The 138704-nt window shown below is 51.7% G+C and overlaps 5 protein-coding genes and 1 pseudogene across 9 annotated transcripts; all 6 read left to right on the forward strand.

Annotated features, from left to right (window-relative positions):
- The first annotated feature begins 635 nt into the window (after positions 1-635).
- Positions 636-35273, forward strand: LOC101525533 (protein DDI1 homolog 2). 2 transcript variants are annotated; one of them, XM_058675582.1, is made up of 9 exons: positions 636-991; positions 12481-12610; positions 14867-15103; positions 15848-15974; positions 18390-18517; positions 21972-22100; positions 25656-25759; positions 26892-27069; positions 32929-35273. In XM_058675582.1, the coding sequence occupies exons 1-9, from the start codon at positions 854-856 to the stop codon at positions 34734-34736; spliced, it is 2979 nt and encodes a 992-aa protein (XP_058531565.1). In that variant the 5' UTR covers positions 636-853; the 3' UTR covers positions 34737-35273. The 2 variants fall into 2 exon arrangements, with proteins under 2 accessions (XP_058531565.1, XP_004592399.1); XM_004592342.2 differs by lacking the exon at positions 32929-35273 and adding an exon at positions 29765-29842 and having other exon boundaries at positions 640-991.
- On the forward strand, positions 21049-21170 carry LOC131479703 (U4 spliceosomal RNA; annotated as a pseudogene).
- Positions 35274-53128: 17855 nt separating the features above from the next.
- On the forward strand, positions 53129-95102 carry PLEKHM2 (pleckstrin homology and RUN domain containing M2). 4 transcript variants are annotated; one of them, XM_058675595.1, is made up of 20 exons: positions 53131-53413; positions 79476-79582; positions 79944-80053; positions 80455-80554; positions 81098-81185; positions 83029-83215; positions 84617-84676; positions 87177-87405; positions 89360-90187; positions 90362-90431; positions 90537-90627; positions 90807-90871; positions 91122-91210; positions 91719-91851; positions 92101-92291; positions 92587-92652; positions 93110-93269; positions 93463-93642; positions 93716-93832; positions 94221-95102. In XM_058675595.1, the coding sequence occupies exons 1-20, from the start codon at positions 53354-53356 to the stop codon at positions 94356-94358; spliced, it is 3069 nt and encodes a 1022-aa protein (XP_058531578.1). In that variant the 5' UTR covers positions 53131-53353; the 3' UTR covers positions 94359-95102. The 4 variants fall into 4 exon arrangements, 3 of the variants coding, with proteins under 3 accessions (XP_058531578.1, XP_058531582.1, XP_058531587.1); XM_058675599.1 differs by lacking the exon at positions 84617-84676; XR_009246905.1 differs by lacking the exons at positions 93716-93832; positions 94221-95102 and having other exon boundaries at positions 53129-53413; positions 93171-93269; positions 93463-93601.
- Positions 95103-98521: 3419 nt separating this feature from the next.
- SLC25A34 (solute carrier family 25 member 34) lies at positions 98522-100937 on the forward strand. The gene is made up of 5 exons (XM_004592439.3): positions 98522-99119; positions 99591-99656; positions 99755-99907; positions 100123-100257; positions 100577-100937. Exons 1-5 carry the CDS (start codon positions 98742-98744, stop codon positions 100757-100759), a joined length of 915 nt encoding a protein of 304 aa, XP_004592496.3. The 5' UTR covers positions 98522-98741; the 3' UTR covers positions 100760-100937.
- Positions 100938-102575: 1638 nt separating this feature from the next.
- TMEM82 (transmembrane protein 82) lies at positions 102576-105740 on the forward strand. Its single transcript, XM_004592438.2, has 6 exons — positions 102576-102731; positions 102859-102931; positions 103028-103202; positions 103738-104158; positions 104913-105100; positions 105394-105740. The coding sequence occupies exons 1-6, from the start codon at positions 102644-102646 to the stop codon at positions 105481-105483; spliced, it is 1035 nt and encodes a 344-aa protein (XP_004592495.2). The 5' UTR covers positions 102576-102643; the 3' UTR covers positions 105484-105740.
- A 12125-nt stretch (positions 105741-117865) lies between these two features.
- On the forward strand, positions 117866-136003 carry FBLIM1 (filamin binding LIM protein 1). The gene is made up of 7 exons (XM_058675615.1): positions 117866-118085; positions 124901-125085; positions 125515-125632; positions 126933-127102; positions 131114-131292; positions 131989-132106; positions 135869-136003. The coding sequence occupies exons 1-7, from the start codon at positions 117878-117880 to the stop codon at positions 135980-135982; spliced, it is 1092 nt and encodes a 363-aa protein (XP_058531598.1). The 5' UTR covers positions 117866-117877; the 3' UTR covers positions 135983-136003.
- The last annotated feature ends 2701 nt before the right edge of the window (positions 136004-138704 follow it).

Below are 138704 nucleotides of genomic sequence, written 5' to 3' on the forward strand. Positions count from 1 at the left end.
CAGCATTGGCCGTTGTGGTCACTTAGGGAGTGATTCATCGGACATTGTTATATCTATTGTCCCATCTAAGCAGTACACAGGGACCATGTTCAGGGGATTACCTGTATCGGGATTACCTGTATCGGGGGGCGGCCAACAGCTATGGTTGGACTCTGCACATGGGGTGGGCTAACAGTTTGGATTTTAACCCTAAATTACCAAAAATAAATTTATCTCTCTGAACTTTCATTTCTACCTTGAACAATACGCTTGAAAGTATCTGCTTAAGTTATCAGCGTCCTGCAGTGCGTTGAAGGGCTAAGGGCAAGTACCTTCCCTGCGCATAGTGCAAGGCAGGTGCTTCATGAATGCTTAATCAATACATGCCAGGAACCCTCGATCCTTCCCACCCTGATCAGCTATGTAAACGTTATCCAAAAGAGAAATAATCCTTAAAAATACATATATAAATGCCGGGTGAGTCCTTGAGAGCGTGGAGGCCTCCGCAGACAGAACCCATCGCGTCAAGCAGTGACTAGAACCTTCTCCCGGGCCCACCGCGTCGCGAAGGCCGTGCGAGCGATCGAGGCGGGCTTTACGGCAGCGCGTTACGGCGGGGCGGGGCTCCGGGCGGCCGGCGCGCTTGGCGGCAGCCGTGGGAGGCAGGCCGGCAGGCAGACGGACTCGCAGGCGGGTGGTGGCGGCCGTGCTTGCTAGTGAGGGCGGGGAGCGAGTGAGTCAGTGAGCGTGTGTGAGGGAGAGGAGCCGCGAGCGAGCGGGCGAGCAGCCCCGCGCCGTCCTCCCGCAGCGCCCGCCAGGCCCCGCCGCCGCCGCGCCCAGGCCGGGCCGAGCCGAGCTGGGTCGGGCCCGGGCCATGCTGCTCACCGTGTACTGTGTGCGGAGGGACCTCTCCGAGGTGACCTTTTCCCTCCAGGTCGACGCCGACTTTGAGCTGCACAACTTCCGCGCGCTGTGCGAGCTCGAGTCCGGCATCCCCGCCGCCGAGAGCCAGGTAACGCCTTTGGGGGGTGCCGCACGCCTCCCTGTTGGCTGCTGGTGGGAGGAGGCGGTGAGGGCAGCCGGGCTGGCAGCGTCCATCTCGCCCCCGCCATCCGGGAAGGAGCGTCCCTCGGCTTCCCACCTCCCATCCCCCCGCTAGCCCGGGCTTGCTTCTTGGGGTGGGCACCCGGGGATGGAGCGGGGAGCCCGGCTGCAGACGCGCCCCCCCCCCTCCACTGCAGCGTGAGGGGCGCGTGGACTGCTGGACAGCCCTCCCCACCTTCTGGTTCTTTTTATCTCTGGCCGATCCCGAGTTTGAGGGTTGTGGGGAGTGGGGGAGGCTGGGGGAGGGTGTCATGGACCTGAGAAGCCGCCCTGGGTTTGCAAGGCTTGGTACATCCTGCTTCCCCAACCAGAAATACCAGTTTGGGTCCCTGCGGTATCGAGAGCTTTTGGGGTGAGGGTTCCTGCTCAGAGAGACGCAGTTTATTTGTAAACGTACACGTTTGAATGCTCAGGAAAGGGGGAAGTTTGAGACTTAGCACCGCCTCGTTTTGAGGGTCGTTCGCAGTTCCCTGTTTTCCTACACCCTGCGTTTCTGGTCCAGTTTGCCTTTTTTTTCCTAAAATGAGGGAGTTGGTGCAACTCGTGTTGTTGGTTGTTCTAACCTGGTAGGAAAACCTCAAACCCCTTCTTGGGGGTCGCAGTGGGGAACCTGGGTCAGGTTAAAGCTGAGCGCTGTATAAGGATGCCTGCCTGAAAATGGTCCCTTGTTGTGGGTGGGTGGTTTCATTTTCAACCTGGCTGGGAAGTTCAGCCCCGCTGGCGTTTTAAGTAAGCAAAAACAGTTTGACTGTCAAAAGGCTTCGGAATTGCTACCATCTAATCTTTTATTAAACACAGAACTGCTGCTGATAACTTTGTAGCTTTACCTGGAAACACTTTGCTCCTCACTTGGTCAAGTGGACTCGGAGGACACAAACTAACCCTTTTAAGACAAAATAATACAAGGTTTCCAGCGCTCCAGAATGCAAACCCTGATTTGTTATTGCAGTTATGAAATAGTTCCAAAGGCGATTGCCCAACTGCAGCTTTTTCTGCCCTGCCTTATGGCAAACAAATGTGTTAATATTTTGTTAGGAAGAAGGACTCCTTTACACAGTCTGAACTTTAGAACCTTGGCATAAAGCTGTCCAGAAAGAATTGATTTGAAGGCACAAAATGCCATGCAAATGCATGCTTTGGCAAAAGCTGCAAAGAAATTAGGAAAAGGTTTTGTTTTTTTGGTTTCCTTTTTTTTTCTTTCTCTCAGCTTCCAGGAAAAGCTAAGCCACCATACCTTGAGAAGCAGTTCCCATCAGTAAATCCCTCATGTGGAGGAGGAGAGAAGGAGAGTTGAAAAGGGAAGGCTTCTTGAATGTGGTGGTGTTGGTAGTTCTTTCGTTCTGCTACATTACCCTGGTTCTAATCACTAGCTGACCAGAGAAATTAAAAAAAAAGAAAAATGAAAAATGTGAAGTGATGCCGTTAGAAAAGACAGCTAAGACTCTTTTTTTCATTTCTGCACATTTTGAGATGGCTGTAACAAAAAAATTAAGTCAGTAGAATGTCAGGTCCAGAGACACAATGCCAGTTCAGAAATTAAGATCTTCTAATTGAGCACTGTTAGGTTAACTCCAAATTCATTCTTGTTCCTTACGTCAGCATTTTGGCATTTGCTTCCTTCCCGAGCGGCATTAGCATATAGAAGCTTGGGTTCTAAGCTCTGCCCGGGGTAGACGGTTGTAAACAGCTCCTACTGTGCCAGTTTGTTTTCTGGGCTCCTTTGTAACCTGAGGATCCTGGGTCTATTTTGAGAGGTCTGGTGGTCGGTTGCCTTTCACTTGCCTGACCATCACACAGGAACTGGATCCACCCTAGACATTTGAGTCATTTCCTTTCATCACATCAGGAAAGTAAACATTGCTACAGTTGTACCCACAAATAGGTCATCTTCACCTGTTTGTGTGCCTCCCATTTGCTTTCCAGAGTTCTCCCATGTTACCCATTTTCCCTTCCTCTCGAAGTTCTCCCAATCTATATCTTCAAATGTCCTTATCCATTCTTGTTCACCTTCCATTCCATAGGTTTGTGTGTGTGTGTGTGCGTGTGTGTGTATTCTGTTTCTGGCTATGCCTTGCCACTGTATGTCTACATCATCTGTCTCTAAACTTCCCATCATGTATCCGATCAGGAAAATGTTTTAGAACATGCTGCAATGCCTATCCCACGTTGTATTTAGGACCGAAGTTTCACATGCGTGTGTATGTGCGCTGTATATGTATAACATGCATTATGTATGTGCATAGTAGATCGTATATATGGGTTTATCTGCTTTGTAAACAAAGTATAAGGAGGGATGAACTAAAATGGGAATGAAGATGGCATTTTCTGTGCTCTTCCTGCGTTCTTAGCAGCTTTGCTTACGTCGCCAGTTGAGAATTCAGCCTTTGACACCAGCATCAGTCTGGAAAAGGTGTTAATTTTTAACAGCTCTCGTCTCCTTCAACTTAGAACGCAGTGATGACAAGTATAGAATAAAGCCCATCTCAGCTTGCCTGTGTGACTGAAGCTGGGCATGCTTCATCACGGTGCAAGTGTGGGCTTGGGAGCCAGTCCTGGGCGCTGTTGGACGCCTTGATGCAGACTTGCCTGCTGGACTTCAAACAATGAGCAGAACTTAACTGCACCGTAAATTAATGTCTTGGCATTTCTGCAACATCATTATAATTTGCCTCTGTAGGTGGCATGTGCTAAAAACCTGTGCAGACTGTGGAGGGCCCCAACATGAAAGGCACATTTAAATGCTAAATAATAGCGGTTCTGGAAATGCAGTTCTGTCCACAGCAAGATATGTAAAGCATGATTCTAAACCAGTAGAAATTGAAGTTTTGTATTGTAACTAGTTTTAGCATGTTTATTTTTGTAGCTAATTTTTTGTTTCTAAAAAATACTATGTATGAGTCATTACAGAACCCTGTAACGCATAAAACAGAATAAAGAATTCAGTCACTTATTACCTCATAACCCATAAATGCAGTTTACTTTTTAATGTACTTTGAGCCTTTCTCTCTTATGTAGTCGGTGTACCTTTTAAGTGTGATGGAGCCTGAACTATAATTATATAAACAATCTCATGTTTTTCTTCAGTCAAGATTTCTTTTTTTTTTTTAAAGATTTATTTATTTCATTACAAAGTCAGTTATATAGAGAGGACAGACAGAGAGGAAGATCTTCCGTCCGATGATTCACTCCCCAAGTGAGCCGCAACGGCCGGTGCGTGCTGATCCGAAGCCGGGAACCAGGAACCTCCTCCGAGTCTCCATCTGTGTGTCCATCGTAGATTTTCCCAAGTCCATCATGCTTCCACTGGAGTATCTCCCAGCCGTGTAGGAGAATAACTTTCCCTTGTAGGTTAATTCTTGTATCCTGGGGCCCTAATGTAGGTACAGTGAGGAATAGGCCTTCATAATTGTCACATAGAAGTATGCACCATTAGATAGGTGTGTTATAGTTTAGTTATTGGTTTCCCAATTGCTGGGCGTTTGAATTCAGGAAAATTGTGAACAGGGTAACGTTGCCATGGACTTAGCATGTTTTTAAGGCTCTGTTCCCCATTTCTGATTATTTTCACAGAATAGATACAGAATGACTAGGTCAGATGCATAAGACTCTGAAAGACTTTTTATTGGCTGTTGGCTAATTGCCTTGTGGTGGGGTTGTGAATGTCAGGCTGGCTATTAGCATGTGACCATAGCATGTGGCCATATATCCTGGGCTTTCCAATTAATGGGAGGACTTGCAGGTGTAATTCCAAGGGCTTGGTGGGCAGTTTCTTAGTAGTCCTTAATGCTAGAAATGGATCATTAAGATTTCTGTTCATTACAGAGTCACTCAGAGATCAGAACACATTTGACTTCATGCTTGAAGGTGTAGGAGTTTTTAGTAGTTACTCTCTTAATACGTGTTTCAGTGTGGTTTCAGTGCAAACTATTGTGCCAGTTTTGTAGATCCACTTGTTTGTTCTCCTAAATGCAAAAAAAAAAAATGAGTTTTGATCATTGTAGCTTTTGTTAACTTTTTTGATGGCTTTTGAAAGATGTTTTAACGAGCAGAAGAGAGGTTCACTCCAAGTGTCTGCAGCAACTGGGTTGAACCAAGCCAAGAGGGAGCCCGGAAGTCTGTCCACTTTTCCCTTGTGGATGGCAGATAGGAACCTAGAACTGGGACCGTCACTGCTGCCCCTCCGGGGCATGAGCAGGAAGCTGGGTGAGAAGCAGAGGAGCCATGGTGCAGCTGGCACTGCAGTAGGGAACACGAGCATCCCAAGCCTCAGTGGAACCTGAGGTGTCTGCCCCACATTGTGGCTGTGGCGCTGGGTGATGTGCCTGGTGGGAAACACCACCAGTGCAGGCACTGGGCCTCTTCTGTTTTTTTTTAAAGATTTATTCATTTTATTACAGTCAGATATACACAGAAGAGGAGAGACAGAGAGGAAGATCTTCCGTCCAATGATTCACTCCCCAAGTGAGCCGCAACGGGCCGGTGCGTGCTGATCCGATGCCGGGAACCTGGAACCTCTTCCGGGTCTCCCACGCGGGTGCAGTGTCCCAATGCATTGGGCCGTCCTCGACTGCTTTCCCAGGCCACAAGCAGGGAGCTGGATGGCAAGTGGAGCTGCCGGGATTAGAACCAGTGACCATATGGGATCCCGGGGCTTTCAAGGTGAGGACTTTAGCTGCTAGGCCACGCCGCCGGACCCGCCTCTTCTATTTTGACTTGTAGATTTTGAAACCGTCGGCCTAATTAATGATCATGTCAGATTATAAGACAACACATTTTTATTTGTGGACTTAAGCTGTAAAAAGTTATCTTATTCGTAAACCTGTCTTGGAAGATTATTTTTACTTATTTTAGAGACGGAGCTCCCATCTGATGGTTTAACCCCCAAATGCACAGGCCAATCCAGGAACTCATTCCCAGTCTCCCATTAAGTAGCAGGGATCTAGCTGCTTAACACCATCTCTGGTGCTGCCCCACATCTGTATTAGCAGGAGCCTGAGCCAGTTATCGAACCCAGGTACTCTGATCAACTAGCAGCTTAACCACTGAGGCCTGTTTGTTTTTTTTCCCCCCAGTTTTATTTTTATTTTTTTCACTTGAAAGAGTTAGAGAAGGAAAGACATATCTTCCATCTGCTGGTTCACTCCCCACATGGCCACTGCAGCCAGTGCTGGACTGGTAGGAGCTTCTCGCATGGTTGCAGGGGTCCGAAGCCTTGGGCCATCTTCTGGGTGGGAAGTGGAACAGCTGAGAATAGACTGATGTTCACATAGGTTGCCAGTGCTACAGTTGGTGAATCAGTGCTGTGCCACCATGCTGGCCCCACTAAGGCCTATTTTAACAAAAAGAGGGTTGGGTACTTGGCACAGTGGGTTAAGATGTCTGCATTCTGTATCAGAGCACCTAATTTGGGTCATGGATCCTCTGCTTTCAATCCAACTTCCTGCTAATGTGGAAGACCCAGATTGAATTGTGGCTGTTACCCATCCAAAGCTAGGAGCCAGGAGCTTCTTCTGGGTCTCCCATGTACATGCAGAGGCCCAAGGCTTTTGGCCATCCTCCACTGCTTTCCTAGGCCATAAGCAGGGCACTGGAAGGGAAGTAGAGCAGCTGGGACTTCAGCCGACACCTGTATCACGTGCTGGCATGACAAGTGAAAATTAGCATGATAAACTATAGCTCAAACACCATAAAAAGGTTAAAGAAAAGACCAGCATTCTGATGCAGTGGGTTAAGTTGCCACTGGCACTGCTGGCATCCTGTATGAGCACTGGTTTGCGTCTTAGGTGCCCTACTTCTGTTCCAGCTCCCTGTGGATGTGCCTGAGAAAGCAGTGGGAGATAGCACATGTACTCGAGCCCCTGGCACCCATTTGTGAGACCCCGTTGGAGTTTCTGGCTGCTGTTGTGGTCTTTTGGGAAGTGAACCAGTGGTGGAAGTTCTCCCCCTCCCCTTCTCTTTGTAACTCTTCCTTTCAAATAAAATACATCTTAAAAAAAAAATTAAAGTCCATTCTTTTTGGCAATTATAATTGGAAATAAGCTTTAGTTTATCTTGTTTGTGTCCTTAGACTAAAATGGAGTATACTTGGTACTTTGTCTGTTTGAATAACACTTGTTGCTCACCCAGGTTCTCTAGTGTTTTTTTTTTTTTTTTTAAGATTTATTATTATTGGAAAGCCAGATATACAGAGAGGAGGAGAGACAGAGAGGAAGATCTTCCATCCAATGATTCACTCCCCAAGTGAGCTGCAACGGCCAGTGCTGTGCCGATCTGAAGCCGGGAACCAGGAACCTCTTCCAGGTCTCCCACATGTTGCAGGATCCCAAAGCTTTCGGCCGTCCTCGACTGCTTTCCCAGGCCACAAGCAGGGAGCTGGATGGGAAGTGGAGCTGCCGGAATTAGAACCGGCGCCCATATGAGATCCCGGGGCGTTCAAGCGAGGACTTTAGCTGCTAGGCCATGCCGCCTGGCCCCTCTAGTGTTTTTTATATGTATGCTTAATGTTACTAGTTATTTGAATCTTAGGTTATGCTTTTAAAATGTCATTTAAAATGAAACTGCCTTTTAAAGCAGTGCTATGGCAGCATTCTCAGTGATGTGGGTGTTTGTAAACGGTAGGATTTATCATCGAGTTCAGGGCAAGGGAGTGCATGGATCCATAGATAGGATTTGGGTCCCCTGGTATGTGTAGGCCTTGGTGGTGATGGTGGCTGTGTGCTTCCAGTCATCTTCCAGCTCTCAGCAGGCTATTTAGGGGTTATGATATGCTTTAAGTTCAGACAGATGTGATTGCAATTGAACCGTCTTATTGCCATGTAGTTTCAGGCTGTTTATTCCTTCATTTGACGTTAATAACGGGATCAATAAGGTTGAGCCCCTGCCTGCAATGCTGGCATCCTGTTTGAGTGTCCATTGTCTGGGCTGCTCCACCTCTGACCCAGCTGCTTGCTAATGCACCTGGGAAAGCAAAGGCAGTTGGTGTAGGTGCTTGGGTCTTTGGGCCAGCATGGGAGAGCCAGAAGAAGCTCCTAGCTTTGGCCTGACCCAACCCCAGCTGTTACAGCCTTTTGAGGAGTGCAGCAAAAGATGGAAGACATAACTCTTAACTTTGAAGTAATGGAATGAAGATTATAGAAAAAGAAGGAAAGACAGGTATTCTGTCTGGTGGCTCACACCTGAAATGGCCACAACAGCCAGAGCTGTACTGGTGTGAAGTTGGGAGACAGGAGCTTCGTGTGGGTGTCCCACATGGGTGCAGGGACCCAAGCACTTGGGCCATCCTCTGCTGCTTTTCCAGCCACCAACAGGCAGCTGGATTGAAAGTGGGCCAGTCGAGCAAGCACGTGAACCAGCACCCATGTAACATGCTGGTACAGCAGGCAAGGCTTAGCCTGCTAATGCCCTTCAATAAATTATGCCTGCTCCCATTCAATAAGTCTTTTTTTTTTTAAGCTTTATTTATTTATTTTTTATTGGAAAGGCAGATATACAGAGAAGAGAGACAGAGAGGAAGATCTTCTGTGTGAGATTCACTCCCCAAGCGGCCACAACGGCTGGAGCTGAGCCAATCTGAGGCCAGGAGCTTCCTCCAGGTCTCCCACATGGGTGCAGGGTCTCAAAGCTTTGGGCCGTCCTCAACTGCATTCCCAGGCCACAAGCAGGGAGCTGGAAGGGAAGCGGAGCCACTGGGATTAGAACCGGCGCCCATATGGGATCCCGGTGTGTTCAAGGTGAGGACCTTAACTGCTACACTATCGTGCTGGGCCCTCATTCAATACATCCTAGGGGGGAAATGGCACCAGTAATGCCTACATTGTACAATGATTTTGAGACTTCAATGAGAGGATGTGAGGGGTATATGGAAGACTGGTAACCTGATACGATGCTGGCATAGCAGAAACTTCCTCTGTGGTGGGGCTGGCTAGTATTGCATTTTGGTTTTCTGTGTAGTATTTGCAATTGCAGTAGGATTTACAAATCTTATGCATAGGATCCTTCTGATACTCCTGGGTTTGATTCCTGCATGTAATAATTCCTTATTCCTCTTGTGAGTCCAAGGAACAATTCTGTCCTGGAGATAGATCATGTCTCTAAATGTACCAGCAGTTGAGTTTCTGAACTAGAAAGATGAGAAGCACTTACCTGGCCGAAGAGATAGCATGATCCCGAAATACAGGGAGTAGAGCATAGATTGGCGGTGAACACTTATACTGGGGCGAGCCTGCCTACGTGGCATTCCTCCTGGCATGCCTGTATTTATTTATTATTTTATTTTTACTTGTTTTTGTGGCATGCCTTCTATTTCTTGCACGTCTCAGCTTGTTACTTCTGATTTATGGAAGTTTTCCAAGCAGTCTCAGGGTGAGTCACAGTATGGCTGTCAGACACCAAAAGTGTTGATTCTGATGAACTTTACCATGAGAAATGGGTTTTAAGAAAGGTGTGTGAATGGGCTGATGGAGTGATCACTGCAGCTTCTTGAACTGTGTTTCAAAATATACAGGTTGAGAGTGAGGACTGAATTTTTCTAGTCGTGTGTAAAACTTGTGAGCTAAAATTAGACCTTTAAGTCCTGCAAGCCCTTTTTCTTTTTGTTCTCCAAAAGGATTCTATTGTGGAGAGTACTAAATTGAGTTTCCTCTTCTGTTGTTCCTGTCAGCACACATTTTGGGAGTAGTTATGACAGACTTTTTTCCCTCCGTTTAAAGGCTGAATCTTGAGTTTCTCTGCCAAGTAGCTTTGAAGACCTTGAGGGTGGTACTGTAGCAGAAAGAAGTCCAAGGGCCCGCTGTAAGGATTTGTCCCAGTTGCTCGCTTGACAAACGGACCAACTATGTGGCGGAGAGGAGCCTGGGTTCTTGGTTGTGCCCAGGACTGGTTAAAAGCACACGTGCTACTTGACTGGATGTTTCTCTGGAATGTACAGTAATACAGAGCAGCTTTATGCTCTCTTCTGATAAAATTATACTACAGGGCCTGTCGTGGTGGCCTAGCGGATAAAGTCCTCACTTTGAACGCCCCGGGATCTCATAGGCTCCGGTTCTAATCCCGCCAGCCCCGCTTCCCATCCAGTTCCCTGCTTGTGGCCTGGGAAAGCAGTCGAGGACGGCCCAAAGCCTTGGGACTCTGCACCCTCATGGGAGACCCGGAAGAGGTTCCTGGTTCCCGGCTTCGGATTGGTGGAGCACCGGCCATTGTGGTCACTTGGGGAGTGAATCATCAGATGGAAGATCTTCCTCTCTGTCTCTCCTTCTCTCTGTATATCAGCCTTTCCAATAAAAATAAGTAAATGTTTTTAAAAATTATACTACACCTCTATGTGTTGCTGTCTTTTCTTTCTACAGTGTATGATTTCCTTGATTTTTATGTTTAGATTTTCTTCAGTGTTTAATTATACATCATAAAAACATTTTTGTTAGTAGTCTATCCCTGAGCCATTTTGTTTCATCAGTCTTTTCTGAATTCCTTTCATTTTTATTTTCCAGTCATGAACACAGGATTGATAGAACTGTAAAGGTGGCACCAGAGAAGGAGGCAGGCAGAAGGCGCTGGGGAGTTGGCGCCTTGGGCGTGGGCTGGGGTGTCCCTGTCACTTGGAGCACTAGTGAGTGCAGCTGGAGCAGGGCATCGCCGCTTCTCTCCCTACGCAATAGGGAATCTAAAATTATATTTACTGTTTCTTCTTCTGGTGTTTTGTTTGTTTGTTTTTAAAGATCTAGTTATTTTTGTTGGAAAGCCAGATTTACCGAGAAAAGGAGAGACAGAAAGGTCTTCCATCGGCTGGTTCACTCCCCAAATAGCCGCAGCATTTCTCACATGGGTGCAGGGTCTCAGCTTTTGAGCCATCCTCAGTTGCTTCCTCAGCCAGGCCACAAGCAGGGAGATGATTGGGAATTTGAGCAGCTGAGACACCAACCAGCACTCCGGTGGGATCCATCCTGGAGCTTGCAGAGGGAATATTGACCAACTGAGCTGTTGCACCAGGCCCTGTTGTTGTTTTAAGATTTTTTTTTTCTTTGTTTGAAAGGCAGATTTTATTTATAGAGTGAGAAGGAAAGATGAAGTCTTCCTATCCGCTGTCCACTCCTCAAATGGCCACAGTGGCCAGAGCTGAGCTGATCCAAAGCCAGGAGCCAGGAGCTTCTACATAATCGCCCACATGGGTGCAGGGTCTCAAGGACTTGGGCCATCCTCTGTTGCTTTCCCAGGCCATAAACAAAGAGCTGGATTAGTGTTGGAGAAGCCCAGGCAGGAACCAGTGTCCATAGGGATGTCAGTACCCCAGGGAGGAGGATTAGGCCACTGTGTTATCACAGAACCCCTCATTGTTTTTAGTGTTTGTATTTACTTCTTTGGACGGCAATGCTGGTTGACTCTCCCCATATGCTCTTAACAGCTGCAGCTGAGCCAGGCTAAAGCCAGGAACTTGGAGCTCTATCTGCTTCTCCCACATGTGTGTCAGGCACTCAAATGTTTGAGCCATCTGCTGCCTCCCAGTGTGTGCTCCGCCAGGGGCCAGATCTGATCGTCCATCTGTAGGTTCACTCCTCAAGAGTCTGCAGCGGCAGAGTGGGCCAGGCTGAAGCCAAGAGCAGGAACTCCATTCGGGTCTCACATGCGTGGTGGGGACTTAAGTGTTTGAATTCCAAGTATTTGTAATAGAGTAACATAAACTCCTCAGATAAGTCTCGTGAGACAGTGGGGGGGGAAGACAGACAGTAAATAAACCAGTCATGTGAGATGGGGGGCATGTTAAGTAGGTTAGTGGAGAAAGGCCCTGGATAGGCAATGTTTCAATGGAGAACTAATTAAAACCTGGCTGGGAAAGGACACTCCTCAGGTAAAGAGAAAAACAAGTGAAACTGGCCCAGGAGGAAGTTGGTCCCTATTACTTGAGCAACACAGTTGATCCTGTGAAGTGAGTCAGAATGGGAACCCAGCACTGACTTGTCTGCTCTAGGTTTACAGTGGAGGGTTTTAAACATGGAATGACATCTAATTCGGAGGAAAACTGTGGACTTGTTAAGATTTTTTTTAAATTTTTCATTCTTTAATTGGAAAAGCAGATATACAGAGACAAGGAGATACAGAAAGATCTTCCATCTGTTGGTTCTCATGCACATGGCCACAATGGTCGGAGCTGAGCTGATCTAAAGCCAGGAGTTGGAAACCTCCTCTGGGTCTCCCACACGGATGCTGGGGCCGTCCTTGACTGCTTTCCCAGGCCACAAGCAGGGAGTTGGAAGCAGCTGGAACATAATCCAGCACTCATGGGATCCCAGCAGATGCAAGGCAGGATTTGGCAATATGGCACCAGACCCAAAAACTATAATCTTCCAGTTTGACTCCTTGTTAACTTCTCAGTGCTTCTCATTGTTCGATCTTTTCTTGTTCTAGATTGTCTATGCTGAAAGGCCTCTTACAGACAACCACAGATCACTGGCTTCTTATGGCTTGAAGGATGGGGACGTTGTGATTTTACGACAGAAGGAAAACACAGACCCTCGACCTCCGGTGCAGTTCCCAAGTAAGCATTGCCCACTGGTTTGGCAGCCCCGGCACAGGCATCAGGAACCAGCAGAGTGGAGTGGGACAAGGTTTCTGTTAGCTCTGAATTCAGAGTACAAGAATGAAAATCCCAGCCATGCCTCTTGCATGCTCTGTGACCCTGGACAAGTTATTCAACTTCTCTGAATCAGTGTCCTCTTCTTTAAGAAGTGACAGTTATCCCAACCCGTAGAGTTGGGCTGAGAATCATGCATATAGAGTCTTCAGCACATAGCAGGCTTTCAATAAATGTAAGCTGATGTTATCTGTGATAATTTCCCTTTTCTGTTTATCCTTGAGAGGAATTTGAGAGATGACATGAGCCTGTAATTCCTAACTTTTGTTGCTTTGTATCTGGCCTTTAGTAGCTTTTGTGAAGCAGCCAGGACACAAACCAGTGCCCACATGGGATCTTGGCGCATTAGCCACTAGGCTGTCGCGTTGGGCCCCTCACAGATAGAAGTTTAACTAGCTATGCAAAAATGCTGCCTTGCTCCAATCTTCCTCCCTTTTTAAAGATTTATTTATTTTTATTAGAAAGTCAGATTTACAGAGAGAAAGAGAGATAGAAAGATCTTCCATCCACTGATTCATTTGCCAACTAGCTGCCACAGCCACAACTTGGCCTATCCAAAGCCGGGAGCCTGGAACTTATTCCGGTTCTTCCATGTGAGTACAGGGTCCCAAGCCTTTGGGCCATCCTCAACTGCTTTCCCAGGCCACAAGCAGAAAGCTGGGTGGGAAGCAGAGCAGCCAGGACTCGAGCCGGTACCCATATGGGATCCCAGTGCTTCCAAGGTGAGGACTTTAGCCACTAGGCTACCTTCCAGGCCCAGTCCCTTCCTTTTTAAGTAACATCTTTATTGATATATAATCCTTGTCATACAACTCAACTATTTAAAGGGTACAGTGCAGTGTTGTCTAGTATGTTTCCAGAGTTGTGTAACCATAACCACAATTGATTGTAGCACATTGTCTTCCCCTTGCAGTGAAACACTGTACCTGTTAGCAATCATCGTCCATCTCTCCCACTGATCTACTTCGTATATTGATTTGTTTCTGGGTGTTTCAAATAAGCTGACTCATATGGGGGTCCTCATATTAGGATTGTATCTCCCCTTCGTTTTGGTATAGTCGATCTAGACCAGAGTATGGAAGCTGGATAGATACCTTGTATTTTAATTTAGACATTTATTTATTTGAAAGGCAGAGTTACAGAGATAGAGAGAACAAGAGCTAAAGATCTTCTATCTTCGGGTTCACTCCTCAAATGGCCACAATGGCCAGGACTGGGCCAGACCCAAGCCAGGAGATGAGAGATTCATCCGTTTCTCCCATGTGGCCTTAGGGGCTCAGGTGCTTGAGCCATCTTCTGCTGCTTTCTCAGGTGCATCAGAAGGGAGCTGGATCCAAAGTAGAACAGCCAGGAGTCCAGCCAGCTCTTGTTGGAACTTCTCAGCATGTGGCAACCTCAGCAGCCTCAGCCATAAGAGCCTATGCAAATGTCTCCTGGTCTTCTGTCCTGTAAAATGGGCATGCCTGCCATCTGCCCAGTGGGGGGATTTGGAGTGAGTGGTGCTAGGCAGACGGATGCGCACATTGCAAGAGACTTGTGAGCCATTGTGCTGAAATTGGAGACTGTAACGTACTGTTTGCTTGGTGAGGATGAGCCTTTTCCCCCACCGAGGATCTTGGCAGCCTGTGGCAGCCCAGACTAGGATGTGGCTCCTAAGAGCAGATTCAGCAATCGCCTGGGACACCATCATCCCACGTGAGCACTGGTTCCAGTCCAGAGCTGCTGATGCACCTGGGCAAGGTGATCCAGGTGCTTGGACCCCTGGATCTCATGTGGGAGATGCCTGTGGGTTTCAGGCTTCTGGCTTTGACCTGACCCAGTTCTGGCCATTGTAAGTGTACCAGCAAATGAAGGATCTCTACCTGTCTCTTTCTGATTCTGCCTTTCAAATAAATAAAATAGATATTTTGAATTAAGTTTAATATAAGGAGAAATTTTGGAGTTTCTACCATTGCCTGCCCTTTCTTCCTGTTTATTGATTCGCTGTCAGACTGCCATCTTCATGTTCGAAGTCTCTGAAAGAGGAAGGGTAAAGCATTTTCCATGGTCACCACTTGCTGCTGTTACACACTATGGATGAGCAAATGTTTTTTTGCTGTTTCCTTCAAGCACTTGTTCTTTTGTGGAGTTGAGTGAACTTTGAGTTGATTCTCCCAACAGACTTGCCCCGGATCGACTTCAGTAGCATAGCTGTGCCTGGCACATCGAGCTCCAGGCAGCGCCAGCCAGCTGCAGTGAAGCCGTCCCACCCGTCTCCAGGAGAAACGTCCTCATCGCCTCAGGGCCTGGACAACCCAGCCTTGCTCCGGGACATGTTGCTGGCCAACCCGCATGAGCTGTCCTTGCTGAAGGAGCGCAATCCACCGCTGGCGGAAGCTCTGCTCAGTGGAGATCTCGGTAGGACTGTCCAGCTGACCCGGCTGAAGTGGTTGTGAAGAGATCCAGCTTGCTGGTGGATACCACCAACTTCCTGGGGTGCGGGTCTCCCATGCGGGTGCAGGGTCCCAAGGCTTTGTGCCATCCTCGCCTGCTTTCCCAGGCCATAAGCAGGGAGCCGGATGGAAAGTGGAGCTGTTGGGACAAACCGGTGCCCATATGGGATCCCGGAGTGTGCAAAGCACACTGTGTCGGGCCCTGGTATTTTTTCTACACTGGATTTACATGACTAAATAGTGTTTGTTTATTTGGAAATGCAGATATGCAGAAGAAGGAGATAACAGAAAGATCTTTCGTCCACTGGTTCCCTCCCCAAGTGGTCACTACGGCTGCAGCTAAGCTAATTTGAAGACAGGAACTAGGAACTTCTTTCAGGTCTCCATGCAAGTGCAGGATCCCGAGGCTAAGTGCCTTTGACTGCTTTCCCAGGCCGCAAGCAGGGAGCTGGATGGGAAGTGGTGTAGCCGAGATACGAACTTGCACCCATATGGGATCCTGGTGGATGCAAGGAGAACATTTAGTCATTAGGCTATTGTGCCGGGCCTGACTTACTGCCTTCAAGAATTCGAAGTAAATATAATTTCTTGTTTCAGTAATTTTTAGTTATCTTCTCTACGTGTTTTGCAGTTGTTTTTTGCGAAATTGCTTGGTGTGGAAAGTGTTGATGATGAATCAAAAGGTAAGTTTGCTTCCTTATCGTTACAGAGAGATTTTCCAGAGTCCTGGTGGAGCAGCAGCAGGACCGAGCTCGGAGAGAGCAGGAAAGGATTCGTCTGTTTTCTGCTGACCCTTTTGATCTTGAGGCTCAGGCCAAGATAGAAGAAGATATAAGGTAACCTTGGTCTGTTCCTCACAATTTGGTTCAACACTAGTGAAGTGCAGATGCCCAACTTGGACTGTCTCTTCTGAACCAGCAGATATAGTCATCACTGAAGCCGCGGCAGCACAGCGAGCCCAGGACGGAGCGTGAGCCCTGGTGGGCACCACACAGCTCAGATAGATTAACTGCAATCTGTTTTCTTAGACATACTGTGTATGGTGACCAAATGCAGGGATTGGACCTGGCTGGATGAGAGAGGCATGTCTCTGCTGGTGGGGCCTGCTTCTGCAGTTCCTGTATTTCCTCACTGAATACGCTGACTAGTCACATTTCAGCTCCCGTTTCTATAATGCAGTGGCTCTCACCTGAGGCTGCGTGAAAATCCCATGAGAAGCTTTAAATCTGCAGTTGCTTGGGCTCTTTTCCCAGATCAGACTCATCAAAACCTCCAGGCACAGAGCCCAAGCAAGTACCATGATGCCTTGCCGCATCACTGTTCACAAGCAAGACATTGCTCTTTCAGTCCTAACAGCAGGATCATGCCACCCCCACCATCCCCACTTCTGTTACAAAGCTTGAAGTTTCTGGTGTAACTAAGAGCAGCATTACTATGATGATTCTGCTGAACAGCCTAGTAGCCAGTTAGGTGCTCTACCACCATTCTGGTTACCTAAATGAAACCTAACCTGATTGAAATATCCATTGTCGGGCGGGAAGTCAGATAATGCTTTTTATCTGAAATTAGACTGGATTTTTTTTTTTTGCATATATGATTGCCCCAAGTCATTAATTCATGTTGTATCAGATATTGGTAAATATCACTCAAAGACCACTCACTCATTTAATCTCTAAGGAGAAGTGAGAAGATACTTGTTCTGAACTAGGTTGCAAGTCATCTGTTAGACAGAACTGGCACCAGTTAAGTTTGTAGAGTAGCTTTATTCAACCTGGGAAACGGGGGTAGAAAGACAGCTGAGGCAAACCTGGAAGAGTAGAAGGAAAATGGAGCGGGTCATGAGGCTTCTGTTTCCTTCCAGGGGCGGGGTAAATGAAGCAAGGTAACAGATCCATTCTTAAGCAGAAAACCTTGTGCCTCCGACAGGTATCTATACAGAACCCAGAAGAGCCAGAAGATCTAGTGTTTTCTCTGGATTTTTGCTGAAAGTTGTGCTTGGGTGGGAGTCAATGCAAGATGAGGGGTGCAGGGTCACTTTTAGGGTATTTCGAAGTTAAGCAATGTGCAAGCTATTCAGTTATATCCAATGTCTATAAAGTTGTATTTGCTCTGTTCTACCAGTGATCACATGATTATTTGGACCCTGAGGTGTTAGCATATTTGCCTAAGTAAATTAAACAGGGGTGCCTTTGGTTTCCTAAAAAGTCATTTTTTTCTTTTTCTCTTTTTTTGCCAAGTGGCAGATAAAGCTATAGTCTTAGTTGAGCCTAGAGTCCTGTTACAGAAAGCATGGGCACTGTGGCTAGGGGTGAGGGCCAGCACTCTCTGAGGGGTCAGGTCATGAATATCTTAGACCTTACATGCTGTATGGTTCTTGCCTCACTCACGGCTCTACTGCTGCTGCGTGCAAACAGCTGCAGGTGGTAGAACATGTGTGCGCTTGATGTCATGTGGAAGCGTGTTTACTCAGACAGATGGTGGGCTGATTTACACTGGGTCTTACCCGGGACCTTGACTGTCTCAGTCTTCACCCAGACACTGACCTGGTTTCCATTAATTTGGTAATGCTTGGTGATTTTTTTTTTCCTTTTTTTTTTTTTTTCTGAAAAAGATTGGGAAGATGGTAGGGTAAACCAGAACTCAAATCTGTGTGTTTGTCTCCTGTATACGTTAGATACGTTAGATTGAGACATGATTTGATGAGCCAAGTGAACTATTATACATCTGTGTTTAGTTTCACTGGTACATGTTTTATGCATCTGCTCTTGTATCAGTGCTGTTTATATCTTACATGGTGAGAAGTTTCATTTTAACAAATTGGAAAACCCAGTCCCAGAGCCGAAGCATCAGGTACAGCAGAAGCCACTGAAAGACTTGACTCTTCTGCCAAATTGGGCATCAGAAATGTCCCCTGGCACTCAATAAATCCTCAGTTAAACTTGGAGCATTCAAGAAATCCTAACATTGTACATGGTAATAAAGCATGGTGCCACGTTATGTTCCTGATGTTTGTTCTTTCTGCACTTGTAAAGGGACCATCCATGTTATTGTATGAGAGATGCTGTGTCAGCTCTGCCTCACTGCCTCCTGTGGAATCACTCATTGCAACATACAGCACCAGTTTCAGTTCCCATTTTTGGCTGCTCTATTTGGGCACAAGATATTCAAATCTGTTTTTAATATTGTGACTTTGAAACAGGTTTCTGTTCATGGAAATAATGTTAGTGTACCTGGTTTTGGGTTTGTTTCAGGCAACAGAACATTGAGGAAAACATGACGATAGCTATGGAAGAGGCTCCGGAAAGTTTTGGCCAAGTAGTTATGCTTTACATTAACTGCAAAGTGAACGGACATCCTGTGAAGGCCTTTGTTGACTCAGGTGATGTCTGTCTATTGTGCCTTGGGCCCCACCTTCAACACTTGGTGTGACGTGGAGAGGGAGGCGCTGGAGTGCCCTCCGAGTGCCCACTGACCAATGGTGTACACTTGCTCCTCTTTTTATTGGAGATAGGTTTATTCTTGTAGTCTTTTTTTTTTTTTCTTTTTTTGGACAATCTTTACATAGTTAATTAGGGTAAAAAGGTTCAAGGGCTGCAGGAAAGTGGGTGAGACTATTATTTCCATATTATTTCTTTCATGTATCTAGGTAAAGGGGATATTAAGGGAGAAACCCCACCCAGTCTCCCACCCACCCCAGGACCCAGATGTGGGGCATGCTCCGAGGGTCTTGCTCAAGTGTTTTTGATAGTTCAACAGTTATGAATTGTTGCCAATCTCGCCACTCTAAGCACGATGAGATCACTGAAGAATCCACTGTAGAATCAAAATTTTAAAACTGGAAAATCCAGCCCTTTCATTATGCTAAGGTTCAAGGAGGGTGACTTACTCAAAGTTGCAAGATAAGCTCATACTATATACCTCTGGTCCTCTTATCTTCAGACAGTATGCCAGGATAACTAGCAATACTTGGTCCAAGGCAGTGGGATTGGGACAGTTATGAATTGCTGCCAGTCTCGCCACTCCAAGCACGATAAGCTCGTTGAGGAATCCACTGATTGACATAGTCCATGTTAGAGTCTCTGTTCCCCCAGTTTTTTTTTTTTTTTTTTAAAGATTTATTTTATTTTTATTACAAAGTCAGATATACTGAGAGGAGGAGAGACAGAGAGAAAGTGGAGCTGCTGGGATTAGAACCAGTGGCCATATGGGATCAAGGCGAGGACCTTAGCCACCAGACCACGCTGCCAAGCCCTGTTCCCCCAGTTTTTCACTGCCAACATATGGCTGAGGTGGCTGATTGACTTGTTCTGTCTTCTGTCTTTTCATGGTTAGGGTTCTGAGTCCGGCAGTTCGACTGGGGAGATCCCCAAAGAAACTTTGCCTGAGGTGTTCCCAGACCAGATTCTTGTGTGTACTTGCCAGTACAGGGCCCAGCACAGTCCATTGCCCTAATCAGCTGGTGGTTGCAATTGCTGGGTTGGTTCTGTTTCCAGCCCTGACTTCCATTGGAACCAATGGGTGTTGCAGTTCAGCCTGGTTCTGCCCAACACACACTCGGCCCTCACATAAACCAGTGGGAGCTGCAGCCTAGCTGGGGCCCCCTCCAGGCCCGCCTCCAACCACCTCCAGGCCCACCCCCTACCCTGGTTTGCCAGTATGTGCAGCAGACTAGTTCAGTCTGTCCCACATCCTATTCGGCTGTCATACATGTCAATGAGTATTAAAGCCTAGTTCTATCTAACCAACTATTTTGAAAGATTTATTTGTTTTTATTGGAAAGTCAGATCTACAGAGAGAAGGAGAGACAGAGGATCTTCCATCTGCTGGTTCACTCCCCAAGTGGTCACAGCGGCCAGCTGAGCCGATGGGAAGCCAGGAGCTGGAACTCCTTGAGGAGTGGACCTGGAGAAGGAAGGACACTTCTCTCTCCCTCCTTTCCCTTTCTTTTCTTTGTCTCTCAGATAACAGAAAACCTTTTATTTTTAAGAGTGAAAGTCTGTAAGATCTTTTGAATACATGAAGAAATGATTTATTTGAAGAAGGTGATGTAAGGAAGAGGGGAGATCAGAAAAGCTTTGTATAATCAAAAATTAACACAGTTTCCCTGATTGAAATGAAGTGGTTTGGAAGGGAACAGGGTTTGGACTAGGCTGATAGCAAAGGTTACAAGAGGGAAGATCAGAGATAGCAGAATTGCATAGAAGTTATTTACAAATTTGGGACTGAGTTAGCAGAAAGAAGGTTAAAAGAAGCAAAGTTAAAGGTAAACTATACTGGGGCTCAGGGCAGTGGTTCAGTAGCTAAATCCTTACCTCTCAAGCCCTGGGATCACATATGGTGCCAGTTTGTGAACCCACAGCTCCACTTCCCATCCAGCTTCCTGCTTGTGGCCTGGGAGAGCGGTAGAAGATGCCACAAGACCTTGGGACCCTGTACCCATGTGGGAGGAGCAGAAGCAGCTCCTGGATTCAGGCAGATGGAAGATCTGTCTGTCTCTCCTTCTATCCATAAATCTGCCTTTCTAATAATAATGATAATAAAAACAAGATTTTAAAAAACTGGGCTTTGGGGCCTGGCGGCGTGGCCTAGTGGATAAAGTCCTCGCCTTGAACACACCCTGGGATCCCATATGGGCACTGGTTCTAATCCCGGCAGCTCCACTTCCCATCCAGCTCCCTGCTTGTGGCCTGGGAAAGCAGTCAAGGACGGCCCAATGCATTGGGACCCTGCACCCGCGTGGGAGACCTGGAAGAGGTTCCTGGTTCCCAGCATGGGATCGATGCGCACCAGCCCGTTGCGGCTCACTTGGGGAGTGAATCAGCGGATGGAAGATCTTCCTCTCTGTCTCTCCTCCTCTCTGTATATCTGGCTTTCCAATAATAATAAATCTTTAAAAAAAGAAAGACTGGGCTTTTTACGGTACAGTATTGTGGCCGATGAGATTTATCTGAGGCACGATTATTGCTAATTGAAAATTTTTCTACACGAAATAGTGAACTCATACCCAGATTTTTTGAAGAATGTTATAAAATATTAGCAGAGCTAGAGAAATTCTAAATGAGAGTTTTACACTTGTTGGGTTTAAGACAGAAAGCGCAGCACACAGCAGTGTGGGACCAGAGTTGGAACTGTTAGATGACAATTAGAGGCAGGTCGGTCGGCTGCATGAACTGACGGCAGCTGTGTTCTTGTGATGGCGAGAATACTGTAAATGCCCTCATGTTTGAAAGGAAGAGAGTCTAATTGGGGAAGAGTTTGGACATTTGATTGTTTGGGAAACAATGAGATATATTTTTAAATGATAAGTCATAATATCCCAAAGTTTAAAATAAAAATAACAAAAAGTACTCAATGGGCCCAGTGAAAACTGCATTGATTATGAAGTATTGCCATACTTCATGTTGCCATGGGTAGACATAACAGTCATCATTTTAACTTTCTAGAGGCCGTTTTCAGATTTTCTTTCTTTTGATAAAATTGTTTAAATACCATTTAATTATTACATTATTATCTCTCCCTCATTGTCTAGCTTCCACACTGTGTTTTAGATGCTATTTTATGGAAGTTCAGTTAAAGGCAACAAGGACACCTGTTAGGTAGTAATGGATCTGGACCAGGCCAAAACTGGGAGCCTGGAATTTCATCCTAGACTGACATGCGGGTGTGATAGGGACCCAATTACTATAGCCATCAGCTGCGGCCTCCAGAGGATGTGCTTAAGCAGGAAGCTAGATCAGTGATAGAGTCCAGATGCCTGTCTAGTTGATGCTGTGTTTTGTCTTGCCACAGATTGGGTTTTTTTTTAATGGTCTGATGTTTCTGTCACTCTGCAGGTGCCCAGATGACTATTATGAGCCAAGCTTGTGCAGAAAGATGTAATATCATGAGATTGGTGGACCGTCGATGGGCAGGGATTGCCAAAGGAGTGGGCACTCAGAAGATTATTGGAAGGGTGCATCTAGGTGAGTAGGGCAGTAGATTTTTTAGTCCTTTGTTTTTTTCAGTCTTGATTCATCTAATCCAAGAGATTCTGACTCCTTGAAGCTTTAAAATCTCTGTTCCTTTATCATAGAATTTACAAGTTTCTGTTGCTTACAAAATAACCAGACTGGGACCCACACCATGACTCCTATCACCCACCTTGCAAAGCATGCATCCCATATGGGCACTGGTTCGTGTCCCAACTATTCTACTTCCAATCCCGTTCCCTGCTCTTCCCTGGGAATGCATTAATAATGGATGGCCCAAGTCCTCAGATCAGCTCAGCTGCAGCCGTTGTGGCCATTTAGGGACTGAATGCAATATCCTCTCTGTCTATCCTCTGTAAGTCTGCTTTCAAATAATTTTTTTTTTATTTAATCTTTAGGGGAAAAAAAAACAAAATAATTAGATTTGTTATGCTCTTCTCATTCCTTCTCCTCAGACATACCCATTTTAGTTACTTTAGCTGATTTATTTTGGCACTTGTCTCTATTCACAATAAAAATATTTGGCAACTGTTTACTGGTGGAACTAAGCAAATGCCTTTCAGTGCTGAGCCATCCACTTGGACACAATTGCTTTTCTGTCTAGTATTCTTCTCTCTTGGAATTAATAATTCTCCCTCTCTGTTTTGATGTATCACTTGGTCTGCTGTGTACTGTTCTTAACACGTATTTCATGCTACAGACATTTCCTTTTCCTAGGTTCAGACACATTTGATATCATGTACAAACCATACATCTTCCAAAGCTGAACTGGTAGTGGTTCCAGCCTGGTTCCTAGCTATTGTATGTGTATGAGTTTCTACCTTCCCTTACTCCTATCCTTTTATTCCCGCCCCCCTTCTTTCTTTTTCTTTTTTCTAAATTAAAATTATTTGGAAGGCGGAGTAAGAGTCAATTTTCTTTTATTTATTTATTTTTATTTTTTTTAATATTTATTTATTTTTATTGGAAGTCAGATATACAGAGAGGAGGAGAGACAAAGAGGAAGATCTCTGTCCATCCACTGATACACTCCCTAAGCAGCCACAATGGCCAGAGCTGAGCTGATCCGAAGCCAGGAGCCCAGATCTTCTTCCAAGTCTCCCATGCAGGTGCAGGGTCCCAAAGCTGTGGACAGTCCTTGACTGCTTTCCCAGGCCACAAGCTGTGCTTCAGCTCAGGTGCAGATAGAAGGAGATTTCCTTGCGTGTTCCTGGATGGGAAGCAAGGCCACCGGGATTAGAACCAGTGCCCATATGGGATCCTGGTGTGTTCAAGGCAAGGACTTTAGCCACTAGGCTGGGCTCATCACAGGTTATCTTAACTGGAAGTAGTTGTTAATAATACACCTATTTCCAACTTCTTGAGCTATCACCCACTGGCTGATAGATACTGCCTGCCCCAGTGTCCATTTGCAATTCGCTGGAATTAGGAGAAGAGCTAGACCTGAGCCCAGGCCATCCACTAAGGGATGTGTTCTGAGAACCTCTTAATCTTTTTGAACGTTTGTGATTGAGATACCATCCACTGGTTTATTCCCTGTGTGTTTGCAGTCACCTGAAATGGGGCCAAGATCAGGAGTTCCAAGAGTTGGGAACTCAATACAGTTCTGTGTAAGTGGCAACACAGCCACTTTAGCTGTCAGCACTGCCTCCCAGTGTATGAATTAGTGAGGTGCTGGAGTCAAGAGTTAGATACAGGGGTAGACTTGATGGTCCCGAATCTAGACTGGGAGTGGGCCACCACTTGCAGTACTGATAACCCAAGTCGGAGTACTGGTTCAGACCCCACTGCTCTGCTTCTGATCCAGCTCCCTTTCAGTGTGGCTGGGAAAGCAGCAGAAGATGGCCAAAGTACTGGAGTTCCTGGCACCCATGTGGGAGACCCAGATGGAGTTCCAGACTCCAAGTTTCAGTTGAAACCATCCCCAGGCATTTGGGGAGTGAGGCAGTAGACAGAAGATCTCTGTCTCTCAGTCTTGGTCTCTCTGCCTTTCAAATAAGCAAATCTTTCTTAAACTGGATACACAAAAATGAGACAGTGCTATATGAGTCATGAGCATCTTTACTGCTAGGCTAAATGCCTGACACCTGAACTTGTTAGTTTTAATATGTTTGCCCCACCAACTGGGCTTGAGTCTTTTTTTTTTTTTTTTCTTTTTTTTCTTTTATTGTATTGTTGTTGACAATCTTTACATAGTTAATTACAGTTAAAGGAAAAAGAAAAAAAAGAAAAAAAAAAGAAAAAAGGAAAAAAAAGGTTCAGAGGGATAGGAAAGTGGGCAATGCCATTATGTCCATATTGTTTCCATCCTGCATCTGAGGTAAAGGGGGACATTGAGGGAGAAGCCCCACCCGGTTTCCCGCCCACCCCAAGTCCCGGATGTGGGGCATGCTCCGAGATATGTGCCCAAGTGGTGTTAATAGTTCTCTAGTTATGAATTGCTGCGCGTTTCGCTCGATGAGGTCGTCCACTGATTGATATGGTCCATCATAAAGTCTCCGTTTGCCCCATAATTTGCTGCCAACATATAGCTGAGATGAATGACTGTCCCGTTCTGTCTTCTGTCTTTTCTTGGTTAGAGTTCTGAGTCCAGCAGTTCGATTGGGGAGATCTCCAAAGATACTTTGAGGTATTCCCAGATTAGTTTTTTGTATGTTCTAGCAAGCACAGGGCCCGGCACAGTCCATCACCCCGATCAGCTGGTGGTTGCAACTGCTGGGTTGGTTCTGTTTTCAGTCCCGAGTTGCACTGGAACCAATGGGTGTTGCAGTCCAGTCTGGTTCGGCCCTTACATCAACCAGTGGGAGCTGCAGCCTAGTCGGGGCGACTCACATTAACCCCCACCAAGCCCGCCCCCCACCCTGGTTTGCCAGTATGTGTAGCAGAAGACCCGTCTGTCCCCTATCCCATTTGGCTCTGGTACCCGTCAATGGGTATTAAAGCTTAGTTCTATCTAATCAACTCAACCATCCAGCCCTCACAGATATTGAGTGCCTCTCTATCTAGCCATCCCAGCCCCCATCCTAGTTTTCATGCCCTCCTACGGGAATAGTGATTCAGGAAGGGGGAACCCACTTTTCCCTCCCAGGTCTCTCTGTCCCGGTTTATGCACTCTTTAGGTGGTCCTGTGATTTGACTCGACAGAATTAGTCCCCAGTGCCAGCTTCTGCCAGCTGATGCTGCGGCCCTGATCTAGTCCACATGCAGCGCACAGGTGTTATAGCCTTGCTTAGTCGGGTCTGTCTCTATCTCAGCCAACACTCTCCAGTGGGAGTAGCTGACCGGCGAGGGGACCATGGGCTTGAGTCTTAACGGCATGACCTGTGAAGTCAGGAGTTCTCACCGGATCCACTGTAGGTGTTAACAGCTTCGTTAGCTCTCACCCTGGTCATTCATTTTACCAGATTTTCATGCTTGACTCACCTATTTGCCTGCCTTGCCTTGGCTCCAGCAGACTGCAGGAAGCCAAGGTGTGGGGTGGTGGATGCCAGGCTTGCCTGGGGCTTTGAAGCCAGCATCGGAGTAACCTCTTCCCTGTCTGTGCTTCAGCTCAGGTGCAGATAGAAGGAGATTTCCTTGCGTGTTCCTTCTCCATCCTTGAGGAGCAGCCCATGGACATGCTGCTGGGACTGGACATGCTTAAGCGGCATCAGGTAAGTAGCAGCTGCATTTCAGTTTTGCATCTGCTTTTTGTGTGTCATGTGGTTATTTTCAGATATCTGTTGGTTTCATATACAGGAAAACAAAGAATCTTGAGTTACCAAAATTGAAAATATCTTTATTTTTATACAAAGGTTGACATGATATACCATAAAAATAAAAGGTATTGTACGATTTCCATGAATCTGTTAAAATTCTGTTTTAACCTTGTAATGGACAACTGACTTCCTTGTGTAAATTTAAATATTCCTGTTAGAACTCATGCAGTGCTTTAATCATTTATTGCAAGTGTAAATTGTTTAAATCCTCAGATTTTTTTAAAGATTTAATTATTTGTTCTTAAAGATTTATTTATTATTTTTATTGGAAAGGCAGATATACAGAGAGGAGGAGAGTTTTTGGTCTGTTTGTTTTAAAGGCACGGTTATAGAGATCTGTCTGTTGCTTCGCTTCCCTGAGGGTCAAATTTACCAGGGGTAGGCCTGACCGATGCCGGGAATCAGGAGGTCCTTCCAGGTCTCCCACATGGGTGCAGGGACCGAGCCCTCTTCCCCTGCTTTTGTAGACACATGAAAGAGACCCAGATAGGAAGTGAACAGCAAGGACTTGAACCAACATACATGTGGGACACTGGAGTTGGCTTTAGGCTGGCCCTGCAAGCTAAAATTATTTTCCCAAACATTGTTTGCCTGTGTCAGTGTTGTTCTTTGTAAGTAGAGTGTTCAGTTGAGACCATGGTCTTTCCCGCAGAGATGGGCTTGGTGCACAGATAAGCAAAAAGCTGAAGTTTATTAGTTTATTAGTGGCATCAGACTTTATTCACTGAGGGTCATATGGGATAAGGGAGGAAGTATTGAGCTTATCAGCAAAACCCATCAACAGTTTCTATGCGTTTGTTTGGTACTGCTTTTGTATATTCCACCCAGTGTTTTCATATACATGCTGTCCACTCAACTGTTCTGATACAAGTGATATCCAATCAGGTATACAAAAGGTAGCCATTCAGATGTTCTCATGCAAATATTATCCAATCAACTGTAATCCTGTGCTCACTGACCTTCTGGGGTCACAGTGTCCTCCTACAACTTTTTATGTACTGTTGTCCTTTTGTTTCTTCTTTCTCAGTGTTCCATCGATCTCAAGAAAAATGTCCTGGTGATTGGCACCACTGGCTCACAAACCACCTTCCTTCCAGAAGGGGAGCTACCAGAGTGTGCTCGGTTGGCATATGGGGCTGTACGGCCAGAGGAGATTGCAGACCAAGAATTAGCAGAAGCCATTCGAAAATCAGCAGAGGATGCAGGTAATAGGAGTGACTGGAGCCTGATTATTGCTCAGGAACCAAGGAAGCACTTCTGAGGGTCTCCCCGTCCAGGCGTAGACTGTTAACACTTGTCTTACTGCTTCCTCCCATTTCTTCATTCAGCGAGCAGGCGCAGTGTTTCTGCGGATCGGGAGCTGTTTTGCTGTGTGCAGCAGCACTGCAGTTACTTGGTTGGACTGTTTGGTCGGCTTCCTTTTTTTCCCTAAAGGGAGTTGTAATACTGAACCCACACTTTTATGTTAAGCAATGTTCCCCTAAAAATATTTTCCTTTCTGTATACCCACTTATTTTGGAGAACAGCATTGTCCCTGTGATGATGACACAGCCCTGATTTTTCAAATATTTTCGGAAAATGCTGCCACTGAAGGACAGAGCACACCAAAAGTGCACAGCGTGACTGGCCATCGGTCAGAGTGCAGGGTTTCGTGTCTTTCTTGGTCACAATGTGTCCTTGAGTCCTACTGAAGCTAGGTATCAGCTATTAAAGTAAAGCTACCTTATCTTTTTTTCCTGTGGATAAAACGTTCTTGGTTATATCCTGTTCAAAGATGGAGCCAAGTTTTCTGGGTGATGTAAGGCAATGCAGTCTGTGTTTAACAGTCCCCATCTGTTACGCAACAGTGACTCTAGGATGTGTTAGCTCTTTTGTGGTTTTTCTTTTTTTTTTTTAAATTTCATAATTAATTGGAAGTATAAAAAGTTTGATTTATCTTTATTTTTTTTAAGATTTATTTACTTTTATTGGAAAGCCAGATATACAGAGAGGAGGAGAGACAGAGAGGAAGATCCGTCTGATGGTTCATTCCCCAAGCGGCCGCAACAGCTGGAGCTGAGCTAATCCGAAGTCAGGAGCCTCCTCCGGGTCTCCCATGAGGGTGCAGGGTCCCAAAGCTCTGGGCCGTCCTCGGCTACTTTCCCAGGCCACAGGCAGGGAGCTGGAAGGGAAGCAGGGCCGCTGGGATTAGAACTGGCGACCATATGGGATCCTGGCGCATTCAAGGCAAGGACTTTAGCCGCTGTGCCATCGTGCTGGGCCCAGTTTGAGTTATCTTTGAAGTTTTGGGCTGGAATTATTCATTAGTGTGATAAATACCACACATTGCTTTTCCATTGCAGTGGAGTTTGTTAGAGTTAACAATTTGAATCCTAGACAAAAGGGTAACAACGTTAGCAGCAGCACCAGATGAGCAGCCTTGAGCCTGGTTCGAATGGGTGTGGGAAGCAGATGGAGCTTTCCAGGCTGACCCTGTTCACGACCTACTCCCATCAGCTTTTGCCTCCGTTTTACATATGAAATATGGTTTTGGGTTGCAAGGGCAGGAAGAGGCTAACAGTAGTTTTAATCTTTGCAGCAAGTCATGCCTGAGTGAGTTTGACTTATATACTCATCATGTTTTATGTTTTCAGGATAATTTGTGATGTAACATGTATGCTGTGTGTTAATATTGCCATTTTGTGAAATGTTTCCCCCCTTATTTTTCATTTTAAATTTCTTCTCCACAGTCAGTAACAGTGGTGCTAGCAAGGTGGTCTGGCCTTCTCTCCACAGGTGCGCTGCTTGGGTGATTGCCTTTTTTTTTTTTTTTTTTATTTATTTATATTGGAGAGGCAGATGTACAGAGAGGAGGAGAGACAGAGAGAAAGATCTCCCATCCGATGATTGACTCCCCAAGTGACCGCAACAGCCAGTGCTATGCTGATCCGAAGGCAGAATCCAGGAACTTCTTCCAGGTCTCCCACACCGGGTGCAGAGTCCCAAGGCTTTGGCACATCCTTGACTGCTTTCCCAGGCCACAAGCAGGGAGCTGGATGGGAAGCAGGGCCATCATGATTAGAACCGGCACCCATATGGGATCCCGGCACGTTCAAGGCAAGGACCCTAGCCGCTAGACCACGCCACTGGGCCCCCAAATTGCCTTATTTTGATAGACAGACTGGGAAGCACTAGTAGGTACCAGGTATTTTCAAACTCAGTGATGAAGATATGTCAATAACAGATTAAAAGGCATGGCTTTTCCCCATGTGAAAATCCAGTGCTAACATAGATGGCCTGTGCTGAGTTTTGTAAAGTAACTCTACAATGAAGTAACTAACTGTGACATCATATCCTGTTTCTGGTTCCAGTATCATTAAAATCACCATTTCTTTGGTTACTTTACATCAGAATATCTCATCTTTTCTTCAATTGAGAGATTAGCCATTACGTCTGATCCACTTTTTGAAATCTGGTTATTGTAAGACAGATAAGGCAGGAAAGAATTCAGGCAGATTTGGTTTGTCTCATTCTCAAAATGAATCTCAACTGAGAAATAAATTTGAGAAGTGTTCCGTGTGTTTGCTCTCTTTTATTCCTGAAGGTTTCACCTCTAATTCCATTTGATGGGTCTGCTTTTTTCACCTGGCCCATGTTTGTTCATGAATTCTGTGTATTGAATGTGAAATTGTTTGTTTTTCAAGTTCTGTTAAAAGTTTGCTAAGCGTGACATAGTCATATGTATTGTGAGAATTGAAGCTATTAGCAAATCTTTCAGATGTCCGGTCTACAGGAGCATTCCCCAGCTGACTACCAGTTCGTGATTTTAAAATTGGCAAAGGAATGGAAACTATAACCCTGCATGCTGTGTGGTTTGCGTTGTTAACCCGAGTTTGCTTGTCTGTTTCCTAATTCACACAGAGCGTCAGAAGCCGTGATGCATGTAGTGTGTGTGTGCTGCAGCTGGAGGGGCCCGACCAGGTATTTATAGCCGCCGTGGTAAGCCTTCCGTCAGTGTCTTCGGCAACCTCTGTATTGCCAGTCTTGGAACATGCTTCCGTCATGCATCTCACCTCATGCAGTCTGATTACAGCCAGCCTGTGTGTACGTTTGTTTGTTGACAAATGTGTGAGAACAGGTTTCTGGGTTAAAATCCTGTGAGTTTTTAGAGTAGTCAAGGAGGCAGGGGATTTCAGTAAAAATCATTTCTGTTATCCTTGTCACATCGATTTGAGATAGCAAATCAAAAATATTGGTATCACATTCCTTTGTTGTTGGAAGTAACTTTTTAAAAATGGATTTTATGAATCTCTTTCTTGAGAAAAGGAAAGCTCTTTATTGGATTGTTGTGTGTGACCACCTTGAATTCTAGGGATGGGGCATTTTCTTTGTGTTGAGGAAGCAATGGCTCTGAGACCATTGTCATAGAGCTGTAACATGCAAGCCTTACATTCTGTTCTGGCATCAGCGCCTGAGTCTTTGGCTTGCCCTGTTTTCCTGGAGTAAGGCATTCTCCACAGAAGGCACCTGTGCTCCATTTCCCTGTGGTGTCCGTGTGACAGCCTGGCCATGTTGGCTGAGAGATCAGTAGGGAGAGTTATCTGTTACACTGGCCACCTGAAATTTTCTAGGTGCCTGCAGGCTGGTTGTAATAAGATGCATAGCACTTGATTTCTTCTGTCTCTTTGTCCAGGTAAGGATGGGTTGAAGCAGATCAAGTTTCATTTTTCTTGATACCCATTGTTCTCATACTCTTCTGTTGCCATGTAGTTATGACCCAGTCCTCCCCTACATTTAGAACTTGGGCCAGTGAAACTGACCATCTCTGCCTCAGGAGGACTGTAGGCTGTTTTCCTAGTGAGTATAAAATCCATTGAGGCCTCGTGCACCTGGACCTCACCTGGTTGGCATAGCAGTGCCACACAGACTTTATCATCCTTTTCAGGTGTCCAATATGAACATTGCACCACAATGCTTTTTTTTTTCAACCTCTTCTAGTCAGTCTTAGAGACTAATAATATTCAATGGATATATCTTTAACTAAAACAAATACTGTTTTCCTGCTTATATGGCTGAACTATAGGGTTAGTGGCACAGTGCCTTATCAGCTCATACAGTTAACCAGGGTTTGATCAGAATGATTTAAAGCTATTTGAATTACAGACCGGATTGCTTTGTGACTTAATCAAGGTTAAGCTCTCACATTGGATGCTAAGATTTGACCCAAAACCGTTGAGTTGCCCCATCCAACAATTATGTTGTAAGGCCATTTTTTGCTCCCAGCCTTTTGACTTTTTAAAAATTTTTATTTTCATTTTATTCAAAATGTATACATAGATAGTTTTGCCTTCTTCTGGGAGCAGAATCCCTGAAACAACCAAGCTTGGATGAGGTCAAGGGTCCAGAACTCCAGGTGGGTCTCCCCGCCTGGTTGACAGGCGTGAACATGAGCATCAAGCTGGATTAGCAGCAGAGGAGCTGGAACTTGAACCTGACATTCTGTGTCAAAACTCACCACTGCCTTGTAGTTTGATCTGCCTTTTACTTAGAGGTGATTTTTAACTGGGTTAATGGAAAAAAGAAATTGGAATTGATGTTTTAAGTGATTGCTAGCTGTTCATACTGAGCTGATTTTTCGACCTGCCACCTTATTTGAGTGGCCATTAATTTATAATGAACTTATTCATTGCCTTTGAAAAACTCACTCCACTACCCCACCAAGTTTCCTGAAAGTATGTAACTTATTCTTAATGTAGTGCTATTGCTGTGGTGATGAATAACCCTTTATCTATCTGGAGACAGAGTCCTGTAATTCACTGCTTCACTGGTTTAGGCCAGACAAAAGCCAGGAGCCTGAAACTCAATCTAGATATCTGTTGTGTGACAGCGACCTAACAACCATGTGAGCCTCCCAGGGTACACATGAACAGGAAGTGGAGTAGCTGGGGTTTGAAACCTATGGACACCCCTTGTGGCATTCTAACTGCTAGAACAAATGCCTGCCTCCTGGGTATCTTTTTCAAGTTTCATTATTTGGTGGAATAATGTTTCAGACTTAATGTTACATCTTCTTTTATCCTTTGATGAATCTGATGGTCCCAGTTTTTGCCTGATCTGGAGGATCCTTGCCTTGAAATAAAGAAGTTAGAATCATGTTATTTCTTTGTCTTCTGTAGGTCCCCGAGCTTTTACATAATTTTTTTAAATATTTATTTATTTTTATTGGAAAGTCAGATATACAGAGAGGAGGAGAGACAGGAAGATCCTCCATCTGTTGATTTACTCCTGAGGTGGCCACAATGGCGAACTGAGCTGATCCAAAGACAGGAACCTGGAAACTCTTCTGGTTCTCCCACATGGGTCTAGGGTCCCAATGCTTTGGGCCATCCTCGACTGCTTTCCCAGGCCACAGGCAGGGAGCTGGATGGAAAAAGGGGCTGCCAGCATACAAACTGGCAACCATATTGGGATCCCGGTGTGTGCAAGGTGAGGACTTCAGCCTGTGCCAGGCCCTACGTAATTCTCAAATTCTAGTTATAAATGTCTCATTCAAAATTCCAATGTTAACTTTAAAAATATAAAAAATATATTGATGCTTTAATCTACTACAAAGATTTTCAAGACTCTGTGCTTACAAGTTTCCCAAGGAACTTACTGAAAATGGCATGTCTCAGATTTACTCCCAAGGGTAGTTTTCAGAGTCTGCATACTTACCATCCTGCAAGTGGTGGAGAAAGCTCTACTGGCGGAGCGTTGTCCTATAGTTCTAGACTCAGAGGTCGGAAGTCCCCAAAATGTTTTGTAGTTCTGAGTGCTAACCCAGCCATGTGAATATGTGTTAATGTACTTGGTCATACTGAATTACACCATGCATGTTTTACTCAGAACATGTCTGCCTCTGTAATATTAAAGCATCTGTCAAGAGTGAAACAGAATTCTTCTGTATGTTTAGTAGTCTCTGTGCGAAGCCTGGGATTTGAGGACCTGACTTTATTTTGGCCTGTTTAGAGTTGTCTCCGCTGATAATTTAGTGACCTTTTTAATGTGCTGATTAATCTTCTCCCTTTCCCTTTTGTTCCATATAGAGAAAAATGGTAAAGAATCTACCTCAATGGGAATGTCATCCTTACCAACTTTAGATGGATTTAATCGCCCAGCCCGTTCTGCAGGCCAGAGTCCTGAGATTGGTCAGTCCATGAGTCTTGCTCCCTCTGTATCTGCTCCAGACTGCCCTCTGGAACCAGGGGGCCCAGATAGCATTGAACCTAAAGCTGTGCCGCCTTGGGAAGCTTCAGCTGAGTTTCAGATAAACTCTAAGAATAAAGACCATTTTCCTGTCCAGGATCATTCTGGGCATGCTTCTTCAGCAGACCAGAGTTCAGTCATGCCTTCTCAGAATTCATCCGAAGCAGCAGCTGTTGGGAGAAGTCTGGAGGTACCTGCTGATACCCAGGGCCTCAGAAGTCATGTCCACACACGACAGGAAGCTCATTTGTCCCTCACAACTATCCAGACGTTTTTAGGTTCTAAGGGTTGGCATGTAGAGAATCAGAAGCTGAGTCCAGTGAACAACCTCCAGCCCCACCAGGAACCGGAGAATCAACAGCGTCAGGTCGCACATCGGAATGCTGTGTGTGACAGGGGGAGCCTTGAGCTTCCTGGGGAAAGGCAGCAGAAGCAAGAAGCTGCCAGTGTGGAAACCACGATGAAAGGAGATGAGCTGCAGCAGGTGGATCTTCCAGATACAGGGGAGAGTTTTCTACTTTCAGAATGCTTTGGCCACTCAAATTCAGAAACAATTATGGAAATAGATATAGTTGAACAGTCCCCAGTTACTGTACTTAATTCCACACACAGTCAGAATGCCGATGTCCGAAATGTTAGTGCATCTGATCTTGCTTTAGATAACCCCTTGATGGAAGTAGAGTTATCAAAATGTAACCCTTCATCTGAAATGCTGAACAATTCCTTTTCCAGTCAGGGTCCAGAGCCCCCAGAAGGTAATGTTGAAATGTCTGGAACACATAAAGAATGTGGGAGGTGTGCCCCCTCCTGCAGTGTCTGTGACAACAGTCGACCCCCTTTGGAGTCCACAGAAGAACCTTGTTCGTCTGAAACGACAGCCTTGAAAGAACTTCATGAGCTTTTGGTCATTAGTAGTAAACCAGCTTCAGAAACTATATTTGAAGAGGTTATATGTCAATCAGAGAGAACAGCGGAAGGGCAAACGGGTATTGACAGCCTTTCTGAAAGATGGACACAAAACGAGCATCTTAGATGCCAGGATGAAGAGAGTTCACAAGTCTTGCATGAGACCATATCTGTGTCAGGGAAGACAGAAAAATTAACAGGCACTTCACCTGGTGCTGGAATAGAAGATAGAGAAAATACGAACTTCCAGGGTCTAGGTGGTGGCCTGTCAGCTGATGAAGGTGACCCCAAATCTAGGAAGTCAGTAGGTGAGAACGGCTCTGTTAGTTTATCCTCAGCTGAAACATCTACTCAGTTAGACTGCACCTCGGGTATAGAAATCACAGGTGAGGAGGATACACGCGGTCAGACTTGTGAGCAAGCCAAGGCTTTGCCATCCAGTTTCGTGTTGGTTAAAGACTTGTGTCAGGGCATACAGAATCCAATAACAAACAGGCCTGAAACCAGAGAAAATGTGTGTCCTGAAGCTGCAAGACCAGTTTTTGATTTTGACTCACCTACCAGCCATTCATCAGGTCCCTCTGTTCTTCCTCCATTTGTTTTTCCTGCTGCGGATATTGACCGCATTCTCCGTGCTGGCTTTACTTTGCAGGAAGCCCTTGGGGCTTTGCATCGAGTGGGTGGAAATGCTGACCTTGCACTTCTTGTGTTGCTAGCAAAGAACATTGTAGTCCCCACCTAACTGAAAAGTGGGCTAAACCATGCTCCATTCCCTGGAAAAATGCTCTTTCTATACACACATGCACTCACACACACATACTCTGTCTCCCCCACTTTCGCACTCACCACATACATAATATATGTAGAAATCTGCAAACAGATTGTTGAGCCAGATTTTTTTTTTAAGACTTTTTTTTTGGCCAAAGTAATTTATGATCTCTTGTCTGATGAATTTGTCTCTTCTACTTGTTAAAATTTGAATCTTTTTAAATGTATTGGCAGTATGTGCATACAGAAGCTTTTTATTCTCATTAAGATGATGTGTTCTGGAATAAATTGGATGGTTTTGTGTATAGCACACCATTTTAGAATGAGTGAATGCTTTGAAAGGCAGAAGCCATAAGAAATCTCACCATGCATGCAGCTGAAAACACCGCTTGTGTTTCTATGCTGTAGGCAAGGTATGACTTTGACTCAATCACCTAGTTTGGTGTTTGGAATTATATCCAGTGTTCTATGTATTATGATTCATCAATTATTGCAAGAAGTTGAACAATAATTGAATAATATCTCCTAGCGTGATTTTTTAACTTGCTGCTTAGAATTTTAACAGGGTGAGGGGGGGCTTCAATTTCAGGTACTTTGTGCATCATAGGCTGCCGCATGGACTGATTGCCAAATACCTTTTTTTTTTTAAATCTTGAGTGGGATATCGTGGGGGGATTAATTTTAGAGTGAAACATGGTGCTACCCTGATTCAACAGGGGAAGAGGGGGAAGACCTGTCATTCCATTCCCAAACTTCAAGAACTGTGAGTGAAAGACAGTGGCTGAGACACCGAAATTCATTGGAGACTGAGTTTGCTAACATCTCACTGAGGACACCTCAAACCTTAATGATTAATAGTGAACTGAAGCTAATTGCCAGCAGCTTATTTGCTTTCCGAACTCCTCTAGGAAGTTCTTCAAGAGCTCCCTGTGAGCTGTCATTGGAAGTGAGGTACTGAAGCATGATAGGCATGTCACTGATTCATCTTTGTTTTTGGAATGGCCAATCTATTTGGTGCGTGACCTTCATGGCAGTGGAACTAGTTTTGGACTCAAGTGGCCTTGGTAGAGTTTTCTCATCCCTTTTTTTCCTCAGGAGTTTCTTTTTAAGCAAGATTCATCATATTTGTGTTTACCATGTCAAGTTAGAGTGGGGCATAATACATAGTATTTATTGTGGCCTTTTTTTATACAAGGACTAGCCCTTGGAAATCCTTGTCCTGGGGGCCCCACTGTGCAATAACCCTACTGGATAGATTTTAGGTGATTCTTTCCTGAAAAATAAACCCTGCTAGATAGCTAGTGAAAATCAGAAACCTGCGTTTTGAGAATGGGAATTCCTGATCCCAGGTTATAGTTTGCAGCATGTTTGGAACAGACTTTGGAAGAATGATTTCTGAATTTAAGTGAATTTGTCTAATTCAAGTCATTGAGCACAGTTCCAACGGAGGCTCGTATCTCAGGAGTTTGTGAAACTTTTACTTTAGGAGCTTATAGAAGCTTTTCTCTGTCACCCGTTCCAGTTTGTTTCTTTTTGTGTGAATGTTGGCACGTGTGCTGTGAGACTTCAGTGTGTGACATGAAGGCCCGTTATTGTCACACGAAGTTAGGAACAGGTTGAGGGAAGGAGCTGCTGTTTTCTGCTTCCTAGAACACGTTCAACAGCTCTGCTAGGTTGTCTTCAAATGTTCTGTTAGACAATCACCCATTGTAGTCTCTTTTGCCTGTCCTACACCAAAGATAGAAGATGCGCTAGGAAACTACTTATAGGATTTCTGTCAACCGATTCTTAGAACTGTGATTGTAATTAAGTAGTTGGTGCTATGAAGCAAAGTCTAGTAGCAGTGCAGTGAGGCCCTGTGTTGGCTTCTTGGGTGGTGGTTTGGGTGTTTTAACCTTTTATTTAAAAACATATATTTGAAGCCTTGGAGAGAGGTGGGGTGGGCAGCTAGAGAAAGTTACCCGGGAGAGTGAGTGCTCCCTAGGGACCACCTGTGTGTAAAGGGGCCTCACTGTGTGAGCAGAACAAACTTTGGCATTCTATTCATCAGCATGATCAGAGTGTTCACAAAGTGGAGAATTGGGAAGCAGTCCCAATATCAATCTGGAGAAGGTTTCATTACAATAGCTTTTCATGTATGTATCTGTGTTTTTTTAGGAGAAAGTTGAATAGGCCTTTAGTACACGTATTCTTGATAGGGATACTATGTGCTTAACCCATTTGCCATATTTTCATCTTTATTTTTTAAACTGTGTAATTGCTTTTAGTTTTTAAAATTTAAACTTTGTCAAATTTTGTAGAAAATAAAGTTGACATTGTTAGGATTCTTAATGACTGAAACTTAGCAGTTCTAGAACACAAAATATTAAGGAACATTATACTAGTCACTGGTCAGCTTTTATTCAGCGTTTAGCACTTTAAGATCTCCAGAAATGCAGAAATTACCTTCTAAAAATGAGCTTCTAAGACAAGATCAAATCGTTTTGTGAATTCCTGTTTGTCAAGAGACGTGGTAAGAGCCAGTCGTCACCAATGCTGGACAACTCTGTCGCCATAACCAGAAGTGGCAGTTCTGTGGTCAGCATGCCCCACCAAGAAGGGCCTCTGTCATCACCGAGGAGGGGAAGACTGGCCTGCAGTGGGTTCCGTGAGCAGGGCTGCATTAGATCACAGCTATACCTGGGCCGTTTGTGCTTACCAGGGACACCTCTCAGTCCTGTGGCCAGCCAGTAACCCTCAGCCCCTCTATGGGCATTAACCCTTAATGTGAAGAAGAGCTGCTGACAGGAAAGCTGGGTAGGTGTTAAGTATGCATATTCCAACTCGTACTTCACCACCTGTGGCTCTTTCTAGAGCCCTGAAGGGAGACACAGCCCACAGGTGTTCTCCCCAGAAAAGGGTGCATGGAACAGGAGACTTGGTGTCACTGATTCTACCACGAGTGAATGTGCAACCCTCCTGTCCTTCCCTGGCAAGTTTCCCATCTAATGAAAGCCATACAAATGTAGTCGGTTTAACTTGTTAGATCAAATCTATATAAACTCATGTCTGCATAAATACACGTGTAAGCTCATACCTGTGATTGATGAGTCCTTTACAGCTAATTTTTCATAGATGAAAAGGTGAGAAATTTTTATGCCTGCAGACATTAACATGGTGACGCTTATCCCACTGTGTCTGTAACGGAGTACCTTGCAGGTAACTGGCTGGAGAGTGGTTAACCATGTGTTCTGCTGGCTTCCTACCTGGTGAGGGCCTGTTGGGTAACCATACCTCAGTGCATCATAAGGGGAAGCTAACCAAACTGCAAGTACCTGCCAAAAAGCCAAATTCCTCCACAGAAATTACTGGCTTTGTATAGATTATGACGAAATCAAAAGTTTCTCTTCTTAGAAGGTGAATGTTACCTTTCATTTTCTATTTAAAAAAAAAATAGCAATGTCAGTTCCTTGTAACAATAAAGCTAACTGCAAGACTGTCCTTGAGAACTGGAAATGGGAAATTGTAGCTCAGGTTGTAGGCATTGGTCGTTGCTCTGTAGTTGTGCATAGGAATCCATTGAATAAGCTGAGGAACACGGGTGAACCTTTGAGGGACCTGCTTTTCTTTTGTGCCTTATTTTCTCTGGGTAGCAGAGGTATCAGATTGTCAGGAGAAATGGAAGTGGTGCTGTGTGTCAGAAGATAGCCCTCTTGACAGAGGGCATTCAGAGTGGCCCTACAGAAGGTTCACCCGGAATCGATTGAGGATGACCCTATATCAAGTCATTAGATTTTTTTTTCAGGTATGATTTCAATAGGGGTGTTTGCATCACAAATGCCAAAAATGGTTTTTAGGTGTTCTATTATGTTTTTTGTTGTGCTGTCAAGTGGTTTGATGACTAAAGGAGAGAAAGAAAAACAGGAAGTTGGGCTATGCAGTGTGAGTTTGAACAAAGGCTCGCTGCTGCTACTTTAATTAGATCATCAGACACTGAGAGCCTGTGCCAGGCACCATAAACTCGAGTGGCACCAGCTTGGAATCCTGTCCCCACGAAGCTTTCAGTCTAGTAGGGAAACATGAAATGCATTTGAGCTTCAGGAACCTTTTAGTTTGCTCTTAATTTAAAAAGTTGCTTGGCTCCCATTCAGAGCAGGCTTACAGTGGAATCAAATGCTGCAAGTCTAAGCTGAGGAAACCTAATGGTAGGAAAACCCAGAGACATTAGATACTGGGGAGTTCGTTTGTGATGCCAGGGGTGGTTTTGGGGGGAATGGAGGAGGGAAAATGGCTCTATGGCTCTGCACTGTGACAGCCCATGTCTCCATCAGTAGCCCTTCAGGCAGAGTAGAGGTTTGGGATGTGCTGCCACAACTTCCCCACACCTTGCTGTGAGCACAGTGTCTCTGGAGCACCAGCCATTTGTAGGAGCAGGACTTGGGAGATTCTGCAGGATATGCTATTTGTTAATAGTGTGTCAGCAGCTATAGTAGCAAAGCGGTGGTTGTGGGACTGAATGGTGGGCTGCATCCTTTAACCCATGGTACTCTTGAAACCCTGAAGCATACAGGTAGCATTTCCAGATGCCAATAGTGTGCAAAGTTTACAGTTTGGAAGGAAACATTTCACTAATGAGTTGATGGTTGTTCTGGGCTGTGGGGCTTGTGTAGTGAGAGGGTACAGTTTCAGGTACCATACTATGGAATAAAACCACCAAATGGTTGAGGCATAAAAATTAGTTTCTTTTGCCTGAAGAAGGTGCAGCAATCTAGAAGACCAAAACGGCTAAGGGCGTGGAATACAAAATCAGTTTTACAGAACTGTAAGTGTATGCCATTAGAAGTTTGCATTAGTGCATCTCAGGAGAATGGTATGCTAGGCTGTTTCTTTTTCCCATGGGAAAATGTGCATGTACTTGGAGATACTTGTGCCCCCGGGAGCTGGTTGTGCTCTGTTGAGTGAGTGCATCTGTGGCCTAGAAAGGGGACTCTGCTCCTGCTCAGGTGCCCTGATGCTGCCTGCACTGCTGGTTTCTTCCCTGGATGCCCCAGAGCTCTGAGTTTGTCCCACCCATCTGAAACCTTTGCATTTGATTGGTTAGATTTCCACCCTTCACACCCCCGAACATCCTTTTGAAGTTGTTCAATCTATTGATAAAATCCCCGGAGCAGTTCAACCTATTGATTAATTTCCTTCCCTCCCACCCCCAACTGTGCACTTACAATTAAATGCATTTGTTCATTTTTAATTCCAAATTGCATTTTCATGGCATTTTGGGTTAATGATTTTGCACTCAAGAAAGGTTTGTTTACCAGTTTTGTAGCCATATCTGGCAAATCTAAACAAATAGAAGCTCATCGTTTCCTTACTTGTTCTTGCAGTGGCTCGTGTATTGCAAGATTGTCCTGGCTTTTGTTTAAGCTTTGATACTACTGCAGCTTATGTAAAGAACAAAGCTGATAGGCACAGTAGGCTTGCCAGTGGTGCGATCTCTACCATTTGCTTTGGTTTTAAGAGTTGGAGAAACTGAAACCGTAAGGGAACCGAGCTCAGGAATCCCACAGTTGGTTGCATTGTACCATTGGTGTAGAGGCTGACCTGTCTGCAGCTGAGTGGACTAGATGTATCTGGATTTGAGTTTTTGTCACATACTGAAATGTAAGTCGGCCTAAATAATCAAAAGACTTTATTTTCTTTTTCTTTTTTTAATAGGAACTTTCTGAAGAAAAAGTGGTGTGTAAAATATTTGATATTTAAGACAATAAAGTTTTTATCAAGACTTCTGTTTCACCAATGTCTTTTAAACTGAGATTATTACTTGACCCTGGGCCGTGTGGTGCCTGAACCCCAGAACACACAGACATCAGAGCCATTAAATTTTCAGATAACCATGGCCAGAGGACAGCTATCCACTGACACAGCGGGTATGGGTTTGTAATTCTCCTGTAGTTGGGGTGCAGTAATGGAAATGACACTGACCATAAAGTATTGTGCCAAAGATCAGCTCTGGGGCCAAGCCACATGGTTTCCAGTGCTTCACTTAGACTAGCTTGTGTGATAGGATATATTAGATGACCTTCCTGTGCCCATTTGCTCATTGGTGAAATGGGGCTCAGGGTGGTTGAGAGATTGAACAAGTTAATACATGTGAGAATTTAGCAGTTCAGTGTGAGGCAAGGCCTCTGCTCCATTGCAGGGACAGGCTGTTAGGATTCCAAGGCTGCCTTAAATATTAGTATCCTGTTGAAAAAGTTGTTGGGGGCACGTGGTTGTGTGTCCAGGTTGGAAGTGTGAACATTTTTCCATCAACACTTTAAAAGACACTACAGCCATAACCCTTTCCCCAAAATGAGATGGTCCGGTATCCTGTCCTTTGGCCTGCAAGTCCAGAGACCTCTGCAATGCCCCTGTCCTTCAGTGGCTCCTTACAGAACAGCAAGTACTGCTCCCCTATAAGCCAAGGAGCAAGGACAGAAAAACTGCACTCAACCAGTCACATTTGGGAATGGGAAGATTGGAGGATGCAGCCATTACTGGCCCCAACAGTGAGAAAATCCTGTTTGGCAGGCATCATGGAGAAGTTTGCATGAGTTTCAAATTATAGCCTATTTGGAAGGAAGACCCCTATCCTTGGTCCCTGGGTTCCCTTAAATCTGTCCCTGGGGCTCGCCCAGTTTTGGTGGTAGAAGGCTTGGGAAAGAATGAGTGGGTTTGTTTTTTTTTATTATTTTATTTTGATTAAGATAGTTGATTAGGGCACAAAGGGTCAGGAGCTACAGGAAAGTGGGTAGGACTATTGTTTCCACATTAATATTTTTCTTTTCTGTATCCGGGGCAAGGGAAAAGATAAAGGGAGAAGCCCCACCCAGCCTCCCACCCCTCCCAGGTCCCCAGTGTGAGGCATGCTCCGAGGGTCCTGCTCAAGCAGTTTTGATAGTTCAGCAGTTCTGAATTCCTGCCAATCTCACCGTTCCAAGCACGATGAAATCTCTTCTGAATCCACTGGCTGACAGTCTTCATGGCTGGGGTTGTGAGTTCAGCAGTTCAAATAGAGGGATCCCCAAAGAAACTTCATCTGGATTAATCCTCAGACCTGATTCTTGTGTGTGCTTGCCAGTACAAGGTCCAGCACAGTCTGTCACCCCATTTAGCTTATGCATATGCTGGTGGTTGCAAATGCTGGGTCAGTTCTGTTTCCAGTCCTGTCTTCCACACGAACCAATGGCTGTTTCAATCCAGCCTGATTCTGTCCAATTCAAACTCAGCCTTCATGGAAACTGCAGCCTAGTCAGGGTTATCGTCATGACTCCCAATAACCCCCAGCAGGCCTGCCCCCTACTCTGGTGCCCATGCTTGCCAGTATGTACCACGGACTTGTCTAGTCTGTCCCACATCCCATTTAGCTCTTACACATATCACTGGGAATTGCGTGTTTCAACCTAACCAGCCCTACTATCCAGTCCACACACATGCTGGCGAGTGCCATTCTGTCTAGCTGCCCCTGCCCCAATCCTGGTCCTCATGCTCTCCAGTGGGAGTGACAACCCCAGAGGGGGGGTGCCCACTATTTCCCCACTGGGCCATTTCCACTCCCACTCCCAGATTATACACTCTCCAGATAGTTCTGCGGTTTAAATTGACAGAATTAGCTTCCAGTGCCAGCCCCTGCCAGCAGATGCTGCAGCTAAGCCCAAGCAACCCTCACCCACTCTAATTTTTGCTTGTACCAGTCAAAACAGCCCAACCTGGCCCTTCCCTGATCTAGTTCACATGAGGCCCACAGGTGTTGTAGCCCTGCCTGTTCTGGTCTGCCCCCATCCCAACCCACACTCTCCAGTGGGAGTGGCTGTCCAGCAGGAGAGCCCTCCGCATTCCCCCTGCCAGCTTTGCCCCCTCCCTCTCTGGTTCTCATGTGTGCTGTTGGGCACTGTGGTCACATCTGGTACGGATCACGTCACCTTGACATTTCGTAATGTGCACTGGTTTTTGTCACGACTGAATCTGGCTCGACCCACACTCTGTTCTGGTGCTCGGATTTGCCAGTGGATGAGATGAACTGATTCAGCCTGGTCTGCCCCCGACCTGTGCGAAATGTATGCCAGTGGGTAACTTTCCATGGCCTGTTCTGGGCTGTTTCCTATTATGCTTCTTGCGCTTACCTGCAGGGACTGTGTCCTGCCAGAGGAGCTGCCCAGGCTCTTCCATCAGAACCTCTCCCAGTGTCAGATTTCAAGCATACCAGGGGGTCCATGAGCCAGCCCTACTCAGTTCACCTCCTGTCCTAGTAGGAACAGTGGCTTTTCCTGACTGGCCTTCAACCCGATCTGGTTCTTAGGGTTGGATGTTTCAGCCCAGCAACGGCTCTTCCATACCCACACACAGCTCACACAGGGCTCGGTAGGAGCTGAGACCTAGCCTAGTCCGTCCCACATCTACCCTAATCCTCCAGGACACCAAATGGTGTTGGAGTCTAGCCCGGTTTGGTGCGTCCAGTCCCAACCAACACTTGTGCCAAGGGAGATTACAGCCACATCCAGATCAGAATGCAGTCCCCATTCAAACCCCATCTCAGTATTCATTTTTTAAGATTTATTTTTAGGGCCCGGCGGCGTGGCCTAGCGGCTAAGGTCCTCGCCTTGAAAGCCCCGGGATCCCATATGGGTGCCGGTTCTAATCCTGGCAGCTCCACTTCCCATCCAGCTCCCTGCTTGTGGCCTGGGAAAGCAGTTGAGGACGGCCGAAAGCTTTGGGATCCTGCAACATGTGTGGGAGACCCGGAAGAGGTTCCTGGTTCCTGGCTTCGGATCGGCGTGCACCGGCCGTTGCAGCTCACTTGGGGATTGAATCATCGGACGGAAGATCTTCCTCTCTGTCTCTCCTCCTCTGTGTATATCTGACTGTAATAAAAATGAATAAATCTTTAAAAAAAAAGATTTATTTTTATTGGACAGTCATATACAGAGAGGAGGAGAGACAGATGAAAGGAAGATCCTCCATCCACTGGTTCACTCCCCAAATGTCCGCAACAGCCAGAGCTGAGCCCATGAAAAGCACGGAGCCAAGATCTTCCTCCAGGTCTCCCATGTGGGTGCAGGGTTCCAAGGCTTTGGGCCATCCTCCGCTGCTTCCCCAGGTCGCAAGCAGGAAGCTGAATGGGAAGTGGGGTCGCTGGGACACAAACCTGTGCCCATATGGGATCCTGGCGTATGCAAGGCAAGAACTCTAGCCACTAGGCTACCATACTGGGTCCTCGGTTTTAGGTTTTTTGTTTAGGTTGTTTGTTTTTTTTTTATCAATTCTTAATGATTGACTACACATCTAATAAAATATTTATTATTTTTTTAAAACACCTTTATTTGCTTTAAAAACATAATATTTCTTGCACAATAAAGCATAAGCATGTTTCATCTACAAAGTCAGAATATCTTCCTCATGGAACACGCAGGAAGAAAGGAAAACACACACACATGGCAAAGTAGTCACAGATTACCTCTAAAATAATTAAGACTTTCGGCCAGAAAAATTAATCTTTTGAAAACAAAAGTATAACAATAACAAAAAGCCATATTTCATACCTGGTACTAACAGTAAACATTCATAGTACAAAATTATCTGTTAAAATCAAATTCCTATATAATGAAAGTATTAATATCATCAAACTACCCATCGTACTTAAAGCAATTTACAAGCTTATTGCAATCTCAAAATACCAAAGACATTTTTTTTCTCATATCTAGAACATTTTTTTAACTATTTTTCGGATTGACATCATTTCATAACAGCCACATCAATCACAGCATGAATAACAACAGCAACAATGTCAACAACAAATTGTAGCACCTTGATTAAGTAATGTGCCACTGAGTAGGCAGCACATGCTTAACTAAAAGGAAACACAGAAGTCTCTTAGTAACTATGTTGCCTTTGCATACTCCATGGGCACTTGATGAACTCCACTAGAGAAAAGAAATTATTTGGAAGCAAATAAACCGACATAAAAACATCATAACATCTGAGACACAGCCAAAACAGCCAACAGACGCTCAATGGACTATTGGAGTTACCCTTTCCATGTTGGCGTCCTTATATGAGAGAGAATATATGGTATTTATTCTTTTGTGATTGACTCCCTGCTTATGGCTTGGGAAAGCAGTGGAGGATGGCTGACATTCTTGGGGCCTTGCACCTGGAGGAGGTTCCTAGCTTTGCGTTGATTTGCTCAGCTCTGGATTTTGTGGCCATTTGGGGAGTGAATCAGCGGCAGATGAAAGATCTGTCTCTCCTCTCCGTAAATCTTGCCTTTCAAATAAAAAATAAACAAAAGGGCCTTGTGGCTTGGGAAACTAGTTGAGGTTGGCCCAAAGCCTTGGACCCCTGCACCTGCGTGGGAGACCCGGAAGAAGCTCCTGGCTCCTCACCTTGGATTGGCTCAGCTCTTGCTGTTGTGGCTAGTGGAGAGCGAATCAGCAGAAGGAAGATCTTCCTCACTGTCTCTCCTCCTCTCTATATATCTGACTTGCCAATAAAAAAAAACTAATAAATAAATAAGAAAATAAACTAAAAACAGCCTTAAAATTTACTTATTTGGAAGGCAGAATTAGGAGACGGGTATTTTCTTTTTTGTTGTTGTTGAGACAGGTATTTTCTACATGCTGATTCACTCCTCAAATGACCATAACAGCCAGAGTTGGTCCAGGCTGAAATCAGGAGCCCAGTGTTCCGTCTGGATCTCCTACATGAGTAGCAGAGGTCCAAATATCTGTGCCATCATCGGTTTTCTGAGTTGCTTTCCCAGGGAGCTAGATCAGAATTAAAGCTGCTTAGACTTGAACCGGACACATATGGGATGCTGGCATTACAGGTTACAGATAACCAGTTATGACACAAAGATGGACATTCTTTTAAAGTAAGCTAACTGCCATATCAATTCCAAATGTCACTTGTTTGACATAATAAAACCTTGATTGCAACCAAATCTGTAGGTTCAGATCAGTGGGGTAAGATGAGCTAGAAGAGCTCTGTGCAGCCATTCAAGAACCAGGCTTCCAGCAGCTTCACCATTTCCATCCCACTGCTCAGGTTGCCTGGCTTGTTGAATAAAAAATTAGGGAAGAGGCAAATCAAGCTTGGGGAGGATGTGGGGGGTTATGTACCAGACCTGTACATGTATAATCACTCCTGACAAAATGGTCACCTGACCAAACCTCTGCTAAAGAAGTAGAGAAATGTAGACTAGCTAGTATCTCATCACAAGATACTCACTAATTCAATTTTATCCTGGAAGGAGTCAACTTTGGGGTCAGTGCAGTGGCTCAACTGCTATTCCTCCATCTTCAAGCACCAACATTGGGATTCCATATGGATGCCAGTTTGTGTCCCGGCAGCTCCACTTCCCTGCTTGTGGTCTGGGAAAGCAGTTGAGTGGTCCAAAGCCTTGGAAACCTGTACTCACCATGTAGGGGACCTGGAGGCTCCAGGCTCCTGGCTTCGGATCGGCTCAGCTCTGGCTGTTGCAGCCATTTGAGGAGTAAACCAGTAGATGGAAGAACTCTGTCTCCTCTCTGTAACTCTGCCTTTCAAACAAAAATTAAAAAAAAAAATTAAAGATTTATTTACTTTTATTGCAAAGTCAGATATACAGAGAGGTCTAGAGACAGAGGAAGATCTTTCGTCCAATGATTCATCCCCAAGTGACCACAACGGGCCGGTCTGTGCTGATCCGAAGCCAGGAGCCAGAAACTTCCTCCAGGTCTCCCACATGGGTGCAGGGTCCCAAGGTTTTGGGCTGTCCTCAACTGCTTTCCCAGGTCACAAGCTGGGAGCTGGATGGGAAGTGGAGCTGCCAGGATTAGAACAGGCACCCGTATGGAATCCCGGCACATTCAAGGCAAGGACTTTAGCGGCTAGGCCACGCCACACCAGGCCCAAAAATAAAATTTTTAAAGTTCATTGAAAAAAAAAAGCTTTATCAGAAAGCATTCACTCAGTGAACATTCCGTGACCTGCCAGTCACCAAACTGAGGCTTCGATTACAGCATTGAGCTAAGCCAGAGTGCGTGTTCCCACAGAGGCGACGATGGAGCAGTCACCATGCTGGGAGGTGGAATGATTTTCAATCACTAAGGAATGCTTTAAAAGAAATCGTGTTGGTTAAGGCTGCGTGGCTGCGGTCTGCCCAGTCTTGGTCTTGTAGATTGTCTGCATGCATTTGCAGGTGCTAGAGGTAGGCTGTGGGAACCCGGGCTGCTGCCATGACCACCCCAGCTCTAGGAACTCCAACAGCTAAGGAGACACCTCTCCCTCAGGAGATGCGAGTCTGTCTGCCTTGGAGGAAAGGGAGAAAATCAAATCACACACACACACACACACACACACACATACACTTAGCAGCCTACATTGTGGTGCAGCACCTGAAGCCACCTGCATCACCAGTAATCCATATTAGCATTGGTTTGAATCCCAGATGCTGCACTTAATAATCCAGCTTCTTACTAAAGTGCCTAGGCGATTAGAGGACGGCTCAAATGATGTCAAATCTGTCCAATGGGCCTGGCACAATAGCCTAATGACTAAATTATCTCCTTACATCTGCCAGGACCCCATATGGGCACTGGTTCAAGTCCCAGCTACTTCACTTTTCATCCAGCTCCCTGCTTGTGGCCTGGGAAAGCAGCCGAGGACAGCCCAAAACAGGGACCCAACACCCGGTGGGAGACCTGGAAGAAGCTCCTGGCTTCTGGCTTTGGATCAGCGCAGCTCCAGTCGTTACGACCACTTGGGGAGTGAACCAGCGAATGGAGGATCTTTCTGTGTCTCCTTCTCTCTGTAAATCTGACTTTCCAGTAAGAATAACTAAATATGTGAAAAAAAAACTGTGCAGTGATTTTTAAAAAGCATTTATATAGAAACTAATTTAGAACAAATTTAATTAGAACATTGTATTTGAAAGGCAGAAAGATGCAGACTTCCTTCAATGGGGGTTCATGCTCCAATTGCCCGAATCAGCCGAGGCCCGGCCACGCTGAAACCTGGAACCTGGAACTCCTATCCAAGCTCCCATGTCGGTGGGAGGGACCTGAGAATTGGAGCTACCACCTACTGCCTCCTATGGTACACGTCAGCCTGAAGCTGAATCCAAAGTCAAGATTAGGCGAGTTGAAGCAGGTACTCTAATACAGGATGGGGGCCTCCCAACTGACAACTTAACTTCTTAACTTCTTTGCCAAACACCTGTTCTGTGACTCTTTAGGGGTGTGGCTGGATAAAGCTACTAGGATGTCTCTCTCTGAAACAGTTTACAAAGCACTTGGAAAGAAGAGCAAAGGAGATCTGGGCACCTGTGAGGTCTTCCTTATTTTTTTAAATTATTCTTTATTTTTAAAGATTCATTCATTTGGGCCCTGCAGCGTGGCCTAGTGGCTAAAGTCCTCGCCTTGAATGCCCCGGGATCCCATATGGGAGCCGGTTCTAATCCCGGCATCTCCACTTCCCATCCAGCTCCCTGCTTGTGGCCTGGGAAAGCAGTTGAGGACAGCCCAATGCTTTGGGTCCCTGCACCCACGTGGGAGACCCAGAGGAGGTTCCTGGTTCCCGGCATCGGATCGACACAGCACCGGCCGTTGCAGCTCACTTGGGGAGTGAATCATCGGATGGAGGATCTTGCTTTCTGTCTCTCCTCCTCTCTGTATATCTGACTTTGTAATAAAAATAAATCAATCTTTAAAAAAAAAAAAAAAAAAAAAAAAAAAAAAAAAAGGGAGGGGCTCGGCAGCTTGGCCTAGTGGCTAAGGTCCTCGCCTTGATCCCATATGGCCGCTGGTTCTAATCCCAGCGGCTCCACTTCCTCTCTGTCTCTCCTCCTCTCAGTATATCTGACTTTGTAATAAAAATAAAATAAATCTTTAAAAAAAAAAAAAAAAAAAAAAAAGATTCATTCATTTTTAATTTTTTAAACTTTTTTTTTTAAAGATTCATTTATTTTTACTGGAAAGGCAGATACACAGAGAGGAGGAGAGACAGAGAGGAAGATCCTCTGTCTGATGGTTCGCTCTCCAAGCAGCTGCAACGACTGGAGCTGAGCCAATCCAAAGCCAGGAGCCAGGAGTTCTTCCGGGTCTCCTACATGGGTTCAGGGTCCCAAGGCTTTGAGCCATCCTTGACTGCTTTCCCAGGTCACAAGCAGGGAGCTGGATGGGAAGTGGGGTTGCTGAGATTAGAACTGGCACCCATATGGGATCCCGGCATGTGCAAGGCGAGGACTTTAGCCACTAGGCTATTGTGCTAGGTCTGTGGTCTTCCTTTTGCATTAGTCTTTTGCTGTTTTACTTTAACAAGGCTGGGTTAACTTTATAAAGAAAAAAGGTTGGGCCCGGTGGCGTGGCCTAGCGGCTAAAGTCCTCACCTTGAACGCCCCGGGATCCCATATGGGCGCCGGTTCTAATCCTGGCAGCTCCACTTCCCATCCAGCTCCCTGCTTGTGGCCTGGGAAAGCAGTGGAGGACAGCCCAAATCTTGGGACCCTGCACCCATGTGGGAGACCTGGAGGAAGTTTCTGGTTCCTGGCTTCGGATCTGCTCAGCACCAGCCCTTATGGTCACTTGGGGAGTGAATCATCGGATGGAAGATCTTCCTCTCTGTCTCTCCTCCTCTCTATATATTTGACTTTGTAATAAAAAAAATAAATAAGCCTTAAAAGAAGAGAAAAAAGGCTTATTGATAGTTGATATTTCTGGGGTTTCATGTTAATTGGCACCGCATATACCTCCCCACCACTTGAACACATCCACCCACTACATTAGGTTTGAGGAACACAAGAGGTCTTTGAATTTTGGAAATTAGCTTCTTTAGGAAGACCAACTAAGTGTTAAGAACAAACAGAAGAAATCACTACATACTATTAAAGAAAGAAAAATCAACATCATCACAATGCTAGTAGATCCACAGAAAAATTCTGGACTATGAGACATCCGAAGTGTGTTACTTCTGCGGACTCAGAGGGTTGGAGGCAGGTTGGATTTCCAATGCACAAGCATTTTTGCAGGGATAATTAACATTAAGGTTAAAAGAAAGTCAGTCCAGGCCCGGTGCAGTAGCCTAGTGAGTAAAGCCTTGCTTTGCATCTGCCAGAATCCCTTATGGACGATGCTGGTTTATATTCCAGCTTCACTTCCCTTACAGCTCCCTGCTTGTGGCCTGGGAAAGCAGTAGAGGATGGCCCAAAGCCTTGGGACCCTGTACCCATGTGGGAGACCTACAAGAGGCTTGATGTTTCAGATTGGTTCAGCACCGGCTGTTGCAGTCACTTGGGGAGTAAACAAACATCTTTTTCTGTCTCTCCTCCTCTCTGTGTATCTGACTTTTTTTAAAAATTTTTATTACAAAGTCAGATACACAGAGAGGAGAGACAGAGAGGAGATCTTCTGTCTGATGATTCACTCCCCAAGAGAGCACAACGGGCCGGTGCTGCGTCGATCCGAAGCCGGGAACCAGGAATCTCTTCCGGGTCTCCCACACGGGTGCAGGGTCCCAAAGCTTTGGGTCGTCCTCAACTGCTTTCCCAGGCCACAAGCAGGGAGCTGGATAGGAAGTGGAGCTGCCAGGATTAGAACCGGTGCCCATATGGGATCCCGGGGCGTTCAAGGCGAGGACTTTAGCTGCTACTGGGCCCTATCTAACTTTTCAATTAAAAAAAAACCTCATGCTTTCAGAGGGGCATACCCCAAGTCAAACTTTCCCAACCTGTGTCCTTACGCCAGTAAAAACAAAATCACACATACATACACACAAATGCAGTCAAGTTTAAAAAAAATTCCTTTGCCTTGCCTGTAGCCTAGTGGCTAAAGTCCTTGCCTTGCATGTACCAGGATCCCATATGGATGCTGGTTCATATCCCAGCTGCTCTACTTCCCTTCCAGTTCCCAGCCTGTGGCCTGAGAAAACAGTCGAGGACAACCCAAAGCTTTGGGACCCTGCACCCAGGCAGGGTGGGAGAAGCCTCTGGCTCCTGGCTTGGGATGGGCTCAGCTCTGGCTGTTTTGCCTGCTTGGGGAGTGAATCATCGGACAGAAGGTCTTTCTCTCTGTATCTCTGCCTTTAAAAATAAATAAATTAAAGATAAATTAAAAGTAAACAAATACATTGAAAATAAAAATAAATAAATCTTAAAAAAAAATTTGCAGGACTAGACAGGGAGCCAGAGAGATTCAGGGCCTAGTCTCAAGCTTGTTTAACAGATGACTCAGTGACGGCTAACTTTGGGTCCCAGAAGGACTGTGGGGGGCGGGGTGGGGTGGTAGAGACCCTAAGAACCACCTCCTGGGCCCCACCTCAGACCATCAGGTCGAGCTACCACACACTGGGCCCCACCTCTTAAAGGTGCCACCACCTTCCCTGTGGCCACACTGGAAAACAAGCCTCTAGCGCTTGAACCTTTGAGGAGGAAAGCCACAGTGAAACCAGAGAACCTTTCTTCACAAGTTCTTCCCTCATCTGTTGGTGATTAGCCATGTGAGTCTTAAGTGGAGGACAGTCCTTTTTTTTTTTTTAAACAAACACAAAATAAAATCATTTTTCCTGAGTCATTGATTTGGAAACTTGGGCAAAGCGAATTGCCCAAGGGCCTGGCATGATGCAGTGGAGGCTTTTGATTGTGGTGCCTTTTGACTCAGAGTCCCGTGCGTCTGCCATGTGACCGACAGACGCTTGTGCAACAATGAATGGACTTCCATTTTGAGTGTAACTGATTTTCAGCAACAAGATTGGCATGCAGCTCACGTTTCTCAGTCACACCACTTTGGGCACAAATGTGTGAGACCACCAGCTCCTTTGAGTGCCGTAAAAAGTTGGGACCATCCTTTGGAGTATGTAAATAAGAATGTCACTGCAGGGATGCCACTTCCTTTTCTATGTCACAGGTAAACCCCAGGTATACAGCCAAGGACTAAAAGTATCCACTGACTCTGTCTTGTGTCATGTGCCCAAGCCACAAATAGTCATTTGTAGGAAGTTCATGTCCAGGCAGGCTTGCTATTCTATAGCAGGGACAAAAAAATCACAAAGTATGGTGGTATTTCAGCTTTGAACTGCTCGGATTCCTCACAGGCCCCTGGGGCATCGACTCACCTGGCAGCTTGGGGCCTGTAGGGACCCTAACCAGGATGGAGTAGGGAAGGCAAGATCACCCAGTTATCCCTCCTACTTGCGACAAACACCTGTGGATGCCTGACCAGGTCTTTCCTCCCTCCAAGTGATGTTCCCCATGTTGTCCACCTGCCTGCAGCCTTGGGCCCGTCCTGTTGTCCACTGCTCGCTCTGCTCAGCTCCACAGAGGCTGTCAGCTCTTCTTGTCCCGACCTCAGTACAAATAAGAAGATGCCCTGGGTTTAGTGGCTATAGGAACTTTACTTGTTTCCATAAAGGATTAAACTGAGTCTCTATGGGGTTGCAGTCTAGAACAGTCTACAAAAACGTAAAGTGGCATTTGGCCCTAAAAAGGTTATGTGTCATTGTTAATGTAGTCAGACTTCCTGCTTCATTCCCTGGGCTCCCACCTCAGGCTGGACGATTTTAGACAAACTGAAGTTCCTGAAGTTCTTCACGTCTATGAAAATCCTAAGGCTACCTGAGTCTGAAGTGCTAAAGCATGGCACCCAGCTGGTACCACTGTAATCATGGCCCTTCACACCTCTGGCCCTTGGTCCCCAGGCATTTATCAAACACAGCAATCCCAGCTTCTCATGTTAATCTCTTTTCTTGTCCTGAGTTTATTTGCCTCCATATCCAGCCAAATAAAACCATGCCGACTGTACCACTTCGAGGGGTAGGGTAGGGTATCCCTTGGGCTACTGTAGAATCGGTGATCCAGATGTAGACCACCCGGGACTGGGAAGCCGGTGTTGAGAACTGAGGTGCCTGAAACTAAAACAAGGAACTTTGGATATTGTTAGGATACATGTTAGAGGTCCAGATGGGGGAGTTGTGGGACTGGGTTTCAGGGTAATAGGGTGGGAAGCGCCCTAACTCTGAACGGGGAGGGGAAGGAGGCCTCAAGTTCAGGGTTGGGGGTTCAGGAACGTGGGGAGGCCTGGCAGAGTCTCCAGGGTGCCCACAGCCATGGGATCGGAGGGGAGGGGTCCTCAGGATCTGTGGGCTGAGGCGTCCCAGGATCTCTGAGGAGAGCAGGTCGGGTCTGTGAGAGTCTCAGGGTTCGGGGGGCCCGGGAGGAGAGCAGGGCCGAGTGTATGCTCTTCGGAGGGCCCCGAGGACCACGCCCGGTCAGCGAGGGTCTCGAGGCCGCCGGGCTCCTGGTTCGGCGCGGAGCTGCGTCCCACCCGGTCCGCCGGCCCTGGCGCCGCCCCGCCTGACATCAGTTCCTGCCGCCGCCGCCGCCGCGGCGCAGAGCCCGCGGCCTCCTTCCCCGCCGGCCGCGCTCGGAGCCGCCGGGCCGCGGCAGAGCGAGGGCCCGGGCGGGGTGAGGCGAGGGCCGGGCGGCGGGCGCCGGGCCCCGCGGCCGGCACGACGGAGCCCCCGCACGGCCGGCGGCAGCGGTTGGCAGCGGCCCCCGGCCCCCGGCGCGGCAAGCGGCGGCGGGGCGGCGGCGGCGGCGGCGGCGCCATGGAGCCCCGAGAGGTGAAGGACCGCATCCTGGAGAACATTTCGTTGTCGGTGAAGAAGGTGAGCGCCGCCGACCTTCCCGATGCCGGGCCCCTTCTTCATCTCCTGTCGCTTCGTTCGTCGGCTCGCTCGGGGGCCGTTGCCCTTCTGTCACCGGGACTCGGGGGGCCACCGCCCTGCCCCTTGGTGACCCGGGCCCGGCCGGTGGAGCCGCGGGAGCCTCGGGCCCCCGGAGGGAAAGCGGGGTCCCTCACGTGAGAGCCGCCGCAACCTCGAGCTCTTGTTAGAGAACAAAGTTGAGGTCAGCATCCTCAGAGCTTCCCCTTGTGGCGTTCGAGGCCCGGTCTTCCCCCAGAGTGAAGGAGGGGACCCGTGGTACCCCAGTCGCCGCGGGGAAGGCCTCTGGGGGGACCCCGGCTGCTGCGCGGCTGCGGAACCTCCTTCCCCGCCGCCAGGATGAAAGCCGAGCGAGCCGCTCGCAGCTTCCCCAGCTCCCAGTGCTCCAGCGACCTTGCCCTTGGCCCTGGGGCAGCTGTTGCCAGTAGAAGGGCCCGGGCACCGTGCCGTGGGGGCGGGGTCCTTGTCCCCGATCCTGGTAGAAATGAGGGGCCCCCTGCCAGAAGGCAGAGAATTCATACTCTGAAAGCCTAGACGGCCAGCCCAGAAAGGATATGCTTTTGAATTTCTGGCACAACTGATGAGGTGTCAGAAACTGGGGGGTAGGGATGGGGTGGAGGGTATATAATTTGAGCCGGGGGCAGGGGGAAGCTTTACTCCCTCATCAAACCAAAACAAAGAGAATTAAATCACTCTTGGTGTGAAGATAGTTCAAGAAGTTCTGGAAATGTGGAATGAAGAGATGTTTATTTTGGTGTAAAAACTTTTGACATCCAAACGTAGTTGTTCACGCTGGACATTTCCTTGAAGACTTATTGTGTGCGTGGATTTAGAAGACTTATTGTGTGCGTGGATTTCAAACATTTTTGCATCAAAATAAAATTTAGTCTGTGTGCTGCCCAAAATACATTCATCTTTTAATTTCATTTTTCATGAACTTTTTGAAGTGCCAAGATATAAGTAACTGATTTTTTTTTCCCACCTAAATCCCTCAGAAGTAACACCAGCAAGCAATTTTACCTTTTAAAAGGGTAATTGTAGGGCCCGGCGGCGTGGTCTAGCGGCTAAAGTCCTCGCCTTGAAAGCCCCGGGATCCCATATGGGCGCCGGTTCTAATCCTGGCAGCTCCACTTCCCATCCAGCTCCCTGCTTGTGGCCTGGGAAAGCAGTCGAGGACGGCCCAAAGCTTTGGGACACTGCACCCGCGTGGGAGACCCGGAAGAGGTTCCAGGTTCCCGGCATCGGATCGGCGCACATCGGCCCGTTGCGGCTCACTTGGGGAGTGAATCATCGGATGGAAGATCTTCCTCTCTGTCTCTCCTCCTCTGTGTATATCTGGCTGTAATAAAATGAATAAATCTTTAAAAAAAAAAAAAAAGGGTAATTGTACCTTAAAAAGAAAAGTAAACTCCCAATTTTTAAAAAGATTTATTTACTTGGAAGGCAGGGTTACAGAGCGAGAGATTTTCTGTCTGCTGGTTCACGCCCCAAATGGTCATGAAGGCTAAGGCTGGGCCAAAGGGAAGCCAGGAGCTTCTTCTGGATCTCCCGTGTGGGTGCAGGGACCCAAGCACCTGGCTCATTCTCTGCCACTTTCCCAGGCGCCTTAGCAGGGAACTGGATTAAGTGGAGCAGCTGGTACCGGAACTGCTGCCCAAATGGGATATTGGTCTCGAAGGTATCCTTGATACCACAACACTAGCTCTGACCCAAAATGTTTTTACTAAAAAGTTTCCCTAAAAGCACACGAAAAACATGGCATTACAGAGCTCTGATAGGAATTGTGGTGTTCCAGCTTTCCTGAGCTCCACCGTGCCGTGGGGTGTTGTTCCTGCTTATTCACGCAGTGTGGCGTGAGCAGGTAGTGTGTCTTTTCGTAATGGAAGTCGAGGGGAGATTGCTGACCTTTCTAATCTGATTTGGGCTGATGGTGACTTTAGATAGGCTGAGTGTTTGGTCTTTGAATCTCCAACACATCAGTGGAGAGTCCCCAGAGGAGACTGTCTCCTTTAGAGACGTGGGCACTCTGTCACGGATGTGAGCAGGGATGGTTAAAGACAGCTTCACTGGGCTTCAGGCTGTCATCCGTGAAAGAGGTGGCTGTGGTTTTTAGGATGCTTATAAACGTATGTGTTGGGACAGGCACATTTTATTGACACACCAAAAACTGGAACGCCAACCCCGTGTGCGTTACAACCAAAGGCATAACCAAGATCATGCTTCAAACCAGCTGCTTGTGACGCGCCTAGCCTGGCAATGAAGGGCCTGTGACCTTGGGCAAGTTGGTTAATGTCACTGTACCGCCACTTCCTCATCCTAATGCAGGGATAAAGCTAGTTCCACTCTCTGTTGCTTTCCGAAATATATTAGCAGGCTGCTGGATTGCAAGTGGAGCAGCCAGGACATAAACTGACACCCATATGAGAACCACATTGCAGGTGGTGGCTTAACGTGCTGTACCACAACGCCTGCCCCTCAAGTGGCATGTTAATGCTGCATCACACTCCTGCTCCACTCGGGAAGTTTGGATACATAGTGCTTAGTGTAGTGCCCAACCCTGTCTTAATAAATGGTGGCTTTGTTGCTGTTGGTTGGTGGCAGGAGTAATTGTTCACTTCTTCATCCTCACCTGATGACTGGTCAGGTGCCTCCCTGCCTGAATGTTGTTATACAACACTTTTCTGCTTGTTTGCCACTTTCCTGGCGTGCAGGCATGCAGTATGACTGTTGCATCCTGAAGTGGCTTTGGTTTTCTGAATAAATATCTGCTTCTAATAGGCGGCAGTTGATGCTGACGGTCTGTAGTCTTAAGATTACCTCTATCCTGCAACATTGATCACACCCAAATTTGTTATCCAGCGCCTTGAGGGGTGTGTGGTCTTTTTTTTTTTTTTTTTTTTTATCCATCCTACTTCAATAATAGGATCTTACTGTTCCTTTTCTAAGAATGTCACATAGAGCCTGGTTTGATGGCTCAATGGCTAAATCCTCATTTTCAAGTGCCGGGATTCCCTGTGGTTGCCAGTTCATATCCTGACTGCTCCTCTTTCCATCCAGCTCTCTATTTATGGCCTGGGAAAGCAGGAGAAGATGACCCAAAGCCTTGGGACCCTGCACCTGCGTGAGAGGCCTAAAAGAAGTTCCTGGCTCCTGGCTTCAGATTGGCTCAGCTCAGGCTATTGTAGCCATCTTGGGAGTGAACTATCCGCAGTGGATGGAAGATCTTTTCTTTTCTTTTCTTTTCTTTTCTTTTCTTTTCTTTTCTTTTCTTTTCTTTTCTTTATAAATTTGCCTTTCCAATAAAGTAAATCTTTTTTTAAAAATATTTATTTATTTTTATTGGGAAGTCAGATATACAGAGAGGAGGAGAAACAGAGAGGAAGATCTTCCGTCCTATGGTTCACTCCCCAAGTGGCCACAATGACTGGAGCTTAGCCGATCTGAAGCCAGGGGCCTCTTCCGGGTTGCCATGCCGGTGCAGGGTCTCAAGGCTTTGGGCCACTCTCAACTGCTTTCCCAGGTCACAGGCAGGGAGCTGGATGGGAAGTGGGTCTGCCAGGATTAGAACCAGCACCCATATGGGATTCTGGCATGTGCAAGGTGAGAATTTTAGCCGCTAGGCTACCACGCCGGTCCCCTAATGAGCATCTTACACTACACTGCTTGGGTTCTTAACACTCAGGGCATAGCCAACTTTCTCAAAAAGTCAGGTGGTAAGTATTTTCAGGTACTGTGATCTTTGTTAAAAGTACTCAGTTCTGTTCTTGTGGCTCAAAAGCAGCCACAGGTTTGTGGGTGTGGCTGTGTTCCAGGAATGCTTCCTTTACTTACAGAAGTAGGCAGCAGGCTGAATTGAGTTCATATATGGACTCACATGTGCACATAGAACGTCTTCAGCAAGCTAGGCTAGTGGGCGTCAGTTGCAGACATGTTGGTTCTGCAGGGCCCACAGTAACCCAGTCTCTGTCGGAGCTATGGTTGGACAGTGTCTGTCAGGTTCATGAGGTGAGTGTGGATGCTTGACAGCCCATCACGTGTCCACATATGCAGTTGCTAGCTGAGCACCTGCCTGCACTGTGTCCTCACAGCTCTTGACCCTGAGCGGGTGGCAGTGACCAAGACAAAAAGGGTCTCTACCCTCATAAAACTGACCGTCTAGTAGAAGAGGTTCCAGGGTGCCTTAGGGTTCAGGGCATCCGAGTGATGGGGTGGAGAGTGGTCAGGGCTGTGCGCTTTGGAGGAGGTGGCTGGGAAGGTCTCCCTAAGGCCGGGGCATTGTATGCAGCAAGGAACGTAGTAAGTCACCTTCCTGTCCTCCCTCCCTTTAGACAAGTTGAATAAATTCCAGTAAAGTAAATGATGCCCGAGAATAAGCGATGAGTGGTGACCTTCTCTGGCCTGGCTCTCCCATGACCTCTGTCCGTCAGTGTAGCCCCTGCTTGAGCTTCTGTTTCTGGTCAGCACTCCTGCCTCCAGCAAGAGACTCCCAGTCAGGGCATGGGTGGGGTTGCTGGTGAATGAGCTACAGCTGTTCTCAACCTAGCCAGTCAGCGCAGCAGGGAGGGTGGCCCTGGGGAGTGGACTTTCTCGCAGCTTCCCAGTCCTTCTGATGGCTAGAGCTGCCTGTCCATAGAAAGCTCACTCCTGGAGACAGACTGGTGGCTAGATGTATGTGAGAACTGTATGACCTGTTGGGTTTAGATCAATACTTTTGTTCTCTCTGGTTTCATGGGAAAACTCTTTTAAACAGTTTTTAATGCTTTGAAAATTCCTAAAGATCTGATACCAGGACAAAGATCTAAATAAAATAATATCTACACATGCATTTTATAAGTCTATGTACCTGTGTCCTGACCAGGACCGTGGTGGTTTGTTTGTTCTTTTCTTTGTAGAATAGAGGCTGGGAGGGACCTAGACACACTCACCTGGAGCCACAGAGTGTGCACAGTGGGCCCTGACCCCAAGAGTAGTGCCCCCCAGGCCCAGGAGAAGTGATGGAGAAGTGACGACTGCCCTTTCTTTCTTTCGGTTTATTTATTTATTTGTTTGTTTGTTTTTTAAAGATTTATTTATTTTTATTGGAAAGGCAGATATACACAGAGGAGAGACAGAGAGGAAGATTTTCCATCTGATGATTCACTCCCCAAGTGACTGCAATGGCTGGAACTGAGCCAATCTGAAGCCAGGAGCCAGGAGCTCTACCAGGTCTCCCAAGGCTTTGGGCCATTCTCAACTGCTTTCCCAGGCCACAAGCAAGGAGCTGGATGGGAAGCGGGGCCGCTGGGATTAGAACCGGTGACCATATGGGATCCCGGTGTGTGCAAGGCAAGGACTTTAACCACTGTGCTATTGTACCAGGCCCTAAAGACTTATTTTCTATTACAAAGTCAGATATACAGAGAGGAGGAGAGATAGAGAGGAAGATCTTCCATCCAATGATTCACTCCTCAAGTGACCGCAACCGCCGGTGCTGTGCCAGTTTGAAGCCAGGAACTTCCTCCAGGTCTCCCACGCGGGTGCAGGGTCCCAAGGCTTTGGGCAGTCTTCGACTGCTTTCCCAGGCCACAAGCAGGGAGCTGGATGGGAAGTGGAGCTGCCGGTATTAGAACCGGTGCCCATATGAGATCCCGGGGCATTCAAGGCGAGGACTTTAACCTCTAGGCCACGCCGCTGGGCCCAGATTTATTTATTTTTATTGCAAAGTCAGATATACAAGAGAAAGCCGGGAGGTAGGGTGGCTCTTGAAGGGAGAGAGGGAGAGACACCCTATGATATCTCTCTTAAGGTGACAACATTTGACGCATCCCATGGGTCAGAATTATGGGCCAGTCCTCCTTAACACCACTGTTCATTTAGCAGCCTTTGTTGAGTAGATGAGTAGGTGTTACAGACTGAGCACTCTGGTAGTCACTGAGAATCGGCAGTGAGCATGTGCCAAGCCCCTGCCCCCGTGGGACTTGCATTCCAGAAGTGAGGCCATTTGGGTGGGATCTGCCCACTGTAACCTCCGTCAGCAGTATCAGCGCCACTCTCCGCTGTAAGCCATGAGGGTGCAGAGGCCTTGTCACAGACTACTCCACAGACTCAGTGCTGGCTGGCATACGTGGGTGCTCAATAACTAAAGGCAACAGCAGACATTCATTTCCCTGCTATGGGGTAGACAGGCACCCCAAGGGCCCCCAGAATCCTTGATTAACCATTCTGAGGTTTTAAGATTTCTTTATTTTTATTGGAAAGGCAGATCTACAGAGAAAAGGAAAGACACAGAGAAAGATCTTCCATCTGCTGGTTCACTCCCCAGTTGGCCACAATGGCCAGAGCTGAGCCAATCTGCAACCAGAGGCAGGGGCTTCTTCTGGGTCTCCCAAGCAGGTGCAGGGTCCCAAGGCTTTGCGCCATCCTCTGCTGCTTTCCCAGTCCGCAGGCAGGGAGCTCAAAGGGAAGTGGAGCAGCCGGAACAGAAACCAGAGCCCACATGGAGTCCTGGCACTTGAAGGGGAAGGATTGGTCAGTTGAACCATTGCATCAGGCCGCTGTTGTAAATTTGCAACCCAGAAAATTCCTATTGTGTTTCCTAAGCCTAGATTCCAGTTTCAGTCTGACTTCTCTGTGCTGCGTGGATCTTGAAAGCGGACAAGGTCGCCTCCTAGTCCCTCAAACGCTTTAGTGCTTTGTGGCTGTGTTCCTTGAGTGACTGCTGGTAGGCAGGGTGTGGGAAGCACTCCTGCTGAGGTCATGCTATGGGGACAGCAGAGGAAAAGGCAGCAAGCACAGACCCAGTGAAGGCCCCTTGCTTGAGAGACTCCTTCAAATGAACACCTGTGGGGCTCCCTTTTGCTGCCAGTGCGGCGGGCAGCGCTCACACCAGTCTGTTCCCATCCCAGGCACAGAAGAATGGAGTGGCCTTGAGCGCTGCCTGCTCTTCCAGGCTGTTGGTCTCTGGTGTTTGCCCAGTTTTGCTCTGACTTTGAAGGAGATTCCTGGTCCAGCTTGGAAATCCACATCCCTGCTGCAGTGCAGCCCTGAGTCCTGGCTGGTCTGCTTCCTGTCCTGCTTCCTGGCTCAAGTGTTTGGGTGCCAGCCACTCACATGGGAGACCCAGACTGAGATGTGAGTTCCGGGCTTTGTTGTGCCCTGCCCTGACTATTTGTAGGCACTGGGGAGTGAACAGGTGCTTGGGAAATCTTTCCATCTACCTTGGAGTCTCTGCCTTTCAAGTTAAAGGAAAGCAAACACAATTTAAAACAAAAAAGCCGTCCTTTGCTCCTGCCTAAGAGGTCCAGCCCTATGTTCTCAGGCAGGAGACTGGTACAAGGGGGCTCAGACATGCCCTCACAATTGCCTTTGAAATCCACATTTTGTCAAAACAAACAAACACCATTGTTCTTCACTCCAAAGAATGCACAGAAAAATGAGATCCTGGGTGAGCAAGGCACCTGCTTGTTTTGGCTTTTCCCTGCACTTCGCAGCAGAACTGGCAGTAAAGCAGAGCAGTACCAGCTCTCGGGCAGTGCTGATCTGGGAGCTGGAGCAGGAAAGCTGTAGAATGGGCAGCTGCATTTAGTGGCGGAAGAATGATTAAGAAATGTCACTTAAGGTGGCATAACAAGTAAAGCCACTGCCTGCCACTGCAGCGTCCCAGATGGGTGCTGGTGTGTCCTGGATGCTCCACTTTCAATCCAGCTCCTTGCCAGTGGCTTGGGAAAAGCAGTAGAAGATGGTCCGTGTACTTGGGCCTGTGTCACCCATGTGGATGACCCGGAAGAAGCTCCTGGCTCCTCGTTTCAGCCTGCACCAACATTGGTTATTTTGCCATCTAGGGGTGAAAGTTCTCCATCTCTTCCTCTCAAATAATTATTTTTGTGTATTTTTTTTTTGTTAAAAAAGAAGCATTCATTTCACCAAACTTGCTTAAAGCCTAAGTTACACCTATGCTTTGAGACCTAGTATTCTACATGGGTCCAGAGATGCTGTGGGCCTGGAAGCAGGCTCCTGCTTGTGGGGACCTGAGCTGCCCAGCAGAGATCTGCTGAAGGACAGTCCTTTGACTGATGTTTTCTGATTTGCAACATCTCTGGCTACCTAGTTCTAGAATCCATTATCATTGAGTGTCTTCAAGATGTTTTATGGGCCCAGCACAGTAGCCTAGTGGCTAAAGTCCTCACCTTGCACATGCCAGAATCCTATATGGGTGCCAGTTTGTATCCCGGTGGCGCTGCTTCCCATCCACTTCCCTGCTTGTGATCTGGAAAAGCAGTTGAGAATGACCCAAAACTTTGGCACCCTGCACCCAAATGGGAGACGAGAAGGAAGCTGCTGGCTCCTGGCTTCAGTTCGGCTCAGCTCCAGTCATTGTGGCCACTTGGGGAGTGAACGGAAGATCTTCCTCGCTGTTTCTCCTCCTCTCTGTGTATCTGATTTTCCAATAAAAATAACATAGATCTTAAAAAAGGGAGAGAGAAAGAAAAGACAAAAGGATTGCAAGAAGTGGAAGGGCCACCCCAGGAGTGCAGGAGTCATCTCCACATTCCTGGGCCTTGGTCTCCCTGACAGTGAGATGGGGCTTCTGCTTCGTGGATTATTTTTCTGATTTTCAGCCTGTTTGGTGTTGAGTTTTATTCACTGCTATCCTGTCTCTGTTGTGTCTTTGCCCCCTTCTCCTCCTCTCTCCTCCTCCCTCTGTGATTTTCTCTAATTGCTGTCACAGCCTTCCGGTACAGAACATCGTACTGAATGGGAAGCCCCAGGGAACTGCTTTGTGAGCAAGTGGTTTCTGTGCTGAAATTCTGAAGTTTTTCCATCCAGCCAGTATCGGACCTGGTCTTCGATTTGGGTGCAGAGTCTCCATAGAAATGCTGTTGGCAATGGAGTTGCTATTCCTTGACATGTAAATCAAGCGTTATAGCTGTCAAGCTTTGCCAAGATTTCAAGCTCCCGCCTGCCTGCCTTTCTTTGTTTCTGAGGCGATGGGTGCTGAGCACTGACCATCCCCACAAAAGTCTTGAGTGTCTCTGCGGATTGCTGGGCCAAGATCAAAGTGGGCAGGTTTTTCTAGAAGCTTCCCTAAAGGGACAATTGGAACTTCTAAGCACACCAGCCTTCTTTAGCTGTCACTAGTATGAACGAACCCTCTTCAGGGGGTCCTCTTTCTGAGGAGTCCAGGGCATGAAGATTTGGGGACATTGAAACTCCAAAAGTAACACAGGAAGTTTGATTTTATTCCTTTATGTATTTTTTTAAAGATTTACTTATTTTTATTGGAAAGTCAGATATATACAGAGAGGAGGAGAGACAGAAAGGAAGTTCCTCCGTGTGATGATTCACTGCCCAACGGCTGGAACTGCGCTGATCCGAAGCTAGGAGTTTTTTCCGGGTCTCCCACGTGGGTGCTGGGTCTCAAGGCTTTGGGCTGTCCTCGACTGCTTTCCCAGGGAGCTGGAGGGGAAATGAGGCTGCTAGAATTAGAGCCAGTGCCCATATGGGATCCCGGCATGTGCAAGGTGAGGACTTTAGCCACTAGGCTACTGCACCAGTCCCTCATTCGTGTATTTGAAAGGCAACATTGGAGAGAAAAACTGATCTTTCATCCATTGATTCGTTCCCCAAATGGCTGCTGGGCCAGGTGAAGCTAATAGCCATGGGCCTTTTCTGGGGTTCCCACGACACAGGACTTAGGCCATCTTCTGCTTTCCCAGGCACACTAGCAGGAAACTGGACCGAAAGTGGAGCAGGCACGATTTGAACTGGTGCCTGTATGGGATGCTGGCATCACAAGCAGGGGTTTAACCTACTACATCATGATTTCAGCCCTGGTCTTAATTTTTTTTTTTTTAACTTTACAATGGTGAAAAAAATAGCACACACTCCATAGAAACGACCCTTGGCTTTTGAATGTGCACCTTGTCGGGAGCCAGCGACATGCAGTGTGAGCCTCTGGTGGTATGGAAACAGTGAGCACAGCTCCCCATTGCAAGAAGGCTGCAAGGTGAATACCAGCACTCCAGTGTGCTGGAGTTGGTTAGGTCAGGAGTGTCAGATGCATTTTTGACTTGTAATATTTTCTGGTGACAGTAGGGTTATCAGGACATGAGCCCATCCTAAGGTAAGGGTCATGTGTAAATAATATCGTGTGTATGGGCTGGCATGATGGTGTATCAAAATAATCCTCTGCCTACAGTGGGCACTGTGGGCACTGGTTCTAGCCCTGGCTGCTCCACTTCTGATTCAGCTCCCTGCTGCTGGCCTGGGAAAGTCGTAGAAGATGGCTCAAGTGTTAGGCCCCTGCTCCCATGTGGGAGACCTGAAGCAGCTCCTGACTTCCAATTTCAGACTGGCCCAGTTCTGGTCATGGGAACCATTTAGGGAGTGAACCAGCAAATGGAAAGTCTCTGCCTCTTCCTCCCTATAAGTCCGAGTTTCAAGTAAAATAACATATTAAAAAAAGAAAAACCAGTGTCGCATGACTTCATGCCACCTTTCCCCCGAGGATCTGCCTTGTGCAGCTTGCTCAGTCTCTGTGCTATAAATGGAACTCCAGAAACGCAGGGCAGGCAGCACTGCCTCACTTGGCATGAGACCTCCCCCGCTCCCAGTGCCCTGCAGCAGCAGGTGAGGGGCAACCCTGAGGCCGAGGGGGCTGAGAGGACCCCACAGGGCAGTCGGACTCTGAGGTTGAGTTAGACCCAGTTCGTCGTAGCTATCGTTAGTTAGATTATTTTAAAGAGGTAATTTGAGAGGAAATGACAGGTCACCCTTCTTTGAGCTGAGGTCTTTCTGCATTTAGATTTCCACCCCTGAAGGGTCAGCTGCTGAGGCTGTCCATGTATTCTGTCTTCCGTGTTTGGTCCCCGCGGAGCCAACTGGGAGGCTGCAATAACCTGGCAATTTTCTTCCTGGGCAGAAGAGAGTGATACCCCAGGTGGTGCCAGCTGAATGCTTCCTGTGCCCTCTGCAGGTGCCCAGGGAGGGAGGGAGCATGGGCTGGCTCAGGAGTGAGCCCGCAGTGGTCAGGCAGTTGGAGCAGGTGTGTGTGCAGCCTAGCAGCCCGTGTCAAGCCTCGCAGGCTCCCGTGATGTCATTGGAGCAGAGATTTTTGTTTTCTAGGTCTCTAAATATAGACGTCTGACCCTCGTTGTCCTCCCCAGGACAGCCTGTCGGGTGGTGACAGCGCTGGACCCTGGGTCGCTTGTCTGCCCATCCGGGGAATCTCACAGCCTCCTGGCAGACTTAATTGTTCAGGGAGGAAAAAGACACTTGTTGTCTTTCTTCATCTGGCCATTTTATGATCTTTCACAACTTCTCTGCACTACCCATGAGGGGCCAGACTGGGAGATTTTCTGTGTGCTAACCGTAGCACTGCAAATTGTTTTGTGGTTGTGTGTCTAAAATAGAAAGGCAAGACAGCCGAGCAGAGTAGAGCTGGCCCGAATTAAAATGCTCTCGAGTCTGGCATTTCTGGCTTGCTCTGTTGTGCCACCCACGTTTCCCTGAAATCACGAGGTCGGTGCAGTCTTGTGACAGCCGGGCTTGCTGGAGCACTTGGGAGCACACTGGAGCACTGTGCTCTTGAGTTTGAGATACCCCAAGATGAGCCAAGCCAGCGCCCCCCACTCCTGGTTCCCAAGTGCACCCAGAGCAAAGAGGAGCTCTTCTTGCCAGCTGGGGGGCTGTCGGGGACACAGCTTTGAGACAGCACCGTGACAGTCATGGATTCCATGGAAACCAAGTCTCTAACAACAACAACAACAACAAAATCACTCTAGGAATTCATCTCTCTTCGTTCTCCTTTTCTCCCAGGGAGAACAACGTTCTGTTCCATCCTTCCACAGTCAAACCTACCAGCCACCTGCCTGTGGGCTCTGCTGGGCAGCCTTCCTGTTGAGACAAGCCTGCTCAAGGACCGTCCTGCCCTGCACTGCTGGTTTCCTGCCACCCTTTGGCAAAGCTTGTTAGAGGAGTTTTTGTGTTGGTTAGCTCCTGTTCTTCTCTCTCCCTTTCATTCTTCCATCCTTTCATCCCTCCAGTTTTCCCTTCTCTCCATCTGCACATTCCTGCTCCCACACTGACCAGAAATAGGGAGAATGGCACACTGAAGTCCAGGCACAGCTCTGACCAGCTCATGCACTCTGCTCATCCGTCCCTCCAGGACTTGAAGCAGATTCCTAGACATCCAAAAATAGTTCCACATATATTGCTTGAAGGTGAGAATTTTTTCACGTAAGAGTTCTAATATTGGAGCCTGTGCGATGGTTATAAGCGCCGGGATCCCATACAGTTGTTGGTTTATGTCCTGGCTGCTCTACTGACCATCCAGCTCCCTGCCTGTGGCCTGGGAAAGCAGCAGAGAATGGCCCAAAGCCTTGGGACCCTGCAGGTGCGTGGGAGATACAAAAGAAGCCCCTGGCTCCTGGCTTCAGCTCAGCTCAGCTCTGGCAGTTACAGCCTTTGGTGAACCAGCAGACAGAAGATCTTTCTCTATCTTCTTCTCTCTGTAAATGTGTCTTCACAATAAATCTGAATATTTTTCTAAAAAAAAAATCTTAGTACCCTATCACACTCATTAAAAAAAAATCTATTCGTTTGAAAGGTAGGGAGAGAGGGAGAGCCCGAAGAGGGATCCTATGTCTTTTCATTCGTTCCCAAATGACCACAAAAGCTGGGCCATGCTGAAGCCAAGAGCTCCCACAGAGGCGGCAGAGGCCCACACCCTGGGGCCATCTTGGTGCCTTCCCAGATGCAGTCAGCAGGAAGCTGGCACAGAAGCGCGGCAGCCAGGACTCAAACTGGCATTCTGATATGGGATGCTTGTGTTGTCAATGGTAGCATGACCCGCTGCACCACAGCACGGGCCCCTGTCATAGCTTAGTAACATTTCCTTAAAATCTTGAAATACCTGATACGTTTCCAAGTTTTCATTGCCTCATCTGTGTCATTTTTATCTATTACTATTTTTTAAAGGTTTCTGGTTTGAAAAACAGAGCTAGAAAGAGGTCTTCTGTCCATTGTTTCATTCCCCAAATGGCTACAGCGGCCAGGGTTAGGCCGGCTGAAGCCAGGAGCCAGTGACTTCCTCTGTGTCTCCCACATGGATGCAGGGCCCCAAGCAATTGGGCCATCCTCTGCTGCTTTCTCAGGCGCATTAGCAGGGAGAAGTGGAGTGGCCAGGAATTGAGGTGGTGCTGATACAGAATGTCAACACTGCAGGTGGCAGGTTAATGTGCCATGCCATAGCACTGGCCCATATGTCATTTTTAAAATAGTTTGAAGCAAGAGAGCTACATGAACTTGTGCTGTCAGGCTGTGTCCCTACCCTTTACCCGAGCTGCCTTCATCAAAGTCCAGCATCTCCCTGTTAGACTTGTCTGCCATGACCGCAGTGAGCCAACGCTTCCCTCCCTTGGGAAACTTCCTTCTCTGTGCAGTGTGAAGCAGTGATCCTCAACCCAGGCCAGGTATAGTGTTACTAGCATTTCAAGTGAAATACTGAGCCCTAGGCCACCCTCTAGAGTTTTTGATATAATTGTCATGGGAAAGGGTCTGGTATTATTTTCCTCAGACTGCCATGTGTCTGACTTGGGAACCCCAGCAGTCAGCATGGAGAAGCTCCTCTCCTGCACCCACCATGAGCTCATCCGTTCACACAGCTGCTGCAAATGCCATCCAAAGGCTGCTTGTCCTGACCTCTGCCTGCACTGCAGCTGTCTTGGACATCTGATGGGGGATTTGTTTATTTTTACTGCAAAGTCAGATATACAGAGAGGAGGAGAGACAGAAAGGAAGAAGATCTTCCGTCCAATGATCCACTCCTCAAGTGAGCACAACAGTTGGAGCTGTGCCGATCCGAAGCCAGGAGCCAGGAGCTTCTTCTGGGTCTTTCACATGGCTGCAGTGTCCCAAGGCCTTGGGCCATCCTCCACTGCTTTCCCAGGCCACAAGCAGGGAGCTGGATGGGAAGCGGGGCTGCTAGTATTCAAACTGACGCGCATATGGGATCCCGGGGCGCATGCAAGGCGAGGACTTTAGCGGCTAGGCCATCGCAGCAGGCCCATTAGTACAGATTTGACTGATCTCCAACACCTGTGCATGGCAAGAGGCCTGCAACGTGATTACCAGATCCCGGAGTTGGGGCTGGGGATGGCTGAGAGTGGAATAGTTGGGTGGGCGAAGACCCTTAAGCCCAGGAATTTCCGGAAGGGTTCAGAGTGTAGTGAGAGGGACACATCCTGTCCTGACATAGGCTCAGGTGTCTGGGTCTGAAGCTGCAAGGCCAGGGGCTGAGGAGATAGTTAGCTCTGGACCTGTCTCCAGCCAGCTTTGTCCAGGATCCTGCATCACATGGCAGCGGTGGGCAGAGAGAACATGACTGTTTCTTTTCCCCCATTTCATCAGAGATAAATCAATATCTCTTTTTGTAACTTCTCTTGAGGACATGAGTGGGGCAGGCAGGAGGGGAATGGTTTGGAGGTCTTTCATAATATCTCGTATCCCACAGGGAGGGACTGAGCATTGGCTTATAGGAATATCTCAACAGAAGTGGTTTTGTTTTGTTTTTTAAACATTTATTTATTTATATTGGAAAAGCAAATTTCCAGAGAGGAGAGCAAAAGATCTTCTGTCTGCTGATTCACTCCCCAAGTGGCCACAATACCAGAGCTGAGCTGTTCCAAGGCCAAGAGCCAGGAGCTTCCTGCAGGTCTCCTAGGTGGGTGCGGGCTCCCAAGGCTTTGAGCCATCCTCTGTTGCTTTCCCAGTCCACAAGCAGGGAGCTGGAAGGGAGTGGAGCAGCCAGGACACAAACTGGCACCCACATGGGATCCCAGCACTTGCAAGGCAAGGATTTAGCCACTGAACCATAACACCAGGCCCAGTGGAAGTATTCTAGGCCAGAATTTACAGGCATGGCTGGGGTGATGTTACCTGGAGGTTGACTAAGACCCTGGCAGTGGAAATTGAGACATTTGAAAACTCAATTTAAGGATTTGGAATTTGAGAATGCATGGGGCCAAAAAAGCTTTATCTCTGACAGTTTTACAGTAAGCATGAAGGGAACAATTGGGTCAAGCTGCCTGGTTCCCGGGAGAGAAGAATGTCTTGGGTTCCACGCCTGATCCAGTGGCAAATCCCTGAGCTCCTTCACCTCCTGAGTCCAGCCCCTCCCCACTGCCTCTCCACTGCTGGTTGCTTCCTTGGCATCCACCATGGCCTTCCTCAGCCAGTATGCACACCACACAGCAGCCCTAGCAGCCTGTGGCCTTTATAGTGCGGTGTTATTTGCTTGTTTTCTGCCAGTTCAGTAACTTCCCGTCAAAGTCCTCCCATGGCCCGTGTGGCTGTATGTGGTCTGAATCGTGGCTGTCACTCCACCGACCACACTGCGAATCCCAACTGTGCCAGTCTCCGCATTGTGATGTGGTTGCTGCCCCAGGACACTTGCACCTGCCACTCCTCTTGCCTCGGAGCACAGTGGCCTCTTCCTCAGGCAGCTCTTCTCTGAGCTGTTTCTAGCAGATTCCCCACACCCTTCCTTGTTTTTGTAAATAGTGTCTAGTCACTCTCTTGTGCCATGTTATGTAACTGCCTTTCATTTCTCTGTAACCAGAATGTACGCTTTTGAGAGCAAGGGTTTGTAGACCGCTGTGTGAGAACAGAGTAACTTATTGAACTACCTGACCCTCAAGGGGTCACTGCTAAGCTTTGGGTAGCAGAGGGCTCCCTATCCCAGCCTGTCACAAGACTGCACTTCTTGCCACCTCTGCTCAGGGTTGCAGAGCAGGAGTCCACAAACCGGGAATGAGCCAGAATGTTGAAGTTTCACTCCACACAGCGTCTGTCACATCTTAGATCACATGGTTCTGGCTCTGCTGGTGGGCCCTTCCTCCCGGCACAGGAGACAGGCGGACTAAGCAAAGCACACGCCCTGCTCCAAAGCCTTGACTGGAACTCTCCAGCTCTACCCCAAAGCTGCATGGACAAGGAGACACCCTCAGAACCACTGACAGTCTGAGCAGCAGCATGAGTTTCTCCCCAGAAGTGGGGAAATCTCTTGTAGCTCCTGTGGCTTCCGTTAAGCACACAGCACACCTCCTCACCCCTGGAGAGAGGCCAGCGTGGACACGTGGCTAGTCTGGACCACCTCCTCGGAGGAAGCACGGTGGCTCTTCTCCGTGGTGCTGTCCCCCGAGGAGTGGGTATGTGGAACAAACAGCTCACCTCCACTGGGGGCTTTTAATTCGCATGTTTTAAAACCCAGTGGACTGAATTTTTCTTCCTTGAACATACTAAAAGGGAATTTGAACAGAATTTAAACAGAAGGGACTTCAAAAAATTCATGGAAAAAATGAATTCAATTATTTTGTTGCAAGAAATTCTAAAATTCCTTTTCATAAAATGTATTTTTGATGAACTTCTTAAAAATTCCCTCTTATATTATCCATTTAGGAGTCCAGATTTGGTACAGTAACTTTGGATTAAAATTTTACTCTGGGGCCCAACACAGTAGCCTACCGGCTAATGTCCTTGCCTTGCAGGTGCTGGGATCCCATATGGTCACTGGTTCTAATCCCGGCAGCTCCACTTCCCATCCAGCTCCCTGTTTGCGGCCTGGGAAAGTAATGGAGGATGGCCCAAAGCCTTGGGAGACTCTGCACCCGTGTGGAAGACCTTGAAGAAGCTGCTGGCTTCAGATTAGCTCAGCTCCTGACCTCGTGGTCAGTTGGGGAGTGAATCAATGGGTAGAAGATCTTCCTCTCTCTCCTGCTCTGTGGATATGACTTTCCAATAAAAAAAAAATGAATCTTTTTTTTTTTTTAAGATTTATTTTATTTTTATTGCAATCTGATGATTCACTCCCTAAGTGACCACAGTGGCTGGTGCTGCGCCGATCCAAAGCCAGGAGCCAGGAACTTCCTCCAGGTCCCCACGTGGGTGTGGGGTCCGAAGGCTTCAGGCCGTCCTCACCTACTTTCCCAGGCCACAAGAAGGGGGAGCTGGATGGGAAGCGGAGCTACTGGGATTAGAACTGGTGCCCATATGGGATACCAGTGTGTTCAAGGCGAGGACTTTAGCCACTAGGCCATCGAACTGGGCACAAAAAAATAAATCTTTAAAAGACAATTTGACTCTGCAAAGATAAGTTTGTGACCACTTATGTGGGTTGCTCTGATGGTTAAATGAAATTGTATTTGTAGGGTGTATTGTAATCTTTACAGCTGTGCATGTTTATCAACAGTTTATAAGGTATCATGTACTTTGATAAATATAGTATTAGCATTATCCTAATGCTCTTGACAAGGTACTATTACTAAACTCACTTCACAGACTAGAAAGGCTAAGTAACTTGCCCAGAGTTAACATTGAAACCCAGTTGTCGGGCCCGGCGGCGTGGCCTAGTGGCTTAAGTCCTTGCCTTGAACGCCCCGGGATTCCATATGGGCGCCGGTTCTAATCCCGGCAGCTCCACTTCCCATCCAGCTCCCTGCTTGTGGCCTGGGAAAGCAGTCGAGGACGGCCCAATGCATTGGGACCCTGCACCCATGTGGGAGACCTGGAAGAGGTTCCTGGCTCCCGGCTTCGGATTGGCGCAGCACTGACCATTGTGCTCACTTGGGGAGTGAATCATCAAATGGAAGATCTTCCTCTCTGTCTCTCCTCCTCTGTGTATATCTGACTTTGTAATAGAAAATAAATAAATCTTTTAAAAAAAGAAACCCAGTTGTCTGTCTCCACAATCCACCTTTGTGGCCATTCTGTTCTTCCTGGCGCACATAGTAGACACTCAGTAAACAGTGGCTAATTAGCTAAAGCTAACCAGCTTCACCAGCAGGCACTGAGTGCAACCCAACAGTAAGTTTGCTTAAAGGATGGTGATTGTGCTTCCAAGCTTAGCAATGCTTTTTACACTCATTCCGTTAGTTCTGTTGTGATGCCTTCGTCCCACTCCTGTTCTTAGAGCCTACCAGTCTTGTTGGTGGAAGAAGCGGTCGCCTGCTGCTGTCGCGCCATGGCTTGTGGGGATGACCTGTGGTGTTCTCAGAGCCTACCAGTCTTGTTGGTGGAAGAAACGGTCGCCTGCTGCTGTCGCGCCGTGGCGTGGGGATGACCTGTGGTGTTTGTTTGCCTTTAGCCTGAGCTTTGCTGACCAGCTCCCAAAGTGTTTGCTCAGCTGTTGACTGCGCTCCTCGACTTCTCACAAGCTATTTTATAGACATCCTTTTCCTCCTCCCTGCTCCTCTCAAGATCCATGCGAGGTCGTAGCATTGACTCAGGATCTCCTTGTCTCCTTAGAAAATGGAAAATTCTTACTAATCTGTTTGCTGGAAAAGAGTGCTTAGAGAACCAGCCGCCAGTAACCTGCCGAACGGAATACTAGTTACTGAGGGTGGACAACCTGGTCATGACTTTACACCTGGATTCAGATTTAACCAAGAGCCAAGTCATTTGGTTGACTGAGACAATGGATTTGTTATTGTTAACCATCTCTACCTGATGGAACTTGTTACAATGATACAACTGCTGTATATTTGCACTTCCAGTATACAAGTCACGTATCACAAGTGGCTATTGAGCATTTAAAATGTGATTAGTAGGGCCCAGCACGATGGCTTAATGGCTAATTCTTCACCTTGCACACACCAGAATCCTATATGGGCGCTGGCTTGTGTCTTGGTTGCTCCACTTCCCATTTCTGGCTCCCTGCTTGTGTTCTGGAAAAACAGTAGAGAATGGCCAAAAACCTTAGGGCCCTGCACCCACATGGGAGACCTGGAAGAAGCTCCTGGCTTCTGGCTTTGTATCACCTCAGCTCCTAGCATTACAGCTACTTGGGGAATGAAACAACAGATGGGAGATCATTTTGTATCTCCTTCTCTGTGTAAATCTGCCTTTCCAATAAAAATAAATAAACCTTTAAAGAAAAACCATGATTAGTAAAAACAGAAATAAGACCATGGGAAGCTGCAGTCCTAGCTTATGACCAGGGCCCTAGCCCAGCCCGAGGCTTTGCAAACATTGGAGCAGTGAGCCAGCGGGGAAGAAAGCCTTCTCTGTCTCTCAGAATAAATTGAAAAAGCAAGAGAAAATAGGGAGCAGTTTTGTGACGTATCAGATAAAACCTGCAACACTGGCATTCCGTATGGACACCAATTCAAGTCCCAGTTGCTCCACTACCAACCCCGTTCCCTGCTAATGGGCTGGAAAAAGCACTGTAAGATGGCTCAGTTACTTGGCCCCCTGCCAATCCATGGAGGAGACCAGGATGAAATTCATGGTTCCTGGCTTCAGCCTGGCCCAGGCCTAGCTATGGTGGCCATCTGGGGAGTAAATCAGCAGATGGAATGCTTCTGGCTGTCTCTTCCTGTCTGTAACTCTGGCTTTCAAATACATAGTAGAATAAAATGTAGTTAGTGTACCCAAAGGACTGAATTTTTAATTGTTTCATTTCAATTAATTTCAACTTAAATAGCTAGTGATTTTGTGGCAGTGGGTTAAACTGCCACCTGCAACCCTTAGAGGTTCCAGTTCAAGCCCGTGCTAACAGGAATGGGAAAGCAGTGGAGTATAACCCCAGAGCTTGACTCCGCCACCCACCTGGAGACCTCGCTGGACTTCCTGGCTCCTGGCCTTGACCAAGCCAGCCCAGCTGTTGTAGCCATTTAAGGAGCGAACCAACAGATGGAAAGATATCCTTCTCTGTTGTCTTCTCATTTTGTACCTCTGCCTTTTAAAAATAAGTACATTTTTTTAAAGATTTATTTTCATTGGAAAGGCAGATCTACAAAGATCTTCCATCGACTGATTTACTCCCCAAATGGCCACAGTGGCCAAGGCTGAGCCAATCTGAAGCCAGGAGCGTCTTCTAGGTCTCCCACAGGGGTACAGTGTCCCAAGGCTTTATGCCATCCTCCACTGCTTTCCCAGGCCACAAGCAGGAAGTACAGTATCCAGGACATGAACCAGCGCCTGCATGGGATCCCAGTGCTTTTGAAGTGGAGGATTAGCCAATCAAGCCATCACCCTGGAATCAAAGTATTTTTAAAAATCTTTTAGAAAGCAGCTACTGGCTATTATATTGGGCATGTCAGCTCTAAGCAATCCTTTTAATCCATTTTAAAAGATTTGTTTATTTTTATTGGAAAGACAGATTTACAGAGAGAAATAGAAACAGAGAAAGATCTTCTGTCTGCTGGTTCACTCCCCAAGTGGCCACAACAGCTGGAGCTGAGCTGATCCCGCTTAAGGGTACATGGCCCCCAAGGCTTTGGGCCATACGCAGGGAGCTGGAGGAAAGTGGAGCAGTGGAGACATGAACTGGTGCCACATGGGATCCTGGTGCTTACAAGGGAATGTTTAAGCCATTGAGCCAATGCACTGAGCCCTGTAGTTCTGCCTTTTTTAAAAAGGTATTTTTATTTATTTGAAAGGCAGATTTCAGAGAGGAGAGTCAGATCTTCCTCCACTGGTTCATTCCCCAAATGGCCGCAAAGGCCAGAGCAAACTGGTTTGAAGCTAGGAGCTTCTTCCAGGTCTCCCACATCGGTGAAAGACGACCCAAGGACTTAGGCCATCTTCCACTGTCTTTTCAAGCCACCAGTAGAAAACTGGATTGGAAGTAGAGCAGCTTGGACAAAAGACGGTGCCCATATGGGATGCCCGTGCCACAGGCTGAGGCTTAGCCTGTGACACCATGGCACTAACCCCTGTAACTCTACTTTTTAAATAAAATAAATAAAAATTTAAAAATATGTGATGCATCGTATTTTAAAATATGTTGCAGCAAGGTAAACGGGCTTACTTTGTGATGCTGCATATTAAGCTACCACTTGCAACACCAGCATTCCATATTATAGTGCCAGTTTGAGTCTTGGCTATTGTGCTGCTTTTTATATATATATATTAGCATATTTTAGTGAAAACCACAATTTCTTTTTTTAATTTTTATTTTAGAGATGCTTACATAATTGATCAGGGGCTATTGTAATTCTAATCCATCTTGCTGCTAATGCACCCACGTTGGAGTTTTTGTTAAGTCACTCTGCACTTCTCCTTTTTTTGTTTTCATTTGAAAGGCAGATTTATAGAGAGCAGAAGAGAGAGATCTTCCAGCTGCTAGTTTAATCCCCAAATGGCTGCGATGCCTGGAGCTGTGCTGCTCCGAAGCCAGGAGCCAGGCATTTGAGGAGTGAAGCCATGGGTGGAAGATCTCTCTCTCTCTGTCTCTCTCTCTGTCTCTCTGTCTCTCTGCCCTTGAAATAAGAAAGGGAAAGAGGGCCCTGCATGATTGCTTGCTGGCTAAATCTTCCTCTTATCTGCACCCAGGATTCCATATAGATACCAGTTCATGTTCCAGCTGCTCCACTTCCCATCCAGCTCCCTGCTTGTGGCCTGGGAGAGCAGTGGAGGACGGCATAAGGCGTTGGGACTCTCTACCCATGTGGGAGACCTAGAGGAAGCTCCTGGCTTCTGGCTTCAGATCAGCTTAGCTTCAGCTGTTATGGCTACTTGGGGAGTGAACCAGCAGAGGGAAGATCTTCCTTTCTGTATCTCTTTTTTTCTTTCGTTCTTTTTTTTTTAATTGGGAAGTCATATATACAGAGAGGAGGAGAGACAGAGAGGAAGATCTTCCATCCGTTGATTCATTCTCCAAGTGGCCACAGCAGCCGGAGTTGGGCCAATCCGAAGCCAGGAACCCAGAGCCTCTTCTGGGCCTCCCATGCGGGTGCAGGGTCCCAAGGCTTTGAACTGTCCTTGACTGCTCTCCCAGGCCACAAGCAGGCAGCTGGATGGAAAGAGGGGCCGCCGCCATGGCCTAGCGGCTAAAGTCCTCGCCTTGAATGCGCTGGTATCCCATATGGGCGCCGGTTCTAATCCTGGCAGCTCCACTTCCCATCCAGCTCCCTGCTTGTGGCCTGGGAAAGCAGTCGAGGACGGCCCAATGCATTGGGACCCTGCACCCACATAGGACACCCGGAAGAGGTTCCTGGTTCCCGACTTCGGATTGGCGTAGCACCGGCCGTTGTGGCTCACTTGGGGAGTGAATCATTGGACAGAAGATCTTCCTTTCTGTCTCTCCCCCTCTCTGTATATCTGACTTTGTAATTAAAAAAAAAAAAATTAAAAAAAGAAAGTGAGGCCACCGGGATTACAACCAGCACCCATATGGGATCCCGGTGTGTGTGAGGTGAAGACTTTAGCAGCAAGGCTACCGCACCAGGTTCTCTCTGTATCTCCTATCTCTGTATATCTGCTTTTCCACTAAAAATAAATAAGTTTTGAAAAAAAGAATGAGTGAAATCTTCCATCTGCTGATTTCTCACTGAATGACCACAATAGTCAGAGCTAGGTCAGGCTGAAGCCAGAGTCAGGAACTTGATCCAGTTCTCATATGGGTGACAGGGACCCCAGGACATGAGCCATCCTCCACTGCCTTCTCAAGAGCTTAAGCAAGAGCTAGACTGGAAGTGGACCGCCCAGTACTGGAGCTGGAACACACAGGGAGTGCCCCCAGTGCAGGTGGAGGCTTAATTAGCTAGGCTACAACAGCCCCAAACAAATTAAGTATAAATAAAGAAAACAAATATAGCAGATCTGTGGGTAATGAAATGGTGACACTGAATATAGCATGATCCTTTCATTTTTATGCTTTGTATGTGCCACACTGTGCAGGGAGCAGGAGGTACTTAGGTTGTGTGTACACCTCTGGGTGGCTTGTGTCTTTTTTGACGAGCTGATGTTTTCTGTGTTTTATTTAAAGGTTCTTGGCCTGAGCAGCTGAGTTCCAGCCACAGGTGGATCATTTAGCTAAAAATAGCATTGAGAGCTGAACCTCTTCTCAAGCTCTTGGCCTCCTTCTCTGTTTAAAAATAAATGCAGAAATAAAATCTTTTCCATAGTTCCCAAGTGTTCTGGTGAGGGCGACTACTTCTATAATCAAAAAAAGGAATAAATATCTCTAGTTCATTTTAATGAGGAAGTTGAACTAAATCCCTAAGAATCATTCCAGCACAAACATGTACAACTTTCTTCAGAGGTGTTGAAAGGAAGGGGGAGGGGAATCGACCCCCAATTGCAGCGCTGGGCATGTACAAGTGCCCGAGAATGCTGTAGCCTCAGCTGAGAGGCAGCTGTGTGCTTTCCCTAGGCCGGTCAAGCCTCCTTTCAGCTCTGGAAACCTTTCCTGCTGCAGCCCTGATTTGCCTACCCCAGGAGGCGGGGAGCGGCCAGGCTGTGCCCGGCAGAGCTGCTGGGCTGGCTTTGGCCCCAGACAGAGTGACTCTTGATGTGGTGGGGGCTGAATGGTTGGCCCCCCTCCAACAGCGCATGCTTTCTGGTCTTTGCCTTCTGCTACTGTTCTCCACCACTGTTTCCAGAAAGCATTTGAGAACAAGTTTGTCCCTAGAGTTTTAACTTGGACGAATATTTGGCGAATCTGTGCTCTCTTGCTGGGGCTCTTTTCCATCCGGGCGCCTGGAAGGGCCACAGCGTACCAGCACATGCTCACCCAGTCCTGGCCAGGCTTTCCCCGCTAGGACTTTGCTTGGCAGGGGCGCTGCTGCTGCAGCAGTGGCTGCTGAGACCTCAGCCCCAGCACCCTCACCCTGCCTGCTTTCAGGGTCCACTCTGGGCTGCGCTTCATCTGCCCTGCTGTCCAGGGGAGGATGTGACATGAGCCTGACACCTAGACTCACCTCACCTCATCATGGTCCCCTCTACCGTAACAAGGCAACGAAGTCTCAGAACAATAAAGAACACTCACAGAACACCCTTGGAACATTCTTCTCCTTGAGGCCTCAAATAACTGCTGCCTCCCCCGCCCCCCACCTCCCACTCCCCTATGCCTGATGTGACACCAAGGAGTGGCGCACTTTCTCAGCCCCCACGCCTCTCTATCTCCATCCTCCTGGACACAGGAGGGAAAATCTTACCTGCCCCCTTACTTCATTCTGATGAGAAACCAAGGCCCACCTGGGTCTGTAACCCTTTTATCTTTGTAATAAATATTTAAATAAATAATAATAATCCCATGCCCCATGTCAGTCTTTGGCCAGAAGGCTGTCAGAGCAGGTTTCCCAGGCTATCTGCCCTCAGTGTGCAGAGGGCAGCTCCACGCAGGGCCACTGGGTTGTACAACTCTGAGCTGCCGGAGTCCAGCTCCAGCCGAGAGTTCGGAGTTCGGGAGGGGTGCGTGAGATAGGCGTAGAAAGAAGAAGAGAGAAAGAAAGGAGAGACGGACCACTAGGATTCCTTGATCATTGTGGACAATGCAAGAAAGCTGTCCGCTTTATTTATACAGAAGCAGTACAGGGTTTTTTTTTAGGGGCATTTTGACATAGCTTCAGGGGGGCACAATTTACAACTTCTTGAGAAATGATTGAGGAAGAATTCTGCATTCCTTGCTTATCTTGGTTTGCCAGTCTTCATCCACTCTCCTCAGGTCTGGGCTCTAACCTTGGCGCCACCTGTGACAACCAGGCCCCTACCTTGAATTATGTATGGGTTAGTAAGTCCGGGGTCTTGGTCTATGGGGATTACGGGCCATTGGCACTAAAGGCCATTAGGTCAGCAAGCTCACACAGTTTGTTAACTGAACAAGCAAAGCAAGAGTTATAATGGCGGAAAGAATTGTAATTAGCAATGAGCCAGGTTTACTCCATTTATGTTTCAATTCTACAATGGACAAGTGAGTGTTTCCAAAGATAATTCTACAAATTGTTTCACCTTAAGACAGGGCATTATCCATTCCAACATTGCAGCCAAGAATTTCTCAGTAGGCAACACATCTTATTCAGTAATACACTCTTGCTATAATTCTTATTCTACAACTTAACCATCACTTAATGTGAGGAATACATCACAAGAGAAAAAAACAAAGATCTGAGACAAAAGGTTTCAAACATTAAGTTCCTCTACAACTGCAGGTTCTACAACCTCATAAGTGATCAAACAATAATCAAAAGTATATCTTTGTGATGTTAGTGAAATCAGCCTATCTTTCCTCTAGTTAGAAATTATGAAAGCAGCTAAAGCAACTACAGTTTCTATGTTCTAAAGAGTTGCAAGGACAGGCTAACCCTTAAGGTCACAGTAACTATATTTTTTGCCTTAGCAGGATAGCCTTTAGGGTCCCAGTAACACGATAGCCTTTAGGGTCACAGTAACAAGATAACTTTTAGGGTCCCAGTAACAAGATAGCTTTTAGGGTCCCAGTAGCTATATTTTTTGTCCTGACAGCATTAACCCATACTCCCATCATTTCCATTAGTTCGTAAAATTCTTATCAAGCCATTTCCCAGGAAGCATGCTCAATGTCCGGGCCAGATTTTATGGCAATGGGTAGGTGCACAATAAGGTGTCTGGAAACAGCATGGGCTTGATTGTACTCCTGTGTGCAGTTAAAGGCCCACTTACCAGGACATTATCAGTAACATTAACTCTTAAGCTCATGTTGGTTGTAAAAGCCATCTCACAGGGGCAGACAATGCCTCAATACAAAATTCTTAGTGGGGTGGTTGAGTGCCCATGCGAAAGGGAGTGAAAACTGCGTCAAGGTGGTCAGAGATGAATCCGCTAGGCCCTGCCAAGTAGCTGGAAGCTCCCTGGGCCCTGCCATGCAGGGAGCTGTTCTCTTCACACCTTTGTGTCATTCACACCTACTGCACGGACCCTGGCACTGAGCTGTGGGTGGTGTGTGTATAGACAGTGTCCTGTGTGGTATCCCTGGAGTTGTGTAGTGCGTGACCCTGGCCCAGTCCAGCCCTGCCTAAGAGCCATGCATGGACAGTGAAGCCCTCAACTCAGCAGATTGTCACTATGCCAAGTAGTGATTGAGAACCCCTGGGGGCTGAGCCGGAAGGATGCAGGCTTTGCTCTGTAGGATCCCCAGGACAGCTTACACTCCTGGGCAGGGCAGTGCGATCCTGACAGCTGAGTCACCTGACTGCTTGTCTTTGCTGCCTTCCCAATTCCACAACTTCTATGACTCTTCTGATTCAGGGGACATTTTTTTCTTTAGTTGCAGAGCTACTTTGCCGCGTGCGAGGATGAGACACCTGCCATCCGGAATCATGACAAGGTCCTGCAACGTCTGTGTGAGCACCTGGATCACGCCCTGCTGTACGGGTGAGACGGGGCAGTTGTTGGAGCCTGGGACACAGGACACTGCCAGCCAGGGCCATGAGGAACCCCTGAGCCTATCTTTTCTGCCCTTTATCGTCCCCTTCACAGACAGATTTGTCCCACCCTCTCCCCTGAGCTGCCTGTCATCAGCCTAGTGAAGCATCTCAAGACAGCGTAAGCTTTGTGGGACAGATTAGCCACAGGTCAAGTGGCAAGGCGAGGGTGCATTGGTTGCTTGTGGGACTCAGAGAGAATCCACCGCACACTGAGCTCACGATGGACATGTAGGCTGCTGGACCGGCTAGCTGCAGCTTCCCAAAGTGGCCCCATTCAGGTCATAGCAGTTCCTTTCCTATTTTCTCAGCCTGCAAGACCTCTCCTCTGGCTACTGGGTGCTTGTGGTGCATTTCACTCGGCGAGAGGCCATCAAGCAGATTGAAGTGCTGCAGCATGTGGCCACCAACCTGGGGCGCAGTGAGTAGCACCAGGGAGACCTGGGGCAGGGCCAGCTGCCACCCTCCCTATGGGGAGCTCGGGGCTTAGGACCAGGGGGTTAGCACTGGGATACCCAGATACTTTGGGGTGTTAAGATGTCTGTGCCCTCTACAAGGCCTCTCCTGCATATGTAGCTTGTTGTGGTGGGGTGGAGGATGCTGGGCTCCTGTCCGGTCCCACTCTGAACCCAGGAGGCAGAAGGAGTAGGCAGTCTTTGTAGTTCTCAAAGCTCTCTCTCAGAGTTTCCGGCCACCGCCAGGCCAGTGCGTGTTTAGTATTGGTACCCCAACAGATGAGAGGGCTGTTGGTCCCCTCATGCTCCTTCTTTCTGCCTTTGCCTGACAGACTTTCCTTCTGGTTACTGCTGCCTTTGTTTACAGGCCGGGCCTGGCTGTACCTGGCCCTGAACGAGAACTCCTTGGAGAGCTACCTGCGGCTGTTCCAGGAGAACCTGGGCCTGCTGCACAAGTACTACTTCAAGTGCGTGTTGGGTGGTTGCTCTCACTAGCCCCAGAACACCCCTCAGGCCTCCTCCCAAAAACTCATCCCATGAGAAGCCTCCACGGCATAGCCTGGCATTCACATTGAGGACATATTGGTTGCCCCAGAGCCTTCAGAGACTTGCTGGCACATTGGTGGCTTTGGCCAGGGGCACTGGTATCTGGTCCAGGCTCCTGTGTCCAGTGTGATACTCTGCAGCTGCCTGACCCTCTACCCAGGCCTCAGACCTGATCCGAGTGTCCCCCTGGGCTGGGCCCCCTTCAAGGGTGGCTGCTAGGACAGAATATTACACCCTGGCTGTGTCCGAGAGCCAGATGAGCCATGCTAAAGGCCCATCTCCAAAGATGTGGGCGGGAAAGTGCCAGGTGGCCCCAAACTGGTAGTGATGCTGGAAGGAAAGGGCTATTGAACAGGCTGCAGGAGTGAGAAGGTCGAACATTTAATCTCAACACAGTTGGCTTGGTAGTGAGATGAGCTGGCAGGCAGGCAGGCAAGCACCATTGTCACCTCTGTGTCCTTTAGGAACGCCCTGGTCTGCAGCCACGACCACCTCGCTCTCTTCCTGACCCTGGTGTCTGGGCTGGAGTTCATTCGATTCAACCTGGACCTGGTGAGACACCTTGGCCCCTACTGCTGGTGGAAGACAAAGGAGGGGTGGTGGCTTGACTTGTCAGGTCCTTTTTAGAGAGCATCTCAGAAGTTTGCTTAGATGAGGAAAGTGTTCATGGTCAGCAGAAAGCAGTGGAGGGTGGCCCAAAGCCTTAGAACCCTGCACTCATATAGGAGTCCCAGAGAAGACTCCTGGCTTCTGGCTTCTGGCTTCTGGCTTCGAATCAGCTCAGCTCCAGTCATTATGGCCACTTGGGGAGTAAACCTGCAAATGGAGGATCTTTCTGTCTCTTCCTTTCTCTGTAGCTCTGTCTTAAAAAAAAAAGTAAAAAAAAAAAACAAAAAAAACAACAGGCACAGCTGATTCTTCCCTGGGCTTCCTGGGGTTCCGATGGCACAGTGCACATGTCCCGTCTGACGTGCTGCTGGTTGCCCTCGCCAGCACACACTGCACAGTGGTCCCACTTTGCTGCAGGGAGGGGTTTTAAGTGGATACCTGGAATGGCAGATAGTACTAAACCTTCTAAACGCTGTTTCTTCTATACATGCATAGCTATGATAAAGTTTAATTTTTTAATTAGGCACAGTAAAAGATTAACAACAACAAAAAAGGACCATTGTAACAATACACTAACAGAAGTTATTTAAGACTTATGAATTGTTGACAACTGGAATTTTCCATTGAATATTTTTAGACTGTGGTTGACTGTGGATAATTACAACTTCAGAAAGTGAATCAATTGGGCCTGGCCTGGTAGCCTAGCGGCTGAAATCCTCACCTTGAGTGCATACTGGGATCCTGTATGGGCGCTGCTTCTAATCCCGGCAGCCCTGCTTCCCATCCAGCTCCCTGCTTGTGGCCTGAGAAAGTGGGTGCAGAACTGCACCCGTGTAAGAGACCTGGAGGGGACTCCGGGCTCCTGGCTTTGGATCGGCTCAACTCCAGCCATTGCAGCCGCTTGTGGAGGGAATCAACGGACGGAAGATGTTTCCCTCTATTTCTCCTCCTCACTACATCTGACTTTCAAATAAAAAATGAAATAAATCTTAAAAAAAAAAAAAGGAAAGACAGTGAAGCAGTGAATGGATTTTCTGTTGGCTCCAAAGCGTCTCTCAGGCCTGGGCCACTTGGGGGCTGTAGCCGCTGTGTCCTGAATGTGTCCTCCCCTCCCTTCGTCCTGGCTCCAGCAGCCGACAGGAGAAGGACTGTGCTGGCAGTGAGAATGAGGCAGAATGTGTGGTTCTCACAGTGAAGGAACGAGGCAATATTGGAGTCCACAGCTCCAATAGCAAGACCTCTCACGTTACTCTTTGGGGTGTTTTTTTGTTTTGTTTTAAGGATTCATTTGTTTATTTGAAGGAGTTGCACAGAGAGGACAGACAGATCGTCCATCTGCTGGTCCACTCCCCAAATGGCTTCAGTGATCGGGATTGGGCCAGGCTGAAGCTATAAGCTTCTCCCAGGTTTTCCATGTGGGTGTGGGAGCCCGAGCACTTGGGCCATCTTCCACTGCTTTCTCAGGCACATTAATAGGAAGCTGGATCGGAAGTGGGTGGCTGGGACTTGAACCAGAGCCTAGATGAGATGTCACCATTGTAGGTGGCAGCTTACCTGGCTGTGCTACACTGGGAGCCCCTCACATGACTCTTTTTAGCAGCTTATCCCTGAATTTACCTCTGGATGCGCTCATTGATCTCCCAAGGAAAAGGAGCCTGGGGAGGGCTTTGGCAGAGGCAGATCTGTGTCTCCAGGCCTGGCAAGACTCCTGCTGCCATCTGTGGAGGGCCTGCTTTCTGGTACACCTGAAGCCTCCACTGAGTGTCCCTCCACCTTGTCTCTCCAGGATGCCCCTTACTTAGACCTGGCCCCCTACATGCCTGACTACTACAAGCCTCAGTACCTGCTGGACTTTGAAGACCGCCTTCCCAGCTCGGTCCATGGCTCAGATAGCCTTTCCCTCAATTCCTTCAACTCTGTCACCTCCACCAACCTGGAGTGGGACGACAGTGCCATCGCCCCATCCAGTGAGGGTAAGTGGTCCAGGGGCAGATGGGAGCTGAACCTCTGCCCGGAATGAGACCTGGAGCTGCTTCAGCCAGGCCAGGGCACCTCTCATCCAGCTTTGTTCTGGTGGGTGAAATTCCCTTGAACAGGGTTGGCCATTTTCTACGTTTGTATTTCCGTGGAGTCCTTTGGGGAGCTAAAAGACAAATTCCTGGCACAAAGAGCCCAAACAGAATTGTATGAGTGTTAGGCTCTCTTGCAGAAGGTTTTGGTCACATGCCAGGGTGGTTTTCTGGGTGAGGAGGGATTAGCAGAGCAACCTGGAAACCATGGCCTGCTGGTGCAGGGGGTGAGTGCTGTCTGCCTTGGCAAGATTTGTCCCACCCCAGGTTCTAGGCAGAGAGGCTCAGCAACCCCTGGGAAGAGGGGAGAGAGCCAGACCGGGCCAAATAAAGGCCGACTCACCAACTTCTCCTATTTCCCCCAACTCCTGCGTCTACGGGATGGATTGGACCAGGCTGGAGCCAGGAGCTTCTGCCCTCTCTGCTGGTGTGTTAGGATGGTCATACCTGTTGCATTGGAGGTTATCTCCATCCAACAAGTTGTATGGATAACCTGTTCGGTTTTTATTTTTTGTTTTCAAACTTTGGCCTTGCTGTTCATTTACAAAAACTGGCCGTTCCTCCTTCATCACCTGAGGGAGCCTGGCATCTTCCTGGCCTTCACCCACTTCACCTCCAGGAGAAGGGGCCCACACACGGCTTCAGGCCCTGGTTCCCTAGGATTGCCTCAGCACGGAGTTCTTGCTTGTGCCTTGGACCAGAGGCCCCAGATAGAGGTCACTTTGAGACTTGCTGATAGCAAGACTTGCAAGAGGAACTGGGCACTCAATCTCGTGGTTTAGGTTCACGGCCTTAGAGCGGAAGTCAGAGGATGAGATCTGGGGGAGCACTCAGGCCGGCAGAGATGGGATGTCTCCTTGAGTCCATCCAGCTCCGGTAGTTTAGAGATTGAGCTGCTGGAGCTACAACACAGGACCTCGTCCTGGTGCAGAGGTCACGTTCAGGGAGCCTATCTCCATTAGAACACAGTTCTGGCCCAAGTACCTATGAAACTGTGTCACATAATACAATGTAATTAATGAATTTAAAAAAAAAGAATAAAAAAAAAAGAACACAGTTCTGGGTCGTTGGGAAGGGATTGTCCCCACGACTGGGACAGCCACGTGGCTCCTGGGTCAGGGCCCAAGCTGAGTAGCTGCCAGGCTCTTAGTAAATTCCCCAGAGGCCCTTTGAGAACAGGTACAAAGTTGAAGGTTCTTCTCTCTTGGTTTCTCCTCTCCCCTTGGCTCCCACCCTGTTGTCCCTACTCACCCCATCCTTCCACCGCCTGTTTCTAATCTCCAGTTTTGTCCCTCATTTTTGTAGATTATGATTTTGGAGATGTGTTTCCAGCAGTGCCGTCTGTACCCAGCACAGACTGGGAAGGTGGGACAGAGTCCGCTGGGACCTTCTTTTTCCTGTTTTGCAATGTTTCAATGCCCAGCTTGCTGCATGTTTCAAAATCAGCTCCTTATTATTTATAAAATCTTAATATTACAATGATCATAATAAAACAAAGTTTGATGTTCTAATAGATGGAATTCTGCAAGAGAACTTGGCCTTTGGTTCTAGGTGAATCTTCTCTCCCAGGACAGCACTCCTGTCTTGGGACATTGGCCTGGGGCAGTTGCTAAGTGGCTGCATTTTGGGGGACACTGGGTCACCCTGTACCCATTGGTGTATCCAAGGTATGTGGGGAAGTGCTGCTGGAGCAGCCCAGTGAGCAGGGACTTGTTCTGGAAGACCTCCTGCAGGGAGATGGCTCCTCATAGTCTTGAGGCGGATTGAAATGACACCTGTCAGGCCCTCGCCCTGTCTTCCGGGCCGCAGCGCTTGGCTGGCTTTGTGTCCGGAGTTTCTCTCTGGGCTTGCGTTAATTCATGAAGCTCATCACCCAGGTTGCCAAGGTTTTGCAAATTGAAAGTTTCAGATGAGTGAATGTTCCTCTTTTAAGTCGGAGGCCATTTCAGGTTCCAATTATTATTAAAGAGCTCCTGTCTGGGGGCCATGTGCAGCCTGGAATGGGGGTGGTGAAAGCCCCCTCACCCTGAGGTGGGGGGCGCACAGTGGCTTGCTCCCCGTCTCAGTGATGCCTGACCCAGGAGCTTTTCCCAAGTTACATGACTATGAAACAGTATAACCGGGGGGAAAAGAGACATGACATCAGAAGAAATGAATGGTGTCATTTGGCCCAGGACCCACATGGAAGGGTTCCACCTTTAAGGAGCATTGGCCCGAAAACCAGAATTCCATCGTGACATCATCTGTCCTGTCAGCCTCTCTCCTTGAAGCACGTGTGCTGGGTGCTGGTTTCCCCGCTGAGTCTAACAACTAACCCCTCTTGATAAGCCTGGCTCGGTCACATGACAGCAGTGCCTGGCCTTCCTCTGCAGTCCTTCTGAGCTCCCCGAGGTCCCCGGGGCTCAGGCCAGGCCAGGCCCCAGGGCAGCCTCCTGCCCTCCTGACTTCCTTGCGCATCACCAAATTCCTGAGCACAGAGTGGCAGCTCTCAGGGGAGCCTGGGTACTCTTCCTGGCCCTGGAGGTCGCACCAGACTCTAGGTCCTCTTGGGAGGACATTGGCTTCTTTACAGAGCTGGTGGGTACCATCGGAGGCTGCCCACGTGCCTCCTTGAACAGCTGCCAGTGCAGGACTGGAACAGCACCACATGGGGCCTGCATGGAGCCCTCTCTGCCGTCCCTGACCGAGAGGCGGTGTTTCTGCTTCTGAGAATGAGGTCTCTGGTGTCCCAGGAGACCTACAGTCTTCTGTGTTGCTAGTGTTTCCTGGCAGAGCTGCTGGTTTCTTTTAGTCCCTTCATTTGCCTGATGTCATGTTCCTCTGCGTGGGGGTATGCTGCACCAGCAGACTGCTGCCCCAGGGTTTCCAGAACCCACAACGAATCAGAGCAGGATGGGCTCATCTCGTCAGAACTGATCATGGCCAGCAAGACCTGGGCAATTGGAGCTGTCTCTGGCAGTAAGCCCCACACAGGCAGCTCCCCGAGCCAGGCCTGAATTCTGCCTCAGTGGCTCCATCTGCACACAGCTGTGCTTGGTTTGCCTCCTGTGCCAGTGTGACCTGGCCAGCCTGTGGGGAGGGCAGGTTAGACCAGCTCTGCTGGAGGAGCTGCCACAACCCTCCACCTTCTCCCCAAGTGGAGCTGTGGGAGGGGGTGTCACCATGAAGGGGCAGTCAGGACAGCCAGCAAGCTGGGGCTTGAAGGGACCCGTATTCTCAGCATCACCCCTAAAGGCACTGGCGCAGGGTGAGGGGCTCAGGGAGAAGAGGCAGCCTCCTCCCTGGGGTGGCCTGCCTCACCCCTCCTCTTTCCACCGTGTTCTTGCTGGCCCTGTGCCCTCACCGCATTCTCTCCCCTGTGTTCTGTACTCCCAGCTGCCCTCCCTTCCTGACCCCCACCCCATGGCTCTCCATTTTCTCCTTGGAGCCCTGCCTCCTGCTATATCCGTCATCTCTGAGGTCTTGCTCTGTGTTCTTTGCTGTCTGCCTCTGCAGGGCCCTTCAGAGTTCTTGGGGCATGTCAGCCCTGCTGGTGGGGTTGGGTTGCAGGGGCTGCTCACCTCCCCCCACATCCTAAAGAGGCGTGTTCTGGGGTTACCTGAGAGGGGTGCTCCTGTTATCTCTTTGTGGGCCCCAGCCTGGAGGCATCAAGATCACCATCCTTAAGGGCCTTGAGCCTGGGAGCTGCCTCACCTTGGAGTGCTTAACACTAACTTGGCCTAGTAGTGGTGCTCCCTCCTGCACAGCTTCTAATGTGCAAATGCCACCTCCTGTCAGGGTGGGCCACCCCACCGGGATCCCCTGGAAAGAAGGCCCCTCCTGAAATAAGGCAGGTGCCTGATGGGCCATTTTCCTTTCCTACCAGACGGAGACCTCACAGACACCGTCAGCGGGCCCCGCTCCACAGCCTCAGACCTGACCAGCAGCAAGGCGTCCACCAGGAGTCCCACTCAGCGCCACAACCCCTTCAACGAGGAGCAGGCTGAGACCGTGTCCTCCCCCGACACGACCCCTGTGCATGCCACCTCTGAGGACAAGGAGGAGTCCCAGGTGCCTGAGCTGCCTGATGCCAGTGCTGAGCTCGAGGTCATCAGGTGAGGCAGCAGGGCCCCAGCAGTGTGGGCAGGCAGCCTGACTGTCTGTGGTCCAGGGCAGTCAGTCGCCCCCTCGGAGACCCTTCTGGGGAATTGTGACTTCTTTATTTGAAAGGCAGAGTGAACAAGAGAAGAAGTACAGAGAGAGATTTTCCTTCTTTCTGGTGATTTGTCCCCCACATGTCCTGAAGTCAGGAAACAGAACTGCAGGCTGGTCTCCCATCATTGTCCTACCTCCCGGGAGCATTGGCTGGGCGTGCCAGATGCCAGATGGCCAGGACTCCAACCAGGTATCCTTAGTGGCAGCTTAACCCGCTGTGTCACAAGCCCATCACAAGGCCTGTCCCTGGGGCTGACGTGGCAGAGCCGGTTAAGCCTATGTGTGCTGGTTTGGGTCCTGGGTATTCCATCTCTGATCTGGCTTCCTGCCTGGGAAGGCAGTAAAAAACAGCCCAAGCACAAGGGAAACCCAGATTTCCTGGCTTTGGAAATTTGGGGTAAACTCATGGATGGAAGATTCTGTGTGTATGTGTATTAGTGTGTCTCTGGCTCTATTTTTTTAAATAGATTAAAAAAAAACATCCTGAAGGTCCATGCTTGTCTGCTCAGGCTGCTGGGACTGCACCAAAGGCTGCAGACCTCGACAGAGGCAGGTTTCCCCAGTTGTGGGATGGGGGCCTGAGCCAAACTGGCGAGGACTGCCCTCTGGTCTCGGACATCTGCCCTCCCTGTGTCCTCATGTGGTGGGGCAAGGCAGAAGCCCTCTGGAGCCCTGTTCCCATTGCTGCCGGGTCTGCCCTCGCTCCCTAATCACCTCCCAGGGCCCTGCCTGGAGGGAAGGGTTTCAGCATGAGATTTAGGGGGCAGGCCCTGGCACAATGGCGCAGTTGGCTAATCCTTCCCCTTTAAAGCGCCAAGATCCCATGTGGGCACTGGTTCAAGTTCCGGCTGCTCCACTTCTCATCCAGCTCCCTGCTTGTGGCCTGGGAAAACAGTCAAGGGTGGTCCAAAGCTTTGGGACCCTGCACCCACATGGGAGACCCAGAAGAAACTCCCTAGCTCCTGGCTTTGGATTGGCTCAGCTCTGGCCGTTGTGGCGACTTGGGGAGTAAATCAGCAGATAGAAGATCTCTCTCTGTATCTCTCCTTCTTTCTGTAAATTTGTGTTTCATTATAAATAGAAAGATATTTAAAAAGAAAGAAAGAAGGGAAGATTTGCTGAGAGAGCCTCAGGTAGCCAGCATAGGCAGCAGCCAAGCTGCCTTCTGGCACCACAGCAGGGCGGCCAGAACGATTGGTACATTTAGGGCTAGGGACCACCTTCCGACTTACCCCTGAGGGATTCTGGAAAGCCCGTGAACAGTTTCTGAGATTTGTACCAATTCTCATTCAGCTTGGCTGTTTCAAAGAACAGGGAAATAGGAGGGGTGTGGCACACAGAGGCCCCCTCCCCGCACCTTCCCCCAGCCTCCCCAGACATTCTCCAGCCTATTCAACCAAAGAATGGGGCCTGGAGTTTGAACCCTGAGTGAATTCCTGGGTGACTTAGTTGGGATGACACCTAAGGGGAAGTGAGTCTGCTCAGACTCTGCTGTCTGCAGGCTTCCGGCAGCTCAGGCACCTAGGACGACTCCTTGTCCTCAGAGGTGGCCTCAGGGAGAAGCCAGTTGAGTGCGGCCTGGCTTTGTCCCGGATGGACGCAGCTGGCTCCTCTGTCAGCCGTCGGTTCCTCTGCTGCTGGTGTCTGTATGTCTTTCATGCCCCATGGCCCCACTCTGTACTATTCATCTGATAGCACTGGGGACACCATGGGGCCTGTCACCTACCATAGCCCGTGCCCACAAAGATACTGGCCTTGCCCACGGAGGTTCCACGCCCAGCATCAGCTGTTTGACCCCACCTGATGTCTCTCAGTAACTCAGATATTACATCCGGGCCACCACTGCTGTTCCAGGGTCAGCAAGAAGAAGAAGATTGGCAAGAAGAAGAAGCCCAGGCCGGAGGAGGGAGCCAGTTCCCTTCACCCTCCCACTGGCCAGCACAAGTGTGCCAGGCAGGAGGACGACGACAGCCTCGTGACCAGCCCAGGACTCGGCCGGGACTCCCCGGACACCACCCTGGCTTCTCCCCAGGACGAGGGAGAAGGGCCCAGCAGCGCCACAGAGAGCAGTGAGCGCTCAGAGCCCGGCCCCATGGGCCTACTGATCCCCGAGATGAAAGACACATCCATGGAACGTCTGGGTCAGCCCCTGAGCAAGGTCATCGACCAGCTCCAGGGGCAGCTGGACCCCAGCACCTGGTGTTCTGCCGTCGAGCCCCCAGACCAGTCCTTTCGGACCGGCTCTCCCGGGGAAGCCCCGGAGAAGCCGCCATTTTGCAACTTTAGTGAGGGGCTTCCAGCCCCCATGGACTTCTACCGCTTTACCGTCCAGAGTCCAAGTGCTGCTGCACCAAGTGGCGGCAACCATGACTCTGCAGGGCTTGGCCAACCGCTGCATGTTCCTGGTGGCCCTGCGACTGCTGGCCAAGAAGAAACGGGAGGAGGAGGAAGAGAGGGGCCGACGCCTTGGCCCTTAGGGGACACCACTGGGGAGGCCCAGGAACTGCACGGCCAGTCAGCCCCAGGAAGCGAGATGCCTGTGCCCGAGCCAGAGCCCAGGACCCAGGAGGCTCCCCAGCTCAAGCGGGACCAGCCCAGCCCGAGTCTGAGCAGTGCTGAGGACTCAGGGGTGGAGGAGGGGCAGGGGAGCCCTTCTGAGGTGCCGCACTCTTCAGAGTTCAGGTGAGCAAGCCCAGGGAGGGGGTCCAGTGCGCGGCTCCCCAGCCTGCAAGCAGGTGCCAGGAAAGCCAGCCCTGGGAGGTGGAGAGGGGGAAGCCCCTGCCTCGTCACCACAGCCCTGGGGCAGGGGGAGCCGCTGCACCCTGACCCCGTCCTTCCCACGTTCGTCCCTCTCAGAGTAGACAACAACCACTTACTCCTGCTGATGATCCATGTGTTCCGAGAAAATGAGGAGCAGCTGTTCAAAGTGAGTCCCAGGAGGCACAGCCAGGGCGGGACAGGCCAGGCTGAGGCCCGCTCAGAAAGGGCAGTGCGGGGGCCCCGCACATGACCGTGCACCTTGGCCCCTCAGATGATCCGGATGAGTACTGGGCACATGGAGGGCAACCTGCAGTTGCTGTACGTGCTGCTCACAGATTGCTATGTCTACCTGCTGCGCAAAGGTGCTGCACCCACTGGGGGCGGGCACCCACCCTTTCTCCCAGCACCCTCCCCTCTGTGAATGTCCCGTGTCTTCCCAGTCTGCCATTTTACAGGACAAGCGGGTCCCCTCTAGGTGGGTGGGGAGGCAGGAGGGAGAAGAGGCCAGTGGGCTAACAGGTATTGGGGTCTCCTCTCCCAGGGGCCACAGAGAAACCATACCTGGTAGAAGAGGCTGTTTCTTACAATGAACTTGACTATGTGTCGGTGAGTTCAAGTCTGAAGCTGACACTCTCCGGTCTCCGTGGACGAGGCCAGGGCCGAGAGCCAAACCTGAAGCCACCTCTTCCTATGCCAGATCTCTCCCTGTCCCTCTGTGACTCAGGCCAATCCCCAGGCCTCAGTGGCTCTGTTCCACGGTGCCCCCCCGGGTGTGCCTCCTCCCTCCCTGGCCACGCTACCCTCTGGCAGATGGGAGCGAAGCCCCAGGTGCATGTCAGGGTATGGCTTCCGGCAGGTTGGCCTTGACCAGCAGACGGTGAAGCTGGTGTGCACCAACCGCAGGAAGCAGTTTCTGCTCGACACAGCTGATGTGGCCCTGGCTGAGTGAGTGACCCTCCTGCCCCCTCCCGTGTCAGGATTGGGAGGGCTGGCCATGGCCCGGGAAGTGGAGACACTTGTTCCCTTGGCCCTCACAGTCTGGTCAGAGGCAGAACAGGGAGTCCTGACCTGCTGACTCATGCAGTCAGCCCTGGGGCTCTTAGCCCTTGTGACCTGCAGAGGGGAGGGGGCTGCAGGAGATTTCCAACAGTGAGGAAGGCGCGGAGCCACGCTGACCTGGCTCACACGTGCTTATGTAGAGTGAGGCGTCCAAGCCCCATCACCCAGGTCCTGCCAACCTTGTCCAGTCTACCCTTGCTGTGTCCCTTTGGCCTTGTCCAGTTACTACTTGGTAAACATGGACTTCTGCCCTCACTGCTGCCCTCAGCACGGGTTCCAGCCCATTCCTTACCCGAAGGGTCTGTGACTCCTGTAGGCCAGGAGCTCTCAGGACAGAATCCTGCTGGCCACGGAGGCTGTGTGCCCACTCACTGCAGACCCCCTACCTGTTCAGGTTCTTCTTGATGTCTCTCAAATCAGCCATGATCAAAGGCTGCCGTGAGCCGCCCTACCCCAGCGTCCTCACTGATGCCACTATGGAGAAGCTGGCACTGGCCAAATTCGTGGCCCAGGAGTCCAAGTGCGAGGTCAGTCCCTGAGGTGTCACTGTACGGCCAGCCTTGGGGTTAAGGTCATGTGCTGCCGACGACCCCCTCCCATCCTCCTGGATCAGGGGGCTCTCACACTCCACACCCTCCCCTGTCTGCCTCCCTTCTTGGCTGGGTGCTAAGGTCAGGCGCCCTGACCCTCTCAGAAACTATACCTGGCACTGGGTCCTGTGTGACCCATAGCCCAGTGCAGCCCGCAGCCACCTCGTCTCCTGCCCACACCCTCAGGCCTCCACCGTCACCGTACACTTCTACGGGCTTGTGCACTGGGAGGACCCCATGGATGAGTCCCTGGCTTCCATGCCCTGCCACTGCTCACCCCCAGAGGGCACCATCACCAAAGAAGGCATGCTGCACTACAAGGCCGGCACCTCCTACCTGGGCAAGGAACACTGGAAGACCTGCTTCGTGGTTCTCAGGTAGCTCCCCGCACGCAGCTCCAGGTGCTAGGCTGTTGCGGCAGGTCCCTGCCAAGGGGCTCTGCAGAAGGAGCCCTCCCTGCTACCAGGGTTGAGGAGATGCCAGTGCTCTGCCCTCCCTGGGTACCTCAGGCAAAGATACACCTCCTGAGCTGTGCTCTGTGGCTCCGTCCCGAAGCAGAGAGGCCCCCTGGTTTTCACAGCCACAGCTAGTGGAGGGGACCCCAGACTCTGCCCTCCACCTGGCCCCCATCCTCAGAATGGGCTTGACCCTTGCTGGTTTTTACCCCTACAGCAATGGGATCCTGTACCAGTACCCAGACCGCACCGATGTCATTCCTCTGCTCTCAGTGAACATGGGGTGAGTCCGGGAGATGGGGGTTGCTGGGCAGCTGTCAGGGCCAGGCCTTGCTGCCTGCAGGTCAAAGCCTGGAGCTTCTCAGCAGACCCCTCCCTGTCCTGTCTGGGGCTCTGGGCTTGCTGAGCTCTAAGGACTACTAGGGAGAGACGATGGGGAACCCCTAGCCTGTGGGGGAGGTCGACACACACCCCCTTGGGGAGTCCCTTGGGCCAGAAGAGGCAGTGTGCAGGAAGAGGCACATGTGCTGGCGGCTGGTGCTGCACTCAGGCTGTCCTCACCCCCACCCAGCCACGTGTAGGGGCCCAGGAGGACCTTGGTAGTTCCCGGGATAAACGGTGTTACACAGCCCGCATGGCACTGCCACCGCCTTCTGGAACCCTCCAACGCTCAGGCCTTCTGTCCAGGGGCCCTGGCCTCTGCCACCTCGCCCCGTTTCACCCCTCCTCCTCTGGCCCAGGGGGGAGCAGTGCGGTGGCTGCCGGAGATCCAACACCACGGATCGGCCCCACGCCTTCCAGGTCGTTCTCGCCGACCGGCCCTGCCTGGAGCTGAGTGCCGAGAGCGAGGCCGAGATGGCCGACTGGATGCAGCACCTCTGCCAGGCCGTGTCCAAAGGGGTGAGCGCCTCCCTCCACCTCCCACCCCAGTCCCTTCCTGAAGCCCACACGAGGCACAGAGCAATCTGGGGGTGCCCAGAGACAGAGCCCGGAGGTGGAGGCCACATGCAGCCCCTGAGGGAGGCCGGAGGCCAGAGGGGCTGACGCAGTCCTGGTCAGCCCTGGAGGACTCACCGCACACACCTGGCTGCAGGTTATCCCCCAGGGGGTCGCTCCCAGCCCCTGCATCCCCTGCTGCCTGGTCATCACCGACGACCGCATCTTCACATGCCATGAGGATTGCCAGACCAGCTTCTTCCGCTCCCTGGGCACCGCCAAGCTGGCTGACGTCAGTGCCGTGTCGCTGGAGCCGGGCAAGGAATACTGCATCTTGGTGAGCAGGGCGGGCGAGGGTGGCAGCCCCAGAGGGGGAAAGTCACCCCGGCTCACGGGGCCACCTCCCCTAGGAGTTTTCCCAGGATGGCCCGCAGCTGCCCCCGCCCTGGGTCATCTACCTGAGCTGCCCTTCAGAACTGGACCGCTTCCTGTCTGCACTGAGCACCACTTGGAGAACTATCTACCAGGTACCAGCTGCCCCACGCCACTCAGGACTGCCACCCGAGTCCCGGACGCAACAGTGAGACGGCGGTTCAGGGAGACACACACACCAGCCCAGGACAGCAGGGAAGCCAGGGGATACAATTCCTGACCCCAGCTCTGGTCTCCAAGCCTGGATGCGATGCAGAGGGGCTGAGTCCAGCCCAGCTAGCGAGGGTTCAGGACCACAGGGCTGGGCACCCCCTGGAGCCTCCAACTGCTGGAATGGGTGGGCTGTGAGCACAAGCTAGGCTTCAGCCTTGGCCAGGGCTGTCCTGGGTTGCACTGAGTAGGGGCAGGGAAGCCTCATGGGGCCCAGCCACAGCTGAGCCAGGAGCTCCCATGGCCCTTACACTCTGCCCACTCACCCACCAGGTGGACCTCCCCCACAAGGCCATCCCTGAAGCCTCCAGCAAGCAGAAGTTCGAGGACGCCCTGAGCCTGATCCACAGCACTTGGCAGCGCAGCGACAGCCTGTGCCGCGGCCGAGCCTCCAGGGACCCCTGGTGCTGAGGCAGGGTGGGAAGGGGAGGTAGCCAGCCAGCAGGTGCACTGTCATGGCCAGCTTGCGTGCCGCTCGGAGCCAGGCCTCCAGACCATTCGACAGTCCACCCAGGGCTGGCGACTGTCCTGGGCACCTGGAATGGGTGCCCAGCGCCCCTGAGCATGCTGTCCAGCAAGTTGCTGGGCAGAAGAATGAGCCCTGTGGGCTCTCGGCTTTCATGCTGTCTCCCTGGGCTGCCACCTCACAGCGGGAGGAAGGGGAGAGAGGCCTGGCGGTGCAGGCACCCTGTCCTTCCTGGATCAGGACGCCTGCAGAGGCTCAGAGGCGCCTGGGGCCCAGCCAAACTGATGTGTCTCTGAAGACTCCCGGCCTTGCGGGGAGGCCAGAACACGTGAGACTGCATGTGCCCTGCTCACTGGCCCAGCCCCGTGCACAGCTGCCACCCTGCCGGAGCCTGGGGCTATGGCAGGGCTGCCCCCCAGGCTGCCAGGCAGCCCTGCATGCCCATGGCCCTGCCCCTGCCTCCTCCAGCCTGGCAGTGCCCACAGAACCCAGGGATGAAGAGCAGAGAACAGGCAGAAGGGGCTGGCGAGGAGCAGAGCCGGCAGCCTGGAGGCCACAGTGACAGCTCCTGCCAGCATCTGCTTGGCGGGAGCCAAGCTGCCCAGGCACTCCATCGGGAGCTCTCTGGGAAGGGCTCAGGTGGTGTGGGTTTTGTTTTTTAAAATAAAATAGACATGTTATATTGCCAAGACGTGGACCTGGCCGTCTGTGAAGTGGGGATGTTGGGGCGTCATTCTGCAAGCATTCCTCCATCATTCACTCCACGTCTGACACCTGGGACAAGACAGGTGCGCTGTGACTCGTAAGCACTGAGGCCCAGTATTTGCCCTCCCTCTTGGTTGCTGCAGCAGCCAGGGGAGGGGCAGCCACTGGCTCCTGCTCCCAGCGTGATGTACCACCAGAACTAGTCAGCATCACCCCCCTGCCTGCTCACTCAGTCCTGAGTAGCAGTGCCCCCTCCTCCCCAGTCTCCACAGCCAAGGTGGCAAGAGGGGCACTTGCTCTTGGGACCAACCCAAAAGAGTCCAAGCTGTCCCCTGGCCTCCTGCTGGGCTGCCTGGTGGGGGGGCAAGCCCGAGGATGCCAAGTTGGCACCTGCTGGGATGATGGCAGGGCCACTACAGCTATTCAGTGCTGCCAAGGACTAGAGTGGTAGAGGAGGGGTGGTTGGAGCCACCAAGCCAGGCCACAGGGTCTCTGGGGCTGCAGCTCTGCTTCTGGGTTTACTGGACTCGGGGGTGGCCTGGAAAAGGCCTTTGCAAGGTAGGGGCAGGTGGTGGCCCAGCCCAGATAGACTGGTCTTGCCAGCAGTGCCAGGCACCCAGGCCACCTCCATCCCAGGGCACAGGAGGTGGGGAGGGCCTGATGGGTAAGTCTTCCTGGCCGGGCAGCTGAAGCCAAAGGCCTCTGCTTGAGACACGGTGGCTCTCGTTTCAGCTGCTACCCACTCAGGGCCCTCAAAGGACAGGGCAGTAGGAGCCCGGCCAGGGGGAAGCATGAGACCCCCCCCATCCAAGAGACCCGGCCAAGTCAGCGCCATAGCCCTGCCCGGAGCTTGTTGTCTGTGGTCAGTCACAATGTGACAGAGAATGAATAGATTCTAGAAATAAACGCTTCACTGGGCACCGTTCTGGGGCGTGTGGTGAGGCCTCGCCCTGCCCTCCATCCTGCCACATCACACACCTAGGGCCGCCCAATAGCCACCAGCCCTCAGGGCAGGCGCAGCGTGCAAGGGGGTGACCTGTGCGTGCTGAGGTATTGCAGAAAGCCGCAAGATGCCTCCTTGGAGGGAAAAGGCCAAAATGGTCCTCTCCATAAGGAAACAGCAGCATGGCAGAACACAGGAGGGTGGGAGAGTGGCATGCTGTAGCAAAGTACGTTAAGCTGTTGCGTACAGCAGCAACATCCCATATGGGCACTGGTTTGATTCCCAGTTGCTCCACTTCCCATCCAGCTCCCTGCTCATGCACATTTGAAACCAGTAAAAGATGGCCCTCATGCTTGAGCCCCTGCATTTGGTGGGAGTCCTGGAGGAAGTTCCAAGTGCCTGGCCCACCCCAGCTGTGGTTACCATTTTTCTCTAAAATTGGAAAGGCAGATATCCAGAGAGGAGGAGAGACAGAGAGGAAGATCTTCCATCCTTTGATTCACTCTCCAAGCGGCCACAACAGCTGGAGGTGCACCAATTTGAAGCCAGGAGCTGGGAACCTCTTCTGGGCCTCCCACACAGGTGGAGGGTCCCAAGGCTTTGAGCCATCCTCGACTGCTTTCCCAGGCTACACAAGTAGGAAGCTGAATGGGAAGTGAAGCAGCCAGGATTAGAACTGGCGCCCATGGGCCCGGCGGCGTGGCCTAGCACCTAAAGTCCTCGCCTTGAACGCCCCGGGATCCCCTATGGACACTGGTTCTAATTCCGGCAGTTCCACTTCCCATCCAGCTCCCTGCTTGTGGCCTGGGAAAGCAGTTGAGGACGGCCCAAACACTTGGGACCCTGCACCCGCGTGGGAGACCCAGAAGAGGTTCCAGGTTCCCGGCTTCAGATTGGCTTGCACCGGCTGTTGTGGCTCACTTGGGGAGTGTATCATCGGACGGAAGATCTTCCTCTCTGTCTCTCCTCCTCTGTGTATATCTGACTTTGTAATAAAATAAATAAATCTTTAAAAAAAAAAAGAACTGGGGCCCATATGATCCCGGCACGTGCAAGGCGAGGACTCAAGCCACTAGGCTACCATGCAGGGCCCACCATTTTTTTTCTGGTTCTAATCCTGGCAGCCCCGCTTCCCATCCAGTTCCCTGCTTGTGGCCTGGGAAAACAGTCAAGGATGGCCCAAAGCCTTGGGTCCCTGTACCCGCATGGCAGATCTGGAAGAAGTTCCTGACTCCTGGCTTTGGATCGGCGCAGCACCGGCCGTTGCGGTCACTTGGGGAGTGAATCAGTGGATGGAAAATCTTCCTCTCTGTCTTTCCTTCTTTCTGTATATCTGACTTTGCGATAAAAATAAAATAAGTCTTTAAAAAACAATAAAATCTTCGCCTTGAACGCACCAGGATCCCCTATGGGCGCCGGTTCTAATCCCAACGGTTCCAATTCCATCCAGCTACCTGCTTGTAGCCTTGGAAAGCAGTCGAGGATGGCCCAAAGCTTTGGGATCCTGCACCCATGTGGGAGACCTGGAAGAGGCTCCTGGCTTTGGATTGGCTCAGTTGCTGCTTGGAGAGTGAACCATTGGATGGAAGATTTTCCTCTCTGTCTCCTCCTCTCTGTATATCTGCCTTTCCAAAATAAATGAATCTTTTTAAAAAAAAGTTCCATCGACTGGTTCATGTCTCATGTTGTTACAGTGGCTGGAGTTGAGCCAAACTGAAACCAGGAATAGGTCTCCCATATGGGCGCAGGGTCCTGAGGCTTTGGGCCATCCTCGACTGCTTTCCCAGGCCACAAACAAGGAGCTGGATGGGAAGTGGAGCAACCAGAACATAAACTGGTGCCCGTGGGATCCTGGCGCGTGCAAGGCAATGACTTAGCCACTGAGCCATCATGCTAGGCCCCATTTAGAGAGTGTATCAGCAGTTGGAAGATCCTCACTGCAACTTTGCTTTTCAAAGAAATAAAGCTTTAATGCAATGAGGGACCTTCAAAAACTGTTGAAAAGTGAAATTGGAAGATAACATTTATTTTGCTGTCAAACAGCTTTGAGATTCCCACACAGGACTTTGCACCCAAAGCTTTGCCCATAAGTATCAAGAAGGTACCTCCCAGAGGTGGAGTCAAGTTGGACCCCGAGGCTCCTGCCAGTGGGACGGTAGACGATAGACTGTAGGGGCCAGATTGGAAGACTGAGGCCTGGAACGGGTGGCGGGAGAGCGGTTGCTGAGTTTTCCTTGTCCGCTGTGCCAGGGGCCTCCTGAGGCCAGGACCCTGAGCTGGAGAGGCACATTCTGAGCCAGAGGGAGCAGGAAGGGCAGGGACCTTCCCCTGCCCCCACTCTCCCTCCAGCACCGAGTGACCTTTCGCCCAGATCCCAGGGTCCAGGCCCGCCCCCGCCCGAGGCAGCTGGGATTGAGCAGAGCCAGCAGGGGTGTGGCGTGGCCCAGGCTCCAGGACTGGCCACGGCTGAGCTGAGCAAATGGATTTTCAAGCCTGACCAGGGCACTGCAGGCTGCCGAGGGCCTGTCACATTAGGACCCCAGCCCTCTGGAATCGCCCCAGGGACTCCTGGATCGTCTGTCCTGTGACCCTAAGCAGGTGCAGAGAGCCTAAACGCCACCGCCCCAGGGACTGCGTCATGCCCTTGACCTGGGCATAGCCAACCCCTGGCACCGAATCCATGGAGGCAGTGCCCCCAGCTGTGGATCTGGTGTTGGGTGCTTCAGCCTGCTGTCTGGCTTGCATCTTCACCAATCCCCTGGAAGTGGTGAAGACGAGGCTACAGCTGCAGGGGGAGCTGCAGGCCCGGGGCACCTACCCAAGACCCTACCGGGGCTTGGTGGCTGCCGTGGCCGCAGTAGCCCATGCAGATGGCCTGCGGGGCCTGCAGAAAGGGCTGGTCGCTGGTCTCCTCTACCAGGGCCTCATGAATGGTGTCCGTTTCTACTGCTACAGCTTGGCTTGCCAGGCTGGCCTCACCCAGCAGCCAGGTGGCACCGTGGTCGCTGGGGCTCTGGCTGGGGCTCTGGGAGCCTTCGTGGGGAGCCCCGCTTACCTGGTGAGTGCATTGCCCCTAACCCCAGCCAGTTCCCCCGGGGACACTGTGGTCAAGTCGGGCAAGCGGGTGGGGCCTGGAATCTGCCCCCTTAGCCCAGGGCAGGCGGCCTTGCCCTGACCCTACTCCATTGGGGTCCCTGCTCCGCTGCTCCTGTGGCAGGGGAGGGGGAATAGAGGGTGGCAGAGAGGAGCTAACACTAATCCTAGCTTGCTCACTTCTTCCCCGGGGCGGGGGTGTTTGTCTCCTGGGAGATCCCACTGGGCATTGCCACAGGGTCCTGGGCAGGTGTCCTGCTTTTTGCCAGCTCACCTTATCCTCAAGGCCATGCAACAGGTGGCCGACTTGGGGCCCTGTTCAGTCTAGATCCCCACCCCCAGTCTGGTCCCCGGTGTGGGGTCCCACGGAAAGCCCTCAACAGGCTCTGCCTGCCCAGTCTTCAGCCCCAGCCCGTCACCTGCTGTGTCCTCGCAGGTGAAAACGCAGTTGCAGGCCCAAACGGTAGCTGCCATGGCCGTAGGGCACCAGCACCATCACCAGGTAGGCACCTCCTCCCCTGAACCTCCTGAGCCAGGCTGGCTAGCTGGCTAACAGAACTCCCTGGCTGACCCTGCGTCCTGTCCCTCCCTCCAACACAGAGCGTCCTGGGTGCCCTGGAGACCATCTGGCGGCAACAAGGCCTGCTGGGGCTGTGGCGGGGCGTGGGTGGGGCCGTGCCCCGTGTCATGGTGGGCTCGGCCGCCCAGCTGGCCACCTTCACCTCTGCCAAGACCTGGGTACAAGAGCGACAGGTGAGAGGGAGGCAGGAATGAGGAGGTTTACCTGCCCCCATCCATGCGGGGTAGTGACAGACAGGGGTTGCTGGGCTAGGGTCAGCCAGCAGCCTGAAGGAATGAGGGGGCTCAGGGTGGCAGTGGAGTTGGGGTTCCCCCAGCCTCTGCAGCCTTCTGTGTGTTGGGGGCCAGAAAGGCAGCACGTGTGTCAGTGGGCTCTGCCATCCCCACAGTGGCTCCCGGAGGACAGCTGGCTGGTGGCCCTGGCAGGGGGCATGATCAGCAGTGTGGCTGTGGTGGTCGTCATGACCCCCTTTGACGTGGTCAGCACGCGGCTATACAACCAGCCGGTGGACGGAGCTTGCAGGGTGAGCAGGAGTGGGAGTGGGGGCCGACTGGACTCCTTCCCACGGCGCACGCACACCCACCCATGAGTTGAGCTGCTTTGCCTGTGCACGGGGATTGTATCTGCTCCTCACTGCCCCCTTCCCTTTCCCAAAGAAGAGACTTCAGCTCAGAGGGGTCCAATGCCAACCACCCCCACCCCCTAGGGTGTTCCCCATCCTGTCTGCCACCGGCCATGCCTGGTATGGGGCTGTGGCTGCCTGGAGGAAGAGGCCCAACGGCAGGTGGGACTATGCTGGCATCCCTGCATCTTGGCAGTGACCCGCACCCATCCGTCTCCAGGGTCAGCTGTATCGGGGCCTCACTGACTGCCTGCTGAAGATCTGGCGGTTCGAGGGCCCCCTGGCACTCTACAAGGGACTGGGTCCTGCCTACTTGCGCCTGGGCCCCCACACCATTCTCAGTATGCTCTTCTGGGACGAGCTTCGCAAGGCTGTCCGGCAGGCTCAGCACCAGCAGGCTTAGGTGGCACCTCGCCCCCCGAGCATGTGTTCCAAAGTGACTGCTTGGGCTGGCAGGACTGGCTGTCCTGGAGCTGGCCATAGGCCCAGCACCCCCTCCTGTGCCCCACCCCCAGCAGCAGGCCCACCCAGGCCCAGGGTGTTCACTCCTAATTATCGCCTGCTCTGCCCTGGATTGCCGCACCCAGAGCCTCGCCCACGGTTGGAGTCACTGCCCTGGGCACCAGCATCATTCAGAAGAAATGACACAGAGGCCCCTGCCAGGCTGGTGCTCCAACAAGACAATGCCTCACTCCATGCCTTGAGCTGAGGCTGAGCTGTGTTCAGTTCAGGCCGACCTCACCCTGTTCCCTAGGCAAGGACCATGCTAGGCCAGGCCTGAGGGGTGCACGGTCCTTCAGGGGTTCCTGCCTGTGTGGGGAGGCCCCGGGTGCTGGAACGCCCTGGCGGCAGTTGTCCTGGACTTCAGGTTCCGCCCCCCTCCTTGTGTGTCTGCCCCCAAACTGGCGAGCTGCAGGGCAGGGCGGGCAGCAGGCCCAGGCCTTAGGCTCTATTCCCAGAAGCAGCCACATTCTCGCTCCGGGTGACCTCGGTGACCTCGAAGGCCTGCTCTGACCTTCCTACCTAGGGCGGGCAGCAGCAGCTGGAAGGCACAGGTCTGGCCCCAACCCAGCAGCCACAGAGCCCTCCCCACCACACCCCAGGTCCATGAAGAGCTGCTCCCAGACCCACTCGCTCCTGCACACTCCGAAATAATAAAGTTTCATATATATGTTTTTTGAAGATTTATTTTATTTTGGTTGGAAAGGCAGATATACAGACAGAGAGGATCTGTCTGGTGATTCACTTTTCAAGCGACTGCAATGGCCGGAGCTGAGCCCATCCGAAGCCAGGAGCTTCTTTGGGGGTCTCCCACCTGGGTGCAGAGTTCCAAGGCTTTGTCTTCGACTACCCTTCCAGGCCACAAGCAGGGAGCTGGATGGGAAGCGGGACCGCTGGGATTAGAACCAGCACCCATATGGGATCCCGGGGCGTTCAAGGCGAGGACTTTAGCCGCTAGGCCACGCCTCCGGGCCCGAAACAATAAAGTTTTATACTTTACTTCCATCAATCATCGGTGGCGGTCTCATTTACCCCTCCACTCCTGGCTCCCTCCCGGCTTTCCCCGTTTTCCAGCAAGTGGGAGAGTCTCGCCCCTGCTGACCCAGGTGAGGCCTGCCACCTAGTGGACACAGGAGGGAACAGCAAGACTAGCCGCTCCAGGCAGCAGTTGGGAAAGGAGCCCACCGGCAGGTGCCGAGCACAGAGGGACGGAGGCCAGGGCGGGTCTCCGGAGGGGCGGGGCCCAGCGGGGGCGTGTCTTGGGGAGGAGCCCATCAGGGGCGGGGTTTAGAGAGGCGGGGCCAGGGCGGAACGCAGAGGGGCGGGTATCCGGGGCGTAGCCTAAGCGGGGCGGGGTTAAAAGGGGGCGTGGCCAGACCTCGGATGTGGTGTCAGAGCCTGAAGGTGTGCTGTTTCGGGGATCGACCAGGGGCTCAGGGCGGGGCCCACACTGCAGAATAAGAGTGGGCAGGACCCAGACGAGCGGCTCCAGGAAGACATGGCTCAGGCGGCCCCCAGACCAGCAAGGGACAGAGACCCAAGCTCAGCCCCTAAAACCCCTCCACTGGGGTGCCCAAATACAGTACACGGGGCGGGGGGGGGGGTGGCTGTCCCTTTCCACAGCCTGGAAGGGTTAAGTCCTTGGCCTGTCTTTCCCTCCTCTCCCCTCCCCTCCCCGGGTCCTTTGACCCCTTCCTATCTCCTCCCCACCTCTCCACAGACACCTTTGCCCCATGACGTCAGCGTGGCCTTGCGCAGACCTGGCCAGAAGAATCCCGGGGCTGCCATGTTCTCCCTGCCCGCCCTCCCCTCCTGGCTCCCCGGTCTCCCCTCCCTCGAGTGGGGCTCCAGCCTCCTCGACAGCTTCCTGCAAGGTGAGAGCCCCTCCTCCTCCCCATGCAGCCTCAGCTCCGCCCCTGTGGGCAGGGCTGGGTGGACCCACCCCCACGCGGGTCTCCGGCCTAACACCCTGCACCTGCTGCCCCCCACCCGCCTGCCCAGGCCTCATCGGGGCCTGTGGGGTCTCCATCCTGAGCAACCTCCTGAAGGTCTACTTCTTCCTGGGCTGTGTCAAGTGAGTTGCCCACACCCGCGTCCCACCGGAGCCCCTTGCCAGGCCTCTGGGTGACACCACCCGTGCCTTCTACCCACGTCCTGCCTGGCCCCGCAGTGATGCCGCGTGGCGACACCAGAAGGAGCGGCTGCAGGCCCAGTGGGCCTTGCTGGAAACGGTGCATATGGCAGGGCTGGCCCTGTTCCTGGCTGTCGTGGGGGTCCGGGTGGCCTCCCTGGTGGTACTCGAGTTCTCCCTCCGTGCTGTATCCACGCTGCTAGCCCTGGGCAAGGTGAGGCTATCAGGCGCGTTGCTGGGAGTCATTCCCTGGCCCTGAGCCCCAGCTTCCCCACTGAGAGCAGGGGAGGCTGGGTCCTGCCCCTAGAGCCCCCTCTCTGTGCCATGGAGAAGGAAAGCTGCAGTTTGCACCCTGGGGTCCTGGGGTCCACACTGCTGGGGCTGGGGGATATGGGAGATCCAACCCCAGTGCCAAGTACAGGTGCACGGAGCTGGCCAAATGCCAGACCCCATGCTAGACACTTGGAAGGCATCACCGTGTGGAAGCCCCACAGCGGGCCAGGATGAAGGTCAGCCATGACACCTTTTATACAGATGGCGAAACTGAGGCTCCAAGATCCACAGGCAGCAGGGGCTGCAAGTGGGCCCTGAGTCCCAACCTTCCAGGCTTGGTACCCCCAGCCCTTGAGCCAAGCACTGGGACCCCTAGTGCTTAGGCTGGTCACTAGGCACCCTCCCCTGGGGCCTCTCCCCTCCCCCTTCCACGTGACAGCCCTGGCAGGCCCTCCTGCGCCCCCCTCCCTGCACAGGGCCCACAAGATGCCAAGGACAGGCTGCTGCTGTTCCTGCTGTGCCAGTACTCGCTGGGCTGCGGGCTCACCTGCAGCCTGAGCTTCCTGCACGAGGGCTCTCCTCACCGCACGCTCAACCTGCTGCTGGGCCTCGGCCTGGCCACGCTGCTCGCCTCGGGTGCCCGGTGCCTCCGCCGCCATGTCTGCCGCCTCTACGAGCTGCACAGCGGCCAGCGCTCCTGCGGCATCTGCCTGGGTCTGCTGGCAGGTGCCCACGGCCTCCCCTGGCTGCTGGGCCGTGCCCTGACCATGGCCTTCGCAGTGGGCAACATGGCGGCGGTGGCTCTCATCAACCAGGACTTTTTGACCACCTCGGAGGCCATGCGTTTCTGGATGCCACTCACCATCTGCTACACACTGCTGGTCATTTACATGCAGGGTGAGGCCTCGCTGGCGGGGGGTGGGCCCTCTCAGCCACCATTATGTCCCAGGCCCAGGAAGATGCAGCCTCCCAGAGGGCAGGTCTGGGGTACAGCCTATGCCCAAATGCTGAGCCCACCTCTAGAGCTCCAGGGCCAGGATCATGGCCTCATCAGGCTGAGCAGGTTGCAGGCGGGAGCAGAGGAAGAGGGGCTCTAGGGGTTGTTCCTGGCTGTAGAGTTGGGATGGGGCGGCAGCAGCAGGAAGGGCAACCTAGGCTGGGAGGAAGGCTGTGCAAAGGCCCTGGGGTGGGTGTGAGCCTAGCGTGTCCTAGGACCAGGAAGACCGCTGGGATGGCTATGGAGAGGGACCCAGGGGGAGTAAGTGAGAGACCAGGCAAGGCTGGGGTGGAGAGTAGGGGGCAGGCTCTCGGGGCCAAGCTCGGAGTGTGGACTGCAATGCAAAGGCAGCGGGCAGTCCCACGCGGAGCTGACGTGTTAAGAAGGTCCCTTCAGCTGGGCAGTGGGCAGGGACTTTAGGCCAAGAAGCCAGGAGCAGAGTGGAAGTGGCAGGAAGCAGGGAGAGGCAGCGGGACGGAGTGGGGGATGCTCAGCTGTGGAGTCCTGGGACGTGGAGGAAGCAGGTCCACTGTCATACTCAGATCCGAGGGGACCGTGGGAGGAGGAGACAGAAGTGCCCGGTGTCCCGCAGGTGGGGGTGAGGATGGGACACTGGGATGCAGGGACAGCCATGACGAGCTCTTATGTCCCCAGAGGAACAACGGCACAGCCCGGGCCTGCAGGGCCAAGTGCAGACAGTTCTGGTGCGCATGGGCAGCCTCTTCGTGCTGCTGCTGACCGTGGGCCGCTGGCTGGACCTCCTGGGCGTGCTGGTCTCACTGCTGGGGGAACTCTGGTGCCTGGTGGGCGTCCGCACGCTGCTCGACCTCTGCCAGGCCCAGGTGTGCTCCTCACTCCGACCGTGCAACCCTCAACCCCAGCAGCCCTAGGAGTCCCCAGGTGCCCTCTCTGCGGGCTGGGGGGCAGAAAGAACTGCTCCCCCACTCTTCCAGGGTTAGGCTGGATCGGCCAAGGTCATGAAGGTGGAGGCCACATCCTCACCCTATCCTCAGCACTCCCACCCCAGCTGACACTCCAGAGGCCCTGGGGGATTGTGGGGAAGGTCTCTGGGGAGGCCCGAGGCCGCCAGGGGACAGGCTGTGTCCTGCAGCCTTTGGTCTTCTCCTTCCTTTAGGATTTCCCAACCCAGAGGCCACCAAAGTCAACTCCAAGCCAGGCTCCACCCTCTGCACCTGCCCAGCCCCAAGAAACTACATCCTCCTGACCTACGCGCATCCTGGAGGACTTATAGTCTGGCTGCTTGGCAAGGCCTTGACCTCGGGACACTGCTTAGAGACAGAGCAACAGGGAAGATGCTGGGGCTCCAGGAGACAGGGTTTGGGATGGAGACCCTCGGAGAGAGACCCTCAAAGACCCCTGGGTTAGTCCCTCAGGACAGGCAGCAAGTAGAGTTACAGGAGCCCCAGGTGCCCCCTTTCCCAGCCAACCTCCATTCTGCAAGTAATAAATGTGATCATTTGGCCTGAGTCTCCAATCATGCACAAAGAGGGAAATAGGTTTTGCTGGAGTCACACAGCTCTTGGGACAGTGGGGGGACACATGCCTCGGGGTTGGCCCTCGTCCCCTGGGAATGGAGCTCCTTGCAGACAGGAGGGGGTGTGGACATGTGCAGTCTGACGCCAACTTAGAGTCTTGGGTGCCTGGTACCCATGTTCTGTGCCATCTCCCGTGAGGGGGCAGCTGATGGCAGCACCAAGCAGCCTTCCTTGAGGACTTTCTGCCCCAACCCCAACTTATCTGAGACCAGGAGGGTCCTTCCCTTCTCAGCCTGCACAGGGCCTGGCTCTTCTATGTGTACCAGGCTACCACTGTCCCTCTGGGAGCCATCCGAAGAGCTGCCACCATACCCGGGCAGTTATTAAATCACTTCTGCTCTACCTGAGAGGGGCATACTGTGGAATCCGAAGCTCCCAGATTTTAAGTTGCTGCTCGAGGGTGCACCCAGGCAGTAAGGAGTGTCCAGGTGGCCTTTGCCTCAGGAATCTCGCCAGCTCCCTGCTGCCTGGGTCTCCTGGAAGAGCTAGAGCTACAGACGCTCACAGAGAGGAGCAGGTGTAGCCCAAGCAGGCTAAGTGATGGGCTCGTGAAACTGTGGCCCAGCCAGTGTAGCGCAGCCTCCCCTGGCCATTCCCCCAGCCCAGGCTATTTGGTTATCTGAGGCTGGAAGGAGCCAAGACAGGGCCCTGCCCAGGAGAGGCCCCAAGGGGCAAGGAGCTGCCCATGACCTTCCTTGGGGCAGCAGAGGCAGGCTAGAGAAGGTACTTGGAGGGTCCTAGGGTAGGCTGGGAATTCTTGCACAGCCCCCCTAAACTCGATCACCCCAAGGCACCTCGAGCCTGACCTCTGAACCCTGCTCCCATCCTACCCTACCATCAGACAGGTCCCTTGACCCAGGGTGTGGCCTGCAAGGGAGCAAAAACCTGGAAAAGCCCCCTCCCCCAACCTAGGAGCCTGCCAGGGCAGGAAGCAGGCTCAAGATCAGGGAGGAAATGGCGCAGCTGGCTGGGCATGGGGCCAGCCCCTCACCAAACTAAGCAGAGCCCCCAACTGCTGCTGGAGGTGCCCCAGTCTCCCAGTCCCCAACACAGTCTGGCACCCACTGGGGATACAGCCAGGAGGGGACTGGGCCTGGTTTTCCTTTCCTTTTTATGGCCATGGGGACCATTTTCCAAACAAAACTGGGGACCACGTGGGCTGCACCAGGATTCTTTCCTTATCAGCTTATTTTTGTGAAGTGAGGCAATGAGCCGCTCCGTAGCCAGAGGGAGGAGACTGGACCTTCCACCCAGAGGCCATGAGGGGCTGAGTCGCACCAGCCCTGCCCTGCAGAAGCACCCTGGGCACTGGCCACCAGGACCAAGTCTCAGCCTGGGGATCCTAGAGTCCCAAGGGCCTGCTTAAAGCAGCGGTGAGCACTGGTCTGAGGGGGGCTTCTCCTCCCCCATAGCACCCACTGCTGGGTGCCTTGGGTGCCCTGCCTTCCTCTCCATTCATTCATTCATTCATTCACTCACTTACCAAGCCAGGCCTGAGTGTCTGCTGGGAGCCAACACTGGATGGGGGAGGAAGGAGGCTTGGAGGAGCAGGATGCAGCCCCTGTGGCAAAGAGAGAGGAGGCAGGCAGTGTCAGGGGAGGCTCACGGGCTGAGAGGCAGGGGAGAGGGAAGGGAGGGAAGGGAGGAGGGATGGTGCCAGGGCAGGGAGGATGGATTTTTTTTTTTTTCATTTATTTTATAAGGTTTATTTATTTCTTTGAAGGCAAAGTTACACACACAGAAACAGAGAGAAAGAGAGCTTCCATCTGCTGGTTTGCTCCCCAGATGCCTGCAATGGCTAGGACCATGCCAGGCCTAAACCAGGAGCCTGGAGTTTCTTCCAGGTCTCCCATATGGGTGCAGGGGCCCAAGCAGTTTGGCCATCTTCCACTGCTTTCCCAGGTGCATTAGCAGGGAGCTGGATCAGAAATGGAGCCCCCTGGACTAGAACTAGCGCCCATATGAGATGCCGGCACCATGGGCATCTCTATCCACCACAGTGTGGCGCCAACCCTGGCATTAATTAATTAATTAATTTCAAGGCCTGCTTTAGGAAGAAGAACACAAGTAGTGTGCAAAAGTCAACCTGGGGCTGGCATACAGCAATGCCAGCATCTCACACGAATGCCAATTTGGGTCCCAGCTGCTTGCTTGCTTTCTTTCTTTCTTTCTTTCTTTCTTTCTCAAAGATTTATTTATTTTTATTGCAAAGCCAGATATACAGAGACGAGGAAAGACAGAGAGGAAGATCCTCCATCCGATGATTCACTCCCCAAGTGACCGCAACGGCCGGTGCTGAGCTGATCCAAAGCCAGCTTTTCTGGGTCTCCCACGTGGGTGCAGGGTCCCAAGGCCTTGGGCCATCCTCAACTGCTTTTCCAGGCCACAAGCAGGGAGCTGGATGGGAAGCTTTGGGCTGCCGGGATTCGAACTGACGCCCATATGGGATCCCGGCGCATTCAAAGTGAGGACCCTAGCCGCTAGGCCATCGTGCAGGGCCTCCTGCTCCACTTTCAGTCTAGTTCCTTGCTATTGAACCTGGGGAGGTAGCAGAAGATGGCTCAAGTTCTTAGGCTCCTGCCACCCCCATGGGAGACCAAATGGAGTTCCAGGCTCCACCCAGCAGTGGGTGCTATGGGGGAGGAGGAGCCCCCCTCAGACCAGTGCTCACCGCTGCTTTAAGCAGGCCCTTGGGACTCTAGGATCCCCAGGCTGAGACTTGGTCCTGGTGGCCAGTGCCCAGGGTGCTCCTGCAGGGCAGGGCTGGTGCGTCAGGTTTTGTCCTGGCTCTGTAAGGCTATTGAGGCCATTTGGCGGATGAACCAGCATTCGTCACTCCACCTTTCAAATAACTAAGTCTTTAAAGGGAAAAGAAACTCTTATTTAGATTTGGAAATGAAAGCACAGCAGAATGCCGGCGACTTGGAGATCTGGGCCAATTCTCGAGACACCTCTGTGTGCAGGTTCCCACAACACTTCATCGAAATATTTCCAGGCAGTGCCTGGCCTTCTAGAACATTCTGTAACTCCCAGCTCTTACAGGTGCCAGCGAGCAAGCTGAGACTGACTTAATCACCAGCTCAGGTCCTGCAACAAGGAAGTCAGGGAGGCTGCAGGACCCTTAATGCTCCCAGCCACACTGTGGCTTAGCACCGCAGTGGCTCGGAGCACCTGGGGAGGCTGAGACGGGGGCTCCCAAGGGCAGAAACTCTCGCTGGGACAGATGCAGTTCAGAAAGAGAAGTGAGGCTAGTGAGGGTCCAGGAGCTCAGCTCAGCATCCTGGCACTCATTGGGCATCCTGGCACATGAGTGCCACCAGGTTTGCCTGGGACTCCACCAGGACCACCAAGGCCCAGGCCAAGGAGGAGGGGCTGCCCTGCCAGGCTCGTGAGGCTCAAATCCGCTCCTGCCACCCATGTTCGCACTACCAACTCTGAAGTCACAGTCAGCCTGGCCTTGGGAGCAGGCAGGCTCTGCCCTGGGGGAGTTAACACCCAGATGTTGTCACTAGCAGGTGGTGGCCGGCTGAGGCTGGAGAGGCGCCCAAGAGTGGGGACACCCTGTGACCTGGTCAGTTTCTCTTTGGTTTTGAAATGCTTTCTGACCAGCACGGCCTGGATGAAGCTCATTTTCTGTCAGATGTGACTCACCATGCCTCGATTTTCCCAGGATTGAACAAGACAATAGAGAAGGGTTCTGGTTTCCATATTGGCTTGGAGGGGTCCCCCAAAGACCCAGGAGTTAGGAGTGTGAGCCCCAACGTCTCCTGTTAATAGTTAATGGTTTGTGCGTGAAGGGTGGAGAGTTTAACTGTGAGTTCTAAAGGTGGGGCCTTGGGAAGTGATAAGCTTGTACTACATTGCCCATAAAACCCTGGTGGTTTCACTAAGAAACATGGGGGTTGGTGTTGTGGTGCAGCAGCCTGGGACTTCTCCTCATCCCCTGTAAGGTTTCCTGGTCAAGTCCCAGCTACTTCATGCCTCCAATCCAGCTGATGGCTCAGACGCTTGGCTTTCCTGTTGCCCATGTGGGAGACCAGAGCCAAGCTCCTGGCTCCTGGCTAGGGTCTGGCCCAGCCCTGGCTGGTGCAACCATTGAGGAGTGAACCAGTGGATGGATGAACTCTCAGCCTTTCAAATAAATACATAAATAAACCTGTTTTGAAAACACTATGGCATTTCGAGACTAATATACCATAAAGACGTGGACTGTACTCTTTAAATGGGGGAATTTTTTTTAAAGATGAAAGGAAAAGTAAGAAAGACTGCTGTGGGGCCTAGCGCACTACTCAATCCTCCACGCAGCAGCATCCCCATGGGCGCTGGTTCATGCCCCAACTGCTCCACTTCCCAATCAGCTCCTTGCTTGCGGCCTGGGAAAGCAGGAGAGAATGGCCCAAGTCTTTGGGACCCTGCACTCACGTGAAAGACCCAGAAGAGCCTCCTGGCTCCTGACTTTGGATTGGCTCAGCCCCAGCTGTTGCGGCATCTGGGGAGTGAACCAGTGGATAGATCTTTGTCTCTCCTTTTCTCTATAAATCTGGTCTGCCTTTCCAATGAAAATAAATAATTTTTTTAAATAAATAGAAATAAAGTAACAGGATTAGTTCTCTCTCCTCTGTCTCTTTGCTCTGCTGTCCATTATGTTGATCTTAGTGATGGCAAAAATATCATGTCCAGCTTGTAGCCTGCCAGCCAACAAGCCCACTGGAAAAATACTGCCTGTTTCCAAATCCATCCAGGCACAGGCCGATGGAAGAGACCTGAGAGTTGCTATGTGATTGGCCAGACCTGGGTTGCATACATATCCCTGTACTCAGGGCATTGTGGCATTCCTACCTGGACCCCTGGCATTGGGAGCAAAAGTGAAGGTCCCCAAACAGAGGCTAGGTTCCTGCATCTGCGTCAGGAACAAAGTACAGGCTGCTGCGTGGCTGGATCCTGGGAGTGCCTTCAGACTCTGTCGCACGCCCAGGTACCTGCCTTCTGCTCTGATTCAGCACGTTGGTAGTCGATCCCTAAGCCACATCCCCTGTGAGCTGAGGAGTGTGGAGGAATCATCTCTGAACACCTGCTATGTGCCTGGCAACTGTGCCCACATTCACCCCTGCAAGGGCGGGACAACTCTCACTGGGTAGCCAGGGGACATTGAAGCCCAAGCTGGACAGACACTGATGCCGCTCACAGCTGTGTTTGCCCCAGCACATATGGGCAGTCCCTTTGTCTGTGCTGCTGTATACACAACACACACACACATACATGTATACATACACACACACACCAGCTCCTGGCGTGGGGCTCTACCCACCTCAGGTACTCAGGAAGGATGAGGGAGGGCCAGGAGGCCCAGGAGTCTGCTGAGGGTGTTTACCCAGGAGTGAACCCCCAGCTGTCACCCCTGCACAACGCAGCTGCACGTTGGGGCAATTCCTAGTGGTTCTGCCCTGCGTTGGCTGGACCAGAGCCTGCCAAGGACAGAGCAGCTGCATGATGCTTCCCTCTGCTGTGTCTGTACCCACCATGGATGGGGCTGGGGGAGGGACTAGGGTTCAGGGAGCCCCCTAAGGAATAGGGCATGACCCCCAGGGAGGAAGACACAGTCATCCCATTCAGCCCAACTGTACCCGGAGGGAAAGTGGAGGCTGGGAGCAGAATATTCTAGAAGCCAGGTGAGCATAGCTTGAAAATGACCACCGCTAACACTGGCCATGGGCCAGACTTGGAGCGGCCCTTTCAGTTCCCATGTCCCCCACATCTCTGCAGTAGAAGCCTCCTGCTGGGCTTTGTGTGGGTCCCCACAAAGCTCCCAATTGGGAGCCCTAATTTGTAGATGCAGTGGTATTTGGAGGTGAGGGGGATGAGATGTGAGTGATCGCCTGGGTAGCATCCGTGGCCTCACGGGGAGAAGAAGCAGACCCGACCCAAGTGAGTGGCGAAGCTACTGTGTGACCACGTAGAGTGCCCGCTACATTCACAACGGCCACAAGGCCCCTGCCAGGTGCTGGTGGTAGAACCAGGAGTCCAGCACTTCCTTCTTCCTCCTAGATTACATAGGCTTCGGGGTTTCATTTTGGCATCGTTCAACAGGGCAGGGTCCCTTTCTTGGGGTGGGGGCTCCAGTACCTGTGTGGCAGGTGAGGTGACAACCCCGGGGAGCCGAAGGAACTCCATCAGGGTCACAACTGGACCGGGGAGGGGGGCGGGGGGAGCTGAAAATGAAGTTCAAGTCTGACCGCACAGCCCGAACTGCTGCCGCTTCTTCCTCCCCGGCTGCCCCCACTGGTCAGCTTCAAGGTCATCCTTGCACAAGTCTCTCCAAATCCATCTTCACTCCTGAGCACCTCATCACGAATGGCTGCTAAAGTTATCCTGCTCTGCTAACACCCGCCCCTGCCCCCACGTTCTGTGGAGACACTAACTTGGTTTCTGAGAGCCCTGCACCCACGCTTGACTTGCACATAACAGGTGCCCAACAAGCATGGGCACAAATCCTCCCTGGGCAGCAGCAGCAGCAGGCTCCCCCCACTACCCTGGACCTTGGCCCCTCTCACACCCCTTTCCCACCATCTGGGTTCTCAGATGGAGCCTCTGTCCTGTGGGGCCACCTGAGAGGGCTGCTGACCCTGTGGGTCGGAGCCAGGCAGAGACAGACAGGGGAGTGGGGCCTCCGAGCTGCCAGACAAAGGGCGTGTGTTCTGGGCCAGCACACTTCCTGGGTTTCCATTGCAGGAAGTTTGGCACCTGCCTATCGATGACAGCGACACCAAGGCTGGTATGGGAGACTCAGGGCCAGGATAGTCCTCTCCGCCTGGCAGCAGGAGACAGGCAGTCAGCACACTGGAGCCAGGTGAGTGGTGCCCATAAAACCTCCCCCATCCCTCTTAGAATGCCCCCAAGGTGGCCTGAGCCAAGGGCTCCAGAGGTGGGGAGACCCAGGGAGCCCTAGACTGTGCCAGGGTAACCAAGGCACCCACCAAAGCAGAGAGGGGCTCAGGGACATTGACAGAGGTGTGCGGGGTAGAAGTGTTCTGGCCACTTCCTGGCCAGAAGTGTGCCTCTTCCCGGCAGACCTCCCGGCTCTGGTACCCAGGGCCTCCCTCTCTGTCTCCTGGTGTTTTCTTCAAACAACGCAGCAGCACAGTGTGTGTGTGTGTGTGTGTGTGTGTGTGTGTGTGTGTGTGTGTGTTGGCGAGTACCACTACCAAGTCTGGACCTGGTCAGGGGCAGCCTGCTTTACGGCCATCCTGAGCCCTGGCTTCCGTGTCCTTGCAGGGTGGCACAGGGTGAGGGTGGGGGGTTGGGAGCATTTGTGCTGGGAACCCAGCTCTGTCCACTTGGCTCTGGGCAGGGGGCTGTGAAGCTGGCACCCCCTATCCTGGTGTCCAGGGTGTATGTGTGTGGGGAAGGCCGGTGGGCAGATCCTATAAGCACAGCCTGCCAGCAGCAGGGCCCCAAAGGGTGGGGGACCAGGGTTGAAGGGCAGAAAAGGCGAGGACACAGAGGGGCCAGGCCCTCTTCTCCTCACCTTGGGACCCCCCAGCGCTGCCCTGGGAGCTGTGGGGGAGAGCCAGACCTCAGCGGGCTGCCACACCTCCCCTGCAGTGGTGGGCCCCTCCCGGCCGCCATTGTGGCTTTAATCAAACGAACAATCTGTTTGTCTCTGAATCAGACCCAGATTCCTTTACCAGCAATGTCCCTGAGGCCTCCAGGGACCAGAAAGGCCCATCCCGGAACAGGAGCGGCATCCAGGCACTGTCTAGCCCCAGCCCCCTGTCCCAGCCCCAGGGCTTGGCTCTGCGGCCCCGCCCCCTCAGCCCCCTCAGTGTTGGATAGATTCCAGGTTGGGGGTTAGGGGAGATGGAGAGAGGGCAACCAGGCTGCAGACCCCAGGGGAGGCCGTGAGGTGGGGGGGCAGGATACTGGGGTCCACCTGCCCAGGGCTGAAGGGATCCAGACAGGCAGTGATTCCAAATGGACAGGGAGTTGGGATGACCTGCCAAGCCCCTGTGTCATTTTTTTTTCTTTCTTCTTCTTCTTCTTTTTTTTCTTTGCTTAGCCTTACATCCCCAGGGCCTCCTCGAGGACCAATCTGTGGTCACTTCCATTCTACAGACGTGGAAACTTGAGGTTCAGGAAGTGCAAGTCTTGCCCAGGGTCCCTCGCTTGGTGGGCGGCCATGGAGCTCAGGTCTGCTTGCACTGGGAGCTCTGCAGAAGCCAGGGCCGAGCCCAGGTGTAAGCCCCAGTCTCTGACACCCAAGGTGGCCCAGGCAGGGGGCAAGAGGGAGGGGAAAGGGTCACTTAGCACTCCCCCACCCCCAGCCCCAGGACGCTAGAGCGGGCTGCGGGGCTGGAAGCCCACCCCTGGGCTCCGGGCCGAGGGGCGGGGAGAAGTGTACCAAGGAACAAAGGGAAGGGGAGGGGGCGGCGCGGGGAGCGGCCGGGCAGGTTGGGGGGCAGGTAGGGGCGGCCTCCGCGGGGCGGGCCCGGCCCCCTCCCCCGGCCTCACCTTTTATGGTCACGCGGCGCGGGGCGCGGGGCGGAGGGACCGAGGGGCGGGGAGGGGCGGGCGCCAGGCGCGGCGGCGCTCGGGGCTCGGGGCTCGGCGCGCTCGCTCGGGCGTCCGGTGGGGCCCAGGTAAGCGGGCGCGGGGGAGGCTGGCGGGGTCCCGTCCTGCCGTCCCTGCCCGGGCCACGCACAGGTGACAGCGCGGGTGGCCCTGGGCCGGAGCCCACGCCGCTGCCCCCCTCCCCCGGCTTGGGACCCCAGCTCCGGCGTTCCCCGCAGGGGGCTGCTGGACCTGGGTGGCCGCTGTTGTTGTGTCGCAGCCCGTCGTCGGTCCCCGGGCCGGGAGAAGGCTCAGCGCAGTGATGGGGGTCGTGTCCCCCTGCCCGGGAGCGGGGCGGAAGCTCCCGCACAAAGAGACCCGCGTCCCGCACATGGACCGAATTAAGTCCCTAGCAGTGCCCCGCGGTGACCCGGACGGGCCTGCCCTGCTGCCTGCGGAGGGCGTCGGGTTTTCTCAACTCTTGGGGCCCCTCCAGACGGGGAAGGGGTGAGGAGGCGGTGCGGAGCAGCAGGGGTGCCGGGCAGTGGCTGCCAGGGTGTCCTCCGGGGCGTTGGCCAAGGTGTGAGCTGGTGGTTGGTTTTGGTCCCACTCTGGCCGATCTGAGGGTCCCAGTAGGTGGCTGGGGCAGTCACCTTGGAGGGCTCCAGTCCTGGTTCCCTGCCCCTGGGGTGGGGGTGGGGGTGTTACAAAGCCAGCTGCCCTGCTGCCCACCCTCCGCCCGCCCCGTGGGGGCCAAGACCTGCACCTCCTCTGTCCTTCCAGGACGCACATGAATCACTTTGTGCAAGTTGCCAGGCCCAGAGAGGGTCAGTGACTAGCCCTGACAGCCCAGCAGGAAGGCGGTGGGTCCCAGTGTGGAGCCTGTTTGGAGCCTCCTGGGCTTGCCTGAGGAAGGACAGGGGGTGCTGGGTCCCCATTGCAGGCATCAGGTCCCTGTGTGAGCGAGGGACTGAGTGAAGTCCCCACGCCCTCTCTTCCAGCAGTTAGAGCCCTTTCAACCCCCCTCTGCCTGCTCCATTCTAAAGTAGGGAGCTTAGAAGTGGTTCCACAGTCCTTTGGAAGAGGGAGGGGATGGGGATAAGGAATGGGAAAGGGGATCCTGGGGTGGGAGACCCTCCAGTTCCCGGCGCAGACACCCCCGCCCTGGGCTCCTGGCTGCAGCTGGCCAGTGGCTGCTGGCTGCATCCCAGCCTCCTTCCTTCCTCTTGACAGGAAATGACTTTCCTTTCCTTTGTTTCCACTTTCTCCGCTTACCCAACTGCAGCTCGGATTTGCCCTCTGCAGGAGGAAAGGTGGGGGCGGAGAGTCCCCTGGGCGCGGCCGACTGGGAGCTGCTCCCCAAGTGTGACCTGGGGCTTGGGGGCTGTTGAATCCCCAGCCCAGCCCCTCCTTTCCTACCCCACCTCAGGGCCTGAGGTCCCTGCTGGGAGGGCAGTAGCGGGAGTGGGGAGGGGACGGGACGGTGTTGCTCAGCTGCTGACATCTGGTATCAACCCTGGAGAAACGGGGCGGGGGTGGGGTGGGGGGTGGGGATCCAACTTCCTAGAGGGATGGCGTAGGAATCGGGACAGACTGTGGAGGGACTGGAAGGGCACCAGGGCACCTCTGGACTTGCTGTGTTAGAATTGTGTGCGGGGAGGCCGTGGGGAGGGCCTGTACAGGGGGGGCTGGAGAAGTGGTTTAATCTCGTTCAGGGTGCGGGGCCTTGTGGGCGTCCCCTGTGGCCGAGTTGACCATCCAGAGGCATACGTAGCCCTCGTTTCCAGGCCCACAGCCATCCGGACGAGCACCCGCGGTGTGGCTTGTGGCTTGCTTTAATGCCCACCTGCACCCTGAAAATGGTTTACAGAAGTGGGTTCTTGAACTCCTAACCCAGAACCTGGGGGCAGTCCCTGTGTTCGTGAGCCCAGAGCCCAGGCTGGCTACAGTGCCTTCAACACCTTCCCAGGCTCTGCGCTGATGCGCTGGTCTCCCTGAGCAGGGCTCGGCCCAGGAGTCTGAGCTGTGTGCTGCGACCAGACAGCCACCCACCCAACGGGGACTGCTGCGTGTGTGTTATTTGTCTCCAGCTGCCCCAGAGGAAACCCCCTGGGACCAGGGCACTTTGAGATCCGGAGGGGACTCTGTGCAGGTCACTTGAGCTCCCAGGTGTGAGGGGGCACCCCTGTCTACCCAGCCTGGATCCCTGGGGTCCGATGTCTGGGTCCCTGTTTGCTGTCCTCCTAACACACTTGTGGCCTGACCATGACGTCCTGGCAAGTGAATGGGGAAGATAAAGAGCCATGTTTAGCTCCAGGCTCCCTCCCCTCCCTCCACTGCCCTCCCAGCAGGGACCTCAGGCCCTGAGGTGGGGTAGGAGTTGGGGAAGGGAAGGAGGGGCTGGGCTTCAACAGCCCCCCAGCCCCAGGTCACATCTGGGGAGCAGTGTTGGTGTCCAGCTGAGCCAGATGTGAAGGACTCGCCCTCCTCAGGCTCTACCTCTGGCTAGGGGTCTTGAGATTGAAAATGGTGCTCACCCTGTCCCCAGATAGACGCCTTGGTGGCTACCCCTGCTCTGGGTTCAGACAGTCGAAGGCAGATTCGAGGGCCTGCAGGGGTTCAGATGTGTGATGGTGAGCCCCTGTGTCCTACGATGGGCTGTCGTTGTCATGTGCAAGCATACAGGGCCTCAGGGAGAGGGCCAGGAATCAGGAGAGGCTTCCCGGAGGAGGTGATGTTTTAGCTGAGCTGCCAAGGGAAGGCTCAAATTCACCCTGTGGAGGGGCAGGAGAGGAAGAACAGGTGGGAAGAATACCCAGAAGCAGGGAAGAGCGGAAGCACCATGGAAAGGGTGAGCCAGGAGGAACAAGGATTGGGGTGTTCTCCTGAGACAGTGGGGAGCCATGGAAGGCTTTCAAGGGGAGGAAACATAATCGGATTTCTGCTCTAGAAGGGCCAAGGTCAGAAGGCGAGGTTGGAGATTACCAAGCCCCCTCAGAGCCCCCTCGCAGGTTCTCCCCTGATACTGAGTGGGCCTTGGAGTGGATGTATCCATAGCAGGAGGCCTCAGGCAGTCGAGGTAGAGAGAGTGTGGTGTGATGGTCCCACCGTCTGTGCCCCTATTTACTCCCCCCTAGGGCAGAGCTGGCCTGAGAGAAAACAAAGTCCTGTGCCTTGCCTTGGAGGTGACTCCGCCAGGAAGCCCAGTCTGCGCATTGCAGGACAGGCGTGCAGGGTAAATTCATCCTTGCTTGCAGGTGAGGCACCCGGCTGCCCCTCGCTCCCCACCCTCGGGGCTGCAGGAGGCTCAGTCAGCACATGGGTGAGTCCCCAGGTAGGGTGGGCGCCTACCCTCTCCCTCTCATCACCTCCCACACGCTCTCTGGCCAGGCTGGGTCAGCTGGTAGGGTAGCTGTTCCTGTCCCGCGTCTGGGGGGAGCACACCCCGTGATCTGTGCCCCACCACGCCTGCACTTGACCTGCTTTCTGCCCCTAGCTCCACCAGGAACCGGCACCATGGCCTCCAAGCCTGAGAAGAGAGTGGCCTCCTCTGTCTTCATCACTCTGGCACCCCCGCGCCGCCATGCAGCAGTGGCTGAGGAAGTGAGGCCAGTGGCGTGCGAGGCCCGGCAGGGCCGCTCTTGGGAGCCCCCTGTGAAGGCTTCCGGGGCAGGCCCGAGTGGGAGGCCCGGCCCTGTCAGCCCTCCTCAGCTGGCCAACGGAGGTGAGGGGTCAGAGAAACAGGGAGGGCGGGGCGGTCACTGATTCACTCATCAATTGAGTGCCTACTTGTGCCAAGCAGGGAGGCCAGGTTTTTGGCCTGCAAGCAGCTTGCATCTGAGAACAGCAAGCAGCATTAACGTCAACACAGTATACAGGGGGTGGCATTTGGGACAGCCCTGACCTTGCTGCTTGGGCTGCCCGCATTCTTAAGGGAGTGCCTGGTCAAGTCCCAACTCTTCTACTGCTCATCCAACTTCCTGCTAACGCATACCCTGTCCTGCCAGCCACGTGGGAGACCTGGATAGAGTTGGCTCCATACTGACTCAGCCCGAGCTGTTGCAGGCATTTGGGAAGTGAGCCAGCGGTTGGGAAAAAAATCTCTGCATTTGTCTGTCTGCCTTCAGAGTAAAATGAAAGCAGAGGAGAAAGTGGCTGAGATGTGCAGTGTCAGGTAGACGCAGGTGTGGTCTGGTGAAGAGGTAAAACTTTCTATGGAAAAGACCTGACCTGGAGGAGGTGAGCTTGCAGCTGCCGTCTGCATGACAGTGCAAAGGGCCTGGGGCAGCGGCCAGGGGAAGGGTCTGGAAGGTGGAAAGGCTGTTAGGGGGCTTTAGTCTCCCCTTGGAAATGCACCCTGTGTGTGGTGCACCTTCCCAGGCAGAGAGGGGAAAAGCTTCCTGGTGACCCTTCCTCTGCCTGGTAATTGGGGTGGGCTGGCCCTGTTGCCTTGGTAACAGAGAGTCTTCCTGTCCTTAGTTCCTGTCACTGCCTGGGAGGGTTCAGCTATAAGACTTGGTGAACAAGGGCAGGGTGACAGCCAGACCCCTGGGACAAGCGCCTGCTGGAAGGAGGCCCCGAGGCTGGCCCAGCTGGGCACCTGGGCAGATATCCAGCCATCACAGAGTAAGCCTAGGTTAGGCCTGTCTGTCCATCACCATGGAAACCCCTCAGACACCAGTAGGAAGTCTCCCCACCCCACCCCGTTTCAGATGGCCCAACAGGTCAGGAGTGAGGGTGCAGAGGAGCCTCATAGAGCAGCTCCCCAGTCCTCCTCCCTTCCTTTCTCTTCCTGCCCTCCCATCCTGAGAGCCCCGACCCCTGTGGGCACTTCCATGGGAGCACAAGACTGAGCTGACTGGGACCCGGGCATGTGCGAGTGCGTGGAAAGTCATGTGCCCCGTTGGAGTGCTGCAGGTAGCCCAGGAAGTGTATGTAGCTTAGCCATCCACATGGGCAGACTCCCAGGACGTTACCTAGTGTTGGTGGGGACAGGTGCTAGCTGCCACGCCCACTGCCCTCGCACAGAGCCTGAGCAGTTGCGGTCTCATTGGAGCCAGGTCGGTTCCACCTGAACCAGGTCAGCAGCTTCCTCCTGACCATGAGCATGAAGGCTGGCCGCCTTCGGACCCTGGAGACCGGTCCTCGGTCGGCCCCCTTGGCCTTTCAGCCTGGAAAAAGTCCCAGCTTGTGTGTGCTGTGGTACAGCCGGTAAAGCTGCTGCCTGTGGCACTGGCATCCCCTATGGTTGCCTGTTCATAACCTGGCTGTTCCTCTTCTGATCCAGCTACCTACTAGTGCACCTTGGAGGGCAGCAAGCAGATGGCCCCCTGCACCCACAGGAGGTGTTGGCCTTTCCCGGCTGTGGCCGTTGCAGCCATGTGGGGCACGAATCCGTGGATCTGAGCTTTCCCTCGCTCTCTCACCCCTCCCATCTCCGCTCTGCACACATGCCCCGCCTCCCTCGCATTCCTAAACTCCCAAGTCGGCTTTCCTCTGCGTGACTCCTTAAAACGATACAAAACAAAAAAACCACCATCCTCCCTCCTTCCGCTCATGGCCACCTGGACACAAAGAATCGTCCTCGCCTGACTTGAGGGTCCCCGGGCTGCCCCGTGGCCTCACATCCCCCTCGCTTGCTTCTCTCCTGAACGCCTTACCCATCCTCCCAGCACCCTTGTAGGGTCACGAGTGGGCAGGGGGAGCAGGGGGTGGGGGAGGCTGGGTGCCTTCTGGCTCCTGACTCATGAGCTCCCCTGCAGCCCAGCTCTTGCCAGAGCCTCATCTGCAGCCGGGCTTGTGCCAACACAGCGGCTGGCCCGCCCGTCCGTTCTGATTCAGCAGGTCTGTGGCGGCCGGGACCCGGAAACTTGCCTTTCCCACACCTTTCTGAGTTATGCTGATGCTGTCCTACGGACACCACACCTGGAGAACTATATATTTTTATCTTTTTTTATTACTATTTTTAAGATCTTTATTTGAAAGGTAGAGATGTAGGGGGTTGTGGGGGCGAGGTTGATGTTTCTCTTGGTTTGATCTCCAAATGGTCGCAACTTCTGAGCCTGGTTCAGGCTGGTCTCAGGAGCATGGAGCTCCACTCAGGTCTGCTGCATGGGTGCAGGGACTCAGGCACTTGGGTCAGCCTCTGCCACCTTCCTGGGCACATTAGCGGGGAGCTGGAACAGAAGCAGAGCAGCTGGGCACTCGATTGGCACGCCCCTAAAACTGACTGCATCACAACACTGGCTCCCGTATTTTTTAATTTAAAAAGACATGTAACTGGCGCAATGTGCATGTTTATGGATGATTATGCCATTTCTATACATGCGTACATGTTGTGGTGATCACACCATGGTCATCAAAGGCGTTTTCACAGCGTGGCCCCGTGGGCAGCTGTGTCAGCACTGCCTGGCAATGTAGCAGAAATGCTAGTTCTGGGGCGGGGGGTGAAGGTGGGGGAGGACCAGCCGTCTGCTCTTGAACAAGCCTTGCTCCCCAGCTGAACATGGCACCTGCTTCCCATCCGTGCGGCTCCTTGGCCCTGGAGTCAGCGAGGCAGTGTCTTTGCCGAATGCGTGAAGAATCAGATGCCGCCTGGAGAGGGGTCCCCACTGGGAATGCAGCAAGAGCCATGGTCTGTGGGCTCCCAGGCCTGTGGAACTTCCTATCTGCTTTTGCTGTGCACCTTGGGTGGCGGGTGGCGTGCCCCCATGCCTGTTCTTGGAGTGCTTTGAGTAGCACTCGCTCAGCCTGGGGCTGGAGGGAGTCCCTCCTGATCCCAAGGAGCCCACAGGGCTTGCAGTGGGATGTGCTGGTTCTGGCACAAAGGAAAGACATGGGCACTGAGACAGGAGCTGAGGGAACTCTGCCCCCCCCCACGCCTGTGTATGTGGTGTGTGTATGTATGTGCTGCTGTGCGCGCATGGTGTGCACATGTATGTGCTGGTATATGTCCTACATACGTGTGATATACATGTGTACACACATGTGGTGGTGCATATGTTCTCCAGGCACATGTGTGCCTGTGTGTCTGTGGTCTTAGGAAGCTTCCAGACACACACAGACGTGAAGTTAAAGGAAGAACCATGTGTACCCACGTCTGATTTCAGCACTTACCTGGGTTTGCCTGTGTCTGTTCCTGTGTGTGAGAGAAGTGTTCGTCATGCCACCGGTATTTCTGCACCACATTTGCCGAGGTGCACCTGACTGGAAGCCACTGTTGTACACGCCCACGGTGCCCAGCGAGGTGACCGGGAATGCCTGAGGGCTATCTGATACTCCGCACACAGTTGGTTCTCAGTGCCTGGCTCAGCCTTTCAGCTGTCAGGCTGTAGCGGGATGAATGTGGTGCCTTTGTCCCCTGTGCTGACTCGCTTGGGAGACAGAGCTCTTGTCACCCGGTCCCTCCCTAGAGACTGACCGACAGCCGGCCTGGCCAAGGCTGGGAGCTGGGAACGCAGTCCCAGTCGGCCACACGATGGTTGGGGCCCAGCCCCCCGTGCCGTCAGCGTTGCCTCCCGGGCGCACATCTGCAGGAAGTGGAGTCAGGAACACGCGTGGGACTGCCACCTGGGGACCCCGGGACAGGCAGAAGGAGTCTTAGTGTGTGTTGCCTCCCTGAGTCCAGACGCCCTCCCGCAGTCGGTGTTTGCTTTTGTCTTTGTCTTTTTCGTGTACAGAATGGCAGAGTGACAGAAGAGAGATCCCTTATCCACTAGCTTATTTCCTGACCCAGATACCCACAATAGCCAGGATCGGGCCAGGCTGAAGCCAGGAGCCCGGAACTCCATCCAGGCCTTGTCGGTGGGTTCCAGGGGCTCGAGCACTTGAACCAACCTGTGTTGCTCCCAGAGTGTGCTGGCAGGGACCTGGAAGACTGGCAAAGCAGCTGCAACTCAGACCACTCTTGGGTGGCACTAAACCCGCACCCACGCCACGCACCACCCCGCCTGTCAGTTCAGGAAGATGTTTAGTTTTTTCTCAGCTACAAAACCAGAAGAATTACATGAGAGGATGAGCCCTTTGAATTAGGGTCCAGATAAGGACTGCGCTGTTCAATGAAAAATAGAACACCAGTCACCATTTTCTAGTAAAAGAAAACTAGGGGGTATTAATTTTAATATTAAAGATTATGGAACTTCATTTACTAAACTATTATTTCAACATGTAATCATAAAATTTTAAAGAAAGATTTATGTTACCAAAGAGAAGGAGAGACAGAGAGATCTTAACATCTGCTGGTTCACTTTCCAAATAGGCACAACTGCTGGAGCTGGACTGGTCTCAAGCCACGAGTCAGGAGCTTCTTCCAGGTTTCCCACCTGAGTACTGGGCTCAGGAATCTGGGCCATTCTCTGCTGCCTTTGCAGGCACATTAGCAGGAAGCTGGATGAGAAGGAGGCAGCGGGTCTTGAACTTGGCACCGCAGACAGAGGCTTAATCTGATATGCTACGGGCACCAACCCTAAAAATCAGTTTTCAGAATGTTGGTTTGGGGGCAGCAGTTGAAGCTGTACCTGTGATACCAACATTTCATACTGGAGTGCTGGTTGGAGTCGCAGCTGCTCTGCCAATAAGCTCTCTGTTAATGTGGCTGGGAAACCAGAGCAAAGAGCTCTCTACCCACCGCCTCCCCCCACACACTCTGGCTGGTTGACTCTACACAGTACTCGGAGTGCAATACCTAAGGCGGGGCCAGGCCGAAGTGGTGATCCTGAAATTCCTCAGGATGTCCCGTGTGGCTGCAGGAGCTCAGGCACTTGGAGCATCCTCTCCTGCTGTCCCAGGTCCATTAGCAGCGAGTTGGATCAGAAGTACAGCAGCCAGGGTTCAGACTGGTCTCATGTACCAGTGTCCCAGGCAGGTGCTTAACTCGCTGTGCCCCAACCCTGGCTCAATGAATGTGCTTGCTTTCAGTGGTCATTTTTTTTTTTTTAAGATTTATTTATTTTCTATTACAAAGTCAGATATACAGAGAGGAGGAGAGACAGAGAGGAAGATCTTCTGTCCGATGTTTCACTCCCCAAGTGAGCTACAACGGCCAGTGCGCGCTGATCCGAAGCCGGGAACCAGGAACCTCCTGTGGGTCTCCCGCGCGGGTGCAGTGTCCCAATGCATTGGGCCGTCCTCAACTGCTTTCCCAGGCCACAAGCAGGGAGCTGGATGGGAAGTGGAGCTGCCGGGATTAGAACCGGCGCCCATATGGGATCCCAGGGTGTTCAAGGCGAGGACTTTAGCCGCTGGGCCCCAGTGGTCATTTTTTCTCTGAAATATAGAGACACGCCTCCGATCCCTCCCCTCCCCTGGACTCATTGCTGAGTCCATTCCGCAGTGTTTGTTGTCATGCCTGAGACTTGTCCCTTCTCTTCCTGTCCTCTCGTTCCCTTTATCCTCGTGGTGCCCACATTTGTCTTGAGTGGAGCTTTGGAATGTGGTTGGATTGGGGTGGATCTTTGTGGGGGGCGGTAAGAACAGGACATAGGTGGTGCCAATATCACTCTGTAGTGTCAGAGGGATGAGGAGACCCCCCAGGTCGGCTGAGTGCAGTCCCTGGGTTCTGGTGATGGCAGCCTAACCCCTCCTTAGAGCATCCCTGTGACCTTTCACCTAATGCTCCCAGTTTCCTGCCTCTGTGTCCCTGGAGGGCATCTGCAGGTCCCAGTTCCACAGGGCCTAGTCGCCTCCTGAGTCAGGGAGGTGCATCGCAAACAAGTTCCCATATATGGCAGGTGCTGCTGGCCAGTGCACTGAGCCTGTGTGTCCCCAGGACCTGGCAGTTCTGGCAGGAGACGGTGTTGTGGAAGCCCGCACAGTTCCTTCCTATTTTTGGCCCTGGCAGGTGCACTGCCTGTCCATCATCTCGGTTATCGCTTACCCCTGAGTGCTTGGTGCCCCTTTTCCATCCCATATGGAGGCTAGTTCCTGTCCCAGCTGTTACACTTCCCACACAGCTCCCTGCTAATGCACCTGGGAAGACAGCAGAGGGTGGCCCAAGTGCTTCAGTCCCTGCCACCCTCATGGGAGACCCAAAAGAAGCTCTGAGCTCCTGGCTTCGCTCTAGCTCATCCACAGGCATGGGGGCCATTTGAGGGAGTGAAACAAATCTTTAACTGAAAATGAGACTTACAGAGAGAGGGATTGAGAGATAAAGAGAGAGATCTTCCATTTGCTGGTTCATTCCCCAAATGGCTGCAGTGGCCTGGCACTGGAATAGGCTGTAATCTGGAGACTAGAAATATATTCAGATGTCTCATGTGGGCACAGAGACCCTAGAACTTGGGCCATCTTCTGATGCCTCCCCAGGCACATTAACAGGGAGCCAATGGGAAGTAGAGCAGTCGAGACTTGAAGCAGTGTCCATTTGGGATGCCGGCATTGCTTGGCAGTTTTACCTGCTGTACCATAACGTCAACCCCATGAACGTGTCTTTAACCAGATGTCGGTGCAAAGTCAGAGACAGGCCTGGGTCTGGCTGGTAAGGGGCCTCCTCTGTGCACCAGTAGAGACCCTGGCCGACCCTCTGCACCCTTCCCCTTACAGGGTGCCCTCCGCCTCCTCCGGCCCTGGACGGTGAGGACACTGTGGCTGACCTGGACCTCCCCCTACCACCACCACCACCCCCTCCTGCGTACCTGCCCCCCTCCGAGGAGGAGTCCCCCGCGCCGATGGGGACATCCCTCATTTCAGACTTAGAACAGCTGCACCTGCCCCCACCCCCACCACAGGTATCTCCCTGCATCTCCTGGGCTGGTGGGATAGGGTGGAAGGGGCTGAGGCTCCTGGGTCTCTGAAGGATGAAGTTGGGCAATGGGCTGGTCTTTCCTGCTCTCATTGCCCTGCGCCCCACCCCGCCCAGGATCCTGCTCGGCCCCCAGGAAGCCATTTCCCTGAGTGCAGGCCCAGTCCTTCGTGCTGTGAACCACAAATGTTTTTCTAGCCTTCTGCGCTTCCCAGGGAGACGGGCAAGTCCCAGCCCAGGGCTGGAGTCCGGCGAATGCCTGACAAGTGGAGAGTGGCCAGGGCCTTGCCCCCCAGGCCTCAGTTATCCCCTCTGTCTAATGGGACTGATCGTGTCCAGTGCCACTATGATGAGGAGCAGCGCTTGGAAGGGATGTGTGGGGTCCCTGCTGATAACCCCCTCTGTGTCCCCTCAGGCTGTGGTGGAGGGATTCCCAGAGCAGCTACACCCGGGTCAGCTCAGGCCCTCAGAAGAGGAGCTGCCGCCTCCCCCGGAGGAGCCGACTAGCCTCCCTGAGAGAGAGGCGTCCACAGGTAAGGGCCACGGCCAGGAGCATCCCAGAGTAACCCTCAGGGGCGCTCGTGGGGAATAGCCCGGGATTAGCAGAACTCCCCGCCTGCCTGTCCCAGCACCCATTCTTGGGCTGCACATTACATTTAATTTTTATCACCAGAACCTTCTTTCCTTTATGACTAAAACCCACTTCGGCGTTAATCCATGCGGTTTGCTATGATAGCACAAATGCCTTGAATTTTTTCCCACGACTTTTTCACGTTCTAGTGCCCTTGCACAATGCAAGATTAAAAGCATGCAAGAGGCACCCAGAGCCCTCCCTGGGGAGCTGACTCTCTCAAGGTCATGTGCATCCAGAGTTCTGTCTGCCTCAGCAAACGGAGTCCTGGGTCACCTGCCTGTCCTTCCTGGCTGCGCACTGTCTGTTTCAGGAGTCTTGGAGCCACCAGAAAGGGGTTTCAATTGGGGAGTTGGGGATATTTGCATATGCATAATGAGGTATTTGGGGGAGGGCACCGAAGCCTCCACCTGAAATCCATTATGCTTCATGCACACTCCCACCTGCTGTTTGACAGTGACTTATCCTGTGAGGTCAAGTGTGGAGTTTCTCAATTGCAGTGTCATGGGTTTTGGAATGTTAGGGCTTTGATGAGAGGCACCAGCCCATGGAGTAAGCTGGACCACAGTGCCCTTGGCTTTCCTTCCCTGGGGCAGCTCAGGGCTGTGGAAGTGGCTGAGCTGTTGGCGACCCTGCGGGGAGGGCTCAACCTGCTTTCCTGTCATTTTACCCTCATGCAAGTATATCTGACATAGTTTCCTAGAATAGGAACGGGCAGGTGCAATTGTGAATTTGCTGTTTTCACTCAACCAACCTCGGTATGCCAGTGGGGCCGACGTGAACACAGCTCTGTCTGCCAGGGGTGGAGAGAGTATTTTGGCCTCCAGGCGCTTTGCGAATACCCTTGTGAGCTCGTCATTTCCTTGATGCATTTCATCATCCATGGATACTTGAATGTTATGTAGGCAGCTGCACTGGGCCTTCCCCTGCTGGCTTCCGGCTTGCGTGTCCTGGCTGGGAAGACTGTCCCTTTTCCTGAGTCACACCTTGAGACCTTGGGTGCACCTTGGGTTTTGTGGGTGCATGTGCCACAGCAGAACCCCGAAGGTGACACCCCAGCCCTCCTGCCACCACATCTCCCAAAGCCGTTCACAGTCCTTTATAATGTACCTTCTGACCCTCCCCTGCTGTGAGGGGGTCAAGACCAAGTTCTGGGCCCTGTAGCCACATTCTGGTGACACCCCATGTCTCTTCTGCCACAGACATCTGTGCCTTCTGCCACAAGACCGTGTCTCCCCGGGAGCTGGCCGTGGAGGCCATGAACAGACAGTACCATGCCCAGTGTTTCACATGCCGCACCTGCCGCCGCCAGCTGGCCGGCCAGAGCTTCTACCAGAAGGACGGACGGCCCCTCTGTGAGGCCTGCTACCAGGTAACTGGGTGCCAGGCACTGGACTGGGCATGCGGAAGACGTTGTGTTGTTTCCTTCCCTGTAACATTGCTGGGAGGTAGGTAGTGCTGACCCACTTCACAGAGGAGAAGGTTGAGGCTCAAGGAGGAATACAGCCAAGTTTCCTGTGGTGGCCGTGACAAATTGGCACATTCGTGGGAACTTCAAAAACACACACCGATTTTCTCAAGTTCCATAGGCTGCAAGTCAAAAGCAAGATAGTGCACTCCCGCTGGGGATTCCCAAGCAGAACTCCTGCCCTTGGCTGCTCCAGGAACTCACCTGGCATCTGGCTGGGGCCTTGCCTCGACCTTGGCAGCCAGCAGTGAGCACGATGCCACCTCTCAGACAGAGTATCCTCTGCCTCCCCACACACACGCCAGTCTAGTGAATGAATTAGTATTTTGAAAAGCAGAGAGAAAGAGCGAGGGTGAGAGAGCTCACCACAGGCCTGCCACAGCTGAGGTGAGACAGGCCAGTGCTAAGAGCCCAGCTGTCACTTCAGGTGTCCCGTGGACAGGGCCGCACCCCAGGCTCTTGAGCCACCACCTGCTGCTGCCTGGAGTGTGAATTGACCGTAGGCTGCATCTGAGGTGGAGCGGGCACTCAGATTAGGGTGCGAGTGTTCAGCTGCCCCCTTCGCCCACCACACCCCACTTCGCTCTGCAGGAACTCTGCGGTAACTGCATTCAGGACCCGCCCTGAGTAACCTATGTACCCTACCGAGGCTCTTGCAGTGCCAGGTGCCAGCATCTGAACTTGAAGATCTTGGGCGCCTCACTCAGTTCCAACGAAATTGGCTGCGATTCTTCCTTAGACCCCACAGGCCCTTGGCTCCAGCTTAGTGTCACTTCTGGGGATGGAATGCAGCCCCCCAGAGCTGGTTTTCATGCCAGCATGTTACACTGCTGACTCAAATGGGATGTGGGTGTGCCCTCAGGAGGGTGGCCAGACCACCTGCAGCCATGTCACCTGGGTGTGACAAAAATGGGTCACACCTGGCGAGCCGCAGGTTTGAAACCTGCCTGCCTGAGAGGTTAGCGTGTTTGGTGTCTGGACCATCCAGAATCCTCAGAATGATCCCATCACAGCGTCAGTGCCCTGTGGGAGGATCCCCATCCTTCCCACCCCCTCACCTCTGACCCCTGACCATGACAGCCTGGGGCCAGGCTAGGGTGGGATGCTGGCAAGGAGGGGGCTCCAGCAGAGTGCTGGGGTGGGAGAGATTGCACAGCTGGAAGGGGAAGATAGCGCATCCAAGGGAGCAGGTGTGGAGTAGGAGGCCGCACTAATCTCACTCTTCTTTTTTTTTTTAAGATTTATTTTATTTTGATTGGAAAGGCAGATTGACAGAGAGAAAGATACTCTGTCTGATGGTTCACGCCCCAAGTGGCCAAGTGACCAGAGCTGAACTGATCCAAAACCAGAAGTCAGGAACTTATTTTAGGTCTCCCACACAGGTGCAGAGTCCTAAGGCTTTGGGCCGTCCTTGACTACTTTCCCAGGCCACAAGCAGGGAGCTGGATGGGAAGCAGGGCTGCTGGGATTAGAACCAGCGCCCATATGGGATCCTGGAGTGTGCAAGGCGAGGACTTTAGCCACTAGGCTACTGCGCTGGCCCTTATTTATTTATTTACAAGACAAAGTCACAGAGAGGGAGGGGGAGAGAAAGAGAAAGAGAGAAAGAAAGAATCTTCCACCTTCTGGTTCACACCCCCAAATGGCAGCAGTAACTGGAGCTGGGCCAATCCCAAGCCAGGAAGAGGGTATTCTTATTTTTTTAAATCTCTTCCCCGTCCTCCCTTCCCCGCTGCCCCCTGTAGTTTACAATAACATAGTCCTTCAGCTGTAATCTGTGCTCCAGTGTTCTGAGGAGGCAGCAGATTCTCTAGGACTCACACATGGGTGCAGGTGCCCAAGCACATGGGTCATCTTGTGCTGGTTTCCCAAGTGCATTAGCAGGGAACTGGATCAGAAGTGGAGCACTTGGGACTCAAACGCGGTGCCCAGATGGGATGTAGGCAGTGGATTTACCCATTATGCCACAACACTGGCCCCCAAGTGCTTGGTTTAAGGCCCGCCTCCTCTGCTTCCAATCCAGCTTCCTACTAACGCACCAGCTGGGAGGCCGCAGGTGATGGTGAGGCAGCCGGGCCCTGCCTCCCACCTGGGAGACTAGGATGCACTTCTGGGTCCCTGGTTTTTGCTGGTCCAGCCCTGGATTTTGAGGGCATTTGGGCAGTGAACCAGCACATGGATGCTCTCTCTCCCCTTGTAACTCTGCTTTTCAAATAAGTGAAGAAATTAAAAAAAAATTAACTAAACAAAAACAAAACAAAACAAAACGCATACCTGGAGCCAACAATAATGTTGTACACTTTGTATTATACAAATGTATTAAATGTTCTTGCCATCATAAAATAAATTTTGGGCCCAGCGGCGTGGTCTAGCGGCTAAAGTCCTTTCCTTGAACGCCCCGGGATCCCATATGGGTGCCGGTTCTAGTCCCGGCAGCTCCACTTCCCATCCAGCTCCCTGCTTGTGGCCTGGGAAGGCAGTTGAGGACGGCCCAAAGCCTTGGGAACCTGCACCCACGTGGGAGACCCGGAAGAGGTTCCTGGTTCCCAGCTTTGGATCGGTGCGCATCGGCCGTTGCAGCTCACTTGGGGAGTGAATCATCGGACGGAAGATCTTCCTCTCTGTCTCTCCTCTCTGTATATCTGACTTTGTAATAAAATAAATAAATCTTTAAAAAAATAAATTTTAAGGTAATGCATATACTACTATGAAATATAAAACAGATAGATAGTGGTAGGTGGGCGGGACCAAAAAAAAAAAAAAGATAAATCCGAATGGAAGGCCAGTGCTGTGACATTGTGGGTAAAGACGCTGCAGGTAGGGCTGGCATCCCTTTGAGCACCTGTTCAAGCCCTGACTGCTACACTTCTGATCCAGCTCCCTGCTGTGGCCTGGAAAGCAAGCAGAGGATGGTCCAAGCCCTTGGGCCTCCACCCACCTGAGAGCCCTAGATGAGGTTCCTGGTTTCTGACTTCAGTCTGCCTCAGCCGGCCCTGGCCTTGGAGTCATTTGAGGAGTGAACAAACTAATGCATAATCTTCCTCTCTGCTTCAGCCTCTCTGTAACTCTTTCAAATAAATAAATCTTTTTTTTTTTTAATTTATTTTATTTTTGTTGGAAAGTCAGATATACAGGGAGGAGGAGAGACAGAGAGGAAGATCTTCCATCCAATGATTCGCTCTCCAAGTGACTGCAATGGCTGGAGCTGAGCCAATCTGAAGCCAGAAGCCAGGAGCTTCTTCTGGGTCTCCCATGCGGGTGCAGTGTCCCAAAGGCTTTGGGCTATCCTTGACTGCTTTCCCAGGCCACGAGCAGGGAGCTGGATGGGAAGTGGGGCTGCTGGGATTAGAACCAGCACCCATATGAGATACTGAGTGTGCAAGGTGAGAACTTTAGCCACTAGGCTACCATGCTGGGCTCCAAATAGATAAATCTTAAAGAAGAAGAAAGAAAAGCATTGTCTTAGCCTACATTAAAAGCAAAAAATGCAAACGGAAAGATGGTCAAAGCAGGAAGTGAGACCACGGAGGAAGTTAGTGCCTGGAAATGTGTGATGAAGGAGCCTGACTGTTATTCCTAAAGCTGAACACGGGACTTGTCCCTGAGCTGTCAAGCAGCCCTATGATGAGTCTAAGGCAGAGCTGCATCGCTTTCCCTGGGAGTTGCTCTTTCTGGCTGTGATGTCGGAGCCACCAGTTCCCCAGGGGAGCTGGCCCATGCTGGCCTCAGCCATCCGGCGACAGGCAGGGCAGTGGTGGCTTTCTGCAGAGGGCTTGTCTGGTAGCCATGAAGAACACAGCAGGAGGGGTCTGGGCCGGATGTTCCAGGCCGGGGGCATGTCTCCCCTGCGACCCCGTGAGTAGCTGGTCCTGGAGACCTTTGTGTTGGCTCTGAGACGGCGGCTGCCTGTCACAGGACACCCTGGAGAAGTGCGGCAAGTGTGGCGAGGTGGTCCGGGACCACATCATCAGGGCGCTGGGCCAGGCCTTCCACCCACCGTGCTTCACCTGTGCGGCCTGCGGCAGGTGCATCGGGGACGAGAGCTTCGCCCTGGATGGCCAGAATGAGGTGTACTGCCTGGATGACTTCTACAGGTATGAGCTACGTGCCTGCACTTGGCAGAGGGGAGGACAGGGTGGGACTAGGGTAGAGCAGAAGGGCCAGTCTCAGAACCTCCTGTTCTGCATGCCTGACGCTTGCCTGTGCACCTGCTGCACCTGCGTTGTGCTGGGCTGTGCACTATAGCTACCGGATCTGACCCTCCAAACTGTGCTGCGGGTACCAGAAGAGTTCCTATTTATCAAATATGGAAGCCAAGACAACAGCAGCCCTGGAGATCTCCCAGCCCTGGACCATGGAGCTGGACCAGGCCAAAAGGACACAAGTACCCATGAGCCTCGGTCCCTGCTCCTAAGTTAGCACCATCTGTGGGAAGCAACAGGTGTGCCTATTTGAAAAGAAAGAAAAAGAGCCAAACATAGTGAAGGAAGCGGTGGCTATAATTGGAAACCAGTGAGGGGCTGAGGCCGGTGAGCATGCCTGAAGTTCAGACGCAGCCCGGCCTGTCCTGCCTCCAGCTAATCGCACCCTGCGCAGCCAGGCCTCCTCACGTGCTTTCCCTGGCGGCTCCCACCAGGGAGAGGCCTGTGGTTGCAGCCTCAGATGTGGTCTCAGCGCTGGAGCCTGGAATAGCTCTGGGCGGGGTACCCTTGGGTCAGCCTCCCTCTGACCGCTCCTGTCTGCGGTCACTGGCTCCGATCCCTCCCCAGCAAGGGCTCCTCTCCCCTTAGGAAATTCGCCCCCATGTGCAGCATCTGTGAGAATCCCATCATCCCTCGGGATGGGAAGGACGCCTTTAAAATCGAGTGCCTGGGAAGGAACTTCCATGAAAACTGCTACCGCTGCGAGGTGAGTGGAGCCCAGTAGCTCGTTGACAGCCCATCACCACTCGAGCCCTGTGGAGACGGGCTGGGTGAGCCCAGGGAATCGCCCCCCGGCCCCCATCAGAAGGGGACTGAGGACCATGTTTAGTTCTGTCACAAACCCGCATGGGGCACTGCTGTCCTGTCCTTGTCCAGTGGCAGAGACAGCAAAGAAGGGAAGTAATTACAAAGATGGTCTCTTTGGTGCCAGCGCTGTGGCATAGTAAGCTAAGTAAGCTTCCACCTGTGCTGCCGACATCCCATTTGGGCACCAGTTCGAGTCCCAGCCGCTCCACTTCCGACCCAGCTCTCTGCCGTGACCTGAGAAAGCAATGCTTACGGTCTGAAAAAGCAGCAGAGGATAGTTCAAGTCCTTGGCCCCTTGCACCTACATGGGAGAGACCTGGAAGAAGCTCCTGGCTAACTTCCTACAACAACCAGGGCTGGGCCAGGCCAAAGTCAGGAGCCTGGCGCTCCATCTGAATCTCCCTTGCAGGTGGCAGGGACTCAAAGTGCTTGGGTCGTCAGCTGCTGCTGCCTGCCAGGGTGCACCTTAACCGGAAGCTGGACATGGAAGTGTGGCCCGGCACTGATCGAGGGTGGAGGCGTGGCTCTGGGTGCTGAGACTGACAGCTCTAGAATCATGTGGGGCAGAGCGGGGTTGCTGTCCTGGCAGAAAGAGACCCAAACAACGGTGTTCTGTCTGAGTGTGCGATGGGCTCGGGGGCAGAGAAGGTAGCCTGGAATCTACCCACGCGGGTGGAAACAGAGGCCTGGACTGAACCTGGGTTTTGTGGGAGGGGTAGGAGTTTGCCAGATATTGAGAGAGGGGAAGGATGTCAACACAATGGGAGGGGTCTGTGATGTGGACACGCCTGCAGCCCTGGAGGCTTGTTCCAAGTGGGAACTGTTGGCATGCGTGGAGTGTTCAGGCCAGAGGATGTGGTCACGGACACACCATGGTCATGGCCAGAGAGAAGGGACCGGGCTGATGTGGGGAGGGTCCTTGGGGGCCAGTATAGGAGATCGCATGTCAAGACCAGGGAATCGCCCCCCGGGGCCCCCATCAGAGGGGTCTGAGGACCGTGTTCAGGTCTGTCACCATCTTGAAGGTCTTTTATTATTTCAATTTGAGAGGCAGAGAGAGCGCGTGTTCATTACCACTGGCTCCTGATGTCTACAATGATGGGCACGGGCTGGACCAAAGCCACACGCTGGGCACTCAATTCTTTTTTTTTTTTTTAATTTATTTTTATTGGAAAGGCAGATATACAGAGAGGAGGAGAGACAGAGAGGAAGATCTTCCATCCAATGATTTACTTTCCAAGTGACTGCAATGGCTAGAGCTGAGCCAATCCGAAGCCAGGAGCCAGGAGCTTCTTCCGGGTCTCCCACGCAGGTGCAGGGTTCCAAGGCTTTGGGCTATCCTTGACTGCTTGCCCAGGCCACAGGCAGGGAGCTGGATGGGAAGCATGGCTGCTGGGATTAGAACCAGTGCCCATATGGGATCCCAGAGCGTATGCAAGGCAAGGACTTTAGCCACTAGGCTACTGCACTGGACCCCTGGGCACTTAATTCTTGAAGCCGCCTGCATTGCCTCCCAGGGCTGAATGTCAGCAGGAAGCTGGGATAGGAAGTGGAACTGGGGCTGTAAACCCAGACATTGCAGTGTGGCTGTGGGAGCCTCAAGGGGGATCCCGACCGCAGCTGCCCAGCCCACTGCGAGCGTCCACCGAGGAACTTCCTGGGTTCCAGTTGTCAGAGCTGCTGGAGAGACAGCCCAAGTCCTCAGCTACCCCTTCCCTGGCAGCCCCAGGTCACCTCCTCTAGTCAGGGGGACAAAGGTGACGGCCTTTGCAGGTGTCAGCGACACTGAAGTCCCTGAAGAGATCTCTGCATCCACAAGCATGCTGGGTGTTTGTGACTGCTGTTGCTGGGCACAGCCAGGACAACATGCCCCCCTGGTTGGCCTTGCTGGAATCCAAGGTCCTCTGGGAACTGCAGGCTGTTAGGTCTAGCTTGGCCGTGATGAGCTCCTGGGCTGGCTGAGGAGCCAGTAAGCCCCCACTCCCCGACCCCCACGGCCTTGACTGAGGCTGCTGCAGTTCCATTTTAACAGTGAAGCTCTTGAACCAGCAGCCTAGGCCAAGGTAAGGGTGCTGCCCTGTCGGAGGGGAAAGGTGGCTTTTGTTTTTGTGACGGGCAGAGGGATGGAGAGAGGGAGAGACAGAAAGCCTCACTCATCCATCCGCAGCTTCACTCCCCAAACGGCCACAATGGCCAGAGCTGTTGGACTTCCATCCGGGTCTCTCACGTAGGTGAAGGTTCCAAGTACTTAGGCCATCCTCCGCCACCTTCCCGAACACATCACAAGAAATGTGGGTTTTCCTGCAAACTATAGGGAAGGTGACGGTACTTATAGCCGAGTGACATTCTTTTTATTTTTTAATATTTATTTGTTTGTTGGAAAGGTAGCATTACAGAGAAAGAAAGGGAGAGACACACAGGAGATGTTCCATTCACTGGTTCACTCCCCAGATGGCCACAATGGCTGAGGCGGGGCTGGGCTGAAGCCAGGAGCCAGGAGCTTCTGTGTCTCCCACATGGCTACAGGGCCTCAAGCACTTGGGTCGTGCTTTGCAACTTTTTCCAAGAGCACTAACAGGGAACTGGATTGAAAACAGAGCTGGGAACTCAAAGCAGTGTCAATAGGAGAGGCCAGCATTGCCAGCAGAGGCATTAACCCACTACACCACAATTCAGGCCCCCCTGGTGACATTCTTGACAAGCAGGGTCTATTGTTCCCGTTTAAGATGGGGAAAAGTGTTCCTAACCCCTGCGTGTGCCCCCTTAGCATGTTACATTTGTCATCACATCTTCCTCAAGTACCCAGATCCACCGTGGAGACCCAGGGTGGAGACCCAGGGTGGCACAGGGGGCGCCCTCCTGGCTGGGCCTACAAGATGCAAATCAGACCTTGGCCTGAGGCAGGGAGGCCCACTGTGACCCCAGAGTTAACACTGCAGGGACAGGTCCCTGTGATTGGATCCTTGCAAAGCAAAAGGTGACAGGGAACAGGTCTCTATACACAAAATTGTGCCCCATGGGTGTGCCCCGTGGCAGAGGGGAGGGCAAGGTGGTAAAGTGCATCGAGTGTGGGCCCTGACTTCCTCCCTATTCTCCAGTGATGGAGAATCTGGGGGTGCGGGACAGCAACACGGTGGCATAGCAGTTAAAGCCCCTGCCTGAGACACCGGCATCCCATACAGATGTGGGTTCAAAGCCCAGGTGCTCCACTTCTGATCCTGCTGCCTGCTAATGGCAGAGGCTGGCTCAGGGCTTCAGCCCTTGCCATTCACGTGGGAGACCTGGAGGAAGCTCTTGGCTCCTCGCTTTGGCCCAGCCCAGCCTTGGCCACTGTGGCTGTTTGGGAAGTCAACCAGTGAATGGATGAGTTCTGTTTACCTTCTTGTGTAATTCTACCTTTCAAATAAAAATAAATCTTGATGTATCTGCCGGGCTGGCCTTGGCCAGGAAGCGGGCAGTCAGTGGGTGGGCCTTCTCTGAGTGTCCTCCATCTCCCTGTGGCTGCCCTGCCCTCGCCCGGTGTGGGGTGGGAGAGCCGCTCCAGCCCGTGGCTGGGCGCTTGTATGTCGGTATACCCTCAGTCACCAAGCAAGTCCCTCCCAGCAGGCTCCATGCTGGCAGCATGGCCATGCTCATCCTGCACCCACTTTGGTTTTCCCAGGACTGCAGTGTCCTCCTGTCTGTGGAACCCACGGACCAAGGCTGCTACCCCCTCAACGACCACCTCTTCTGCAAACCGTGCCATGTGAAACGCAGCGCTGCTAGCTGCTGCTGAGCGCACCGTCACCTCCTGCCGGCAGCCCACACCTCCTCCTGCACACTGTTCTCTGAGCCTCCATGGGGACCGGCCTGTGGCTCTGCCCACTGTGTCCCAGACATGGGACTGAGCCAGCCAGGCCTGGCCTCCTCCCAACACCCCCAAGCTTCCAGCTCCGCCCCAGGACCCCAGAAGGTTCCTGTGCTGTGAGTCACCGTCTGACCCCTTGGACCCACTGCTGGGGACAGTCTGGGCGTATGTGTCCCTAAGCAGGATGTATGGAGGCCAGGCCTGGGTACAGGGCAGCACTGTTAGAGTCCCATTGGTGGAGGAGAAGAAGGGGACCCAAGGTGGCACAGCCATGGATGCCCCAGCTTGGGGACATGGCAGGTTGGTATGTAGCCGGGCAGAGGGGGTGATCCATGGCCACACAAGGCCATTGGCAGCCCTGCCCTCTGCCTGCTTTCTAGCACCGCTGCCCACGGGCTGCCTTCCACCCGTCTGTCCGCAACTGTGGAGTCCCATTGTACGCTGGGCAGCAGGGTGGGTCCTGGGGCCGTGGACATCTCTCCCTGCTCCCGCCCTTTCCCCTCCTTGCCGCAGCCCTGCAGCCCTGGCCAGCCCGCACTGCCTCTGCCACTGTGACAAGGCCTCACCTGCAAGATCTTTCTCCCTTTTTTAAGGAAAATCACCTTTGTTGTTTTATACGTCCTCAGGCATGTTGTAGGGCCTGAATGATGTAACACCATGTACTCTCCTCCCTGGGCTCCCCTGGATGGAGTACAGATGCCTGGGAGGCCCCATAGTGCCCTGCGCCAGGCCTGTCTCTCCGTCAGATCCTGCAGAGACTGGCATTCCCGGGACCAGCCTCATCTGGTCAGTCTTGAGCCACTGTGTCCACCTGCCACTTCCTGTAGATCACCTGCTGTTTGTGACTTCCTTTCACTTGCTCCCTGAGCTGTCACTGCTTCCAGTGTTAGCCTCGAACTGAGTGATGTATCCACCCAGTCCTGTGTCACCAATGTTTGTTCCTCTTTCACGTGCAAATAAAAGCATGCCTCGGAGTAGCTCACCTGGGTCGCGTCTGAGGTCCCCGGCAGATGGGACCAGCTCGAGAAAGCTGTGTGAGCCTCAACTTGCAGTGGCCCCCGCCCCTTCCCTTTAAACCCTGGGCTTGACTTAGCATGTGCAGGAAGCGAACGCTTGAGTCTGGCGCCTTAGACCGCTCGGCCACCCTGACACATAGCATGTGCAGGAAAGAAACAGGGGTCTTCCTCATGCCCCCTGCTGAGGACCTGCAGTGACTACCTTGGATGTGCGTCTGGACACGGGCCATGTGCTGGGAGCTGCAGGGTTGGCTGTGGGCTGCTGGCAGCGGAGTCCTCACTGCAAGGAGGCCTCCAAGTGCTGTCTGTGCCTGACCAGGCAACCCTGGTTGTGGACTTCAGGGCCAGGGAGTGTGTGTGTGTGGCAGGAAGGAGCCCAGACTTGGGGAAGCTGACCCAGGACCTGAGTGTTTGGACAAGCCCCGTGTAGACTGGGCCTTAGCTGAGCCTATGGCCTGCAGGCTTGTTGCCATGGGAAGAAGCTGGCAAGGCTGGTGCCCAGTTCATGAGTGGTTGCCCAGAGTCTGTAGTGCCTCTGCCCTTTGTCCAAGGCCCTGCAAGTGGACCTTGCAGGTTGTGTGGACACCTGAACGTCAGATCAGACCCCTGGGAATGGATGTTCACCCACCCTGGCTTGGGCTTACTGCCTGCGGCCTATCTGTTAGCACTTTACACGTGCATTTGGTACTCTGCACACGCAGAGCTGCTAGGCAAGGCTGCAGCATCTACTGGCAAGTGCCAGGCCTGGGTGAGGCACGTCAGGTTGGACTGTAGTAGCCCCTGGCAAGTACAAGATCCAGAGCTTGGATCCGGCCTGGTAGGGGGGCTGTGGACACCCCTCCTCCCCACCTTGGTGAGCTGCAGCTTCTGCTGGTGATCATGAGAGCCAGGGCTGGGACTGGAAAGGCTGGTCACGGCAGCAGCACTGTTAGCATACATGTGAGCCGGGTCTGGGAGTGCGGCAGGCTGAGCTAAGCTACAACATCCATGGGTTTGCACAAGAGCTAGATTGGATGTAGCACAGACTGGCCTAGACCACAGCTCATGCCAGCACAAGCAGAAACCAGGGCTGGATGTGGTCCTGGTAGGGGTTCTAGACCCACTGGTGTGTGTAAAGACCACGCCTATGGTGGGCTGGTCTGGGCCGGGCTAAGGCACATTACCCATCAGTTCCCATGAGAGATGGGGCAACATGGAGCTGGGGGTGGAACTGACCCTGCACCTGCTGTACCTGTATGTGTGCTGGCTGGTGCAGGCGATGGACCAAACCTGACCCTTCACTGGTTGGCGTGAGCCAAGACTGAGGTCACCCCAGGTGAAGTTTCTTGGGGCGGCGACTCTCCAACCAGATTCCTAGACTCAAACCCCGGCCACAGGGAAAATCACAATATATGTGGTATGGTTTTCAAGTGCCTGTGTTGGGACTGGACCTCTTCAGTTGCTGATGCCTGTGAACAGCATGCCCAGATGCACACGGGGGACGTGACAGCCAGCTCCTCTAGGCCAGCAGAAGACATTGAATGTCTCCTCAGAGGATAGAAAGCAGAATAGGTTGGACCACTCTCCTGGCCAAGCTTTGCGACATGTTCTGGGTCTGTGGATTCACATTGAGGTGGACTGCCAGCCAATAGACC

The sequence above is a fragment of the Ochotona princeps genome, chromosome 2 (genome assembly GCF_030435755.1).
Source record: "Ochotona princeps isolate mOchPri1 chromosome 2, mOchPri1.hap1, whole genome shotgun sequence".
Taxonomy (NCBI): domain Eukaryota; kingdom Metazoa; phylum Chordata; class Mammalia; order Lagomorpha; family Ochotonidae; genus Ochotona; species Ochotona princeps.

Bases quoted from the DNA above. Each gene is read 5' to 3' on its own strand.
- TMEM82 (XM_004592438.2), top strand. From the start codon at position 102,644: ATGTTCTCCCTGCCCGCCCTCCCCTCCTGGCTCCCCGGTCTCCCCTCC. The intron at 102,932-103,027 runs GTGAGTTGCCCA...CTGGCCCCGCAG, and splicing joins TTCTTCCTGGGCTGTGTCAA to TGATGCCGCGTGGCGACACC. The intron at 103,203-103,737 runs GTGAGGCTATCA...CTCCCTGCACAG, and splicing joins CGCTGCTAGCCCTGGGCAAG to GGCCCACAAGATGCCAAGGA.
- PLEKHM2 (XM_058675595.1), top strand. From the start codon at position 53,354: ATGGAGCCCCGAGAGGTGAAGGACCGCATCCTGGAGAACATTTCGTTG. The intron at 91,211-91,718 runs GTGAGTGACCCT...CTACCTGTTCAG, and splicing joins GCTGATGTGGCCCTGGCTGA to GTTCTTCTTGATGTCTCTCA. The intron at 92,292-92,586 runs GTAGCTCCCCGC...TTACCCCTACAG, and splicing joins ACCTGCTTCGTGGTTCTCAG to CAATGGGATCCTGTACCAGT.
- SLC25A34 (XM_004592439.3), top strand. From the start codon at position 98,742: ATGGAGGCAGTGCCCCCAGCTGTGGATCTGGTGTTGGGTGCTTCAGCC. The intron at 99,120-99,590 runs GTGAGTGCATTG...GTGTCCTCGCAG, and splicing joins TGGGGAGCCCCGCTTACCTG to GTGAAAACGCAGTTGCAGGC. The intron at 100,258-100,576 runs GTGAGCAGGAGT...ATCCGTCTCCAG, and splicing joins CGGTGGACGGAGCTTGCAGG to GGTCAGCTGTATCGGGGCCT.
- FBLIM1 (XM_058675615.1), top strand. From the start codon at position 117,878: ATGGCCTCCAAGCCTGAGAAGAGAGTGGCCTCCTCTGTCTTCATCACT. The intron at 125,633-126,932 runs GTAAGGGCCACG...CTTCTGCCACAG, and splicing joins TGAGAGAGAGGCGTCCACAG to ACATCTGTGCCTTCTGCCAC. The intron at 127,103-131,113 runs GTAACTGGGTGC...TGCCTGTCACAG, and splicing joins TCTGTGAGGCCTGCTACCAG to GACACCCTGGAGAAGTGCGG.
- LOC101525533 (XM_058675582.1), top strand. From the start codon at position 854: ATGCTGCTCACCGTGTACTGTGTGCGGAGGGACCTCTCCGAGGTGACC. The intron at 12,611-14,866 runs GTAAGCATTGCC...TTCTCCCAACAG, and splicing joins ACCTCCGGTGCAGTTCCCAA to ACTTGCCCCGGATCGACTTC. The intron at 15,104-15,847 runs GTAGGACTGTCC...TTATCGTTACAG, and splicing joins TCTGCTCAGTGGAGATCTCG to AGAGATTTTCCAGAGTCCTG.